Below are 119,982 nucleotides of genomic sequence, written 5' to 3'. Positions count from 1 at the left end.
TATTGGGGGGAGGACGAAAAATTTTTGTTTACTAAAAATAAAAAAAAAAATAGCATAAACATAGAGACAAATGTGCAGCTGCCCTGGACATGTTCTACATATTTTTTGCAGCTCCGTTGAGATAGAACTGACATACGACATTGGATCGGTTTAAGGTGCACTGAGGTGATTTTGATACAGGTACATACTGCAAATGATGACTGCAATGAAGCTAGTTGTCCCATGCATCATGTCATGTAGTTCCTTTTCTTGGTGGTGAGAGCTTTGAAAACCTACTCTCTTAGCAGCTTTCAAATATATAATACAATATTGTCAACCACAGTCACCGTGCCATACGCTCCATACCCAGAACTGATCTTATAACTAGAATTTGGTGCCTTTGACCACATTCACCCATTTCCCACCCCTGACAACCACCGTTCTACTGTTTCTGTGGACTTTCATTTGGGTGGGTTTTTTTTGTTTTTGTTTTTGTTTTGATACGCATGTAAGTGAGGCCAGGCAGTATCTTTCTGTCTCATTTATGTCACTTAGTACAACGTCTTCAGGTTTCATCCACATGGTCGTAAATTATACGACGGTCGTTGTTGTACACACACAACATTTTCTGCACCCACTCATCTGTCGGTGGGCACAGCATGTGTCCATGTTTAGTCAATGCTCTTTCCTCCCTGCCTGCAAGATTTGTGATCCCTGCCCTCCAAGAGGCCGGCATCTGACTTGACTTGGGACGCAGAAACATAAAAATGAAGTAAGCTTTTACTACCTTCCTATAATTTCTATTTAGAGTAACTTTGGGGATGTTTTAGAGTACCGGTGAGCCAACTTTTTCTGTACAGGGCCAGCTACTAAAAATAAATAAATTGATTGGTGGATTGATTGATTGATTTGAGGGCTTTGATAGCCAGGCACATTTCTCACAAATATTCCACTCTTCCATCATAATGCAAAAGCAGCCAGAGGGTACGGAGAGATGGGGCCGGGTTCCGATGTGGTAGTTTCTAGAGCTGCCATAGCAAAATACCCCAGCCTTGGGGTGGTGGGGGGAGGGGGGCTGAAACAACAGAAATCCATTACCTTACAGCTCTGGAGCCTGCGAGTCCAAGATCAAGGTGTTGGCAGGACTGGTTTCCTCTGACGCTCCTCTCCTTGGCTCTGGATGGTCGCCGGCTTTCCCAGGGGTCCCATGGTGTCTCTGTGGATCCAGTTCTCTCTGTTCATAAAGACACTGGTCTGTTTGGATTCGGGCCCACTCTCGAGGTCTAACTGGAAGTCCATCACGTCTTTCAAGGCCATGGTCTCCCAAGCCCATCACAGTCTAAGGCACTGGGGTCAGGACTTCGGCACACGGATTTGGGGAGCGGCACAAGGCAACCTACCACACCCAGTAAAGCTTCATTTGAAAGAAAACAAGAAGAAACAAAAAACAGCCACAGGCAGTGGGCTCGATTTGGGCCCCAGGCCCTAGTTCGCCCACCTCTGGGGTAACATACTCAGTCTGCCACTTCGCTTTAGAGAGGAGAAAAGTCAGATCAGAAGAAGCAAAATGAGGTGCCCCAGCCCACCCTGTGGTGCGAGTAGAAGCCAGTAGGACACCCTTGCCGCCAGCCCAGAAGCTCCCACAGCCCCATTCCAGGCAACGCCAGGCCACCTGCCGTCAGCGGGGAGCGGAAGGGCCCTGTGGGACGTGGGTGTGGGTGCGTGTGCAGGAGCAGAGCCCAGAAGGCCAAGCACCCCTGAGGGCTGGCGCCCGTCACACCTCTCACGCAAGGTGTCATGAGGAAACAGGATCCGCACTGTGACCTGAGGACAGGAAGGGCTTCCTGCTGGTCGTCTCTACCCTCTCAGACCCATCACCACCTGCAGTCATCCTCATCTCCTGTCCCCACACAGCCTCGTGGTGCTCCTCCAGGCCCCAGCTCCCTCCTCCTCCCTCTACCCCCTACTCCCAGAATCCTCTTCGGGAACCTCTCTCCATCAGCAATCAGCTCTCTCTCCCCCACACACTCTCCCCGCCCCCCTCTTTCCTCACCTTCCACAACTTCTTCCTTTGGAACGTTCCAGCTCTGGGGATAAAAACATTCAAGGGTCTCCCCCCTTATAACACACCTTCTTCGACCCTAAGCCTCCCGCCATCTTCCAAGAGCAGTCCCTGAGAACACACTTCTTAACCAGTGGGATTCCGGCTCCCACCCCCAACTTTCCACTCAGATCAGACTCACTGGGGTCAGCCATGATTCTTTTGTTGCTCAAACTAATGGCCGCTCTGGGCTCTTATCTTGCTTCCTCTTTCTGTTTGGCACTTAGCACTACTGACCACTCCCCCTTTTCACCCTTCCTCCTTTCTCTTCTGTGGTTTCACTGGTCCTGGATTTTCCTCTTTCCTCCCGGTCACGCTTTTTCCAGATTCTTCTGCCTCCGGTCCTGGTATCTGAGGCTTCTTGAGCTTGGAAATATTTCCTATTGCGATCACCTCTGGTCAACGAGCATCGAGGGCAGATCCTGGCATGCTTTCATAAGCATTCAGTCATTAATCGCCCGTTCCGCGGTGGGAGCCCTCCAGATTCTGTCTGTGTTCCCCTCTCTAGAACCCTATAAACAATCACATTCCCTCTCTGCCTTTCCTTTTCTTCTCAGATGCTGATCTCCCTCCTCGAGCTCTCTTGATGTCCACATGTCCAGTGTGGTGGGGGAAGGCGGTCCTGTGAAGAGGGAGGCGGTGATGGAAGAGATACTCCCGCGGGCCAAGGAACATGGAGCCCGCCAGGAGCTGGAAGAGGCAAGGAAGGTTCAGGCTTCACAAGGAACAGACCCTGCCAACACCTTGATTTCTGATGTTAGGCTCTACAATGGTGAGGAAACACATTTTTGTTGTTTGAAGCTACCCTTTTTGTGGTCCTTTGTGATGGTCGTCCTAGCAAACTAACACGCTCTCGCTCTGGAAATCAAAGAAAGAAGGAGGGAAGGAAGGTAGGAAGGTAGGAAGGAAAAGAAGGAGAAAGAGAAAAAAGAAAGAAAATAGAAAGAAAAATCTGTTTATCCAAACTTGACTTCTCACCATTCCCCGTCTTGATTCAGTCCCACAAAAATGGCAAAAACCTGTACGTATGCCAATCTTCATTTGTTCTTGCATTTTTACATGTATTTGGCTTGATCAGACAAGACCCAGAGCAAATCCCGCCTCCAAAATGCATTCGTTACTGATTTCAGTGTTTACAGAATGTACCCAGTGGGTGTCCAGTCTCTTTCCTTGAAGCCAGTGACTCCCGTTGCGCAAAGCTCCGACTTCCTTTGCTGGCCTCCCAAGGACTCCAGACTCCTTAAAGGCAGCAGAGGACCGGCTCACACTTCCTTTTGCACCTTCCATGGTGATGTTTAGGCATTTAGTGAACAAAGGAAGCAGAGGGCGGGCACAGGGAGTCTAGATTTGGAAGTAGTATGGGCTGGGTCTGCTTTCCCGCTTCCAATCCACTACTGAGCACTTACTACGTACTAGGCATGCGTGTCCAGTGCATTATCGCTGTGAATCTTCACAAACTTCTTGGTAGGTGGGTCAATTTCTTTTATCCCTGTTTTACAGATGAGCAAAAAATGGTTTTGGAGCAGCTCATCGCTGGTCCTTGTCAGGCGTGGAGATAGCAAAGACAGCCTTGGACCAGCTTATACCCTGCACCGTCATGACTTGCTACTTTCTTTGGTGTTTTCCAGATTGTTAGAGGAGAGAAGCAGAATGAAGGTTGCCCTCTGCCCCTTCCATCACCCCCCTTTATAGGACACACGTTGGTCATTGCGAAGGAGGTGAGGTTACTACTAATGTGATCAGTGGCTTGTGCCGAAAGCTTGTCCCTGAACTATTGTTGAAAAGTGTTCTCCGGAACGTGGACTTGGTTTACTCATCAAGCAGAAATCTCTGTGATTCTGAAAGGCTCCTAGGGATACCAGGGTGGGAAGCAGTTGCAGGAGTCATTCACCGAATGCCTGGCCCAGGTGGACCTCCCTTAGCTAGGAAACTACTGACACCGACTTAAATGTTCCCAAGCATAAGATGCCAAAGTCTGCCTTGGAAGCCAGACGCAGTTGTTATCTTACATCCACCGTGAGGAACTTCTTAATTTGCCCAGAATAACTCGTAAGCAGATGTCACCTCTGGTAGCTGTGGTTTTTGTTTAGACTAGAAGACCAATTACAAAGGACAATATGGAAGGTGTTCTGGGAGCCTCGAAATCAGAAATTCTCTCATTGCAATACAGAGTTCATATATAATAGGAAAAAAAATGCTTGGGATGCCTGGGTGGCTCAGTGGATTAAGTCTCTGCCTTCGGCTCAGGTCATGATCCTAGGGTCCTGGGATCGAGCTCCGCATTGGGCTCTGCTAGGCGGGGAGCCTGCTTCCCTCCGTCTCTCTCTGTCTGCCTCTGACTACTTGTGATCTCTGTCAAATAAATAAATAAAATCTTTAAAAAAAAAAAAGTGCTGAATTCCCACATGGAGTTGGTTTTGTTGTTGTTTTATTTCCTGATACTTGCCCTACGACAGATCTTGGGGTATAGACTTGAGCCCGTTTTGTGTTTCTGTCAGGATCTGACACAGTACTGAGCTCATGGATTTAAAAACCTCTGGTAGAAATCAGTGGTTACCAGGGACCAGGAGGAAGAGAAATGGGGACATGTTCCTCAAAGGTACCAGGTTACAGTTATGGAGGAGGAATACATCTAGAGATCTATCCTGCAGCGTGGTGATTCTGGTTGATGATACCGTGCTCAGTACTGGAAATCGGCGAAGAGTAGATTTCAGGTGCTCTCATCACACAAAAATGTAACTCTATGAGGACAGACCATGTTCACTAGCTTGATGGTAGTAATCATTTTGCTGGGTATATGGATATCACATCCTCAAGTTTCCACCTTAAATACATATAATTCTATGGAGAAATAAAATAAAATAATAAACGCATGTGACGTAGTGATTTCTATATCCTATAACTTCCTCTTTTTTTATAACTTCCTCTTTTAAATAAATAATCGTGGTTAGCATTTTCCGAATAACACAAAGTTTATTATGTGATCCGAGATAGTTGGCTATTTTGTATCCCTGTTGCAAATTCCATAAGAAGAGATGGGCAATTAGGTTTCAAACATAAAGAATTTTCTCCAGTGATGTTGGTTAACACAGAAGAATGGTGTTTGAGCATCTCATTCCAGACATCCCTCACTAATCAAAATCCTTTAGATGCTGACCCTATTAAATTCCCCTAGCTGCCACTTCTCTTCATATCTTATGCTTTAGGCACAACTTTGGTTTTCTCAGAAAACCTGGAAAGCCAGCCTCTGATTCTCCAGTAGAAGAGCTCCTTGTATCTATCCTTCAAGGACCATCTTCAAGGACCACCTCCTCTGTGAAGCCTTCTCTCATTTCCAACCCTCACCCCCCACTAATCAAGGACATCTCCTTCTTTCTCCAAGAACACCTTGCTTAGATCCCTTGAACACATAATTACTGGTCTCTCGTTTATGGTTATGAGCAGTTTTGTTTTCTAAGCTGTGAACCGTTTGTACAGTCTTCTCACCTTGCTATCTGCAGACCAACCACATCCCTGACACAAAATAATACTTGGTATTTGTTAAGTGAATGAATAAACCCATTCCAGGCTCATTTCTAGCACTTAGCTCTGCAGAATAGACTTCTCAGTGAATGGGACCAGATTGAATGTATGATGTTAGTCTACGTAACTGACTAGAGGGAAGGCTTGGTTTGCTCTTCAAGGGTTAAGAAAAGAAGGTCTGATTCACTGAGACCAGGGAGAAAAGTGTTCAGGGCTCCCGTAGGAAGGCAGTGAGTGGCCCAGGAGCAATCTCACCCTTACTGTTTCCAAACCAGACGAGAACCGAGAACCGTCTGGTTTCTGAACCCCATGGCTAACTGGGTGGACCCGGTGGCGTTTGGTTCCCAAAGCTGTGTGCGGGATGAGAGCGTGCATGGAGAGACCCCAGTGCTCAGCCTACGGAAAGTACCAGATCTGGGTGTGAATCATGCCTTCCTACAGCTGGAAGGTGCCTCTCACGGAGTCCTTTAAAGAGTTCTCATGAAAGTCCTATCTCTGAACAAGCACATTAATGCTAGTGGTGTTTTGTGGCCACAAACAAGAAACTGCAAGGAAAAAAAAAAAAATGAAAAATGGAACAGAGCTGGGAAATCGGGCCTTGTAAGAGCTGTGGCTAAAACTTAACCACATGCTAATCTACCTGTTTCTGGGGCAACTTAGAATGGATCTTATAAAACGATGGGTAACTGCACTGTAAGTCATGTTGGCAGCCAGACTGAATTTTTTAAAAATTTGGCTCTTATGTTCATTCTAGCTGATATTTCATTGTAACAGGAAAAACTCATCTATTTCCAGATTGAAATGGATGGGCTTATTGTTTCTGCCTCTAACCGAGTAGGTACCAGAGGATCCTCAATTAGATGAGCCTGGGCGGTAAATAAATATTGAAAGCTAAGCTTAAAAGAACTCCTCAAGCTTCGATTTAAAGAGATGTCATAAATTACCTACTAATAAAATTATAGTGGTAAAGAGTGTATAATATTAAATCAAATAAACCAATGCTTTAAAATTTTTCATAGTTAATTACGTAAAAGTTTACGGTTCCATTACACTTTTAAAAATTTAAGTACTGAAATCAAAAATTCTCCTGGGCCTAAACTTGTTTATTTTTCTTCCAAAATGTTAAAAAAAAAAAAAAAAAAAGCAAAAGGGCAAGGAAAGAAATACTGTTTAGTTTTGCTTATGAAGCTCACAAGCTAACTTTGCTTTGGTCTTGATAAAGATTTTTTAAATAAATGAGTTCCAATGAGCACAATTTTACACTGATTTTTCTTCTACACAACTTCCGGTCCCCGGAGGAAATATATTTGGGGATTTGATTTTTTATTGCCTTAAAACATGCCCATCTTACAAGTTTATCACCAACTTGTTGGAAATTATGAGGGAGTTTTTTTTTTTGGCTGGTGCTGTGTTATCGAGGCGCTTTGCACAATTTCAAGAAGAAAGGCAGAGAAAATAGGATAAAAGGATCCTGAGAATTGTGAGTCTCCAAAAGCAACCTTTTTTTTTTTTTTCTCTCATGGTTTATTAAAACTAAACACTCACAAGCAATGTTACTGATGGCTCCAGAAGTAGAAATAATGGATGCAAACAAATATGCATTTTCCATAAAATGCTTCCATTCCCACTGATGGCCAAGAGGTAGGCAGAGACCACCCCTGCTCAGGTATGGGGCTGCTGGGGAGGGTGTTCTCAGACCAGCCACCCCCTGTTGCTCCTAATGGTCACAAATGACCCACCAATTGCCAGAGCTCATGGGCAGTCTTCAGCCCTTATCTTATATAAGCTCTTGGTAGCCTGTGACCACATCCACCTCCTCGAAACTCTGTTCCTCCTTTGGCTTCTCCCTCGGGTCACCATTCCCGCCATGGCCCCTGTCACTCATTTGGCAAGCACATGGTCGGGCATCCACCAAGGGCAGGAAACAGTGCTAGAATTTGGAATTCAAAGACCAAGGAGTCGTACTCTCCATGCTAAAGGAACCTACCAGAATTGGTGACTAGTGTGTATGGAGACCTCCCTACACTCGGCCCTGGGTATTCTGACTCCAAAGTGTCTTCTCCTTCCGTGCCACAGGCTTGCACGTCTGCGTCAGGATCTCCATTTCTCTTGCCTTCTCTCCTTTTTTCTTCAAGATTCTATTTATTTATTTGAGAGAAAGAGTGAGTGAGAGAGAGAGAGAGAGCACAAGCAGGAGGAGGGCTAGAGGGGGAAGCAGGCCCTCCACTGAGTGGGGAGCCCGATGCGGGACTCGATCCCAGGACCTTGGAATCATGACTTGAGCCAAAGGCAGACGCTTAACCAACTGAGCCACCCAGGCGCCACCTCTCTTTACTCTTTTTTGGCTATCTCCTCAACATCCAGGATTTACCCATGCAGTAAGGTAGAGAGAACTAAAGGCTTAAGTCTACAGAACAATTTAGCACTCATGTTATAGGAGGAACTGAGTATACATATGTTGAATATAAATATTTTTTCAGAAAGGCACAGGATACCAGCAGGCAAGCTGGTGGTGTGTTAAGCAGTGTCTGTCCTGCTTTTCTGTCTGAGAGTAACTGGGAAACTTCTGTATAGTTTCTGCCTGTGTTCTGAAAAGAGGATTTCACATAACTCAGTATCAGGGTTGAAAGCAAAAGCATACACATGATGCGGGACATTTCATCACTGCTGCGGGCACCTTTTGAGTGAGACCAACAAGCAGCCAAACCAAAGAAGCAATTACATAGGCCTCCCCAGCACAAAGAATGAGATACGGATCTGCTTACAAGCACAGAAACTGCAAAGGGACTTAGGATCCTCTGGCTAGAACTAGACCATCCCAGGCAAGACTTCCTGCTTCAGGCAAGACTTGGGAGTACTGAGTACTTCCAGACTCCTTCGTGGACTCAGCCCCTTGCATAATACTGTTGTGCTTGGAGGGAGAAATTCCTCTCTGACTCCTGCAAGGGATCAACTTATGCCCTGAAGCCTGAACTGTGATTACCCCTTAATCATTATCTTAGTTTACGAGCCACACATGGTATCAGTGACTAGTCAGTGATTTTTTTCATGCTCTCAAAATATTATGTACACGCGCGAGCTATAACCAGGTAGTCAAACCCTCACGCCAATAATTGAGGTTTCATTTAGGTACAGAACATTCTCCTGAAGACCTTGTTGACAGTAATGTACTCTGTGACAAGGCAATCTCATTGTGTCATGAGAAATCTCTTTGGTCCACTGTAAAAGAATGATAGAAAAAAATAGATCAATAATTAAAGACCAAAACAAACAAACAAAAAAACCCTATATCCTGAGCTTTGCAAATGGCTTCTGAAAGAAGAAGATTCCAGTGATGCTAAAGTGGGAAGCTGGCCTATTCCCGAACATCTGCTTACACACCAACGCATTGGGTACTGAAGCTCGTGCACACGTGTGTGTGTGTGTGTGTGTGTGTGTGTGTGTGTCTGAGCCACACACACCCCCCAACCTGCTGTGATGGGGAGGGGAGAAAGAGGGAATTGATCATGTAGATCAGTGTTTGTCAACATCTGAAAAAGAGGTCTAGGTTAACCTCATAATAGCCTAAATTAAAATAAACAAATACAACTTTTTTCAGTACTACTTCGGGTCCTTTAAGACATCATAGAACGACCTGGTGTCCATAAATATGTAGAACGTGAAACTCCTTCCTCAGTTCTCTGGGGAATGAGGAAGTCCAGATAGGGAATTTGTCTGAATATTTTAAATAAAGTTGTATTTAAAATAATAAAACTCTTCTAAGATAGTTTAGGAGAGAAACCCTTCCACATGCCTCTTAAACAGTGTACTCCAGATTACTAGAAACTTACTAGAAAACATATTATTCTATGAAGTGACTTTCTTATCTTTCCTATCTGCTACCCACACGATAAATTTTAAAGAACCTCACTTTAGTTGGCAAAGTATGGCCCTCGGGGCACAGCCACCGGCAGCCTGACTTTATAAATAAAGTTTTATTAGAACACGGCCACACCCATTCATTCTGGGACCTACTATTCGCGGCTGCTTTCCTGCTATAGCAGCCGAGATGAGTCGTGCCAAGAGATCATCATCCTACGGACCACAAAGCTGAAGATGTTTATTATCTGAACCTTTACAGAAAAAATTTGCAGACTTCTGTTTTACTTGTTACTTTTTTCCCTGAGTGCCTGCCTCTCAGAATGCTTTGCTCCCCTTGTGTTCATGTGGAAACGAAGATCCACGCTTTTTAAACTTCACACCAGTGGATGTGGAATCAGAACTCGAGTGTTTTCATTTGAAGCGTCTTGCCATGGTTGTTCAGTGTCCCAGACGCCTCCATGGATTCCAGGCGAGACTTTCCTCCCGTTGCTTCAGGAGGGTCAACACCTGACCTTGGATAAGATGATCAAATGTGATATGAGAAGGTGGCCAGAGGCCCCGCAGCCTATGATGGGAGAGGGTAGTTGAAATGCAAAGAGGGTCCGTCTACAGAACAGCCGAGTTGGGAAGGGGCACAGGTTGAGCTGAACTCCTTCTACAAGACTGGTTTTGCCCCACCGAGGCAATAGACCAACAGCAGGAAAACGAGCCCTGTCTCCGCTACCCCTCAAGAACTAGAGTGATGTATTTGTGAAGCACCCCGCCAACATTGCCAAGTCCATACATGCATCTGCCCCCACACACAGAGGGAACCCTCCTCCCCTGACATCCGAGGACGAATACCGCCCCTCTGTCCTCTTAAAGGTTCTTATACAAACACAAGCTCATTTGTGGTTCCCTGAGTGTGAAACAGTCACTCCCACAAACAGACAAACAGAAAGCAAAAATAGACTCGTGTATTTTGCACTTTGTGGTCTCTTCGGCGTCTCAATACAAAGGGAGAGTTAACAAACGGAATGACTGCATTACAGGGGAAGAAGATGGGGAACCCAGATAATCTGCTGCAGTGTGTGTCTCTCCGACAGCCTCTACAACAGATGGCCCTAGAAACAGAATTCTGTCTGTTTTCAGGACGCTGGCATCATTGTCTGAATTAGAACCCTTAGCTTCGGGGCCCTGGAGGAAACTAATGTGTGCCACCCGGGAATGGGGATGGCAGCCGGGGTATCTGCAGCTCCCAGGGGGGTAAATCATGCCACCCGGTTTGCTTTGAACCTTTTCAGAACACCCAAGAGTGGCTCTGATGACACACTGGAGAAGATTGTTGTTATGTTTATGGCTACTTTAAACTTTGTAGTTCGGGATGCCAAAGAGTAAGAAAGAAGCTTATCTATTCAACTATTCTGGATTCTAGAGTAATTCGCTCTCTCATTGCTGTATATCAAGAAAGTAGAGAATTCAAAGGCTGTCATTTATTGCACTAATGGAATTAAAAATGAATGTGGTCCAGAGCCAGTAATCAATGCCTTGCTAGTTGTGATGGATTATGGTTTGGCTAAATAGTATGACCTTTAATTACCTGAAAAAAAATGCAATTTTCCAATGTCTTTGCTGTTTTCGTTGTGATTTCCCACACAAATACAATCTGTCATGTGCTATTTTTATTTAGCTTAAATTAATTTAGTGCTTGAAAGGTGCTGGGTTATTCCTGGAGGGACACTATTCCTTCAGTCCTTTGTGATTAAATAGTTTAGAGTACTTTTTTTTTTTTTTCTCAGCTCCATGCAATAACTCATCGGATTATTTTTAATAATGTCCTTTTGCAGTGGATATGGTGATTCTTATTTTTTAGATTCGAACCCTGAAACCTAAAAGGTGTGGGGTAGGGACATGGGTCACAAAAGGGACACTACCGCCATTGGGGTAGAGTGGTTGATGCGTGTTCCCATGGAATTCAAGAAGAAATATTCAGTGACAGGTTCACAAATGAAATCAATCAGCTTAGAGTCAATAAAAAGGTAAGAGAAGCAAATGTTCAACATTTGATGAAATCCAAAACTACCAATGTGACTCACCCAAAAACCATCTACGTGAGACTGATCCTGGGAAGAAAGAAGCCTGTAATAGTCAAAAAAAAAAAAAAAGGAAAAAAGTCTTATGATTTGGTTGCTTGTTGAAAAAAGATAACCAACGATTTTAAAACACATACATATTAAACGTAAAAAAAAATTAAAAAATTCGACCCCTGCCTCCGAAGGACACTTACTCTAACAACTAAAGAGAAAACAGACTGCTTTCCTCTGGGAGTATCTCTCAGCCCTGGTCTCTCTGGTTCAGCCCTATCGCTTATCACAAAAATGTCTTTTCTTCTTATCTGGGTAATCTGCAGGTTCAGCATCAACAGAGTAAATAATCGGAGTTGACTTTCCAACCCGAGGTAAGTCTTCGAGATTTCATCTAGAAAAATTCTACCGATCACTACAACTGGGCATATTTGTTTAATTACTGACAGCTATGTAGGAAAAAGGAGGAGCGGTGGGGGAGAAAGAGAGGGAGAAGGAGCAGGAAGAAGAGAAGGGAAGAAGGAATAGCAAAAAGAGAGAAGGTGGTGGCGGAGAAAAAGCATTCAACACTAACTTTAATTTGCATTTCTTATGAAGACCTTCGTGCTTCTTAACTCTTTTCATAATTTTTAAACTCCTATCATGTACCCATTTATCTATTGTGATCTCACTGTTGTCTAGATCAATTTGTGGATGGAATGTTACATGTTAGGACTCATTATTCGACTATGGTACAGGCTGTGGCTGTGTCAATGTCTTTACAACTTGCTGTTTATCCTGTAATTTTGGTTCTCCGGAGAGATTTTGATCATTAGAATCTTATTTATTTATTTCAATGCTAAGCAGTCAAATCTATCTTTTCTATAGCAAATTTCCCCACAACTTTTAACTATGGAACATTCTCCTCCATTTAGAAATTCCATAAGGAGTCATGTACGTTTTCTTCTTGGGAGTGTTGACAGGGTACTCCTGGAGAGCTCCTGAGATAAAGCCTAGTTCTATCATTATGTCTAAGACAACCTGTGTACTTTGAACATCTAAGTGTAACACAGAAAGACAGACACTTTAATTTATCATTTATCTTTTTTTTTAAGATTTTGTTTATTTATTTGACAGACAGAGATCACAAGTAGGCAGAGAGGCAGGCACAGGGTTTGGGGGGGCTCCCTGCTGAGCAGAGAGCCCGATGTGGGACTCGATCCCAGGACTCTGAGATCATGACCTGAGCCGAAGGCAGAGGCTTTAACCCACTGAGCCACTAAGGCACCCAATTTATCATTTATCTTTAATGAGTAAAAACTTCTCAGATAGTGCCCAACACTAATATAATTAATCAATTACACATAATTACAAAAAAAAAAAAAAAAGAAAGAAAAACCCACAAATAAATTTCTCTATCACAAACACCCATATTCTTATTTTAAAAAACTCATCAAGGGGCGCCTGGGTGGCTTAGTTGTTTAAGCGACTGCCTTTGGCTCAGGTCATGATCCTGGGGTCCCAGGATCGAGTCCCACATCCAGTCTCCTGCTTGGCAGAAAGTCTGCTTCTCCCTCTGACCCTCCTCCCTTTTGTGCTCTCTCTCTCTTCCAGATAAATAAATAAAATCTTAAATACACACACACACACACACACACACACACAACAACAACAACATAAAAAGTGCATCTAGAAAAGACTAGCAGAACTGATGTGTTAGGTCACATTTCTGGTTAGACAACGGTCATTTCCCACCCCTCCGGAAACTTACTTACTTGTTTGGAAAATACATTCTTTCTGATCCAGAAGTATCTTCCCAAGTGGAACTCTATATTTAAATGGGGGGGGGGGGTGCTCAAATAAAAAGAAACCTCAAGAAATTAATGCCCTGAACTAGAATTTTCAAATGGGGGGGGGGGGTCTCTGCACTAGAGAGACCCCCCCCAACACCCTTTCTGCTTTAGACCTGATTCGGAAACCGCTTGGGTGGCCTTTGACCTATTACCCCTTTATCCCGAGAGAACCCAAGGCTTTCAACCCCACCTCTTATTTGGCGTTCAAAGTCATTTTTCACTCTGACTCATTCCCTGCGTCCGAGGTCTGATGTTTCTGACTTGATGCGTTGGTTAATGTTTCTAAGGAACTACACGAAGGATGGCTCAATGCACATCTACAGAAACATTTCCTTCCTGGTCTGAGACATCACCAGCAAACCACCCCCCCAAAGAAATATAGACTATAGTCCCATTGGAGCTTCTCTGGACGCCCTCTGAGAGGAGCAAAGAACATAGAAAATGATATGAGACTCGCAAAGGCAGGGGTTCTCCTCCCCTTTAAGAAATTTCATACAAGGGGTGTCTGGGTGGCTCAGTGGGCTAAGCCTCTGTCCTCAGCTCAGGTCATGATCCCAGGGTCCTGGGATCGAGTCCCACATCGGACTCTCTGCTCAGCAGGGAGCCTGCTTCCCTCTCTCTCTCTCTCTGCCTGCCTCTCTGCCTACTTGTGATCTCTGTCTGTCAAATAAATAAATAAAATCTTTAAAAAAAAAAAAAAAGGAATTCCATACAAAACAACACATAAATAGGATAGGAGGTTTCCCTGTCTGATATAATTTCTTTCTGATCTTCCAAACGGGGGAGGGGTTTTGTGTTTTGTGCCTAGGCAAATGCGGACACTTGCCTCATCTGAAACTGGGACTGGATATTTCACCAGGAGAAAGAGGCAAGAACACAACATTTGGTATTTGTTGCGAGGGGGACACAATTAATACTTGGACTGTTGAAGGGGAAGAGGCAGGAATTAGGAGGGAGAGGAAGTGAGGAAGGCAGGCAGAGAGGGAGAGAGGGAGGAAGGACAGGAAAGCAGGGGTGCAGGGGAGAGAGAACGTTCTGCAAGGGATTGGTTTCCAGTTGAGTAAAAATAGACCCTAGATTTATAAATCTGATTTTCGTCCCTTAAAGAAATAAGAAGGTGGAAACCGCACATGGTTCATCTCTGGGGTTCTTTATTTCATCGACAAATCCCCCACCAATGACTAAATCCAGACCCAATCTAAGGCTTCACGTGTATACACTATAGAATAAAAAAGCAAGGAAAATCAATATACTCTTTAGCTACTCTCCTTCCAATAATCATAACAAAACTAAATGCCACCCCCCGCCCAAGTCAAGCCAATGGCTTGTGATTCTTTTATGACCATCGACTTTAATTAAATATTAGGGACCTCGGGGGTGGGCCACTCCTATGGGAGACAGTCTCATCCTGGGGCTGGTCTGCTGATGTCATTTCTCAGTAACTACAGCAGGGAGGGCCTTCAAGAAGGCATCACATTGAGTACCTCGCCAAGAAAAGTGTTCTTTTTCATCCATTTGTTTTTAGCTGTGCAGCTGGGAAATCACGTGACTGACTAAGTAGACTATTGGGCTATAAGGCAGAAAAATAAATAAATAAAAGCACCCGAGTGCCTATTTTATTACGATCCCACAGTTTGAGAATGAACATCCCGCAGAAATGTGTCTGGCATCCTGAAGATGTCTCGCCTGTCACACGGGGCCAACGGAGCGTACCTCTGGGCATCCCACCGCTGACACGCCGTGTAGACCACACGCCTGCTCTCGAAGTTCCCACTGACAGAAAAGAGCGGTGGGAGCCCCTCCTTTCTCCACTCCCATGTAGTAGTTCTTAAGATCCAAATAGAATTTAAGACATAAAAATGCTGAAGAAGTTTCAAGTGCTCCAGACTTTCTATGTGGGAGGGAAGGGAGATGACAGAGGAAGGGGGTCAGTGAGTTGTCCGGCTCTGCAGAGCTGAGGGATGTGCCTTCCAGCCTTCACCTTGTTTCTCTGCTGCCTCTTCTCTCCCTCATCTCTGTTCCCCTCCTCACCACCTCACTGGTGGCAAAACAGATAAACTAGTAGTTTCCACCAAATTCATCAAAATGGTTGGAGTATGGTTTCAGGGTGTTCTCCAGATCATAGCAATGCCAGAAGAGCACTGGTGAAGAAAATGTCATCCAGCCCAGCTCTGCTTCTCGTGTCCATGCATCCAATTTGAGGCATTGATGTGTTACTCAGAAAATGGTTGATGTGTGTCTGGGGTCGGGGGTGAGGGAAACGATGTTCATTAGGAATGGACATATGTTCACCAAGAACAAATTCGGTTTCCTCTTTTGTTAGCACAAAAAGCTGAATGGGATTTCAGACCTTCCAGAAAACATCCTTAGAGGCTCTATGGAGAAATTAAGGTCTATCTATATAAACAGGTCACTGTATTTACCCAAGAAGTGCCCATTCATCAATCTGGTGATATATCTTAGAAATCCCTATATGTACACTGTTTTTATTAGTATTTTCTTTTATTATTTAAGTGAAGTTGTCTAAAGACATGTATTAAATTTGAAGAATCTCTGAGAATAAAAAAACGGGCTCAGGTAACTTTCAGGAGTACAGTCAAGAGTCTTCCTCTATCGAACCTGCTAATCTCCTTCAATCACATTTATTTATTTGGAATTGAGTGTCATTCCCTTAGACTTTCAATATCTTGTCATTACCTAAGACTATGCATATTGTAATAGTCTCTGAAGAGTTAAGACCTATTCCAAAGTAAAGTATTATTTAATCATACACTAAATATTTTTTAAAGATTTTATTTGTTTATTTGAGAGCGAGAGAATGAGCATATGAGAGAGAGCACAAGTAGTGGGGAGAGGCAGAGGGAAAAGCACACGCCCCTCTGAGCAGGGAGCTCGATGTGGGATCACACCCGAGCCGAAGCAGGCATTAGCTGAGGGAACGGCCTAGGCACCCCTCACTAAACCTTTTTCAACGCCTACTATGCACTAGGCAAGAAGCTAACCACTGGATATACAAAGTCGAATAGGAAACGCCAACAAGTTGCTTACAATGTAACGTGTCACAATATGGCAAGTACCTAGTATATACCGGAATGTACCAGATTGTTTATTAAGCATGTTACCTCCCTCAGATGTCATTTAATTCTTGCAAATTCGAGAGGTAGGTGTCTTATTTCTACTTTATAGATGAGAAAACTAAACCTCAGAAGGTTAAATAACTTACCTAAGTCATCGAGCTAAGTCATAGCAGAGCTAAGTTTAAAGTCAGGGTTTTGACTCCAAAATGTATCCTTGTGTTTAGTTTGCTATCGTCTCAACGAGCCAGCATCATCTAGAATCATATTTTTCCTAATCAATTCTTTGTTCTAATAAGTTCCTTGCTCTAGTGTTGAAAATAAAAGACTTAAAACTCCAACGTAAACATTAAGCAGATTAAGAAAATGAAATACCATTTAAATAATGTATTATATACGGGAACTACGAGCACATGGACCGTTTCTAGTCTTCTCAGAGTAAGTCTAGTTTTGCCCTATTCACTATTTTCAGGATGTGGAAAAAAGTCCCAATGATGGTTGTGTAGCGCGACTCTTGGGATTGTTTGTTCCTCATATGTAAGCTCTTTTGAATCTCAGCAGATAGGATCCCACTTCTCTGGTTGAACAAAACTCCATTTTATCTCCCCCACTTACTACAGACCTCGTTTTCTGGGAGGGAACCAGGTTAATGGCCTTAACATCATGCTCAGCCGTGATTTGACAATGGAAACCCAACATCAGGCATGATCTCAAGAGCCACCTGAACAAAGCAGCTTTCCACATTCACGAGCTTTCAGTGTCAAGTGAATGTTGCTAAGAATCCACAAGATGAAATGAAAACAGCACTCCCATCCTTTGACTCTAGAAGATGTTTACTTTGATAAATGGATACCATAAAACTCAGAACTTTCTAGAGAGGATAAGGAGAAGGAAAATGGCGGTTTCTACGAACTTGCCTCCTGCTGTCAGTAATTTATGTATTTATTTATCACTCAATATTAACTTTGAAACCTTCCTTTGTCAGGTAGAAGAGTTCTTATTTGCATTAAAGACCCCTCCTTCCTTGCTTTCTGGGCAGTTTAGCTGGAGAGTTGAGTTGGAACTATTTCTATGACTTGAAAGTTTGCAAACATGGAGTGTTTTCATATGAATTAATGGTAGGCTGATCTTTGGAAATGGTATGAGTCTGAACTTTTTTGCTGAAATGTTTAACATCTTATGCTAGGAAAATGTCTCATGATATTTACTGCTTAATGATTTTTTTTTTTAAGCATAAGAGTACTTAAGGAGATGTGCTTTTAAATTATTAAAGAATAACTCAAGAAATGTTGCGTACCACTCTTCATTCCAACAGTCAAGCATCTCACTGCAGACTGTGTCTTTCTGGAATGCTTTCAGATTTCTCAAACAGGTCATGCTTACCAGGAACCAACTTGAAATCTCCTCCACGGACAGTGGGTTCCTAACTTTATGGATGGCGAAAAGATGAGGTCAAACATCCGGTCGTGGGTCAAAGGTGAATCTGTGGCAGAATTTGGACGAACGAGATCATCCAGCAACCTGCACTCACAGCGTTGGGTCAGTTCCAACTGAGGCTTCATGTCTCCCAAACTTTAAAAAGATTCTTTTCTTATATAATAATAGTGATTCTGAAGTCAGAAGCCTGAATTAGAAATCCTCCCTCATATTATTCTAGTGAACTAATTAAGTTGTTAATTGGTCTAAGTTATATTGTGGGGGAATAGTGTAATTTTCTTAAATTCAGCCTGCCTAATTATAAATGGATGGTTCCAAAACACCTTAAGTACCTTCTCACTCATACCAACTCATTACAGTGAAAATGACCTTGACGCTTTGCAGCAGCTGGCCCGGCTTTACCGCTCTCCCCACCGGTTCCTGGGCTTAGTCACCATTTTCTCAAGTGAAGAAGCACCTTGTGGCTCCCAGCGCTCCCACTGCTCCCGCTGGAATGGCAGAAACTGCAGCCAACCCCATGTGGGGGCTCCTCGAATTCTCGGCCTCGCACATCATTAGGCAAATTGTCAGCTAAGGTTTAATTACAGCACTTTTATGACTGCTGGTGATGTAAGAGGCGCAGTGGGCACACCTTGTTTTTTCCAAGCTCGGCTGTGTTTGTAGTGCTGGCAGTTGGGGCCAAAGCATTTTTCATCTTGCACAAACCGAGCTAATTTATGTGGGAACCCAGACCCTTCGGTGTTGTTTGTACGGCCATCAATTTGCAGAGTCTAATGAGCGCTTTTTAAATTATGGAAAAACCCTCCTCGGTTGCATTACTGAATAATACCCTTTTAAAGCCTGCCACAGAAAACAAAGATGCTTAACCAGAAAAGAAACCAGGCTCACCTTCCCCTAATTTACTGCCGATCCCAAGAAAATGATGCTGAGGCATCTTCCTCACTGGACAAACGAGCCCCTTCATGGCCGACGGTCTCCAGTGGGTCCTGTCTTTGGTGGAGCAAATCCCCATTAACTAATCTGGGAGTGAGTGTTCGAGGTCTGAGGGATTCTGTTGTTTATCTTCTGGTTAATAAAGATTTTATGTACCCAGTGGATTATGCAAGCCAACTCTCTGGAAAGACTGTGTGTGGCGCTTCTTGAAATACATAACCAATTAAGATATCGCCAATGACTTTATGAACTTTGAGTGCAAAGAGGCAGAGGGCGGACTCCCTAGTCAGCGTTGCCCTAATGGCATGCAAGGGGGAATCAACCATCTCTAAGGATAGAGAGAGGCCTCCGTATCGTAGCCCAGTGAAAGCTATCGAAATAAAATGCGGTTCGGGCTGCTAGAAATCAAGCAACCGAATGGTGGGAAGACGAGATAGGGTTTTGACATTTAGTAATTTTATGAACTAGACCCTATGTTAAGGGTTAACACCTCTGCTTCTCTAGGATTTTCTTCTAAACTTTTCTACTGAGATCAGTATTATCCCTGGGCTCTATGTTCATTCCAGTCTGTTGGTTTTGATGGTACTCCATTGCCTTCAAGAAACATTTCATTTATACGCCTCTCCAAAAAACAAAAACTTCAAAAATCTGGATCAAAGGAAAAGCAGTGTGAATTTTCCCGGAACTAAAAGTAGGTTGAGAGACAGAATAGCCTTATGTGACTGGCTCTAGTGATAAGGAAAATTTGGTCAAGAAAATTTGGAATTATTTGATCTATCTCATCGGTGGGTTCGTCACTGCGTACCTCTCCTATTTCCCCTTCGCTCTCCGCACAGTATCATCCCAGGAGGCTATTCAAAAGTAAACCTGTGGAATGGGATTAAACTCCTCCATCTTCCTCTGTCTATATGGGAGAAGAGAAATTAATTCCCTCGGAAGCTCAAAAATTTGCCTCCCAAGATTTCAGAGGGAGACAGACGTCTCAGACTCACCAACCCCGGAGTTCAGCATACGCTCAAACGGCCGGGAGATGGTGGCAATATTCCTAGATTAATTTTAAAAATAAATAAATAAAGGTTTTAACGTCTACCCCATGCGCCATGCTGGCATTGCGAAGGGTCACGTCTGCGTGACGAGGCCATGATTTGCGCAGAGAGCATCAGGAGATGCCTGGCTCCTTCCTGTGGCTCCAGCTATGCCACAGATCAGTTCCAGAGTCTCGCTTTCACACAGGAAGTCGAAAATCACCGAACTGCAGCAGCTGACAAAAGGTGCTTCTCTTAAGTCGATGCTAGAAGTCCCCACAAAACTACAGTTCTTCCTCATTTCAAAACCTTCTTAAGAAACCGAAGACAAGAGAAGGACAAAAAGGTAATTTAGAGGAACGTAAAACTGGAAAAACCACCACTGATGCCATGTATCTTCTAAACTAAACACAAAACGCATGGTGTTGAAAGTATTTTAAATTTTTTTTTTTTTAAGTTAATGACCTTGCCCTGGCAGACTAGAAGAAGTGTGAACATTAATGCTTTTTTTCTAGAAAAAAAAAAAAAGACTGGTTTTCAAATGGGATTGATCTGAGTCATCTTCAGCCACCCCTCCCCCCCCCCTGCCCCCAATCTGTTTTCAGGGGAAACCTGCTAGAAAATTCTGCAGCAGTAAACATTTTAAACGAGGATCAAGGAAGGGGAGAGAGGGGAACGGTTCCCAGCACGGTAAAAAGGATGGTCCTCCTCCAGTACAACATAGTTTGTACTGAACTGTTCTCATCGTCCCGGGGAAATCTGAGCCAGTTTGATTTGATGGGGATGACTTTTTTTTTTTTTTTTTAATCTTTCTATGTTCGGTTCTACGTCTTCAGTAGGCCAGGGCTGACACACAAGGGTGCTGATATGGAGACACGGGACCTCAGTATGGCTGACGACAGTTTCACGGGTGAGATGGATTGCGAAGCCTTTTCCAGCCTGGACTTGCCAGACTCTAGGGGTAAACTTCAGATAAGCATCTGAGCTCTCGGGTGTTTAACTGAACCGAACCTCCCAACCTTTTTGAGGTCTGCCGATGGCTGGTAATTATATTGTCATTTAACAAAAGTATCTGCATTAAACCAGAGACGTTACAGTAATGGTTAAGTTCACATCCATTAAAAACATCGTGCGTCTACGGAGCACCCAGGGGTCTCCGTGATGTGTGGACAGGGACGGTAACTAATGTGGCTTGAAGGCCATAAATCAATGTCTAAATACTACCTGTCAGGTTTGGAAGTTATGCTAATACAGGAAGTTTTACTTCTTTCCAGTGTATAGAGGTCAGAGGAGGAGGGACAGATCTGTAACTTAACTGGAAATGTTGAGGAAAACCCCCGAAGAACAAGAGAGTCAGCATACAAACCTTGAAGAAAGTGATTGTATCTCAGTCGGGGGATTTTAATCACCCACCTCTAAGGTAAATGCCAAATTCTTGGGTTTCCAGAGGAGGCAGCAGAGGGATGGGGGATTCATCCCTAGAACCGGGAACCCTTTCTTTGAAGTGCTTTTCCCTTTTGACTAATCCGTACATGGGGGTAAAAAGTAATTTGTCAGTTTTCTGCCTCATAAACGAAGCAAGTGAATATATAAACCTTTAACTACTTCCTAGGAGACTCGGGTAATAAGCACAATTCAGTACACAAGGTCTTTTCACATTTCTTTTACATATATAATTATTCTCCCCCGGGATAATATGATGGTAATTGGCTATATGCTAAAAGTCAAAGTAAGCATTTTTAATGGATGTAGAATAAATTTGAGGGTAACATAAATAATGTATCGGTGAAAAAGTCACAGGAGAAAACGGTCAATGCTTTCTTAAAGGAATAGAGAATGCTAGTGAATGGTTGACGTTTCCTTGGCAGAGATCAGAGCTCCTCCCCCGCAAAAGATAGAATAAATGCATGAAATGGAACCTGGGATAAAGACCCCAGACTTCCGGATGATCCGAAAGCGGGCAGCGGCTTTCAGGATCTGAGACAGCAGAGGCAAGCGGCGAGCAGAGTGACTCGGAAACATCACAGATAACAAACCCAGTCAGACTAGGATTCGAATCAAAACAGAAGTCAAAAATTTTTTAAAGAACCACATGAAGAAAAGTCAGATGGAACTCAGAGGTAACGAGGGAGTCAAGTTCTCCGATCTCGGTTGCCTCAGAAGAAGACCTGCTCCTGGAGGTCAGGACAGCGTCTGTCCTGTAAGGAGGCACCTGAAGCTTACTCTTCCCCAGTTGCTGGTCCGGCATCCACCTGACATCAGGGTCTCATCGGCTCTGCCCGGACATCATCTCTGAAGTCCAGGGCTTGAAGGAGGAATGCTGACTCTCTAATGGTCTTGGAAAGTTTGGGGTTTGTCTTTGCAAGAGTTCATAAGTCTGTGTGCTGAAACCTCTAGGGTCCTTTGTCATCCTCAGGCCAGGTTCTGGTCCTATCACTCTTATTTCACCCCTGATCAAATCTTACTCATCCATGAGCCAACCTGTGTCCCTGGCCCTTGTCTCTGACACGCATGCTGCTTTCTAGCTAAACTCCAAAGTTTGCTCTACTTCCCCGGCCTGCTCTCTGTGACATCTGGGTCCCCCGTCATTGCACAAGCCATTCCCTGTGGCTGGAAGGTCGCGGCCGCCTCCCTTCACACCCCTACCCTTCACACCCCTCACCCCCACCCCTGCACCCCAAGACTTGCTCAGATGACCCCTGTCCGATGCTGTATCTCCCTCCATTCCATATGCCATAGGTTTTAAGAACATAATCTGCCAATCGGCCCCAGCACACTGAAGGAAGTTTAAACCGTGAAGTTGTACGGAGGAAAACACTGGTCTTCAAATAAGATTAACCCGGATCATCTTCCTCGTTTCCTCAGATAATCTCCTGCAATACAGGAAACCCTTTCTGTAGACAGAGCTACCTGTTTCATCTTCCTATGTGTCTGCGTTGTTTGCAAACAAATGGTCACCACCGCCCTTTCAAGTGGCCAGATTTTAGTACCATTCTATTTTTTCACTCAGGGGGTGCCAAAACGGTGAAAAGAGGTGTTCCGTATTACTAAATGCGATGACCTTCAGTTCAGTTGCACAGAGAGTGACGTCTGACAAATGATCTGGTTGATTAGATTTGCACAGTGCTTGCTTTACCCGTATCTACAAGTCTGGGGGCGGGCAGTGAAGGAGCCAGGATAGATTCAAGAACACCCATGTCTTAAGAACCAGATCTCCAGAGTCTCCATTTCTCGCATTAGTAGCCTGATACCCCAACACTCTTGACAATAAGACCTATTGTGATTGCAGTCAGCAGGGGGTGGAGGAAATTTAAAAATCTGTCTAGAAATGCAGGAAGCGATGTAACCAAAGCTTGAAATACTCCAAACAGTTTGTTTAAAAAAAAAAAAAATAGGGACTGTTGGGTTAATTCCAGTAATACTACATAAAACTGATATTTAAAGCAGAAAACAAGGTATAACTCAACTCGGGCAAATCACCTCGTGTACCCAGCTAGGATAAAATAAAAGATTAATAACTGAATTTAACAAGGACATCAAAAAAAAGCCATAGTTATGAGGAGAAGTGGTAAGAAGTTAGATTGCAGATGGCTTTGGACTGTTTTTTTTTTTCTTCCCAACTCTAAGCATATTCGTTCGACAAGATAGTCCTGGTGTTTGGTCTACCAGGGTTTTGTGTTGCCTCTTTTGTTACTATGATAGCATTCCAATCCAAGGATCATATTTACAAAGCAAAATATTAGCACATATGCCCTAATTTGCTAGGAGGATATCTTTATCCTGTTTCTTTAAAGTGGTACCTTTTTAGAGATCTTGACATCACTGACTTTCTCTTCATTGGGTCGATTGGCCCAAATTAAAATATCTATTCTATTCTTTTTTAAAAGGATATATAGAGAGAGTCATTCAAGAGTACACTCAAATGGGAAAAAACTTAAAGGGCACCATTCACCACTGGCCTCATCAATCACACACTTAGTGTAGAAAAAGACAGCTAGCTCAGGAATGGGGTAATCTTCAAATCATTTTTAGTCTTGGAATAAGAAAAGTTAGGACCAAGGAAGACTTGATCTCCTAGCAAGAAGAAAAAAAGTCTTCTTTTTCTTAACTTAGGAGAAATGTGGAAATACTAGAGAATATCCAGAAAAGAATGACAAAAATAGCTCATAAAGTTAGAGCATAATATCTTCAATGGCAGGTCAACTGAGAATATCTTTAGTCCAGAGAAGAGAGAATTAAGGCCTAGATTAGGACCACCATAATATTTTCCATGGAATCAGGGTATACAAAGAATGAGTTGAGAATGAGCTCAGAGGTGATTGTTATGGGGAAAAAAAAAAAAAAAAAAGGAAAGGCAAAGTTAGAACGAGATGAACATGACTCCTCCTTTGGGAGAGAAGAAAATAAAAGGAAATGAGCATAGATTTCAGCAGGAAGAAACCAAGAGAAGTAAAGGCAGGACTTAGGGAAGAATTATGAGGTCCTAAATAGCTTGCCAAAGAAACTCGTGAAATATTATTTTCTGGGAGTCTCCCGAAACAGTATTTGCTAGTTCTGCAGTCGTCAGACACCAGATAAAGTCCGGTTCTTTGGCCTCCACAAACCATGTTTTAGTTAATAAGAAGACTGATGTGAGAAAGAAGGAAATACCAGCATAGAATAATGGAGGAAAAACTCAACAAAGTAAGAATCAGAAATCTGGGCTTTTATCCGGGTTCTGACCGTAACCATTTCTGTGATTTAGGAAGACACTTACTGTCTTCTGCAGTCACATCTGTATCTATAAACGTCTGCCTTTAACAGAGATACCATAAAAGAGCCAGTGCCATCCAAAGGGTATAAGATTGTTATTGCCATTGCTGGTGGAACAATTATTATGAACATTATCGAACATAGCTGTCTAACTGGTGTTCTTAATAGCAAGGGAGGCCAGGCTTTCTGAAAGTCTTCCCCACTACCCTGCCACTCAGTCCTGGGTAGATCATGAGAAATATTCTTGGCGATGGATGGCTGGGCTTGAAGGAAGGTCACAAAACCCTCTAAGCAAATAAACAAAATAACAATAATGAGCTGAAACCAAACGTGGAAATAGAAAGCTAGGTTGCCCTGGGAACGAATTCTCATGCCAGTTCCAGGAATTGGATAATAAGCCTGAGGCCCTTTTCGGGGGCTGGGAGAGCTTGAGCTGAGATGCCATATTTCTGCGAGGAAGCTAATACAGCCGACATAGTCCAATTTCTCCCTGGCTCCTGACAAAAGTGAACATAAATTCTCCATGAAGGAGAAAGCACCCCTAATTGAGGCCATTGGTATTTCCACTGACTAAGAGGAAGCAGACACGAGTTCCCAGTCAACACACAGAAAAACAAACCACCGTAAATGATAGCAGAAACAACAAAATCAGATTTAGGCTTAGATTTCGGTTTAAATGTAGAATCGGGTTTTAGGTTTGCAGATATTGGAGCAAAAAGACAAAATATGAAATACCCATGTATGAAACGCTTAAAGAAGCTGAATATTTTTTTCAGTTAGCAAAAGTGAAAGAGAGAGAGAGAGATTGATTATCAAAATAAAATGACTGGACAAGTGTATAATAGGCCAAACAGAATTTTAGAAGTGAGAGGCGTGGTTAAAATTACAACATTGCTGGTTGAGTTAACGAGCATAGAGGACACCCCTGAAGAGTGAATTTAGTAAACAGGGTGACATATTGAAGACATTAGCCAAAATGCAGAAATCTTAAAAGAGAAGCTCAGAAAAGTGGAGGATGCAATGAGAAGGTCTCCTGCAAACCTGAAGTTCAACACCAGAAGGAAAGGCAAAATGGAAGAGAGGCAAAATCCCAAGGGATAATGGTTGAGGCTATTTCAGAAGATGAAAGACATGAATCCTAAAACTCAATGCAAAACAGCCAAATACAAAAGGAAGAGATGAATCGTCACAAAATTGTGGAACAGCACAGAGAAAGAACAGCCCTTTAAAACAGTGACAACGGGGGCACCTGGGTGGCTCAGTGGGATAAAGCCTCTGCCTTCAGCTCAGGTCATGATCCCAAACATCCTGGGATCGAGCCCCGCATTGGGCTCTCTGCTCAGCGGGGAGCCTGCTTCCTCCTCTCTCTCTGCCTGCCTCTCTGCCTACTTGTGATCTCTGTCTGTCAAATAAATAAATTAAAAAAAAAAAAAAAAAAAACCATGACAACAGACTTCACAAAAACAGAGGACCAGAAACCCAGTGGAGCCTACACCCCAAACTGCTAAGGGAGGCCAGCTAGTCACCTGGAGTTTTACATTCAGCAAAACTATCTCTCAAGGATGAAAGCTAAATAAAGGTATTTTTAAGTAAACAAGAACTGAAATGGTTTATCAGCAAAGACTTTCACTAAAACTGTGCCTTCTAGACGTTCTAGACTGAAAAATGACATACCCACGTGCAAGCAACTGAAACAGAAATCTACAAAACAAGACTTCATCTAATTAGGCAACTATTGTGCATTCTGATTTCTTAATTTCTATTTTATCTCTGCTTTTAAAAAAATGAATAAGGAAAACAAACGGTAAAAAGAAAAAAAACACATAGAGAAAAAGAATAGAAAAGAAGGGACAAGTAGAAAGCATAAAGATGGTAGAAATATAATTTTCCAAAAGTGACTCAAGAAGAAATGAGAAACCAGAATTGTCAGTTAAAGAAGCTGAATCAGTCCTTTGAAAGAGTCCCACAAAGGAACACAAAGCATAACAAAAACCACCAGGTCAGACAGATTTATAGGTGAGTTCTAACAAATTTTCAAGGAGGCGAACATTGAATGCGTACCAAAACTCTTCAGAGAAGAGGAAATAAGTGAGCAGCCTCCTCCCACAATTCTACCAAATGAGTCTATCTTTGAACAATAAAAAGCAAGACAAGGAGAGTGTGACAAGGCAGTTCTAGAATTATCAATACTGAAAAGTCATACTGGTGCACTGCGCCAAGAGGAAGAATGAAAAGGGAAGAATTGGGGCGCCTGGGTGGCTCAGTGGGTTAAGCCGCTGCCTTCGGCTCAGGTCATGATCTCGGGGTCCAGGGATCGAGTCCCGCATCAGGCTCTCTGCTCAGCAGGGAGCCTGCTTCCTCTTCTCTCTCTCTCTGCCTGCCTCTCTGCCTACTTGTGATCTCTCTCTGTCAAATAAATAAATAAAATCTTTAAAAAAAAAAAAAAAAAAAAGGGAAGAATTGTAAAACATAAAACTGATGGGACCAAACCAAAAATATTGACAGATGAAGAATTAATAAAAGAATTAACAAAGAGGTTGCAGGGAAGATCAATTTGTAAAAGTCAATTGTATTTCTGATCAAAGGGAACATTATATATAAAAGCTCACACCTAGGAATAAATCCAACAAAAAAACTGCAAGACTTCAAAAAAAAAAAAAAAAACTTGACTGAAATGCATTTAAAAAGCCATAAAAAAAAAAAGAGAAAGAGAGAGAGAGGTCCATGGAGACAAATATCATCAAGATATTAATTAGTCCTGAATTGATCATTAGAGTCAATGTACTTTTAAAGAAAATTCAAACATTATTTTTCAAGGAATTTGACAAGTTGTTTGTAAAATGTATAAGAAAAAGGAAAAATTTGAGAATATCCAAAACATTATTAAAAACAAAACACAGAAAAGGGAAAAGCACTTTTGATATCAAATATCAAGATTATTATTAAGAAAAATAGCAATTAAGACTGAGTGCTCCTGGTGTGGAGATAACAAACTGGTCAATGAAAGAGAACAGAAACCCCAGAAACAGATAAATGTTTACATAAAAACTCATTATAGGGGTCAAGTGGCATTGCAGTTCATTGAAGAAAAGATGAAAAATAAAAGGATAATTCAATAAATGATACTGACCTAAGTATTTATGCATATATAAAATGTGACACATATTCCATGCTTCTTCTTGCCCATAAAAATAAATTCCTAGTAGATTTCAAACTTAACTAAGAAAGGCAAAATTTCAATCAGAAGAAAATCTAGGAAAAATATTCTTATGATTCAAAATTGGGAAGTTTCCTTAAATATATCCCCCGCTCCAAAAAAAAAAAAAAAGAAAGAAAGAAAAAACCCACTAACCATATAAAAGAAGTATATACTCCATTGTAAAAGTGAAAAGTAGATATGAACTTAGAAAAGAATATTTTGCACACACACACAAAAAGAATCAACAGGTGTTTTGAAATCCAGAATATATAAAGAACTCCAGAACACAGGAAAAAAAGATGAACAGCCCAGTGAGGAAAAATGGTCGAAAGATAGAAATAGGCACAAGAGAAGAAAGACCAACAGACAACCTGTTCCGTAAGCAGGACCACAATGAGATGTTATTTTTACATCTATCATGCTGGCAAAAATTAAGAAAATAATAGGAAATATAGAACATTGATATGAACCCTGATACTGTCCCAAGTACTTATGCACATGAACATAGTTTAATTTTAATAACTCTTAGAATTCTGCCACCATCCCCATTTTTCACAAAGAAGAGAGGTAAACCAAAGAATTTTAAGACCTCATCCAAGATGAACAGTTAGTAAAAGCCAACGGCAATTTGGACTTCCGTTTCCAGAGTCCACACAACCACGCCCACAGCAGAGGTGGTGGGAGTCTGGGAGCAATCCGAGGGCTTCACCCCTGCTGGTGGGAATTACATGGGGGCCACCTCCATGGCAAACAATTCCCATTATTACCTTGTGAAATTGAACATCTGCAGACCTTACAACTTCTAGGCAGGTATCTAAACGGAGCTTTTACCCTCGTGTTTCTGGGGAGATTTGAAAGCCATTCAAAGCACCGTGGTTTGTTCTAGAAAAAAGTAAAAACTGGAAGAAATGTCAGTCGATGAGAAAATGAGTAAACTGTGATATCTTCCTACCAGAGAACACTTTGCAGTGGTGAAAATGAGCAAATTATAGCTCCATGCAAAAGGGGTGATGAATTGTAGATGTACGTACGGAGCAGAAGGGAAAAAACAAAATTCTGTAAAAGACTAAGTGTGGTACAATACAGTATAGTTAGTGTAACTATAACTATACAAATACATATATATGTGTGTGTATATATATATATGTAATATAATACAATACAAAAGCAAGATTATTATTTAGGTTAAGTATATGTGAAGGTTTTTTTAAACTATTAACAGAGAAATGGCGAAATGCTTTTGGGAGAAGGGAGACACCTGTATGTGATCAGGAAGAAGCATAGGTTAGCTCAGATTTTTGGTATTCTGCTTCTAAGATTTGTTCTTAATTTTTGTGCTTCATACTTACATTACTATCCATGCAAGTAACACATAATCAACACTTGTTTAAGCACCTCTGTGTTTATCACATGGTGTTAAATAACCTATTCTTTTTTAAAAACCATCTATTCTTAAAACGCACTAACACGTGCATGATTTTAAAATTGCAATTTTAATCTACATTGAATACTTGCTCTTATAATACAATAACTCAATGAAAAGATAGAAAATAATGACCAGAAGCTTAGAAATAAATTCACAGTCTTGCAACTCAAGGAATCTGTAAGCGATATACTTAGGAGTACAGAATTTTCAGTGCGGGGTGTCGAATATAAGGTTCCTTCCTGCACGCTTAGAACAGACACATTTTAATGAACTATTTCTGCAGTAGAGGTTAGCTTCTCCTCTGCTCTGAGTTAGTGAACAATATTTAGTTGTTTTGAACTAAAAGTCCAGTCGTTTTACGCCTTACCCTTAGAGTCATTCAGAGTCTCCCGGTGTTTGTATTTATGGAACATTCAGTGACTGTTTTCCATTTGGGTAGAGGAGTCAACTTATTCAACTCACATCCACACCAGTCAATCAGGGCTGCTTGGCAGGGCGCAGATAAGTTTCTGAGCAGAATGAAGAATTTCAGGAGATAGAGAAATCATGATTTGGATGAGAAACCACTGACTCAAGATAATTAACTCAAACTATGTGAAAATCGAGATATCACATTCCTAAAACAGGTCGCGTCGAGCTGCTCCCAGATCTACGTACCAGGCTTACAGCGTACCTATATGGAGGATTCTTAGTCTAAAACTCATAAGATAAATTTAACTGGGACCCAGGGCTTCTTGGAACGCAGCTATTCTGCAATGCCATCGCCGCACAAGTGATGCCGGTTGACAGCTTCCCTGCCTCCCTCCATGAGACACAGAGGGAGGAGGGCCCCTCGTGGGAAACCTGCTGGCCAGTCAATGCGGAGGAAACGTTTCTTATCCTCTCATGTTCTCTTTCATTTTTAGTGATTTGAACACTTTTCCCCATCTCTGCCTAGGGTACTGTCTCCACAACCCAGGCCTGCGCTTCCTTTTGCAAGGTCAAAATCTCTGTTCAAAGATTAGATTTCAGTGTAGACATACCCTGCCCCACTCCCTTCAGGGATTGTCACAGAATGATCTTGTGGTGGCCTCTGTGTGTGCCATCAGATAGCCCCTCAAGACTGAAGAATGTACCCCCAGCTGCTAAGAGCACAGTTGCAGGCCTTCTCTTTGGGAATAACACTGCTGAAGAAGACCTCCCCTGCAAGGTCACGATCGTGTCCCAGCTCTGTGGTTCCGAGCTCCCTGTGGGTGTGGCTGAGTCACCACCTCAGTCCCTACCTCCCCACCTCCCCTCCCCCTTGGCCTAATCCTGTGTCCTCCCTCTATCATGAATGTGGGTCCCGAAAGCACGCCATGGTAAATTTCACATTAATATCCATCTCAGAGTTGATGCCTCACATCACTCCACATGCATTTTCAAAGTCCGGAGTAAGTATCCCTCTTACATGTCATTAGTTCCCTGTGTTTACCAGTCACTGTGCTCATATTTTAACTGCAAATTGATCCCTCTGTCTCCTTATCAAAACCATCAGCTTCTTGAGAACAGGAAGCATACCTCATTTATATCTGTATCTCCAAGACCAAGAGCATATTAGGTGCTCAAGAAATACTTTTGAAAGAATGTGTCAATTAATTAAAGGGATAATATTTATGCTTAGGAAAATATATTAGTTAGGGCAAGGCTTCTTGCTATAACAATTAAGCCCCGAATTACAATCACCTAATACAACACACCAGGTACTGGCCAATTTTTTGGATAAAGGACCAGATGGTAAATATTGTAGTCACTGAGGGTGATAGGGTCTCTGTGGCAAACACTTTACTTTCATAGTGCAAAATCAACCATAGACAATAAACAAATGGGCACACTGTGTGTTCCAATAGAACTTTATTTACAAAAACAAGTAGAGGGCCAGATTTCTATCCCACTTCCTCACAAGAGTTGATCAGTTCTTACTCATGTCATCATCAGTACAGTGTAGTGTCATTGCTTAGTGGGCATCTTTCCTCCTTGGGGTAGTTTGGAAAGTCATGTTGCTTCAGTTCTGTGGCTCAACCTTTCCCTGGCATCCAAAGTTCTCCTTTTCCAGCTATTGGCAAGGGAAAAAGAGGCAGCTGCTTCCAAAAATCTTTGCCCTGGAAATCAAACATGAAACTGCCACTGGAATCTCATTTCCAAGAATTCACTGTATGAGCCACAGCTGATGCAAGGGGTCTAGGAAATGTAACCTCTGGCAAAGCAATAGCCCCCCTCAACCATCACACCATATTACCAGGGAAACATGGATTTGTGGTAGGAGCTAGTTGCCTTATGACAGGAGGGCAATTTCTCCATTTTAATAAAACAGTCCTAAGCGGATGTTTCTATTCCCTCTTCTCTTTTTGTTCTAAGAATGTGTACAGTTTTCATGAACTATATTATTCATTCATTTATGTATTCTTTCATGGAGATTCAGTGATGAGCCCAAGACTCATGAACACCCCACTCTTAGGGAATAATATTGTCCAAAGAAATCCAATAATCACACTAACATGAACAACCAAAGCTAAGAGCAGTGGTAACCAACTTTCGTTTTGGTTTTGTGCATTACGCAAGAGGGTATCATGTTGAAACATATATCAGAAAGGCCACTTTAGCTCCACTGTTGAAAATAGCTTGGAGACTGCACAGAGTCCAGTTAGGGGACATTATAAAAGTTTCTGGTGGAGGTGATGAGATAGTAAGGTGGCTGTGGAGACGGAAAAAGTGGATGGATCCAAAGATATTAGGAAGGTGAGATCAAAAGTATGGATCATTCCATATGCAAGAGTGAGGGAAGGAGAAGAATTAAGGGAAACTGGTGCCATATGCTAAGAACAAGTAAGTTCAGGAGAGAAGCAGGTCTGGGGGAGAAGACCAGGGTTCAGTTTTGGACATGTGGTGTTAGATGCACCTTTGGAATATTCAGGTAGAGGAGACAGAAAAGTGACCGTTGGCTTTAGCAACATGAATATCACTGGCAAAGTGTTTTAGGGAAAGCTTACTCAGTGAAATGATGAGTTGTTTGAGGAGATGGAGAGAAGGTGAGGATCCATGGACATTGAGTATAAGGAACACTTTAAAAGAAGTAGGTGGAAGAGAAAGAAGTGATGGTGAATTTTTGTATTACAAAGCTATAATCATCAGGGCAGTATGGTACTGGCACAAAAACAGACACATAGATCAATGGAACAGAACAGAGAGCCCGGAAATAGACCCTCAACTCTATGGTCAACTAATCTTCAACAAAGCAGGAAAGAATATCTAATAGAAAAAAGACAGTCTTTTCAACAAATTGTGCTGGGAAGATTGGACAGCTATGGGTAGAAGAATGAAACTGAACCACTTTCTTGCACCATACACAAAAATAGACTCCAAATGGATGAAAGACCTAAATGTCAGACAGGAATCCTTCAAAATGCTAGAGGAGAACACAGGCAGCAACCTTTTCAACCTCAGCCGCAGCAACTTCTTCCTTGACACAGCTCTAAAGGCCAGTGAAACAAAGGAAAAAGTGAACTATTGAGACTTCATGAAGATAAAAAGTTTTTGCCCAGCAAAGGAAACAATTGGCAAAACCAAAAGACAACTGACAGAATGGGAGAAGATATTTGTGAATGTCTTATCAGATAAAGGGATAGTATCAAAGATCTATAAAGAACTTATCAAACTCAACACCCAAAAACCAAAAAATCCAGTCAAGAAATGGGCAGAAGACAGGAACAGACATTTCTCCAAAGAAGACATCCAAATGGTCAACAGACACAGGAAAAACTGCTTAGCACCCCTCAGCATTAGGGAAACACAAATCAAAACCACAATGAGATACCACCTCACACCAGTCAGAATGGCTGAAATGAACAAATAAGGAAACAACAAATGTTGACAAGAATGCAGAGAAAGGAGAACATGCTTACACTGTTGGTGGGAATGCAAGCTGGTGCAGCCACTCTGGAATACAGTATGAAGGTTCCTCAAAAAGTTGAAAATAGAGCTACCCTAGGACTCAGCAATTGCACTACTGGGTATTTACCCAAAGGATACATATGTAGTGATCCGAAGGGGCACCTACATCACAAAGTTTATAGCAGCAATATCCACAATTGCCAAACTATGAAAAGAGCCAAGAGGTCCAACAACAGGTGAATCGATAACAAAGATGTGGTACATATATACATAATGGGATATTACTCAGCCACCAAAAAAAGATGAAATCTTACCATTTGCAATGACGTGGATGGAATGAGAAGATATTATGCTAAGCAAAATAAATCAGTTAAAGAAAGACAATGATCATGATTTTACTCATATGTGGAAATTAAGAAACAAAATGGAGGATCATAGGGGAATGGGAGGGAAAAAATAAAACAAGAGGAAATCAGAAATGGAGACAAACCATAAGAGACCCTTAACTCTAGGAAACAAATTGAGGGTTGCTTGAGAGGAGGTGGGTGAAGTGATGGGCATTAAGGAGGGCATGTGATGTCATGGGCACTAGATGTTCTATGCAACTAATGAATCACTGAACTTCTGAAACTAATAATACATTATATGTTAATTAATTGAATTTAAATAAAATAATTTTTTTAAGTGATGGTGAATTTTTGGAGAACTGAGTATAATTCAACGTCAGATCCTGTTAGAGGGGAAGATGTTGAACATATAGGAGAAAGCAGGGATCATCAATAGTAGAAGTTTCCCAAGAAGATGCAAGGGCATGGGATACAAAGCAAAGTTGGGGAGGTTCGTTTTAGCTGGAAAATGGGCTAAAATCTGTTGAACTGGAGGGAAGGAAGACAAATAAATGCAAGTAGAGGAACTTTTCACCTTTGGGTACCAGGACAATGGAGAAATTGCCATTGATAGCTTCCGCCGTATCTATGAAGCAGGGATCAAGGTTACCAGTTGAGGAGAAGGAGCAGCTAGAGATGGGGCGGGGAGAGCAAGGCTGACAGAGCAAGAGGGCACGTGATGTAATGAGCACTGGGTGTCCCCTCTAAGAGGGAAGAAGACTTGAAATAATTATTACGAGACGTGGGACAACAACCTGACCCAGGAAACATAACCAGGTGGCAGAACGGTGACAGTCCATCTGAGGTTAGGGACCGTCACTTACCATGCCATCAGTCTGGCCCATTCTTTCCTTTCTGCTGCAACACTGGAGAACAAGGTCCCAAACAAAGTGACCAGCAGAGACAAAATGAGAATATCAAATCGCCAGATGTCCAGTCCCTAGATATTTTGCCCAAGCTCCTTTCCCACTTAAAGGCAGAGTGGAGGAGAATGACATATTTTGAGCAGGGACATCTGCTAACAACCCAATTCTCACAGCCACCATGTGCAGTTAAGTCCTACATCCATTTTACAAGAGAAGATAGAAGATGAGTCTTGGAGAGAACCGTGTAAATTCAGAGCCAAAGCCCACGCTTTTTCCACACTGCCATGCTGTTTCAAAACAAAGTGAAACCGTGTGTGGATTTAATCACACCTCCAATCCCAAAGAAATGTCAAACCAGCTGCATCCGGAAGTTATCTAAGTTTCCACCTTAATGGCATGCTAGCAGGTAGGCTTTTCTTTAGACTAAGGAATTAATCAAACTTCACTGTATCCCTGACACTATCTTCTTTCCCCCAGAAGGGTCTCTGAACTGAATTTTGTCCAATCGTTTCCCAAATACTAACCGATCTCTCTCCAAGATGCAAAACTTTCCATTCACTTTCACAGAGTACTACAGAATTCATTGCTATGATAACTTCATAAGCTAAAGCTTCATAAAAACAGTGAATTGCCTCTCTCCTCCCCCTCCCATCACGATCCCCCACGCTCCTCCCCAAACAAAGGGGAACCATAGCCCTTCTGGGAGGTTTTTAGGAAAACAGCTGTGACTACATTGATACAGGTCAAAAATCATTTTCACTTGTGCTCCCCATTCTGGCCATCCAAGGGTACAGTGACCTCTGGGGGACTGAGAAATGACACAAGAGAGTCCCTGGATGGATCGTGGTGATGTACCATGTTTGTGAGCACCTTTTTAATTAAGGAGAGGATTCTCAAATGCTAGCGCTGCCTAAGGGATTGTCCCTTCAGCGTGTTTTGACTTGTGTTTTGACTTAGACGCATCTAGAATGGAACATGATTGCTACTGTTACAAACTTAGAGAAAATCGAAGGTGGGAACTACTTGCTTTAAGTGATGGTGTGAAGAGACTGTCTCAAGCTTGAAGAGTTAAGATTGAATTCTTCTCTCCAGAAATCCATGAGTCATGTCCCTCTCTAAGTTTTTCTCCAGCAAACTTACCCAGGAGTTCCAGCTGTTGAAGCAAAGATCTCATGATGCCGTGTCCTTGGTACCATGGTGCAGATGGTCAAGCAGCTCTAGTGAAGGCCTGGCCCCACCAACATCCTAACAACTTTGAGACTTCAAAGGAACTTAGACATTGTCCTTCTAGCCTAACACCCATCAGAAATGAAAAAAACAGAGACCCAGAAGGAGACAACGATGCGTCCACGGCCACATGGCTGGTTAGCAGCTGAAAGGGACAAGAACCCAGACCAGAAACTGTTACGTGCTATTGAAGGAGACATAGGTTCTGAACAGAGAGTAGCAGATGAGCAGGAAAGGGTCGAAGAGTAATTTATGACTCTGAAAATGACTCTAAGGAAATTAAAGAGAAAACTTACAAATGGAAAGCACCAGCAAAAGCTAAGTCTCTCTTCCTGACACGATACCCATAAGAAACAAAAATGTAAAGGTGATGAGTGTTAATATGATTGTGGCAAGCCAGGTGTTTAGGCTAAGGTAAATATTCCATTTTTATCTGTGGAAAATGGTCCGAAAGGGGAAAATAAAATGCCTTTTTCTTTACTCCCACAAATGGGACTCATACTTTTTTTTTTTTCTCTTCAAAGGAAGAGGAGGAGGGAGAGTCTTTCTGTTTAAATAAATGTTTAAAAAATTCTCTAGGGTGATGAACCTGAGGGCCATTCCCTCCTCAAAACAGACCTGTTGTGCGTGATGTTTAATACATACGGATGGGCTACCCGGAGACATCACTTACAAATCCATCAAAAACCTACTGAAATCATTGTTGAATGACGCTGAAAATAGTATAAGGTTTTAACGTTTGATTTCTGGTTCGTTTTTCCTCCGTGAGGAGCCAGACCACAGACATTCCCTCATTATTTCCCAGTCTCTCGTGTGTTGTGTTGTAACGTGTTCATGATGAAACAGTACTTTCCTTTCCCATTAAAAGAAACCTCTCATAAAAGGATTTAAAGGGAGTTTTACATCTTAGAGTCCAAGCCATGAAACTATTTACTTCCCTATGAATGGACCCATCAGCTTGGCCCAATAGGTCACTCCAAAGACACTGAAAGTGAACACAATTTTTTATCAGAGGGTTAAAAAATAAAGATGTTGAATCACTTGTGCCCAAGAAGTGAGGATTGTTGGACCAGATGGTAGTTCAGTATCTAATTTCTTGAGAAATCTCCATACTGTTTGCCATGAGGTATCTAACGTAATCAGATCCATAAAAGCAAAAATGGTGGCTGCCAGGGTCTGGGGGCAAGAGGAAATGGGTGCTTGCCATTCAGTGGGTATAAAGTTTCAGTTACGAAAGATGAAAAAGTTTCGGATAACTGCTGTACGGAATCATGCTTATGGTGAATAATACTGTATTGTACATTTAAAAATTCGTTAGGAAGGTAAATCTCATGTTGTGTGTTTTTTTATCACACACAAAAACCCGAAATTACTTGAACCAGGGATAAGTGCAGTAAATAAAACGAGGAAACCTATTTGAAGGTACTTGGGGGCATTCGTGTTTTGAGAACTTGGCTCAGTTAGTTTGAAGCATTCAGAAAGAAATCTGAAGTCAAATTCACACAAGGAAAAGCTTGTTTAGTCTGTTTACTTAATGTCAAAGGCCATAGCTCTTGTTGCTCTGAAGTATTCTAGATGGTTCTCTAAGAGGTATGGTTTTCTGCCGTGAGGTCACAGGTGGAGCTATTTCTACACTTGCACTATAACTAAAAGTCAACACTGGGGACGCCCAGCAGAAATCGGAGAATGCAGACCTAGTCGGTCAGAGACCGAACCTAGATTATCTCCCCATCATGCGTCCAATGTACCATTACCGGAAGACCATCACGCCCGAATCTGGTCTGTAGGCGACGCGTCCCCTGTGGGCCATTAATACATGAGATGAATAAGCTGTGTGCTCCCCGCTTCCCTTTTAGAACAAGAGGTTTCTGACTTTATTTCTCCATCTCTGGCCCACGCCTGACAGGAATAGTTCCAGTGGCTAAAAGGACATTTACATTTTTCACTGATGTTCCCTTTTTCAATAAAATAGTCCTAAGAACTCATTTTCACCCCCATGAGATTTAATAAAGCTCTTTTTACGTTGGATGGGGAAAAACAAAGGAAAGACCATCAAACGTTTTCATTTTTTTTCTGCCGTGGTCCTAAGATGTGTGAGAGAGGATAATGGGCAGGAAGGCAGAGAGAGAGGAAGGCAGGCAGGGCCGTTCACAACTCATCCGTGCAGAAGTTAACAGATACATTTCCAGGAAGCTGATGGTTGCTTGTAGTTTGGCATCGGAGTTTTTTGAACGAGGGAACCAATCTCATCATTTTCCTACCACATGTCGTCGGTAAGTCTGTTTAAATGTAGGAAAGCACCATCAGGCTCACGCTGGCCCTTCTCGCCAAAACTCTCCAGTTCTGTGTAGGCAAGAAGTCATCCGTCGGACATGGCCTGAGAAGAGTCCTTCCTTTTGGTCACCTTCCACAACAAGGAATCTTCATAAATCTCCAACGGGGTACATTTTAAAAATTATTTTAGCGGGGGTTAAAGAAAAGCACTGGGAACTGACTGTGAGATAACAATGCACCGTCCTCACCCGTTAAATACCTCACAGCCTCCATCCTGGCCAGTCCCCTTCTTCCCTCATCCGTGAAGGACCAGTTTGTTTCTCTCTGAACTGACCAACCTGTGTTCCCACCAGGAGATGAGCCTCCCGACTTGGGGGGTAGAAGGTGCTGGCAGGGCTCCCAGCTTTGCTGAGTGACAGAAGAGGCAGGGCCGGCCGTCTCCCAGGGCTGTGCTGGGGCTCCGAGGAGGCAGGTGACGGGAACACTCCCTTGAAGGCCACCATACACCTGTGCAGTGACGATGGGGCCTTGAGGATACATTTCCAATAAGAAGCAACTAGCGGAAGACGTCTACCCTTTTCCATACCGATTTTCATCTTCAGGGCACGTGAGGTGGTATCCCACTATGTGAAGAGTTTGGACCCAGTTTTAAGAGGCCTGTATTGGAATGTCGCTGTAAGAATGAACACACACACTGACACACCCCACAGAGACCCAGAAACGCCAGGTTGAGGCATGGCCAAGAGCAGGAGCTCCTGAGTCAGACGGTCAGAATGTGAATCCAAGCTTTGCCACGTCCTTCCTGTGCCTCCGCCTCCTCCTTGCGAAGTGTGGATCATGACCTCACACACCTTACAGGCTGGCAGGGGAGCTGCGGGACTGGGCAAAGCCGGGAAAACAGAGTCTGGCCCTCGGTAAACCGGAGGAGGACAGCACCCCCACCCCCCACCCCCTGCCCGTTTTCCCACGGCTCCGTGGCCATGGCCGTGAGAATGGCCGGTCCGGGAAGTGCTGGAGAAGCAGGAGCAGAAAGGATGAAGATTCCCTGCAGCCGCGGGGAGCCCAGCCCCGGCCCCTGGCGAGTGCACCTGTCGGGGACCCCGCCGGTACTCTATAACCCGAACGAGTCTGGACCAGGGGGTCGCTAAGGCCCTCTCCAGCTGTTAAGAAGCAGGCGATTTTACTGTAGGTAGAGATCTCGGCGCAGAAATTCAAACTCACACACTGGAACTCGGCTGACTGCCTTCTATCCTTTTTTTTTTTTTTTTTTTTTTTTTTTTTTCAGAAAAAAAGGAGACCACCTCCGGACTTGAGGCTTCCCTCCCCATTCCCGCACCCACAGTGCGGAGGTGCAAAGAGACGTCCCCCTGCGGCCCGGCGCGAGGCCGAGAGCTGCAGAAGCGAGTCCTTCTGCGGGGGCACCTTCGGGCCGCGTCCGCGGGGGCGGCGGCCGTGCAGCGGGGCTGCGGCGCGCGGGAGCGGGGCGCGGCGCGTGGGGGCGGCACCCCGCGGGGCCCGGCGCTCGGTGCGCCCCAGGCCGGGGCAGGACGGAGCTGGGAGCGCGGGCCCCGGGGCTGCAGCGGAGCCCAGCCTGCGGCTTCCAGCACGCTCCAAGCGGGCTGCAGCAGGCCGCGGCTCAGGAGTGCAGAGCTCAGCAGGTTTCTGCAACTGTTTTGACGATGCTTTTGAGTGTTCCCATCACTACCGAGATGCTGCCGCTCTCCTCATGACCACAATCTATTAGCTCCAGTAGCTTTTCAGCGACTCGGCCTCGCCGCAGCTTCCTGCTTACCCTGCGCTCCTGGGGCGCTGCCAGCCCCCCCCCCGCTCCCCCCCCCCCGCCCCGCGGGGACCACGCGGTTAGGGGGCGATGCCACCCCACCCCACCCCACCCCACCTCCACCGCCCAGCGGCCTGACTCCCGGGAGCTGTTTCTTTTTAAAATGATCATCAGAAGCCCCTTGTCACCAGTTTCTAACAGGGCCTGGGGCGCGCAGCCCTCTTTAAGAAAGCAGAGCATTTGACCTTGTGCCCATGCCAAGGGCATTTAGGCCGGGCTGCCCGGATCCAGGAAGGCCAAAGGCATGTGAGCTTCAGGAAGGGGCTGGCTTCATCGGGCCAATAGTGAGGTCTGGTGTGTAAGGTGTGGTGCTGACCTCTCCACTAGATTTGTCTGTGGCTCTTCGGTGAAGAATTACACTTTGGTGTGTGAGTGTGTGTGCGTGTGTTGCATGTGTGTGTCTCACACAAGCTGGAGGGGGAAAAAAGATCTTCTGGAAGATGCATTGTAGTTAGTGTTTTGGCCCTAACTGGGAGGAATTTCAAAGAGAAGACTCGGAAATGGAAAAAGTAAATTCACTGAAAGAGGGAGTACAATTTGCCCTAAAACACAAAACTCCAGCGTTTCACGGGGCTGGCCATGGAACAGACGCCTTCTCTCCGGACCTGGCAGGGGGAGACGGGGCGTTGGAGGGGCCGCCTGACTTCCTCAGCTGTTCAAGGGGGTTGGGAAGAAGACAACCTAAGTCATCACTTTTGTGTGTGTGGCAGTTGAAACTACAAAGGCGACCAAAAGGAGGTCTTATCCGTTTCGCGTTCGCTTCAGTTGGGAACAGCAGGTAGAAAGCTGCAGTTTGGTTTTACTTTTCACCACGGGGAGCTATAAATAGACGGGCGTGTGTGCCGCTTTCTGGCTAAGTTACCTACACTGGCCTCCAACCTCACAATCCAGGCGGCTCCAACTCCCACATGACTATCTCGACTCACAGCCCCCGCCCGGACATTTTCCACAACACGTGTGTGACAAGAAGAAATGGCGAGTGTGCGTTTTGTTGTTATTTTTGTTTGAGCTTTGAGTTCTAGATGTCTTCCACCCACACGGCCAACTCGGGGAGCCAGGCCTCCTCCTCCTCCTGGGTGCCTCGAAGAGATAGTGTTTGTTCAAGGAAGAAAACCTCATGGTCTGGTGTGTTCCTTCTCCCCGTGTCCAAAAATACACCAACTTTCATGTTGTGCAACGATTCACTTGGTGTTCTTCAAACCGACGTGATAGGACTGGACGGCATGGACCTGCCCTAATGCATCTTCTCCAAACTGCCTTTATTCCCCTCATTTGGTGGAGAAAATTATTTTCTTGTTGTGGATGGCAGTCTGGGTATCACATGCCCTCATCAACACAGACACACACATGCTCGCACGTGCGCACGCGCACACACATACACACACACACACTTTTTTTTCTTACCTTTTTTTCTGATTCCACCAAATCTACCAATGAAATACCAATTGCTCTGGCTGCCCTATAATTTTGTCCACCGCCTCTCCTCCCCTTCCCCCCATACATCTCCAGTTTGAAGAAGAGTCAAATGCTCAAAACTGAAATATATAGGCCAATCCATGGCTCTCTTCTCATGAGGTTCTAGAACCACTTGGCCTCTGATAGTTTGGCCATTCAAGTTGAACTTCATGCTTGATTCTTTGTTTCAAGTCCATTATCAGTTAGCACAGCTGCTCGGGGCCTGACACTGATGTGGTCAGGATGGTTCACAGGTCTGAGCACTACAACCCAGTGCCTGCCTCTCAAGGCCATGACCACACACGTCACTACCCGTGGCTACGGTCTTGGAGAGGTATATGTTGACAGCCACAGAAATACAGGGAGAGAGGAATTAGGGGCCAGAAGCCATCATTTGGACAAAAAAGACCATGTATGGAAAGTTCCTAGAGTATATTAAGTGCTTGGAAAGTGGTAGCTTTTACTATCCTAAGCCTTCAACTCCTCCAGCCTTCACCAGCCTGGCCAGGGCCATCAGATTCTCAAGGAAAGTGCTTCATCTTTTCCTCTGCGGGGTTATCACTGGAAAATATCCTTAAAGATATGGTCCAATGAAGCTCACATTTCTAGGTAAAAGCCACTCCAAAATTTGTTCTACTTTACCTGGGTTCAAAGACAATTATTAATCAAACAGACTCCCACATAGAATCCTCTAGAAGGAAATGAAGCTAGAAATAACTCTCCTGATGTCTAAATGTGTTTTACGGGGATCACATCTGGGAACTTTGCCTGACAACTGCCCCAGAAACTGGAAGATGCTGAAAAATTAGCAATTATTCCACAATTGCTCGCTTTTCCTCCCTCTTGCCTGGCTTGACCCATTATTTGACATTCCCTTAACACATCCTATATGCCAACGTCTTGACAATTAATTAACTAACCTTCACAAAACTCCTCTGAGGTGGACGGATGAAAGCACCACGGCTTTATCTCCACTTCGCAGGAAACTAAAAACAGAAAGGTTATGACTTACCAAAAGTCACACAGCAAGCTCACAAAAGGGCCGGGATGGGTACCGGGTGACTTCCTCCTCCAGCAGAACCCCCGTAACTCTCGTCCAGAGGAAATCTTCCTGACTCGCCACAAAATTCAATCCGGTTGCCTAGACCAGGTTCAGCTCTCTGCGACTTCCTAGAGGGAGAAGCCTGGGAGCAGGCTGGCCAGGAAAAATAGAATTCAATTCAACTTAATAGGCAGAGAATAAGGACACGGAAGATGGTCAGTAAAGGATCTTTCATTCCTCCAGCCAAGCTGCCAGGCTGTCAACTTAATCTGGCATTGCGGGGACAATGAATGCAGAACGATCCTCGACTAGGAAAATGTTAGGTTCCTGGTACTGCTGTCAGAGGAAAACAAAGACTTCTATAAACAAAGGCCAAGGTGTCTGGGGGCTGTTCAAGACAAGTTTACAGTCAGTTTCGAAGTTCGGGCTCCTGAAGTATTTTTGGCAGCAGCTCACGGCATTGTAGAAGGCCCTGTTCAGGCCACCGACTGTGTCACAGTCGCAACGTGACTCTGGTTGTGATGTATGGCTTCCTGTCCTTCTGTAGCTTGGATTCCATTCTCTGTCTCTTTCCACGTTATTCCTAAATTGTGCTAATGCTTGCACTCCTTACGTGAACGCCACGGTCCAGACTGTTCAAAACACCTTTCAGGACGATCGAGTTGCCACAGGAAGTCATTGCTCTGAGGGAACGATGACAGGACAGATTATTGCTTCACAGCATCTAGAAAGATTCCTGTTTGGTAAGAGGCCGTATTGTTCGATTATGTGTGATCTGTGAATGTGCTTAGCCACAAGAAGGCAACGTCCCTCGGAGACATTATACTTAAATCCTCTGACATTGAAATGTCCTCCCAAATGCAGAGCCAAATATAAGAATGCGATCTGACATCTCAACACAAACACAGTGCAAAATGGCCCCGGGATGATAGTGCATTATTTTCCTGCCTTGTAGGGAGCTGTGCTTTGGGTAGCCTTTATGAATTCGTAGGTGAGTTCTTCATTTTTTTCCCTTACCTGTCCACAAAGTCACATTGGAATAGTCATCTCTTCGGTGCTGGAAGATAAAACATTATTATTATTTTTTTTAATGTAAGGACTGCTAGGATGAACAGCAAGAAACAGAGAAGCCCAAGGCAAATGAGGGCTGGGGGGAGCTTTCAATCTCCTACACACGAAAAAGCAGAATCTGTCCAGCTCCTAGCACCAGCCAAAAATCTAACCTCACTATGTGTAGTTCACTCGACGGAAAAGGAAAGCATTCTAAAAATTAAAATTTTAACTGCTGTCCAATGGGGTTACCCCAAAAGGTCTCATCCAAGACAAAATTTGAAGCTGATTTTTTTTTTCCCTAAGTTACCATTTTTGTTAAACTTTTGAGTTTTTCAAAAGGCTTGGCTAGGATTTCAAAGCTGTCTTAATGTCTCAGATCAAATACGCTAAGTTCTGTGTTCTTGGTTCTGTTTTTCTCAATCTAAGAACCTCCTGGAGAATGATGCGGAGTCATGATGAGAAAATGAGGCCAGAGTAGCCAACAGCCCCTACGAAGGGCCGGACTGGGATCTGAGAACCTCAGTCTCTGAGGGTCACGGGCATCTGCCTTCACGGTCATTTGGGATGGAAGCAATAAGGATGGAGAGGCTATAAGTCATTGCCTTTGGAAAGACCGGAAGTTAGTGGGGATGGACCGGGAAAGACCGGAAGTTAGTGGGGATGGACCGGGGACTCTTGGCTTGGAGACAAGTTTGTGGTGGATACACAGAAAATCATAGACAGAGCTATAGTCATGACTTTATAGTAAGTCATTATAACCATACACTTTATAACTTTCATAGGATGACTGTGTTTTTTCTATGACACAGCATCCAAGGGACATCCTTTGGAGCTATTGCCCTTAATCACTTCCTGTTTCGTTTATTTATTATGCAAACTTCTGATGAAGTGAGTGATTACATTTCCTATTATTTTTTCTGGCCTGCATCATATTTTTATTTAACACGATCACCACCTCTAATTGTAGTTCAGTGCTACTCGCTTCAAACTGTGGGCCTTTTACATTCCTTGGATCAATGACTTGAAAGGTGGGAAAACTCCATTGTAAACTCATTTGTTTGATTGTGGGTTTTTTTGTTGTTTCGGGTTTTTTTTTGTTTTTGTTTTTTGTTTTTGTTTTTTTAAATTTCACCTAAGCACAAAGCTGCTTTCATACACCCGGTACTATCTGTTGTTTTTTCCCTTAATCACAATACCACCCCTTCCAGCTCCACACCACAGGCTCTCTCCTGAATATGGAAAAATGGGGGACACCTGAGCGGTGTCTGTTTCTTCTGGCTTCTCGCCCCTCCCCCCTCCCTCATCTCTCTCCCTAAGGCATTGGGTTCTCATCTAGCAGCTTCTGATTCTCGTTTTTCAAGATTGGCACCAATAGAAAAAGAGCTTATGAACACTAGGCTAGATTTTTATCCGACATGGGTTTTCTCTAATGGGGAGTGGGGTGGAGGGAGGCGACCGTGAACCACAGAGGAGGCAGGAGGATTCAGGAGGGGACGCACCGTGAATCATGGGCCATTGTTCAGTCCTAAGGCGTATTGAGAACCAGGTGATAACAGCCATTAGATCAGACTTATAAGAAAGTAGGCCACAGACACCTTGTCACCAGTGCTCCTCTATGGTGGTCCCTTTTATAACTATCCACACCTAGGAAGGATCTTGGCACCTCTGGAAACCACACTCCCAGCTTTTAAGCAGTTAGGACCCCTTCTAGCCATACACTGTTCTATGTACCTGAAATGACCGTGGAAACTTGCCCTGTAGGCAACCGTGTTGCCCGTTCCCCCATTCCTTCCTTGATGGGGCATTAGGATTTACCTGGTTTTCTGCTTTTTCCCCATCATCCACCAAAAACCCCTGGGATCCCTCGCCTCCAAAAAGCAGATTCAGGGGGGTTAAGCCTCCTTTTCCTACTCTAGGAACAGTGCAGGGTCAGGTGGAAAGTGAATGAAGGTCAAGAAGTGAAAGAATCTAATTCACCAGGAAAACCTGAAAAATTTGAGGAATAACTTTTAAAGCATATGGAAACGATGCCCTTCTAACTCTGGTTTCCAGCTAGAAAGAGCCCACTATTTTCGTGAGGTTACGAAAAGGTCAGTGTTTTTAGCAGACATTTCTAATGCTTCCTTTCCTGATTACATCAAAAAGGTGTTATGATTTCGTGGAAGAGCTGTATCTAACAATATTTATAAGGCCACAGAGGCCACTTTGGCAAGATATATACAAGTAGAGGTTTTTCCAACCCAAGTCTGAAAGTGTGTGAAATGTCGCCAAGTACACTTCCGGGGTTTTCTCAGATCATTTACGAATTTCTTTGACCCATTTTATTTAATCGGAATCCAGCTGATGCTTTCTCCCAAAGCAGTAAAATATGGTCAAAGAGGCAATCCACCTCAACTATGCAAAAGTTCGAAAGCTGATTTAGAGCATGAAACATCCAAGGTTTGCAAGGATACCCCTCTGCTGGGAGATGGGAAACTTTATAGTTTCAACCATTTTAGGGTAGCTTACCACTTTCCTAAATGTTCATAAACTGAAGAAATCCAATTCGAGCTCGAAACGCGCAGAGGGGAGGCGTGGAAGGGAAGGTATTTTGGGAGGTGTATATAAAAGAAGTAATTTAAATGAAGGATTCAAGACTTACTCATTTTGAGAATAATACAATGTCTTTCCTCAGAAGAGCTCCATTTGACTTCTGCCTAAGAGTGATGGCGCCATGACTCACTCATTTTTCCTGTTCAAAGTATCACCCTCAAGGCAGTGAAGGAAAGCAGGATACTTTCATGAGGACAGAAATGATGGAAGAAAATGAGCAAATGAAAAAGATTTCTTTTAGTAGGTGAAATGGTGGAGCCAACTGATTTTTCTGGAGTCTACCATCAAATGGATGGTGTTTCTATTTTTTTTTAAAGACTGTCTCTGCTTTTTGTTTCACTTTTTAGGTTTCCCTTTCTAATTTTTAAAAACTTAGTTTATTTTTTTTAAGATTTTTTATTTATTTATTAGAGAGAGAGAGGGAGAGAGAGCGAGCACAGGCAGACAGAATGGCAGGCAGAGGCAGAGGGAGAAGCAGGCTCCCTGCCGAGCAAGGAGCCCAATGTGGGACTCGATCCCAGGACGCTGGGATCATGACCTGAGCTGAAGGCAGCTGCTTAACCAACTGAGCCACCCAGGTGTCCCCTTAGTTTATTTTTTAAGTAAACTCTACACCTGACGTGGAGCTTGAACTCACGACCCTGAGATGAGGAGTCGCACAGAGTGAAGCATCCAGGTGTCCCTGGTGTTTCTTTTAGTGTCCATAAACCAATATCTGACGTGTGTACACATACCTACACAAAACGTACATAGTTACAAAAGATTGCTTGCCTGTCACCTGTATCTCAGGACCTCACGTACATGCATATTTCAAAACCCTGATATAAACAGTCCACAGAAGGCCTTGAATATTTTTTTAAAAATCAGTTGCTTAAGATTTAATTAGGACACAATGTGTATAAATGACATTTAGGATTTTAAAAACAGCTCGTTACCAAAGAGTATGAAAAATATTCTTATTTGTGACTTTGTGGTGAACAATTTCCTGTACTTTCCCTACCTCTTGGGAGGTTAGCATTTTAAAATTGAACGAGGATTCAAGGAAAGCTCTGGGCGTGTTTTACATACATACACGTATCATCCGTTTTAATGTGCGTAGTCTCACCTAGCACGTTATTCAGCAGACCTTTTCATTTAAAAACTTTGTGCTTCAATGAGGGGGAGAAAAGTCACCTTAGCAAACAATGCTGATTTCCAGATGATTAATTTAACTTTGGGTCCGAGGAGCTTAACCACCCCCATTCCTGTGTCCCCTATCAGCTCGCCCTACCCTCCCCGCCCAGAAAAAACCTGGGGAGCGACACTAGACCTGCATCCATCCCTCTGTCTGTCGCATGGAATCACTGTGCGGGGAGGCGAGTGGGAGAATCCAGAGTAAAAACTAAAAATCCGAATTGGGGTTATGGTTTGAACAGCAATGGAACCCTAGAAAAATCCCATACGACGACTCCTAGAAGATCTTCAAGTGGGGCCTCGTTTGGGTCTGTCATCAAATCCAGGCAGTGGACGGCTCCTAAGGCAGTGTTTTGCCCTCTTGCTGTCGGTTGGCCTCTGCACGTCTGCGTGCTTTTGGGTTCCACGACTTGCTCTCGATCCTTTACCCCGCAGCTCTGGTTTTAGTGCTCTTATTACCCCAATGCCAAAATGGAAATTTATTCGTCTTAGAATTTGTGCCAAGAGTACAAACATAACTTTTACAAGCTCAAAAACATTTTTCTATGAAACTCATCAAGCGGGAAAGCGATCGCTTGTCCCCCTCCGTCCATCCGTGGGTCTCTTTCACATGCGGTGTTTTAGCCAATGTTCCCATATAGATTTCTCTGGCGGAAGCTGTAAATCCTACCCTCGTATCCCTCGCGGTGGGCAGACTCGTTGACTACACGGATGGTTTATGGCTTTCGACTTGGAGCAGGATCTACAAAACAGCCCCCAACAAACTTGATCACCGGGAACTGCCGGCCACGGGGGCGAGGGCACCACCGAAATGGGAATCTGTCTGCTTTGCCTTCTCTGGGGCATTTCAAGTTATTAGGCAACACAGCCTATTTCCTTCCTTCCACCCAAGAGGTATTGTGAGCGAACAATGACAGTCCAGCTCTCTATTCATGTTTGAATCTGGCCATTGTGTGTCCTCCTGGGTATTTGTCTGCCTGGCACCACCAAAGTGCGAGATCTAATGTGTTTCTGGACACGGTTCAGCTCTGGTTACCTGATGGTAAAAAAACACAGGGCGGCGGGGGCAGGGGGGGACGGGGGCAGGGTGGCGGGGGACAGAGCTGGTGTCCATTTGTAAGTCTAACGAAGGACATTTCGCTTTGCCTCTTTTCGTGAGCCTTCTTTATGTGGTGAAACAAGCCTGTCTCTCTCTCTCTCTCCCCCCTGTTATACTTAATTGTTCGCTCAGGAAAGATTCTGGCTCTCTTTTCACACTCAGGTTGAGTATCCGGCTAGGTACCCTTCGCCTTCTCCTAGAGCAGCCTGCCAACCAACTAGGGCGTCCTTCACTGCGGGAAATCCATCAGGGAGAAAATATATGTATTTATTGTAACTTTTAGACATACAGAAAGGAGTTCAATAAATGGATTTAATGCTTACTCAAAATTTAAGAATCCATTAGGAAGTTCAGCCTTACGATGTCAGTGCGATACATTTCAGACCGTAATCGTACTCTTTCCAAACCCCACTTAAAGTAAACCATTTATTTTTTCTACTTTTCCCACAAGTGCCTTAATGTAGAATTTGGATACCTTTCAGAAGAGACCTGTGAGGTAATGCATTTGAGAGACATAACAATATTTATAAAGTTTGGAAAATCTTTTGCTTTCAACGAATGGGGGAAACGATCTTTGGCTTTGGCAGAATGGGTAATAATATTGATACTAAATTTGGTTGTTTCCTATGACTTTCATAACAGATGTGGGGAGTGCGTCCTCATTATCATTCTTCAGTGGTTTGTAAGGCAAGGCTGGAATTTTAAAGTTTCATGGCACATTATTATAGTGCTAAAAAAAAAAAATCATATTGTTCTCATTTGGCTAATATCGCCTTCTTTCTTTTGGTAATACAGCCTAAATGTTCATGAAATAGACAAACGAAAAATGCCTAACATTGGTCCTTGTTTTGCGTGTGACTTTTACACCTGCCCCAGGGCGGGGGCAGGTAAGAAAAAGAACCCGATTAGACATTCACATTTACAGTCTCTGCCTGTCTGTTGAAAAGTTTACAGCAGGAGTCAGAAGTTTCCTTGTGTCCCAAGGAGGCATCTAGTCTCAAGTGAGCGAAGATAGGTCAGGTCTCTGTGACTCATTCAGTCCCTGGGCTGCTGTCACTGAAGGAGGGGACTGCAGCGTGAACACCTGTCCAGGAGGAACCAGACTTGAGATAACCAGCTCATTTCACACAGACCATTGTCCAGCCATCAGATGGTAATTACTTTTAGTCCCCATCAGCCCGGCCTGGATGCCAGCCAGTGGGCTGTGGGTGGAAGGGTCTGTATCACATTTCCATTCATCTGAGCCATCCAGTCTCTTTCTTGCTTGTTTTCAATTACATTGACATGGTGGCTTTGGCACATAGTAAGTAAATAGCAACGTATTCAAAAAGGAAGGTCTGAAAGCCAATATCTGGAAGATACTCTTGAGGTTTCAATGAGGACAATGAACCTGGCACAGAAATTCTGGCATTCTGACCCAAAGTCATAAAATACAATTAATTAAGTTAATTGTGGTGAATGTGTAGAATATTTCATGAAAGCCAAATGCAGCACAAGAAAGTCCAGAGAGCGGTAGAAATGTTACTGGATTTCCTACGAAATAAATAATTAGTAAATTCACTAAAACATTGATTAGATCAGAAAAAAGGGAAAGAGAAGGGCTGTGAGATGTAGTTTCATTCTTAGTGGGTTTTTTTTTTTTAAGATTTTATTTATTTATTTGAGAGAGAGAGAGGGAGCCTGAACAGGGGGCGGGCCAGAGGGAGAGGGAGAAGCAGACTCCCCACTGAGCAGGGAACCTGACGATGGCTCGATCCCAGGACCCCGGGATCATGATCTGAGCCGAATGGAGACGCTTAAATGACGGAGCCATCCACGTGCCTCTCATTCTTAGGATTAAAAACCTACCTGCACAGAAGAAAATCCCCCTGGACAGTGCTAATATTCTAAAACTTCCCAGCATTCATTGGAAGATGAATTCCCTTTAGCACGCTTCTCTTCCTCTTTCCCTGGTGGGCATGTATCCCCCTCTCCTTCTGCTCACATCCTGAAGTTTCCCACACCAGGACTAATACCCACAGCTTTGCATCCTCTCTTTATATAGTAGAAGTGACCAACATTAAAATAAAGGAACTACTGTTTTACTACACGACCCTTGTGTTCGATTCAACGTCACTCCCCAGGCAGACCTCGTCATTTACCGTCTCTTCCTCCGCCTTGAATTCAGCCCCTGCGAGCTTTTCGTCGCCTCCTGGTTAACCTTCACCCAGCTCCCATTTCTCTTCCCCTTCTCCTCTTTCAATGCACAGCAACCTGAAAGTACTAAATTTCAAAATACCAAATACACAAGAACGCTATTTGCTTTTGCTTTGTCTTATCTCGCCCCAAGCATGTGCTCTGGGATGCGAAGAAGTGTTTCCTGCCCTTGTAAAATCTTTTGAGAGAGTTAATTAAATATTTCAGCAAAATTTTATCAAAAGGGAAGGTGCAGGTATCTTGCTGGGCACCAACCCCGGGAAGACATTTACGGCATCATTTGTGTTCTCAAGGAGGTTAAAGTCCAAAAGACAGAGAGAGATACTTATGGTAAATAAATAAAATATTCCGTGTCCTGGGTGCTTTCATGATATTCTAAAGAGAATGGAGAAGAGACATAGAGCTGGAGCAAATACTTTTCATAACGGTATTAGAAAATGATTTCCAAATGGTCGAAGGGATCTTGAGGGTTGAGTCGGGATCACCAAGCAGAGTGGAAGATGGGGTGAAGAACCCAGAGATACGAAGCTGCAAGGTGGGTCCTGGTGGTGGTTTGGATAGGAAAGAGGCCTTACGAAGGGTCTGCCTGGTACGTTCCGCTAGGAAATCTAGACTTCTTCCAGTAGTCCACAGAGAGTCGTGAAAGGGTTTTAAGTTGGGGAACAAGAGTAATCAGATAGTTGTTAGTAAACGACCCTGCACCAGCACTGGGTAGAGAGAGGATGGTGCTGGTTGACCCCATTGAGGTGCAGAAAACACACGATACGATTCTGAAATACAGCTATGGCAGCGGGACTGGAGAGGAGAGGCTGGAACGAACTACATTGTGATCTGCTCACTGACCGGATGCCACCACACGAAAGTAATGTGTACACAGATAAATGATGTGATATTTTTTACTGTTTTGTTTCTAAAACTGAGGCAGAAATGCCACTGACGGTGAGAGTCTGTGCTGCCCTGTGAGAGAAACGAGAACACAGAAGTCAGAGAGCTTGAGTGTGAGTCCTGGCTCTTCCACCTTTTAGCTTTGCTACTTCTGATGACACATTTAGGCAGGTTGAGCCTCAGTGTTCTTGTCTGTAGAATGGGGAAGTAACGAAATATATTTTACAAAATGACCTGACACCCCATAGGCATTTGCATAATATTACTCAAACTAATTATCTTTTGAAAGAGGGCCCAAGAACACTGCCTCATAACTACAAGGTCTATGGCTGAGCCACAGGATACTAGGAAAGAGTCGAAACAACCAGTCCACCAAGTTAAGAAGCAGCCATGAAGACGAGTGGCTATTTAGAGCTCATGCAACGTGCAGTCCATAAGATAAACACCACACACTCTATGCTCTTTGGTTATAACCACAAACCAGAGGAAAAATCCTCACACGGGTATAGGGTGAAAACAGCAGCTGGGAACTACACAGAGCTTTTTGGTCCCACCTGCATGAAAGCTTTACACCCCATATTACTTCATATACACGGGCATCTTCACACACGAACGCTGTGCTTGGTAAAGACACTGTGTAGAGATCATTACAAGTTCAAATTGAATCAACTTTATCTGATTTTGACTTTAAAAATAAAGGTCTTATTTTAATTCAGAATGATCATGGTGTAGTCACTGCCTATAGACACAGACACAAGACTGATTTAAAGACCATATTACACGTGCATTTTCCCTTGAATATTTATACATAAACAGCTTTCATGATCCATATCAATTAATGCAAATTGATCAATCCATTAAGCTAAAACTATAAAAGCATTAGTGCTTATCATGTACTTATTAGGGATCAATTAAATGGTTGATCTTCATAAGACTACAGTTTACTCCCCAGTCCTCACAAATAATCAATCAGCAAATATGTATTGAATTCACTGTAAGCAAAATGCTATGTTAACTGAGGATACAATGATGTGTGAGATGTAATTACAGCCCACAGGAGTCTTTGATATAAAATGTAAGACAGCTGCCCAAGAAGTGATCATTATTTGAGCCAAAGGTAATGAATGCTAAGCACCAAATGACAAGGTTGGCCAGAAGTGCTGTAGAAATTCAAGAAAGAAAGAGGAATCCAGGGGTCAGGATGATCAGAAAGCTTTGTCAAGTGCTTAATGTGGACCATGAACAATGATGAGCAGCTTTTGCATGTTTGAAGAGAAGAAAGAAAAAATAATACACTTGTGACATCTACTATAATCCTATAATCCCACTCCATTCTAGACAACTATTTATATAAACAAACAAGCAAAAAACAAAAAACAGAAATATTAGGACAACCTCATGGGAAGCTGGAGTTCTTGCTTCATCACAAATAATGGTTAATATTTTTGAGTGCTAACCATGCGCTAGGCCCTCTGCTAACTGCTTTATCTGAATTGTTTTACTTAATCTTTATGATAACTTAGGGGGAGTTGTCATTAATAATCGCTTTCAGAGATGAGTGAGACACGGTCTAGAGTTACACAGCTACGGTGGTGAGACCAGACAAAACTTCTGATCACTTGGCTCTACTTCTTGCACTAACAGTATGAGTTTATGGAGCTTGTTTATGGCCCATTGTGAATGACAAAGTAGTCATTCATTCAGGAATTTATTAACTGCCTTTAATATGCCAGACACATGCCAGATACAGGAGATATAAAGATATCTAGACAAGTCACTGTGCTTATAGTCCAATGGTGAAGACAGAAAAATAAACAAATTCTTAGAATACAGAGTGAGAAGCCCCCAACACAGGAGGCCATGGAAGCCTTATTCCTCTAGAATAGGGAAAAGTGTGAGGGAAGCCTATCTAGAAGAGATCCAAGTGACTGATTTTAAAGGGCTCACCAGGCATACATAGAAAGACATCTTAGGAACAGGGAACAACAAGTACAAGGAAAGGGAGTTCAGAGAGAGTTGGTGTGTTTGGGGGAAATACAGCATCATTCAAATGGCGGAGTTTATCTAAGCAATCCCAACTCAACCCCACAAGGCCAAGTTATTCGAGCCATTGCTTCGTAGTCTCTCAGTTCATAGCAAAGCTCTGTAATCAATATAAAAAATATTAATTTTACATTATTTTCGTGTCAGATCTTCAACATCTGGTGTGATTTTATATTTCCAGCCCACCTCAATTTGGACTAACCAGTTTCAAGTGCTCAATATTAACAGATAGCTGATGGCTTTCATATTGACAGCTGAGGTCAAGGTCACTCATATGTTACATATGTAGGTGTGATTTCATGTCTTAGCTCCACAGTTACATTGAAAGCTGCTTGAGAATTAGAATGATAAGTCAAAGTTAGAATAAGAAAAGCAAGTAAAATTCAAAGAACATAAAATAAAACAATAAAGATCACAGAAGAGAATAGTGAAATGGAAACAATTGTATAATAGAAAAGACCAGCAAAGCCAAAACTTAGTCCTTTGAAAAGACTAATAAATTCTGGCAAAAGTGATCAGAAGAGATTGAGAGAGGAGTGACAAAAATATGTCATAAATATAAAAGAGAGCCCATAACAGATTCTGCAGACATTGCAAGGATAATAAGACATTATGAACAGCTTTATGACAATAAAACTTAAAATCTAGGTAAAATAAATTCCTAGAGAAACACAACTTTCCAAAACTGACCAAAAAGGAAGAGAAAATGTGAATGATTCCATTACAAAAAAGAATCTATAATTTAAGGAAATCCCAGACCCAGAGAGTGCCACTTGAAAGGAAGAGATCTTTAAATGCTACATGACAGTAGAAGAGGCAATATCCCCAAACTCACCCTTGAACCTAACATGACATCGATATCAAAGCACATCAAGGACATTTGCAAGAAGGAAATTTGAGAGCCAATCTAGTCATGGTCAAGATATAAAAATCTCAAACAGAAGATTAGTGAAGAAACTCCAGAGCTATTTTGAGAAAATAATACAACACAACCAAGTGAGATTATTTTAAGAATGGAAAATTGGTTTAACATTAAAAGTCAACCATGGTTAATTCTTCACATTTACAGAAAAAAAAAAAAAAGAAAGTGTTTCATAAAAGCCAATATCCATTTGTAGTTTTAAACTCTTAGTAAATTCTGGAAAACAGTATGGAAGTTCCTCACAAAGTTGAAAACAAAGCTACGCTGTGACCCAGCAATTTCATTACTGGGTATTCACCCAAAGGATACAAACATAGAGATCCGAAGGGGCACGTGCACCCCAATGTTTTTAACAGCAATGTCTACAGTAGCCAAACTATGGGAAAAGGCCAGATGTCCATCAACAGACAAATGGATAAAGATATGGTCCATATATACACATGCATATATACATATATATACATGCATATATATATATATTATATATATACATGCATATATATATATTATATATATATATATAATGGAATACTATGCAGCCATCAAAAAATGGAACCTTACCATTTGCCATGATGTAGCTGGAACAAAAGGGTATTACGCCAAGTGAAATAAGTCAATCAGAGAAAGACAATGATCATATGATTTCACTCATATGGGAAATTTAAGAAACAAAACAGAGGATCATAGGGGAAGTGAGGGAAAAAAATCAAACGAGATAAAATCAGAGATGGAGATAAACCATAGAGATTCTAAATGATAGGAAAAAGACTGAGGGTTGCTGGAGGGGATTGGAGTTGGGGGTTGGGTAACTGGGTGATAGGCATTAAGGACAGCACAGGATGTAATGAGCATAGGGTATTATGTAAGAATGATGAATTACTGAACTCTATTTCCGGAACTAATAATACACTGTATGCTAATTAATTGAATTTAAATAAAGAAAAACTCTCAGTAAAAAGGGAAGAAAGGGAAACTTTCTCAAACTGAAAAAACAATTCTACAAAAAAAAAAAAAAAAATCGAAGACAAAATCTTTCTCCTTGTAATCACACACAACCTAGAGAAGTGTCCAGTATTACTACTTCCGTTACATCTTGCACTGAATATTTTAACCAATGCAATAGGGCAAGGAAAATTAATAAAAATCGGATTATCAGAAAGATAAAAACTAAGTTGCGATTGTTTACAATCGGATTCGATTTGTAGAAAATAGGAACAATTGGCTGATCAATTATTAGAATTATTAATAGAGCAAGATTATTCTGTAAAAGATCAATACACAAAATCAATTGTATTTCCTTATGCCAAAAACAACTAGGAAATTGAAAAATTTTCAGCAGGAAAACATAAAATATCTAGAAATAAATCAAATACACATATGCATATATGTATGCAGAAATGTGTTTACATGTGCATATATATGCAAGATATCATTAAAAAGAATTTTGGAGGCTTAAAATAATGGATGAATATACTACACTCAAAAATTGGAAGTCTCAGTACTGTAGCAATGCTATTTCTCTTCAAATTAATGAATCCATGGATTCTAAATAAAAGCAATTTGAAAAGCCCTACAAGATGTTTTGCAACCTTGATAATGTGATTTATGAATTCTATGAAAATGCTGCAGGGGCGCCTGGGTGGTTCAGTGGGCTAAGCCTCTGCCTTCAACTCAGGTCACGATCCCAGGGTCCTGGGATCAATCCCCACATCGGGCTCTCTGCTGGGCGGGGAACGTGCTTCCTCCTCTCTCTCTGCCTACCTCTCTGCCTACTTGTGATCTCTGTCCATCAAATAAATAAATAAATCTTTTTTAAAAATGCTGCAAAGATGAACATTGTGAAGCATCCTTGAGTTTTGCATTCCTCCTTTCCATTCCATTCAGTCTTTTCCATTCACTTTGGACATTGGCCTAATATATTCCACAAAAAATAAGAGAGGCTCTAACCGATGTGAAAGATCATCCCAACGTGTATCCTAAGCTCACATTTGGAGGCCCCAAAAGAAAAATAAGCTCCAAGAAATTGACCCTCTGACCTATACTTTCCAAATGAGTGGCTCTCCAGTGGAGGGCTCCCACACACACTTTCCGTGGCATTTGTGGTGTGATTTTGAGTCTGAGAAAGTCACTGCCCTCTAAAAAGCCGTCTCCCCTTTCTTCCTCTGCCTGAATCTTCCTGTGCTGGAGATGTCAAGGCTCAGCCAACTTGATTCAAATGCCTTAATAGGTATGATGGCGGTAAGACTAGCTCCCCAAAGACAAAAGGACACAAAAAGGGAAAGCAGGGGAAGTCTACAAAACAGAGTGAGACGCAACCCACTGTAGACCTTAGCCACAGTCTGTTCCTGCCACCCACACCAGAAGAGAAAGAGCTGGGCTGCCTACTTCATGCTTTACCAGTAGTTTCTTATTACTGTAGAATGAGCTGTCTCTGAACAGATCCAAACCTTATAGGGCAGATGACTTTTCCTCTGGTTATTCATATCATAACCATTTGTTATGCCTAGACATGGCCCTTCTAATTATTTTCTTTCTGGCTTTGTTTCTAATATGAAGCTTTCAGCCAATTAAGAATATTGTCACCCTCACTCCACAGGACAACGGGGCCAAAGAGTTGACCTCAAACCCTGTCTAGTGTCACCTTCTCCCACACTGGCATGTGTAAGCCAACCCTTATAAGGGAGCTGCTAAGAATCTGGGGGAAGACTCTCTTCAAGAAAGTAGAGGTGAGGAGAGGAATCTGGGTTGAGATTTCATGGCAATTTATGGTCCGGGATGAGGACTTCTCTTCTGCCCCACTCCCGCCCCCATCGGATACCTTTTGCTTCTGCTGTACGGTGTCCCAAGCAATAGGAGGGGCCGTGGATTTCTGTTTATGGGAAAGGGTAGACCTAACAGTTCCCAGCAGGACTGATGGGTAGTTGGGGGAATTCTAACTTCCTTCAGTGTTATTTTGAATCCATCCATCGTTCACCAGGCTGAGCAATGTCTAAGACATCGCAAAACCCAATGTTATGTTCCAACTCTATGAAACCAGTACCTTCGTGATATATGATGTGTGGTAGGCACTGTTCATCCAGCTCTTTGAAGAAGTCCCATGGCCCAGTTTGAAAGACTCCATAATGGTCAGTCAAACACTTCCCTAGTGACAGGAAAAGAGTTTCAAAGTTAAATAAACTGCCTACTCCATCATTATGTCTAAGAAAGACAGTCTCTTTCTGCCATTTATAGCTATACAGTGGAATTCAGCATTTCTGACTACTGATCGTGTTCCTATTACAGTTTTTCCCAAAATGAAAGCATTTTCTCTAAAAGAATGTTATGCAGCATTGCAGCATTGCCTACAGTGGCCCAAACTGGAAGATACTTAGCAGCATTCTCTCGATTTTTACACAGATTCCAAACACTTTCCCGTTGCCTCCTACTTGTGAATGGCTTTATTATTCTTGTTGATTAATTTATGTGGCTAATTACCAAACTCCACTTCAGTTTGGGAAACGTAGACTCATTTTTTTAATGTTGATAAGGGGAGAATGAAATATATACACTTGGAAAAAAAAAAAAGTGTTTGAGGCTTGAGTGGTTAGCAACCACAGTTCACGACTTTTCTCAATCTACACTGGCTTACAATTAATATTCTCTGACAAAACCAGGCAAGGAGTACTCTATTTTCATACAGTGATCTGGTCCTTTATGAGACAGGTTTACCGTCAATCTTCTTCAACCAATCACCTCTTTCCCGACCAAAATGCCAGAGACCTTTCGGGTTGGTAGGTAGCAAACACGCTTTCAAGATATAACAAAACTGCCTGCTTTTCTTCTTAAAGAAATAAGGCTAAATTGCCATGCTGTGTAACTAGGAAGTGGAGGGGAGAAGTGCGTCCTGCTGCGCAACTTTTTAATCCTCATAAAAGTCAAGATCAAATCCTAGCCTGGAAAGACCAAAATGCAGCCCAAACCGACCATAGCTTGACATCCAAAGCCAAAGCAGAGAGCACCTTCGTTTTAAAGCAGTGTTCTGGAAGTCTCCTAAATTGCCTGAAACCCCATTTTTTCCTGCCTCAGAAGATTAAGCATTGTGTCAGTTCCTATCGCAAAGTAGAATCTCTACTTCCAAGAAGTCAGGTTATTTCAAGCCTGCTGCCATTGCCTTGCTGTGTGTCCAACCCTGAAAGCAAACTTTTCTCTAAGAATTATCTTTTGAGAACTCTTGTACTTATTCTTTTCAGACTATTTCATTATTTTACTTAAGTCCTTACTCCATTGACTACCCTAGTGCAACCCCACCAGCACCATGAGGAAACTGTTAAAGTCATTTCACACCACTCTAGATAAAGCAGTGTAATTTCTCCTTTTGGATTGAGTTATGGGCTAAAAATTTCAAATCCATTCTTTGCTTATTTTAATAAAATATCACTAATCTCTGTATACAGTATACAATAAAATCTGTGAATTATTCAAAAGCTATTTGTCAATTTCTAGATTAAGCTGACCCTTTGGGGCTTTTTGTTTTTGGTTTTGTTGGTGGTGGTAGTGGTATTTACCTTTTTGGGTTATTTTAAGAATCCTTTAAAAACGGGCAAAAACTCTAACTTGAAAGCATTTGATGCTAAGCCAGAACAGCAAATTTAGGAATCTCCTACAAAAAGGCAATGCTGTGAGTCAGGCATTAATCATCATTACACTAAAATGGCCAAATTCCACTGTGCTTCTCAGAGAAATGCCACCATGCTGACTGGTTGACATAACCAAACTTCCTCAAAAAAAAAAAAAAAAAGAACCATGTTGATCGCATTCACCACCACCCTGTGGCCTGGACACCTGACACCAAAGTTCTCTTCTGAAATTCTTTGGTGGTACTGTAAAGACAGCCCATCTTAGGACAAGCCTGTGGCTATGTGAATGCGTATCTCGGAAGAAATGGGATTGGAATAACTAACCACACACCATCTCGCTGGGACCAACGGCACTTTTCCTTTACGTTTTGAGGGTATGGAGGTACGTGTGTGTGCACTTTCTCCCTCCAAAGGGCTGGCACTCTCTTGTGGCCATGTTACTGATAGATCCGGGCACTTTCTCACTTGAGATAATAACAAAAAACGATGTGATGCTATTTAATAAACAAACCCTAATAAACCATGTAAATCCCAAGAACAGGGCCCAACACCATGGTATTCCTCCAACACTTAACTGGGATTTGCTCCATGGCTAAACACAAAGCACCTAAGCCAGCTAAGTGGCTTGCCGGAGTTGTTCTGCCCACATGACATCATCATTTGGCTTTCCCCAGCGCACCTCTTTCGCTCCGGCTCTCCTGGCTTCTTTCCATGTAAACATGGCTTGATTAATGCTGCAGGAGGACTGTGAATCACGTATTCCACTCTTGTATGGGAAGTCAAGAATGTCAATTTTTCCTCGTTCTGAGCACAGAGCATTGGGATATTTAATGTGGCCTCCATAGCAACAGCATGGAGACCGCCTGGATGCCTCGCTGCCAGCTTCACGACACATTTTATGTAAGAGCAGCTAAGGGAAGTCCTGCACCTCCACATGAGGCCGCATTCACGGGTCTGACCGTTATGGCCAGATCACAAGCACATGACAAGCCCTCCCTTTGATGCTGAGTCAAGAGGAGTAAAAAAAACAAAAACAAAAACAAACAAACAAAAAAAAAACACAAAAAAACAAAAAACAGTCCTCACTGTGCCTCCAAGAGAATAAACAAGATTGTGACCACGTAGTCACAGACGTTCAGGACTGATCGGATGGGACCTTGTCCTCCTCGGGTACCTTTTACCACCCCCAGCCTCCAGCCGGCAACCCCACTGAACATATCTGATTGCTAAATCATGTAAATCCAGGCGAGCCGCATGCAAATTCTCTCCCAGCAGAAAGAAGAATGCCATAGATGTCCATCTTCATAAGCCTTTAACAAAAAGAGTTCAACTGTTGCAAACAGTCCAGAAATGACTTGGAAGAATTCGTGCGGGTAGCCCGGAAGAACATCCCGGGGCCAGGCTGGGTCTCGCTGCAGCAGGTGAAACGCTTTAGTCCGTCAGCTTTAAACGGTTGACTGGCAGGTGTGGGTTGGTTATGTAGACTTGGTTGTTGGGTAACAACTACTCCTAATACATGAATTGATTCTCTGTGATGACTAACCATACAGCTTCCGAAAGTGGAACATGACAAGTGTTAAAATAGCAAACTGATCTGTGTTTACTACGGTTTCCTCCCTGCTTTGCAAAATTAGGAAACTATAAAGCATTAAGAGGAGACTTGCTTCTTCATTCCTCCGAAAAATATTTGAACATGGCAGGCATGCACCACACATTTCTTGAAAATTTTCCAAAGAACTGTGTCATTTTCCATTTTGATAAAGCCAGGAAGGGAGGTGGGGTTTTTACCTTGATTCTTGAGGTCATTTAAACAAAAACTACTCAGATCTGTCCAAGGGAGGAAGTGAATTTTCATGTCAAATCCTGGGTTAGTATCTTTCTAATGAGAGTTACCCCCAAGCTTGCATAAATAACATGGAAAGGTAATGAGCAAATGTTCCGAAGTTCGCAAATCACTTTAGTTCTTTTAAAGGGCCTGGAAAGGGGCCCCTGGGTGGCTCAGTGGGTTAAAGAGTCTGCCTTACGCTCAGGTCATGGTCCCAGGGTCCTGGGATCAAGCCCCACATCAGGTTCCCGCTCAGCGGGAAGCCTGCTTCCTTCTCTCTTTCTCTCTCTGCCTTCCCCTTCACCTACTTGAGATCTCTGACTATCAAATAAATAAATAAAATCTTAAAAAAGGGGGGGAGCTGAAAATTTTATAGTTCCCATCCAACAACACACACACACACACACACACTCCACTAAGAATCTAGGAAAAGGTCATTCAGAGGAAGGATTTTAGTGATCTGGACAAATCAATTTAGAGTCCACAGGCTTCTGAAGAATTTATAAAACAGGCCTGGAAACTTGAGTGGCCAATCTAGCAAGACAGAATTTGCTTGGAAGTTCTGATATCAAATGAGTGGAGATGACAGCAATGCTTCAACCACCCCACCCATTCTAGAAGCAAAGAGGCAGCCTGGAATCCATGGGACTTTCGGGAATCCATAATCACACCCGTAGAATTGCTTTGCACTTCCTCACTTTTTTTCAGGGACGTTCATTGTCCCATGTCCTGTCTTACAGATAAAGCGGCTGCAAGGGTCCATCATCTTGGGCAAGACCTCAGAAATAGACACACCCCCACTGCGTAACATCTATTTCCATGGTCCTGCTGCAGCACCGTTACGGTGGTTTCATGAATGCAACCAAAGTGTTTTCCTGCATCAAATTCCAAAATTAGAGTTTAAAAAAAAACAAAACTGTAGGTGTTTTTTTAAGATTTTATTTATTTACTTGATAGAGATCACAAGTAGGCTGAGAGAGGCAGGCAGAGAGAGAGAGAGGAAGCAGGCTCCGCCATGCGGGGCTTGATCCCAGGACCCTGGGATCATGACCCGAGCCAAAGGCAGAGGCTTTAACCTCCTGAGCCACCCAGGTGCCCCAACACAGTTTAGTTTTTAAACATGCTTCCTCTCCATGATTTCTTATGGCACAAAATTTATAAGAAACTTAAACTAAAAGCTTGTCCATAACTCAGAAATCTAGAAATCCGGAGATAATGTATTTTAAAATTTGGCTTGTAGATAGGTTTCAAATCTTCCAGATAAATAAATGCTTATGTGTATATACATGTATAAATACATATACGTGTTTAAAATGTAAAATAAAAATTTCAAATTTTACGCACTGAAGCCATTATATAATGTGACTGAGAGTTTTTAGAAATTTGAAAAGTCTAGATACTCACCTTCTCTGATGAGTTCAGGTTCTCACTTTCCCCATTTGTATATTGGTTTATTAATGAATTCTCTGGACTTTCTAATTCAAAGTCAGTGATTTCTAAAGTCATAGAGCTCAATGTATTACTTAGGTTTAGTTAGGCTGCATATAACAAGTTAATTCATAAATAATACTGATTTTTAATGAGACACAATTTATTTTTCTCTCACCTAGAACTAGGTCCAAAAGTAAGCAGAACAGAAGCTGGTACTCTACAACCGTCAGTGTCCCAAGCTCCTTCTATTTTGCTTCTCTACCAATTTTAGCATTTTGCCAAATGGCCTAAAGTGGCTGTCAAGCACCAGCCCTTACATCTGCATCCCAGCCAGAAGACACAAGGAACTAGGAGAATGGACCCTGGATTCCTTCTCAGGACTCATTATCTAGAATTTGGACAGATAGCCACACAAAGTTGCAAGGGTAGCTGGGAAACATCATCTTTATAGTGGATGACCACATATAAGGCTAAAACAGGGCATTCTGACTTGCAGATATAAAAATAAAACCATTTTTTAAAAAGACAACAGCAACCTCTGCCACCAGTATTGAATATGTGAAGAGCTAATATCTAAAACTTTTTTCTTAAAATATTAAACGTATGTTTATTTCAAAGTTAATGCCAGGAGAATTTTGTGATAAATAATGTATATATATAAATGATTAATAATGTATACATATAGAAAGTAATATATAAACCATGGGTGTATATCATTGCATCACTGTGGCATATTCTCATTTTCCGATTATTGCAGCTAAGAATTGAAGTACAAACAAAAGTCTTCCTTTGATAGTGAGAGTTTAGAATAATCGGAAGAAAATACAAATGTAAAGAAAATGGGAAAGAGGCAGACTTAGTCATTAGTGGCGTTGGTTCAACAGTGAAACAATTATGGACTTGAGTCTGACCTGAGTCCTGGCCTTGGCCTTCCCACAGACTTGCTCTGTGACTTTGGGCAAGTCATTCAACCTCTCTGATTGTGGTTCATTGTCTATGAAATGGATATATGTGATGGGCTTGAGAGGTTAGTGCCTCCAAGAAAGTAATGAGCCCAGGCTAGGCAACAAGGCGGGCCAGAAGGCCCAGCAAATGACAGCAGCAACAAAGCTCAAAGGACCCAAGCAAGGCAGAATAGAAACCATAACGACCTGGAAGAAATTATTTCTCATATATGTTAAAGCTTCTTTTAAAGCAGAAAAAGATTTGAACCAATCCCTTCGTCTTTATATCAAAGCTCAGAAATTTTCATATGTGTGTGGTCGAAGAAAGGGGGCATTCCCTACAGCCTAATGAATCTTCCTGTGACTGGCTTTACCATAATTTCTAAAGAAAAATAATTACAAGAACAGAGACTCCTCTGTTAGTACTAACTTGGGTTAGGAGTGCCCGGGTGGCTCAGTAGGTTGAGCATCTGATGATTGGTTTTGGCTCAGGTTGTGATCTCAGAGTCGTGAGTTCGAGCCCCACGTCAGGCTCTGCACTGGGTACAGAGCCTGCTTGGGATTCTCTCTCTCTCCCTCTCCCTCTGCTCCTCCCCTGCTGCTCGCTCTCCCTTCCTTCCTCCTTCTCTCTCTAAAATAGAAAAATTTTTTTAAAAAGGCAAGAAGAGAGCTAAACCGGGTTAGAACTAAATACGTGGTTTTGCGCTTCTTTCTAAACGTTAAGGCTACTTTTAAGTACACACATCAATGCTTCAGAGACAAATATTCGAAACTTTGGGAATGGATAAAGGCAGGATGTGATGATCGCATGTAAGTGTATGTGGAACCTGTCGACCCGTGAACAGTCTCCATCTCTGCTCATGGATTGTCCGTGCAGACCAGGGGAGACCTAGCCCGCAGAGCAATCGTGATGAAACGGGGTTTGCTTGCTTGTTTTTCCCATAGTTTCAAAATTTCCTCTGCTATCACTTGTCCGTGAGTCAGAGAGCTCAAGTGATTGCATCATGATGATGTCCCTTAAAGATACAAACAGACTTCCAGCCTTCAAGGCCCTCATCCCTGGACTAGGAGAGGCCCCTCCGTGAGTGACTTGGAAACATGGGGAGCAGTATTATGATGGACAGGACAGTTCTGAATCGATGGTGAACTGTGAGACACCTAAGTCTTACCTTCTGCACTTATTTCCAAGAGGCACAGTCTTCCTGAGCCTTGTTTTCTCATCTGTAAAATGGGATGTTAATAATACATATAGGTTTGCTTCACTGTCTGAAGCAGGACAAGAACTCACTATTTGTTGGCATGTATATTATTATTGTTGTCATGGATGATATTATTATTAGCGTGATTACCCTAGAAAGATCCAGAAGGAGAGACTTGACATTACAGCATACCCTTGAGCTATGTGCTATTGCTAAGGAGAGGAGTCATCACTTTAATGTGACTGTCTGACCACAGAGGACTGACCCAAAAAAACCTTGGAGGTCTGGAGGTTACAGACCTGTTAGCTCCTGCATCAGTACGGGCTTGGCATAAAAGCCAAAGAATAAAAGATTTGAGAGTCCTCCTTAAATAAAGGTCTCACCATTCGTTGGATGTTCGGCAAAAGAGGAGGTGGAGTTTTGACAGGTTCCTTCTTGTTCTACACCCAAACCTCTCACCTACATGAGCCTCTGGATTTCTAAATATAACTTTGAGAAAACTAATCACACATTTTCGGTACGGATGAATTACTTAGTTTCCGTATTAATCACACTGAGCAAGTTAACATTTAATCATGCACCTTGACCATGACCAGCCCTAAAAGCAAAGCAGCAGAAAACAGTTTTCCTCTGAAAAGAAGATGTTTCAGCCCAATGGCAAGGGAAAGGAAAAGTCTGTATTTATAGCCAAGCCTCTTCAATAACTCAATTTTTCAGAGACTGGTGTTCCTTCTTATAAGGAAGTCAGTTGCTGTTCTCAGGCCTGCTCAGATGGAATGGTTTTTTGTCATGTTAAAAGTATGAGTCAGTATTTCACCCACAATAGCCACATTTCAAAACCAGTGGGCAGCTTTTAAGGAGCAGCTAGGAACTCAAAAGCCGGGTACCCAAACTTTCAAGACTGATCACCTTTGTAAGTTTACAGCTAATTAACTCAAAAGCTTGAAACACACATTTAAATACCAGAACATTTCAGAGGTTTTAAAAGTATTTGCTCCTGGGTCTCTCGGGCACCTCTCCTCTCCCTCCCCACACACCTTAAACCCCCACCAACCCCCTACCCTGGCAAATTTCTACAAATCAGTCGTCACAGAGAACTAATTTTGACAGGGATGCTTGACGTGGTGGGCTGCTGAGTCATCACCGGGAGCTTCGGAATGTACATGGGGGTGTGTGCGTGTGTGTGTGTTGTACGTGTAAGCACAGACTCAGAGATGCTTGTAGTGGAAAGTGACTCAGAGAGGCAAAGAGGGAAAACGGCCACTTACCAGCTTCTTCTAAAAATATCTAAGTATTCTGCACATATCATCAGCCCACAAACCACCACAAGCATCCTTATCATCATTATCAGTGACTGAAGACAGCCCCCAGCTTTGATCCCATTTCTAAGGATGCACACTGGCCTTTTCTTCACTCATCTCTTTATCATCAAGCAACTACCTGAGGTCGGGTGCTGGGTGGGCTAGGGATGGGGGATGCTCTTTCAAACGTGGTTCCTCCCTTCCAGGTGCATTTGTCCCATTGGACCAGACGGTTACTAACCAAATTATCAGGCATGTAGGTATCGCGCTGCAATTGTAACAGAGCCAAGCAGAGGTGTTGGTGTTGCTATGGTAACTTAAAAAGAAGGCTTTGGCTAAGGAAGGTTGATGATGACTCCCTTGAGGATTTGATTCTTGCCTGAAAGACGAGTAGGGGTAAAATGAGGGAGATGGGAACATGAGCGCAGCAAAGGCTCCAGGACAGGAACAAGAGTGGGAAGGAGGGAAAGAGAAGAGGAGAAAGTGATAGGAGATGAAGTTGAAGGGGTGAGTGCAGACCACGTAGGGCCTGATGGTCTCATCTGTTTGTCCTTTATGTAAAGGTTTTTCAGTGGAAAACCACTGAAAGTTTCACACACAGTTGTACCCCGATTGGAGTTAGGTTTGGAGAACATTGTTCTGGCCCCAATGTAGAAAAGGATAGAAAGAGAAAGCAGAAGGAAGCTTAGGTGTAATAAATGGTCTTAAGAGGTTATGGTGGTTTCTTTGCTGCTTCGTGTGCCCTTGATTCTCCTATTCATTCTCTGTATTTTTATTGAGCACTTACTATGTGCCAGACATTGCACTAGGCCTGTGCACCAAAGCAGAAGTTCAACCTGATGCAGTTTAACTTTAAAGAATATTCCATTTACCCCAGTAGTGCATGTACAGAATTATTAGATCAGAAAAAGGAAGAGTTGGGTAGGGCTCTCTGGTCCAAAACCCTTGCATGGAGTCCAAGCTCGCAGGCACGGGGAGGATTTTACATGATTTAAAGAGGGAAAGGAGAAGTAAGATTCCAGGCACATATCCACTGGTACTTGCCACTGATGCGCCACGTTACCTTGACAATGAAATTGAGAATGGTCCTCAAACTTCTGGATTTCCCTCTGCATTACAACATAACCTAGGGCCACCTCCCGTGAATTCACAGTTGCCAAAACTAAATTATCATTTCTTTAAGGTATTACACTTCTGTGCAGTAGGTTTTAAAAATTTATAAGGTCTTACCAAAGTGGTATATACCCATTGTTTCAAAAGTTAAATGTAACTACAAACCCTAGAAAAAGAAACATTACCCTTTGCCCCAATCCTTTCAAGGCTGAGTTCCATTTCCTGGAGGCAACCACTTAAAATTGTGCAATTCTCCTGCTCTTGGTTCTAGCATTCACCTTCATTTCATAAAACATTGTCATCTCTAGATTTTCCGTTTTTAGTCATCACCTGTTTTGACATCCTATTCTGAAAAGATTTTTCCTTCCAAATTCACCCTCTTCCCCCTCCCTCCTCCTTCCAAGGAAGTCACATTCTAATTTTGGTTCCATCAGAATTTAGTGTTTACCTCATTCTAATGCAAAAATGTTCAAAGCTGAACCACAGGAATGCACTACAATTGCATTTTTTTTTTTTTCTTATTCAAGTTTTTCTTTTTCCTAGAGTTAATTGTTGCCTTGTATTTCAGGTGCTTAGTTTTCTGTGAACCTGCTCTAACTCTGATCTGTCCCAGAGAATACCGAAATTTCTCTCATAATCTTCAAACTCATAAGAACTTCATTTTGGGGGTGGGGAGACATCCCTCTTGGGGTACACAGTCTTCCTGATCTTATCTGAAGACTCTTCTGACTTCCCCACAGCTGACTGACTCATGAGTCCCCTGGGGGTTTCCTCCCCCTGTTGGGTTGGTCCCCCTTTCCTGGTTCCCAGGCCTTTGTCTCTTGAGGTATCCTCACTTTGTTTGCTGAACACCTGCTCCAGGAACACTATGGGGGGTGGGGAGTAACACTTTGGAGAACCTGCCTCTCTGAAAATATCTCTGTAATATTTGCACATTCCAATTTACCACTGAGAAAGACCCTTCCAGACGATCACTTCATTTCGTCCTCACCGTAGCTCCACACAATCTTCCCATTTCATTTTGCCCCCTGAGAGAGGTAAAACGACTCCCCAGACCTGATCGCTCATCTGTGAGGGGAGTTGTCTCTGCCAACACCTCCGGGAACAGCCAAAGGAAGCTCAAATTTGGGGAACACATGGCGGATGCTAACAGAGTGCATGAATTTAATCAATTCGTTAAGAAGGCACCTGCTAACCAGTACATTATACATTTCTTTATAAGACTTTACAAAAAAAAAAAAAAAAAAAGACTTTACCAGCAATGTGATGGTGTATAGAATTAAATTTGGTCTCATATGCTTAAAAATGTTCATGGTCCAACAGCATTGAGGCAAAAGTGTTTAGGAAAAGGCAGTTTTGTGAGCAAATTATGGGATGATCAGCGATGACGATACAGTCTACGCCAATCTTCCTGTCCCGCCGCCCCCCACCCCGTCGTCAGAGCCCCCCACTTCTGTCCTGCTTTCTTTGATTTCTCATGCCTGAATCAATGCTCTGGTTTAGAATGACTTGAAAGCAGATGTCCTGAGCAAAGGTACCAAGGGGAAGAAATGTCACAGAGCAGCCGTACAAAAGCGCATCTCTGAAAGGATGAACAGATGGCACCGAGTGTCCCTTAACTCCATGGTGAGGACGCTTGGCAACGACAAGTACGCTGACAAAATTGGAGCTGGTTTTGCTGCTCCTTCCTTTGACGACGACAACAAAACCAAGATCTCCATTGTGTATCTGTTTATGCCTTGGCTCCAGGAATCTCAACAACTGCTTCCTTTGAAAAGTGGAAAGTATTTTCCCCAATTTAGACTAACTGCCCAACTAATTTTCTTGGGGGTGAGGGGGGGGGTGGAAATTTAAAATCCAGTTGTAGCTGACAGGATGAATGTTCTTTCTTCCACTTTAAATGGCCGTCACAGAGTCTTAATCTGCCACAGCCTGAAAAACCTCACCCATCACCAGGAACATCCCCACCTTTGACACATAAGGAAGCTGGGGACCAGAGGAGCAAGGTCACCCAGGGCCACACACCTTGGGGGGGTGGGGAAGGGGAGTTGCGCAGTGTCAGGACCCGAACTCACGTCAGAGTTCTCTCTTTGAGTCCTTAGTTGTTGTAATGGCTTCTTCCCAGACAAACAAGTTTTAAATAGCAATAAAATAACACTGTGGTGCCAGGAAGAAAAAAAAAATGACTGCGATTCAAAACCTGTCAGAAGAGAATCAAGGCTATCACTGAAACAAAATGGACTATTGGCTCTTTTCTTTTCCTCTTTCAAGAGCTCTTTGAATTCCCACCCCACAATCATCACTCTCTGCCCTTCTTCCTTTGCCTCACCTCTGCGGACCGGCCCTGTCTGTCGGCTGGTCCGCTGTCACACCGTCCTGTCTGATGCGGCACCCACACCACCGTCCCCACAAAAGCAATTTTGGTTTACAGTAGGAAAAGGCCAGATACGGTGAACAGAATGTCCAGAACGTGCCGCGAGCACCTGCTAACGCAAGCTTCAGAAATAATTTAATTCCAGGTGAAGAAGAGCCTTGCAGCCGAGCCAGTCAAGGGACAAGAAGAGGCATGTGGCCCATCGCTGTTTCACAATGTCCCAGCGCTGATACCGAATCTCGTGGCATTCTGCTACTCTCGACACCCGGCCCGGGACCCCTTAAGGGACGTTGCCATGGCTACAATTTTTGCAAATACCAAATAAATATTGATTGAAGTGTATGTCAACCTCTGTCACCAAAACAAAAGTGTTTGTGTGTGTTTGGCCGTGTGCGACCTTGTTACTACACTTTTTGGTCTATCTAAATCTTGAGTCCATGGTTTGCAACAAGTTCACTTGAATATGATTTGCTTGACTTCTGCAACAAAAAGGATCTATAACTCAAGAGAAGACCAAAATGATGCCTGCCAGGGTGACTCTCCTGAAACAGGTTTATTTCTTTTTAAAATCACAAAAGCACAAAGGACCCAGAGTCTCCGATAATGAACGTAATATATGATTGCCATAAAAAGTTCACTCTCCTTTCAATTTCAATTTACCCCACTATAAATCAGCAATCCACTTAATCAAATATTCTTCCACTTTAATTGTTTTATCTTGCTTTTATGTTAAATCTCACTGAGTTACTGCTGGCTCCAGTCCTCACATTATAGAAAAAATGTCAGTTGTTGGCCCTTAATTAGTCTAAAACTCAAACACGGGTTCTGAACATTAACCAGATTGGAAGAAGCCCTCACAATCTCACCGGACCAGCGAGACAAATCCAAGTCAGAAAGTAAACCAGGATTAGTTGAGCTAGCCATCCATCTGCTGTCAAAATACGGAGTGTGGGCCCCTGGCTTTCAAACTAACTGGAATTTTTTTTTTTTCATAAATGTCTTTCATTATTATCTAACAGGGCATTAAAACTCTATTCGGTTGTCTCTTAAATTCTCCAGCCTGAAACTGTCCGTTTAAGAATTGCAGATGCTTGCCCGGACTGGCCCAACGGTTCCCATGAGAAAATACACCCGTACAATGTACTGAGCAAGGCCACAGTCAGCCTGCAGTGTTTGCGATGAAGGGTACTTCCTGGGTATTGTACAAGACGAGAACTGTCCCTCGTGGGGAATCCGGTTCTGTAAACAAGGAGGGAAAAAAATGAAATCCATGTTATTGATTGATAAGCCCCTTTCCTACAAGGTGCAGAGGGACGGCCCCACAAAGGTACGATTGAATGCGACATGGACTGTGAGAGGGCCCCGGTCAAATGCTGTTTGGACGTGTGTCCCTCGTCCTTCCCACAGATCTCTGATATAATTTTTTTTTTAAAGTTAAATTGCTAAAACTCTTTTTAAAATAAAACTGAGTTTGAAGATCTACCCAAACCAGCCCATCTGCTTTTCCCAGGATGTGTAAATATTTCCAGAGCGAAGAAGCTTCCTCTGGGGTTTTGTGTACTTGTTTTGAATTTCAGAGATGAATATTAGAAAATAGAAGTCATTTGGGGGCTAATGGAGCCACATGCTGTTTACAAGGCTTCCTTAAAAATAATCTATATTTTAATAATTATTTATGCCTCCTGACTTGTTTGATATGGGACTTGGGCACACGTAAAAATGAACGCTGTTTTCACTATAACCCTCTAGCTCAAAAATAAATAAATAAATATGTATATATAGATATTTAAATATATTTTTATATATAGATATATATTTTTTTCTTATTAAAGGAAAGCCAAACAAGTTTTCTTAAAATCTGAGAATGAAAAAGAGCCTAAACTCAGCCAGGAAATGTTAACTCTGCTTCAGGAGTAGCTATAAGCATTCATCAGCACGAAAAAGCATTTTTTTAAAAGATTTCTTACAAAGGTAAAAAACAAGTCAGTTGTTCAAATGATAGCTGAGTGAGCACTGAGATATCAAAATGTTTAGAAAGAACTTAATCAATCATGAGAAACCTATTTACCGATAGACTTCACTTACGCAACTGTTTGTAAAGCATTGTGATGGATTATTACAGTAACTAATTCTATTTTCAAACGTATCCCATCAGACAGGTATGGTGAAACAATATATCTTAAATACATAGATGTAATAATCACAACAGGGGTCTCTGGGTGGCTCAGTTGGTTAAGCATCTGCTTTCAGCTCAGGTCATGATCCCAGGGTCCTGGGATCGAGTCCAGCATCCAGGCTCCCTGCTCAGCAGGGAGCCTGCTTCCCCCTCCACCTGCCGCTCCCCTTGCTCATGTGCTAACTCTCTCTCTCTGACAAATAAATAAAATCTTTAAAAAAAAAATTATCACAACAGAGTGACCTAGGGGAGGAAAAAGACAGGAAAAACATCCCATTAAAGAAAAAAGCCTTTATATGGGACATTATTCACTTTTCTGCAAATGGAATATTCTGATTAACTGCCATATATTATATTATTTGAATAACTTTAGGAAAGATTAATTCCCAAGCTCTGTCCTCTGCAATATTTTTTCCAAGCTGAAATTGAGCTTTAAAACAAAACGTCAGCTATGCGAGCCGACTGTTCAAGTTACGGGTCCAGAAACTTCGAGTGCAGGCAGTTAAAAGTGATTTAAGAAATGCAAAATCATTCTTTCACCAATGTGGATGCTAAACTTGTAAATTGATATATCAAAACCACAACCGGAATATAGCAATTTGTCTCTCTTTGCCTGCTGTGGTGTATCCCACAGCTGCTCGCTAGATAATATACTGATTGTAACTTTCCTAATTTACGGAGCCTGTAAGTCTAATCTCCCGGGCCAGCCTAAAGGGCTTCTTCATCCATTGAACTGCCAGAATAATTGAAATTGTCTTCGGCAGACAGTCAGGCAATAATGAATATTTTCGCTGCTGATTGCATGCCAAGGTTACACACAGTACCGCAAAACAGAAGGGATCCCAAGCCAAGCCTCCCGAGGGAGGCGCAGCCTCTAACCTGTGGCACGAGGCACAATACCTACGGCTTCCCTTCTCACACGCTCCTGCGGTCAACGACACCCACCACGCTTCTGGACACTGAACGAAGGCACAGTTGCCAAGCAAACAACGCTCCCCTGGCTTCTCTGATTCTCCAGGGGCAGATTAAAGGGTGGGAAAGGTTGTGGGTATGGATTTTCCGATGGGGACCACAGGACAGATGAGCAGAGGGAGCCGTTGTTGGGATGGGGAGGAAACACAGAAGTAGTTAATCAAAAAAAAAAAAAAAAAACAAACCACCCTGCATTGATGGCGCATGAGAAAACTCTTGCCTGTCAGCCCTGAACAGTCTCTCTCATACCTCAGAATGGTTTTTGTGAATGCTGGGAATTGATTCCTGCTTTAAAGTCAGTCCTGCTGCAACCGAGTCTTAACGATGCTCTGATTGAAATTAAAGCGCACAACAACCAAAATGAATCAGTAATATCTCTGAAAAATCTAAAAACTAGTTTAACCTGTAGCTATAGGAAGATTAACGATTTACATGCCAAGAAGTTTGAAATAGAACTTTCATTTAAGCAACTAGTCTTGGATCCCTGGTCCTCCTATGATTTGCTCTATAGGATGAAATTTGGGGATGAGAAAGGAACTGCCCTAGGACACTGTACCTTTAAACCACCCAGTAAAAGGCAGATTTTTTTTTTTTTTAAGGCATCACAAGTCACATGGGGAAGGGTATAAAACATGGTGTAACGTGACACCTGAGTTTTAATATCTGAATTACTAAGTAGCAATGTGCCAAGCATCCTGAATACATATTTGTTATCTATCGCAGTTTGCCAAAAAATTACCCCCAAATCATAGTGACTTAAGGCAGCCCTGGGCATTTGATATCTCCCACAGCGTCTGTGGGTCAGGAATTCAGGAGCCGCTACACTGGGTAGTTCCAGCTCAGGATTCTCATAAGGGTGCGGTCAGGCCGCCGGCCAGAACGGTGTCATCTGAAGGCTGGACTGAGGCTGGACGACTCACTGCCCGGTGCCTTCCCCTCTCATCGGTGGCCAGTTAGTTTTGGTGGTCAGCAGCAGGTCTGTTTCTCACCGCGTGGATCTCCTTAGAGGGAGACAGTGGTTTATGACAGGGCAGCTGGCTGTGTCTCAGAGCAGGTGACCCGAGGGGATCAAAGTGCATGGAAGCCACAATGTCTCTTGTGCCTAGCTCCAGAAGTCACACACTGACATTTCCACAGGATCTCCCAGCTACACAGTCAGCCCTAATTAAGGAAGGGAAAGTGGAAGGGAAGCACATACGGACACAAACTCCAGGAATCGCCCGCTTGGAGGCTGACTGCCCCCCGTATATATTATACAATCACACAGATCTACCAGCCTCCCCGGTAAGAGCCCAACTACAGCTCTCATTCTCCACCACATTTTCACACATATTCTTTGATCCAGAGGAGGAACAGGGGATCTATCTCATTAAATATGTTTTGCTCCTGAGGTGCCTGGGTGGCTCAGTGGGTTAAAGTCTCTGCCTTCAGCTCAGCTCATGATCTCAGGGTCCTCGGATCGAACCCCACATCGGACTCTCTGCCCCCACGCCTGCCTCTCTGTCTACTTGTAATCTCTGTCTGCCAAATAAATAAATAAAATCTTTTTTTAAAAAAGCCTAAAGTGGTCTTCTAATTCCACACCCCCTATCACAAAATCCTGATTCCCTGGCTTCCTCACTCCCCCAAAACAACAGTCTTCCACTGTGCAGCCCTGTCCTCTGGGAAGCCCTTCCAAAGAGCCCTGCTGGACTAAAAACCTCATGTATTTTTTTTCAGATTCAAGCAAAACAGGAAGGAAGGAAGGAAGGAAGGAAAACTCTCACACATCTTTAAAATGTGCTGAAGACAATATAGAGAATTGGTTACACAAGTGATATTAGAAATTAAAAGCCAGAGGCCTGGGAGGCACCCACTCCCATCCTCAGATTGGAAACACAAGACCGGAAACAATGTTACCAAACGGAGTGGCCATTTCTGGCAGAAGCAGAACCATAGTGGGTGTGTGCGAGGGTGGGAGCAGGAGTCCCTGAGATGCTACTGGTAGAGCTAGAGACAAAGGGGAGGAGAAATCTCCTTCCTCCTGCTCCCCAGGTTCCTGCCATGCCTGCACTGACAGAATGCAGCCGGAAGGTCGCCAATGGGGGAACCAGCAGCAGTCAGCACCCCATGTGACTCAGAGCAGAGTGGGGAGGCCAGGGCAGCAAGACCAAGGACCAACACATGCATCAGGCTAACGCGTGATGCCGAATTCTATTTCTTCACTTAACATTTGTATGAAAATCTGCATCCTACATCGTTTCTATCATCCTTTTAAGTTTCTCTGCATCGTTCTACAATTATCTCAACGCTGCTGGATGGCATCATTTCCATACAGTGGTATCTTTGGGTCGTTTCCAATTCTTTATTATTATTATTTTTGAAGGGAGAATTCAAATTAAGACCTACATTGTTTAGGGTTTTTTTTTTTTCTTTCCAGAAATATTCTTAGAGTAAATTCCCCAAGATTATGATGGTCAGATTAAAAAATATTTCAACATTCTTATGTCGACAGATACCTGTATTCGGGCATCTGCTTTTGACCTTACTGCTTTCCGCAGCGCTTCCTACTAACAAAACAAAATGACTGCAAAAAGGTACAGGCACGGGGCACCTGGGTGGCTCAGTGGGTTAAAGCCTCTGCCTTCGGCTCAGGTCATGATCCCAGGGTCCTGGGATCAAGCCCCACATCGGGCTCTTTGCTCAGCAGGGAGCCTGCTTTCTCCTCTCTCTCTGCCTGCCTCTCTGCCTACTTGTGATCTCTGTCTGTCAAATAAATAAATAAATAATCTTTAAAAAAAAAAAAAAAAAAGGTACAGGCACATAAGGACTCGTCTTTCTGAAGACAAAGGAGACATTCCAGCACTTGTATAAAATCTATCGGATTTTATAAAAATCGCAACGGCTGTGGCGAAACATCGACTGAGACTTGTCAGATGCTGAAGAGGGCTCTGATTAACTTTGCAAAGGATGGCTGACTTCCCTTGGATATGACTAGAATATTATTTAGTCTAGTGTTTTTCTTGAACGAAAATGAAAGCTCATCCTTGCTTCTTGGAAACAGCCAAGAGCCTGAAGCAAATATCAGATGAAGAACTCCTTCCTAAAAAGACATTGAGAGGTCATGTGTCTAGTCCTTCTCAGCATGGGACCCATTTATGGGCTTGTATCCAGTTGGCAGCCAGGAAAGTAGGAAAATTAAAAGCAAGCAATTGGACATTGCAACCAAACTTGTATTGTATTTACCAAACTATTTGTCTACAGTGGATTGGCGGGGGTGGTAATCTTTCACCAAGGATAGTTGGGCTATCAAAACGCATCCGGAAGAAGGATCTTAAATTTGCCCATGCCATTGGCCAGAGTGATGTAATATACGTCAAGAATTCAAAACAAAACAAACAAACAAGCAAACAAAAAATAAGCAGCTAAGACTGAACCATGCACCCCAGACTCCTAGTTTATAGTACTCAGTATTCTATGGGCAGCGAAGTCCCTTGTTATCAGATTATTCCACATTCCAAGAATTGCTTAGAGCCGAGAGCTGCAAAGTTTAGCGCAGAGTGGTCGGGTGCCTCGGGAGCCCACAGTCAGGGCGCCCTATTCATCAGGGGTTCATCTGGGTCAAGGTGAGGTTACACACTGAGTTAGCAGTAAAGAATAGACAGATACAAAGCGCTCCAGACAGTGCTCTGACGTTTGTCCTACCTGGCTTTTGTCCTGTACCAGCACTGCTGAGGGCAGTGGCAACGCAGCCACAGCTGGGGGATGGGAACATTTATTCCAGAACCCGTGTGGCTGCTAGTTCTGGTGGGGTCTTCCACACCGAGAGCACCGGCCCCTCTGCTCTGGCTCCGAGCAAATGCCCAGGAACACACACTCGGTTTTGAGGTCTCACCCACTTGGGTTAAAATTCCAACTACTCTGTTCATTGATTGGGCGGCCTTGGGGGATGTATTTAAATTAAATTAAATAAATTAAATAAAACAGCTCACTGCCCAGCTCACGGACATCCCAGTGTTTTAATATTTACACCTCTCCTTAGAGCCAACCTGGTTACGCTTCCCATCAATTGAGGCTCGATTGTTTCCTGCCAGGACTTTCTCTGAGAATAAGAGTACTTGGGGAATTCTAGGAAATCAGGAGACCTAATTATTTATAACATTGTCAGGAGGCGTAATCATCGTATAAATAAGTGAAACACACTCCACTCTGTAGTAGGATGTAAAGTAACTCTGGAGTTAGAAACATGAGAAACACGTTTAAAAACCTACTGATGAAAAGTGGTAACCCCACGGAGTGGGTAAGTAGATGTCAAAGGTAGGAACAGTGAAGGTCACGGAAGAGGTCGTGGGATGGGATGCGAAGGATGATTCTCTGTAGAGTTTCCATTAACAGTGCTGTCGCGCGAGAGCTCGGTTAACACGTCAGGAAAGCGTGTGGGCTTTGATGCCAGACTGAGTTCGAATCCCACCATTTCCCTGACGAGCCGTAGGATCTTGGGCGTGCTTCCGGTACTCCCAGTGCTGAGGTATCCTTATCGGTCGCAAGGGGATAATAATAATATAAGATAACCTCATTCGGCTGTTAGAGGGATTACGTGAATTAATATTTGTAAAACATTTACATAACGTCCAACAAATATTAGCTATTGTTATATATGTATACAATTATAAAATGTAATACGTAAGGCACTGAGAACCTCATATGTCAGTATGTGAGGGCAGCTAGAGGAAGAGGAGCTATTTTTAAAGCAAATGACCCCCTGTGGAATCATGTTTGTTCGTGTTTGGGGAATATCGTCTATCTAACAGTGCTTCCTAGACTCTAGAAAGTCCTTCAGAGATACTCTTATTCACACATTTAATACCAAATGGTAATACAGACATGTAAAAATCTCACCCACTCAAAAATCAAGGACTGACCAAGGTTATAGTGACATTAGGATAATAATTGAGCTTCTTGGGCGCCTGGGTGGCTCAGTGGGTTAAGCCTCTGATTTCAGCTCAGGTCAGGATCTCAGGGTCCTGGGATCGAGTCCCGCATGGGGCTCTCTGCTCAGCAGGGAGCCTGCTTCCCACACACCCCCCCTCCACCTGCCTCTCTACCTACTTGTAATCTCTGTCAAATAAACAAATAAAGTCTTAAAAAAAAATAATTGAGCTTCTTATAGTCCCTTGAAGTTGCTCCCATTCTATCCGCTTGTAAGACTGTTTGCAACACAAACTCATGCTACCTCCAGAACACTAAGAATGTGTCTCCCTGAGTGCGGGAACCTAGCCAAGCTCTCAGTGCATGGGGGAACACCTCCACGCCCCCTTCAGACACTCAGAACAGTCTCTGTCTCTCCATCCTCTTCACCCGCACTCATCTCATGAAGTTGTATAGATTCCTCCTTCTCAATTCAGGTCTTTCTTTTGTCCCCACTGTTTACACCCTGGTTCTGGCCTCCAGCCTCTCTCACAGGGAGGATCAGAACAAGCCTGGAATCCGTGTAGGTCCAACCTGGCCCTCTCCAAACCAGTTTCTACCTTGCTATCAGAATGATCTTTCTAAAAACATGTACATTTACCTAATCAGCACGCCCCCTTGTTTGATGGTTCCCTTTGCCCTTAGGATAATGGGTTGGCCTGCCAGCAGAAATCCTCCTGGGTCTGGCTCCCGCTTGCCCCTCACATGCCTCACACAGGTCACACCTCGCTCTCCACTGTCGGCCCCCCAGAGCCTGAACCTCCCTCACCTTTTGCCTTCATTTGTGTTGGCTTCTAGGCCAGCCATGTCCGCCTCCCCTTCAGGCTTCAGAATCTTCTCCAACCCCCAAAGTCAAGGCACTCCTACATGCTCCTAGCAAGTAGGGTCTCCTTCCCTCTCTCCCCAAAGAAACAGTACACCTTATTCCTATGCGTCTCCCCAGACCGAGGACTATGACACGTGGCTGGCCCTGAACATTTACTTATGGGACGAATGGATGAGAAAGATCATTGCAGCTCTCTTCAGGGGCTTGATTTGACATGAATCCCCGCAAAAGAAAAGATTGTAGGCACCCAGGCAGATGACAGAGAAGATTACAAGTCACCAAACATTTTTCCCCCCAATCAGTCCAGGAATGGGCTACATATTTGATTCAGGGTTTAGGGCAATGATTGAACGTTAAACGCTACTAACATTTTCCTAAAGTTCCAAATTGAAGTTATTTTTTGCAATGAATTCTAAATCTCGGACAAGAAGACAGCAAAGGAAAATACTTATCACACAGATCGCAAACACTTTAGCATAGCCTCTGCTTTGCATTTTCGCCCCATTGTTTGGGGCTGCTCTCTTATTCAGAAAGTTTCCAGATTAACAGCTAATTTGCTTTAGACCAGCCATGAGGAGCCTATCCCCTCCTTGGGCTTTGTTGTTAGCCAAGGTAAAGTGTCCTTTTCTGACTCTTCCTAACTCCTTGGTTTGAGACAATAATCCACTCAGTCGCCTCTTAATTAAAGCAAATAGTCCCGGGTCACAATGGTAGTTCAGAAGGCCAGCCTGGTCTTCCAGCTCCCTCCGTGCAAGGAGCTAATTGATTTCCAAATGATAATGGTGTTTACATTAGAAAGCCAACCCCCTCGTATTGAGTCTTAAACCCTCCCAGCCTCCTGAATATCAAATGGCCAGAACACTTCCCATTGTGGTTGGTGCCTCTCAAGGGGTCAGGCTTCAGTCCCAAAATATTTAATGAGCTAATTGAGTGATTTCTGATTTACATGTTGGGCTCCTACACTCTTGGGGAGGGGTGTTGCTTGGAATTTGCAAGGAATTAACTCTGTTCCTTTATAGTCTCATTGTCTTGCAATAAAGGCCCTTCGCCCCCCCCCAACACACACACACACACACACACACACACACACACACACACACCAGGCAACATCAGGGGCAGTGGGTGGGCCGGAATTTTCAGGATGACTTTAGAAGCCTATCCATAGGACCCTTTATGGGAGGAATCTATAGGAAAGAAACAATTCAGAAGCCCAGAGACACAGGAGCAACCGTTCATGGCATTGAAGACAATATGGTTGACATGACCCCATGACTGACATGATTTTCCACTATGGTCCATGCATCTATGCCTAAGGACAGATGTCTCCGTCCTTCTTTGGAAGTCATGGGAGCATCGCTTCATAATTCACGTTCTGTATTTCCATGATTTCTAACAAGTTTTTTTTAGCACGTCGGATTTCAATGAAGTCCGTAGATGTCTCAAATGTCCCTGCTGAAAAACTCAAACAATAGCAGAAGCAAATCCTGGTTAGTATTGATTATGCCCTCGGCCTTCCCCGGAACTTCACGAGAATATCGAAATCCCTTTTTCATCACAACGGTTCAGGCGAGGTCCAGGCGAGCCTTCCACGGACTGAAATAGGAACCGGCCACGCAAGGCGGGAGCAGGAATTTCGTGTTACTGAACCTGAGTTCTGTGTTTAAACACCCCCTTCTCTAGGAATCCGTTCTTGATCACAGTAAGCTGCTCAAGCAACCCAAAAGGGGAGGGGGGTCGCGCGAAGCTTCAGTATAATCACTCACTGAGTAATTAAAGCAGTAACTAATTTCTCTCATAATTAAAAAAGTTTGTTCATTGGCACACACATCTATCTTAATGCCATATTTAGCAAATACTTTCATTTTTTAAAAAATATCGCCTCTCATGCACCATACCCTCTCCTACCAAGAAAGGCATTGCTGGGTGGGGGGGAGGCCTGGGGGGTGCCTGGGGGTGCCGTTGGTTAAGTGTCGGACTTTGGCTTAGATCATGATCTCAGTGTCCTGGGATCGAGTCCCCCTTCAGGCTTCCCGCTGAGTGGGATGTCTGCTTGTCCCTCTCCCCCATCTCCCCCCCAAATAAATAAAAATCTTAAAAATTTAAAAAAAAAAAAAAGAAAAAGGCATTGCTGCAGTTTATAGAACACTCACTTCCCTTTGGTTCTTCCCTCAACCTTCTGTCCTGTCTTTGAGTCACTGCTTTTCGGTCCCTCTTAAAACATTGCCCCTTTCACTCATTCTTCTTTCGTAGCTAGGGTGGGTTATTGCACAGGTCCCTCAGACATGTCACTGAGATGATTTTTTTTTAAAGATTTTATTTATTTATTTGACAGAGATCACAAGTAGGCAGAGAGAGAGAGAAGGAAGCAGGCTCCCCGCTGAGCAGAGAGCCCGATGCGGGGTTCGATCCCAGGACCCTGAGATCATGACCTGAGCCGAAGCCAGAGGCTTAACCCACTGAGCCACCCAGGCGCCCTGCGATACATATATATTTTATATATCTACACATACAGCTCGGGACTCTGGTGCAAGAAGTTGTACAATAGCCACGCTCACCAGCGCTTCAGGGATGAGAGTTCACAGACTCAGGAAAAGGAAATTGTATCAAAAATTAATCGATTTACCCAAGATCTCTCAACTTGCTGAAAGCAGAGCAAGAACCCAAACTAGCACATTTTCTGCCACAGACGCTGTTCTTTCAAAGACTTCTAAACCCATTTAGTATCATGGTGAGCCTTAACAGCAAACACATGTTTGCAATGTTAGTGTTCCTCATCCCCACTTTCTATCTTTAGGGACAGAAGCATGACTCAACAGGTCAGGTCCTATACTAAGAACGCCGACGGTTTCCAAATTCCTTGGGGAGGGAATTCTGCATTGCCAAATACTGTTTTAATAAGTGAGTCACTGGCTGGAGCTGGATATTGTTTGGGTTTTTTTTTTTTTTTTTTAATTAGAAAGAATGTTCCCTTTAATTATATTCTTTCACAGCATTTGTCATGTGGGTGCTAAAATAATAGCAGGTGTCCCGGTGTGCCCAGGGCAGAAAACAATATGTGAGAGATGTGGTCTTTGCCCTCAAAGGGCTTACAGGAAAGAGCAGGAGTCTTGAGCATGGAAATCAACAAGCCTATCTCCATCCCCGGTGTCCTCTGGGTGAAATCGACAGTCACCTTACCCGACAAAAGTCTGCCCCTGACCATGAGGGATTGGCATTCGGTCCCTCCCTGATGGCCAGGGGAGATTGTTAGGAGCCTTGAGTGACACACCTAATGTTCCCTAAATGCGTCCGAAAGGAAGGGGGAGGAAGAACAGACGGAAGAGGAAAGGGAAGAGGCACCGCCGCAACCCAGAGCAGGTCCCGCTCGCAAGGAGATCCTTTCTCGAGAAGTGAGCCGTCAGTGTCGCTGCTCTGAGAGTCTGGAACACCGAAAAGCAATTTTCATCACCTCGCAAATATAGCTCTAAAGAATCAAACGCTTAAACCGTCTCTTACAAAGGAAACTCTCCTTTGAATGGATTCCAGAAAAGCATGAAATGCTGTTGATAAGGCTGTGCCAATTTGTAAAGCGTACCACAATCTCCAGCTCACGTTCCCCCCCTCTTTTTGTTCTTTTTCTTTAAAAAAAAATATTTTTTTCCCCCTAAGCTTTGTGAGCCCGAGAGCCTACAATGACAACACCACTACCAAGTATTTACAAAGCTCTAGCCTCTCCCACACACACAACAAGGGGGCCGGCCGGTTGAAGCATTTGATTTATTCCTCAGAAATCATGTCAAAATAGCTTTTGCAAAGGCAGAGTAAAGATTTTTGACGGAGAGCTCCGGTAGGGAGGTGTAAGCTAACTCACAAAGTTTCTCGCCCTTCCCCACCATTGTGTTCCGGATTAATTATAGGTTTGCTGGAATCTCACACTGCACGAGAATGTTTACCCACCAGGACGGGGCTGGCTGATTGGCTTTTTTTCGACTAAAGTAAACTTTTAACCAGTGAAGCCTGAACAATCTTACTGTCTTGCTTACCGGTTGTTGTAGGTATTTTTCCTCCTCCGTGTTGACCAATTATTTTCAATTAGACTTATAATTGCATTGTATAGTTAAAAGCCCCAATTAATATCTTTAGAGCAACAAAGCTAAGTGGTATTTAGTGGAAATTTTATATTTAGCTGTCAAAAATAATCATGGCTTACATGTGCGGAGCACCTTTCATCCTGAAGGGTACCAAAGTGCTATTACAAATTTCCTACGCTCCTTTACTAATTATAGGTCAGAACCACTCACCCCAGCAACTATGACATCCAGTTGTGAAGGTGAGGGTGGTGACGGACTCAGGTGGCAGTGTTTAAGAAACATTTTGAAAGTCTCTCACTTAACTGGAACGGGGAGAGAAATGCAGCCAGCAGAACGGAGCGTTCTGGGGATTACCGCAATCTGGTTCTCCTACCTCTGCTCCCTCCAGGAGAGAGGTACAGCGAGTTGCATAAAGGATTTACATGTGAACCCTCAACCCCCTTTTCAGGGACGAGAAGGGTGATCCCAGGATACCGTGGCAAGACTGTGATTTCTTGCCTTCCAACCACGAAAGCAAATTCATCACCGCCCGTCGGCGTCGCCAGCCTCTGACGGGCCATCCATCATGGGGGAGGCACTCCCTCGTCCTCACTCAGGAGCGTGTGGCCGGCTGGCTTCCGCAGAACCTGAGATGCCAACCGTGCGCACTAGCCAGGGAAATCTTGAGTGTTCCCTTCACAGACCTTAAGACACGCTTGAACAGGGGAGGCAGGAGTGGGAATGGGGGGGTACAGGCAACACACCCAAGTGTGTTGAGAGTAGATAAAAGGGCTGAAGTGTGAATGTGGTCTTACATAGGCTAATATTCCCACTGATGAAAATGAACGTGACCCCTGCGGGCCAGTCGCTGAGGTCTGGCACCTGGTTTCAGAGACAAGTTATACATGTATTATTTGACAAACACATGAGTCCCTTCTAGACGCTCAATACTGATTCCATCCCCGGGAAAAGAGGAGGAAACACAACACCCAGAAACCACTGCCTTCAGACATGCCCGGATGGCAAATGATGGAGACCCCCAGGAAAGCCAGTGCCTCCCTCCATAGAGGTTTTGGTCCAGTGTGGCGCGCACACTGGTCCCAGATTCCCACGGGTTCATGGTTCCTTCAAAAGAACTGAATGCGGTGAAGGGGAAGTGCCTGATGTGAAGCGATCCCAAAACAGGAGCAGACAACCGATGAGGCGATAGCGGTTGTGGAATTGCAGGAGTAGCCGAGAGGAATGCCAGCTGACCAGAAGGAGTCGGTTAGAAAAGAAAGAACAAACGGCACCTTAGGGAGAATTTTTCCAGAACCTGCAGAGGAAAGATTTGATAAAGAGGAGTTGGGCAAGAATCCCGGGGAAGAGGCAGCCTCTCATTCTTGGCTCAGGTGACTGTTTCCATCTGCAACCAACTGGTGAGGAGGGTAGGGAGAGGCAAGCGAGGAATGATCTGGAATGCCAGGACCACGGCAAAGGGGCGGGGGTGTGGGGGACCCAACATGGGAACGAATCAACCCCTTAGCGTTGGCACACAGACATTGTTTCCCTGAACTCAAGTACCTAAAATGGGCTGACTAAGCCTGTTGTGATGGAGGGACACCAGAGAGAAAAAAGAGAGTGGTCATAAAAGAGGCTTCTTTAAAAACAAATAAACAAACAAAAACAGGTTTGAGGGGAAGAGAGGAAAAGAAAATTGTATTCTTTCCAAAAGGCACCCCAGGAGCCTTCTGCTGGTGAGGAAGGAGTCCATTTCCTCTCTGTGCTAGAAAACAGAAACTATGGGGTAGGGAACAGGAAGCCCAAGCCGAAAACCAGGCACGGCTCCGGGAATTCCCATAGTGCCTGTCTCCATCCGTGAGGTAGCGCCCGCAATCGCATGGCGTCCAGAGACCCAGCTCGTTCTCCATCATGGCGGCGGTGGCTTTGCCGTACTGACCACAGGAAAGGTCAGGAATCAGGATATTTGAAGTAGTTGAAGTAGGAGTCTCATCTTTGCTGATATCTGAGTTATTCCTATTAATGACAGCATTGCTCTTCCCTAGTTACCTTTAACTTTTCTTACTCTCCATGAATAGAAACTTCTAGCAATGGTCATTTTTGGCTGAAAACGATCTTTCCTCCTACCATTCCTTGTAGCTCAAAACTTCATGTCCTAATGTACCTGGTCAGGCAGACAAACAAAGGTAAACAAAGTCTGCTATCTAGAGTGACTCATGGCAAAGGAAGCCCTGGCCTGAGGCTCATTCCTTTGTGGACAATCCCTGCAGGCCTATTACTTCAAAGGGTTCCATCTTGCCCCCTTTCAATGATGTTGCTAGTGGGAAGGATAGTCTACTTCACATAAAAATGGTTCAGATCCTAAAATAGTAAGGACATTTGACTCCACAATGAGTTGCATGATAACTTCTAAAGATTCAGAGTCCTAACAAATGTATTAGCAGGTATCTTCACCGCATCTCTACAAAGTGGAGAAGAAATGGGTGTTTTCTTTCTAATGTAGAGATAGAAAAATTAGACTCAAAACTTGGCCGTTGGTCACCCTCTCACTCTTTGAGCCCAAAGCTCTGACCTAACGTAATGATAATGACAAGAGTAATAACACAGCAGGCACTGGGGCTAAGTTCTTGTATAAAGTAGCTCCTTGGATCATCACAAGGACCACAGGAAGGCAACACCATCATGAGGTTCCTTGGCTGACGCTCAGGGGGTTGAAGCCAGAAAATGTGGGCATCACCATTGTTGCTAAGCTGCCTTGTTCCGGCACCCAGTACTTTCACTCGTGTATTACACAAGCATTTACTTAAAAATATAATAAGCCGACACAATTTGGTTCAAGTGATGGGTTAAAAAAACAAAACAAAACAGAACAGCTTTTCACTCATACTCTCATTCTCTAGAGAAAAATGACCCCAACAAAATGGCAGCCTCTAGACGAAAAATACACAGGAAAGCTGTGGTAGGGCAGGGTGGGGTGGGGAGCAAATTTGATTTTCATCCAAAGGCAGAGACAGAAGAGAAGGGTATGAAGTGAGGAGGAAGAGGAAGGGGAGCTGAAAAGAGCTCCGAAGCAAAAATAGAGACAGGAATTGTGAGGGGGGTTGGCGTGGAGGTGGTACCACGGGGAACCCGAGCTCCCAGCGCCTCACGGGATGACGGCACAAAGATGCCCACACAGAGGCTGGGAGACAAGAGCATTTTCTTCCTCAGCTTGAGACGTCCTGAAGTTTGCTTGCTCCTCTTAATGCTTCTGCCAACTGGACCCTCCATGCAAGCCGGTCAAACCCCTGGACATGGTGCCCCCGGTCAGATGTTAACTGTTTCTGACAAAACATGGCCCCAATTTCAGTTTGTTTCTGGATTTAGGGTTGGCTTATGATTAGTGTGACGTACCTGGACAGCACTCGTTTTGAATTTGGAATGCTCTTAACCCCTGACAATATTCTCCACACCCCCTTCAGGCAACCATTCCCCCCAGACCCTACTTTCCCTCTTCCCTTCTTCCCGCTTTCTTTCCCTTGAAATGTCTCTCCCCTGTCTCCAAGTCCCTATTTCCTTCCTGGTAAGTCACAGCTGAAAATTGTCCTGTAATTCCAATTTCTAAACAACTCAGCGGCTCAGCAATGCTCCTTGTGTAATTCTGAATATTGGGCTCTAGGCAAAATAACCGAGTGTAAGACAAGGCGAGGGGGGAGAGCGGTGCCCTGAAGGAATTTAGGTAGGGAGATAAAACATAAAAAGTAACTCTGGAATTTTAGGAGAAAAATGCCTCTGAGCTTATTGTCCCTCAACAGCCACATTCATAGTATCATTGCCTCTTACTTACTCCTTTCAATTAAACCCCATTTAACCTAACATTAAACACCCAAGAAAAATCCTGAACATTCCCCCACTGGCCCAACTGCAGTCTCCAACCCCTACCCAACCCTGTCCCAATGATCACCAAACATTTTGCTTGATTCTTCGCTTCTTTCTGCACCTACGTATCCGAAACCTAAAACGAGGCTCATTTCAGCGTGCATCCAGCTTGGAAAGCTTCTTCCTCACAGAGACATTTGCAGACTAATTAGGTAATGTTGTTAAAGCAATTCAAAAATCCTTAAATTATATAATCCCTGGTTACTTTTCCTTTAATCTCCTTAAATTACTCTAATTTTACGTTTTTCCTCAGTGGATTGTATTACCCAGAACTTCTAATGGTAGGTCTTCGAAATCATCCCGGTAGCAATGGTGTTTTTCATTTAAAGGTCACAGTGGGCTCTCATTTATGTGAACGCTTGGAGGATTTTTCTTCCCTCTCCCTTAAAAAAAAAGTTCCTAGAGAATATATTGCTTTCCTGCTTTCATGGGGTCTCAGTGACAGTCAGTGTTAGTGACCAGCTACCAGGTCGGCTTTCCAAACAAGTTTGTTTTTGTTGTTTTCCAATCCTGAACTGAAACCTACAAGGGTTATCACCAAATCTGTGCACGCAGATGGCAGAAAACATTACATTGTCCTGGAGATTACATCAGACAACCTCTCCTCCTTTTCTGTCTGTGGCTTATCATAGCTCAGGTGAGCGACGGGGCACTGAGACAAAGGAGAAAGGGCATCAACTGTTTGGGAAGATCACCAACAAGAAGATTTTTAGGTAAGCTTCACCTGAGAACCACCGCGTAGACATTATGGAACCCTAAGAGTGGACGTATCGGCATCAGTATTCAAAGACTGTTCCAAGAAACCTAGCAAATCTCCACTGGAGAGTCAAGGAGAGCCTGACTCTGCCATCAAGAGCTGAGCCACCATGGGCTTGTCACTCGATTTCCATTGGCTTTACTTAATCTTCCTGATAACAGTCCTAAAGACGATAATCGTTGAAATCTTTTCTGGCTCGAAAAGAGACTGTTATGAATAAAGCTTCCAGAGAACAAGATATTCATAAATGGGACATGAGTAATTCATTTCAGAGAGATTTTAGTTCCCTCTAGGCAATTAGGAAAAGTTTCAGCTGCAATATCAAACAATTTTTAAATGGGTTTTTTAAACTCCAAGTCCCCAGATCATACACTGGGACAAGGTTCTTTTTCATAAAATCCAAACTAGGCTGAGGAACTGAGTTTGGTGAATTTTATGTGGACCAGAACATTTGTAATATCATGTCAGTAAATATAACTTTGGAGTGAAAGTTTGAAGGGCTCCAAATACAGAACCCAACCAGGCCTTCGGGTTAACAACCCCAAGAGAGCAAAGTGCTAATGTTCAAGGTAAATATTCTCCCCTGCCTTCCTTCCTTCCTCCCTCTCTCTTTCCTTTTTTCCTCCTCCCCTCACCCCATTTTTTTGCCTTAACATTGGTGTATTTAAGTCCATGAACTCATACAGGCAAAAGATCAGAGATAAAATCACCCAGAACCAACATGAGACTCTCACTGTCTGTGATGCTATTCAGTATGGTAGCCCCTGGCCACACATGGGCATTTATATTTATATTTAAACTAATGAAAATTAGCTTAGAATGTTAAATCGAGTTCCTCGGTGTACTAGCCACACCTTGAGTACCTATATTAAAAAGACACAACTGGCCACTTGCTACCATGTTGGACAATGGAGATGGAGAATGATTTCGTCATGACAGAGTTCTGTTGAACACTGACACATGGCTGCCAGTTTGAAGGTTTAAGAAGTTTCCCTCAGAAAGTTCTTTTTGCTTTTGTTTTGGGGGAGAGACAAGCTCTAAAGTCAGGCTGCCTGAATTCAAGCACAAATACCACCACCAGCTTAGCTATCTTGGTATTTATCACCTAAGTGCTCTAAGTGTGTTCACCCCTTAGCGAACTAGAAATGGTCATCATACATGGCTTCTACTGACCTTCTGGGGTTAAATGAGATAATACTCCCCATGAGATAATACTCAATGCCCAGGAGCTAGTAAGCACCCAGGAAGTGTCAGGTATTGTTTTAATATTGACCTTTAGAGTAAAAAAATGACCCTTGTTCCTTTCAGAATGAAAAGGCCCAGTGTTTTCTGTCAAAACACTACTCTGTCTTCATGCAGAGACTATCTGAGAATTTTTCCTATAGAGGAAAGTCTTTCTCATTCCTTGTCCTTCTTCAACACCTCCTACTTTCCATCGACTCCCTATGCAGAATCTTAAAAATCCTGGTTTGGGCCTTTAAGTTATTTATAATTTGCAGATATAGGACTGAGGGCAGAGAGCTCACACATAATCATATCTAATTATCTACCCGATGACTGAAAACCTATGATCAGCTTTTTGCTCAGGCAAGTTCTAGAACTTACCTCAAAAACATTATATGATACATGGGAGAAATAAATCTTAAAATAGAAGGTCAATCCATTTTTGGCATTCTTCTCAGGCATACCCTCTCTCCAGTGAAATGCATTCAAGGGGTATGATATTACATGATATTACAAATGTTCTGGTCCACTAATATTTCCAAGAGTTTTGAGGTATGGACTCTTGCTAGATACACTGAAACCATGGACTTACATGGTGTCTATTCTAAATGTCCACTCACTTCGTAACCATATTCTCTGCCTACCAAGCAGTTCAGCTAACCTCTCAGTGAGAATCTGGCCAAGCAGGAGCCCTGCTCCCGGCTTCCTGAGTTCCTAGAAGAAGGTGTCCCTCCATAGTCCCAACTGCACAATGTGGACAGCCCCAGAGCCCACACCCACAGTGACACTGGAGTGTCCACACTCTGCATAAGTGAGTGAACTGTGGGCAGAGGGCAGACTGGGAAGACCTGCATCTCGAACTCAGGCTCAGCCACAAACATTCTGACCTAGAGTACCTTGTTCTTTTCTCTGAAAAGTAAAGGAATGAAACTAGATAATCTCTCGAGCCCCTCAGGCAAGCTATTGTTTCCATGGCAAGATTCAAGTTACACAGGATCTCAAATTGCTGCTCTTTTTGGTGGAGAATTTTGGGTGAATGGAAAGACAAATCCATTAAAGCACAAAATCCAAACACCACATGACATCAACACCTAGGAAGGAGGCTCCCACTCTCCACTCTTGTTCTAAGCCCTCTCATGGCTCCATCATGGGCAGAACACCCCCACTTCTTTGGTGGGCCAGTGGCCCCTATATACACATCCCAGAACCCTCACTTAAATCTTGTATTATGCATTAAGTAGTAAACAGCTGAGAAATAAAAGACATCGCTTTTATAAAGTAAGAACCAAACCAAATTCTTTAGCTAAAAAGATTATGAATACCATCCCAAGTAGTTAGGAAAAAGAGCTCAAGAAGATGAGTGCCTTTCTCCAAAATCTTATTCCCTGAACTTATTCTACTTTATCTAATACGTTTTTCCCTTTCCTTCACCTCCTTAAATTGTAGACAGAGGAAATCACTGGGTTATTTTTTTTTTTAACAGTGCTCTTTTTCATAAAAAATATTCTTCTTTTCATTGTTCTCCCCATTAAGAGACAGTTTCTTCACACATTCCCATGAATGCAGAGTATAATTGTTTTTGAGAAGTTGCACGTTGGCAGAAGGGTAGAGAAGAACTTTAGGTTCACTAACTAATTGTCACCTATGCCAGTGTAAACAGTTTCTTTGACGACAGTCTTAATTTTCAGGTTCCTTCATCATCCACCCACTCAATATAGTACAAAAACAAGATAAGTAATGACTAAAAGAAAAATTTTTAAAAATCTGCCAAATGGTTCATTGGTTGACCATCACATACTAGAACAGATTGTCATCTGCCTTGGTCTTTGCCAGACACTAGAGGACTCTTGTTGGCTTGTGAAAGAGGCAGAAGCCACTGCCAGAAACTACAAGTCCCAGCATGCACTGGTCCACACAGATCAAAGGGACATAATTGGAGATGATGATATCTTCATTTTAATTAAAAGAATTTTCTTATCTTCAAAGAGCTTTTCAAATACTCCCAGCACTTCTTAAGACCCATACCATTATAAATCCAATTTAAAGATGGATAAGAAGGGGGAGGGGTCGATGTGATTGGACTTGACACTAAATGTTGCCCATCGTGGGAAGCTGCTGGACCCCACAATTGTTCACAAGGTTCACATTCTCCTGGGGTTTTAGTTGCCAAATGAAACCCAAGAGCTTTGGTAAACATTGCTTTGCCATGTAATCAATTACTTTCTGGGAAAAACAATCCAGATGGTAGGAAACCCTGTTCTTCAAATCTGATTCTTCAGATCCCAGGGTCTCAGTGTTACCCTACTAGGGGTGACAGTTTATGACTGGAAACAAGAAAAAAGCTTTTAAGTTAGAGCTACATTGAAAGAGCCCAACAGTAGGAAAACGGGAATGATCGAGAATGCTACAAGCTAGAGAGAGAAATTGCTAATCCCCAGCAACCACAATAGGGGCTGCCTGAAGTTAGCCACCAAAACTTACTCCTCACCAGCCATTACTAGAACCAAAGCATTTCCCGACATAGACTATTTGCTTTGCCCAGTGAGGTGAGATGGCGTCACATTTACCCTTCCATAGGTCATCCGTTCTTCAGTTCTTCATAATGATACAAGGTTAAAGGCACCCAGAAAAGATCCACCAGGAACCGCCCAGAAGAGACCCACCAGGAACAGTGCCCTGGCATCAACACCCTGCTTATTACCTAACAAATCCACTCACCGTGGGCATGAAGTCCTTAATTCCCCACACCCTTCCTCGCGTTTTCTCTGTATTTTTTTTTTCCCTGATTCGGTTATCACTAAAATACACATTTTAATTGAATAATGCGAGATTCAAACTTCCACAGCTTTGAACATTTCAGTAAACACTTCTCCCCACTTACCTACAGCAATGCCACAAATCCTTGCAGAAAATTGAGGGCAGTGCTGACAGCTTCTCAGTGAGAACTTTTTAAAACTTATAAATGAATTTTCACTATAAGCTACTCAGCCCAAGTTCAGTTTTTCTCTTTTTTCTACTCTTCTGTGTCAACTCCCTACACTACTTTCTATCCCTTCATCTTTTCCTTTGTGATTCTAGGCCACCCATAGGCTCAGGGGCAAGCTGGAGCATCATGGCTTTGCTGTGGGGCCTCTTCCTTTAAAAGGTCAAGCATCAAAATCAAATCAAATCAAATCAAATAAATAAAAATAAAAGGTCAAGCATCAAGGTTAACTCTGTCTACTTCCCTCCTGCCATCAAGTACATTAACTTACCTTGCCTTTCTCTCTAGTTTCCTGTAAGATGTTCACATGTAACTTCTCTTAACCACAGAGCTTTGGCTTCTCCTCAGACTTGGTCCAGACCTTCACAGTGTCTCAAAGACATTGATCATCATTTCCTCCAGGGAAAGGCCTTTCCTTCCTAGGCTTTCACGTTCTCGTGGTTGTTTGCTTTCATGCAATTATCATTTCCAATGCATTAACATTTTATTTGAGGGTCCCTTCCAAACTCATTCACCTTCTAAGGTTTTCTTATAGAGATTGCGAGGTGAGAACAAGAAACAATAGTTTAAAGTTGAATACAGAATTGCATTGTTAGGGAGCAAAATTAATCCATACCCAAAAGAGTTTCTGACTAAGCCAGTTGTCTCCACGGGGTGATAGCAGAGTCAAGAAGACTGATCAGAATGCGGGAAACTTTTTAGAGGGAAAGGTCTTTTGTTTGGCACCCACAAACTGAATCCACGATCCCAGCAAACATTGCAAAACTGTGTGTCCTTTGGTTATAAGCAGAGGGTGAATGAGAAGATCATCGGAAGCCTTGCACCCATCACAGCTAGAGGAGGGAAAAACACATTTCAGAACACATCCCTCTGTGTGCTCTTTCACTTGTAGAAGTTTATACGTGTAAGTTACTTTGGAGAATAAACTGCATCAGAACATTGTATCTCTAATTACTGTGAGTCGATCCAAAGCTCTTGTTGATTCAAAAGCTGGAAAGAAAACGACCAGAAGACTTTTCAAGTGCCTACCGACTTGAAAGTTGATGTCTGCTCAGGTCTTGTGGACTATGATATGATCATGATTAACATTTAGGGGCTACAGATTTAGTGCTAGTCAGCATACTATGCACCTGCACAATTGCATTTAATCTTCGCAGTACAATGACTATTCTGCAAAGCTGATGAGTTAACAGAACCAAAGTCCTTCATTCACATCCTACGATACAGGAAATGCCCGTCCACCCCTATCCTAAATAGCTCGGGGCCCGTATGCCAGTGTGCTTGAGTTCCTAAGAGGTACAGAGAGATTAAACTCTGACAAAGTATGGTTAAAAGAAAATGAGGATGTTTGGCCCGACTCCAGGAAGATCTGACCGTGTCTTAAAATGTCTTTTCAACTGCCATGTGCCAAAGGGATCCTCTTTGTGTTGTATGGCCCCAAGAAGAGAGCTCAAGTCACTAGAGGTATCCACACTGATGCTGAATTGTATTAAATAATAATTACTCAACAAAGATAAATTAAGTGCTTAAGGACTTTGCCAAGCGCTGGTAATAGGATGAACTAGATACAAATGAGCGTACAGTGAGAATTGAAGAATTTGTTGTGGTATGTTGAGATAATAGGGACTTAGACGAGGCATTCAGAGAACACAAAGAATGGTCAAGACTGCAGCTCAAAGTTAAAGGATGAGGGGAACAGCGGGGAAATGAGACAGAAGGCTTCCTGGGGAGATGGGGCCTGACCTGAATCCCAGAGAATGAGTTAGTGAGAGGCTGAAGTGGGAGGGACACACCAGGCTGGTCACAGGATAACCAAGCCTCCAGAGATAGAGCGATTACAGAAGTGATTCACACATAGGATGAGTGGTTCGACATGTTGACATCTCTCGCCTGATTTTGATTCTACAACTTCTAAAACTGACTAAGAAATCCATCACCAGTGGCCGAACTGATTCACACAGCCGGCTTTCCCTTATCTCTGAAGAAGGAAGGGAGTCGCTTCAGGAAGCTGGGTATGGCCCAGAACAAACATCCAATTCCCTCAGGAGAGAACGGAGTGAAGTCAGTAGAGACCCCAACTCCAAAACCGGGCCAGCCAGTGGACCTGAGAGGGAACCATTTACACAAGAGAAGAGGGGACACCTGAGAAGCAGGTATGAGAAAAGAAATCACACAGATGCAAGAGAAAAAAGTAATCAGCTTGTCTAACCCAAATATTATGAAAACAGGGTCCAGAGAAATACGACGCCTCGCCCAAGACCTCGTGGCTATCTGAAAAGAGGGTGCGCAGTGTTCAACCCAGGGGGATTTCCATTGTATCTTGTGGTTTCGTTCGCTTTTTCACCCTCATACAAAAATTTCTATTTATGCTTCTTTGAATTTTCTTCTCCAGGGACCAGGATGGTGATTATTTGTTTGGATTTAAAAGATGTTACCTTTTACACACCATAAAAGACTCTCACAAAACAAACTGAGGATTGCGGGGGAGGGGCGGGGAAGAGGGAGAGGGTGGTGGGGTTATGGACATTGGGGAGGGTATGTGCTATGGTGAGTGCTGTGAAGTGTGTAAACCTGGTGATTCACAGACCTGTACCCCTGGGGCTAATAATACATTGTATGTTAATAAAAATTTTTTTTTCATTAAAAAAAAATGTCTATACTACCCCCAAAAAACAAAAAACAGACAAACAAACAAACAAATAAAAAGCCCACAATTGTTTGTCAAGTAAAGGTACACAACTATTAAAAAGAAAAAAATAAAAAGATTTTACCTTTTATAGCTCTTCCTGGCATTGGAGGCTACCTATGGGGGAAAGAGTATGGAGATAGTGGTGAGCAAGTGATGATGCCAACCAGGGTTTTAAAATAGATTTTCACACAGCAAATCTTTGGTGAGAACAACACCACGTTGACCACATGACCACAATTAGTTGCACTCAGTTGCCTGAAGAGGGTTAGTGCACAGATCATATAATTAGCTTTATGGTTTTCTCAATGTATGACTTTATTTAAAAGTAATAAATACTTTTTTTTTAAACCACTCAGCAAAAAAGATGACAACTACCCTGCCATGACATTTTTCTAGTTTTTATTTTCTGTTCGTATTTGGTTCAAAGAACAGATTTGTTTTACATAAACTCACCAGCAGGTAGAAACTGGTAAGTGACATTGAAGAAGAGATTCAATGAAACTTTCACGGGTTTGAAAGTCAATGGGCATGCCTCAATAAATAAGGAAGTCAGTGGTTTTCTGGCATAAAACTACCTTGTGCAATTCAACAGGGATAAAGTCTAGCTGATGGACAGACAAAATTGGTGATATGTAAGCTTCCAAATCACCACCTGCATCCCAGGGACAAGTATCAATGGGGAACCCAAGGGAAGGTGCCTCACCAGATCTTAAATCACAGTAAGAATTACTATATAAACTTCTTAGTCTTACTCATTGAATTTACTATGTATCCAAGTGCCCTAAAGGAAAAGATTCAGTAAGAGTGTGGCACCTAAAATTCTTTTTGACAAATATGATCCACACTAATGATTTAGTAAACTATTGAACATAAAGGTTATTCCAGATTAATAAAAATGTCAAATGACACTGTCAAACTAACCTAAAAGTGCAGACTTTGGGATGCCTGGGTGGCTCTGTCCGCTGAGTAGCCGACTCTTGGTTTGGCCTCAGGTCATGATTTCAGGGTTGTAAGATTGAGCCCCTCAAGGGGCTCTGCACTTAACTGGGAGTCTGTTTGGGCTTCTCTCCCTCTCCTTTGCCCCCTCCCAAAACTCACATATTTCTCTCTCTTTCTGTCTCAAACAAATAAATAAATCTTTTTTATTTATCGTTTTTAGTACAGACTTCATATTTGGTGAAACTGTGTCAAAAGTTTCCTTTTATATAGAAGGAGGCCTTTTCAATTTTCTAAAATACCTGGCTTCTTTAAAAATAGCTTTACTTTAAGGCTAATTACTAAAGGCTAATCATTTCTCCCAAGCATTAAAAATCAAAACACAGATTCTCATATTTTCTCAAGAGCAATATTTTCCCTTTGTTTCTGCTTTTATTGAGATATACTTGACATAGGCCATTGTGTACATATAAGGTTCCAACATGATGATTTGATACATATATTTATTCTGAAAAGATCATGACAATAGGGTAAACTAACACTACGATTACCTCACATAATTACCATTTGTGTGTGTGTAGTAGGAACATTAAAGATCTCTCTCTTAACAACTTTCCAGTATATGTTACATTGTTAACTGTAGTCACCATGCTGAACATTGGGTCTCCAGAGTTTATTCATCTTCCAACTACAAATTTGTACCCTTTGAAAAAGATATACTTATTTCCCCCACTTCTCCCATCCCTGGCAACCAACAGTCTACTCTTTGTGTCCATGAATCTAGTCTTTTTTAGATCAAATGGTTTGAGGACAGGAAATAGAAGAGCCAGCAGAACATTAAGAAGCAGGTTGTAGGGGCACCTGGGTGCCTCAGTGGGTTAAAGCCTCTGCCTTTGGCTCCCATCATGATCCCAGGGTCCTGGGATTGAGTCCCACATCTGGCTCTCTGCTCAGCAGGGAGCCTGTTCCTCCTCTCTCTCTGCCTGCCTCTCTGCCTGCTTGTCATCTCTCTCTGTCAAATAAATAAATAAAATCTTAAAGAGAAGGAAGAGGAGGAGGAGGGAGAGGAGGAAGGGGAGGGGGAGGGGGAGGAGGAGGAGGAGTTTGTTGTACAAAGTGCCGGTCCTGCTCTAAAGTCATGGTCAACAAGCCAAAATATTCATTTCATTATTGGTCTACACCCATGCATTCTAACATTATTAAGTTGTCTATTTTTATTTTTATCTTAAAAGGAAAGATTCAGCCATGTGGAGATAATCCTATCAGTTTGAACTTTTTATGCTTATCCTCTCAAGGTAAGTTTACATGTGTCTTCATTGACCTTAAGTACCCATTGTGTTTCTCACTTGCCCATAGTTCAAGAAAAAATTAACCATTCTCAACATTCACACAGTTTCATAAATGAATTTGTTTATTTACCCTCAAGAGATGGTTTATCACCCATTTGTTCAAAAAAATATTTACTAAGTACTTAGTAGGTGTCAGGGACCATTCTAGGCAAATGGGATAGAGCACCCAACTACAGATACAAAAATATGTGTCTTCAAAGAATGTATATTCTAGTGACAAATGATAAAACTGGTAAATAAATAAGAATATGGGGGTGCCTGGGTGGCTCAGTGGGTTAAAGCCTCTGCCTTCGGCTCAGGTCATGATCCCAGGGTCCTGGGATGGAGCCCCGCATCGGGCTCCTTGCTCAGCAGGGAGCCTGCTTCCTCCTCTCTCTCTCTGCCTGCCTCTCTGCCTACTTGTGATCTCTGTTAAATAAATAAATAAAATATTTAGAAAAAAAAAGAATATGGTGTTTTAGAAGATGACGAGTGCTCTGGAGTTCAAGGGATTGAGACAGTCAGAGGATGTGTGTGTTGGGGAAAGAGAGTTGGAAGTTTAAACAGGGGATTCAGGACGGACCTCATTGAGAAGATGACATAATATGGAGGTGTTAAAGTTGACCATGTAGATACCTAAGGGAGAATGTTTTAAATGTCCTAAGCAAACAGAACAGCTAGTGCAAAGGCCCAGAGATAGAAACATGCCTGGCATGTTTGAGGAATCCCAGGAACACTTGATTGGCTATAGCAGAGTGTGAGACACTGAGGAGGAGATGAAGCCAAGCTGGTAAGGAGGGTTGGGGTGGATCTTGTGGAGTCTTAAAGAACACCACTGGGATTTCTACATTCCACTCTGAGTGAAATGGGGAGCTGTGGAACAGAAAATGACATGACCTAGATGATAACGTTGCAAAGGTCGTTTAATTACTGTGTTGAGAGTAGACTCTAGGGAGCAAAACTTGAAGCAGGAAGACCACTTAGAAGACTATTACAGTAAACCAAGCAAGAAGTAGAAAGGACTTGCACCAGGATGTTACACTGGGGGAGTGAGAAGTACCTGGATTCCGAATAAGTTTTCATGGCAGGATGATCTCACATACCAACCGTTGAGTCTGAAGAGAGAGGAGAGCCAAGAATGAATACGCATTTTTGACTTGAGCAATGGAAAGGATCAGCAGCTTTTTGTGTTGAGAAGATTCAGTTTGAGTGGGGGTTAGGGAAATGACTAGAAGTTTAATTAAAGAAATGCTACACTTGATATATCTCTACACACATCCACAGGCAGAAGTCAAATTCGTAGTTGAACTTGAATCTAAAGTTCAGAAGAGAGGTCTGTGTGGAACATATAGATATGGGTGTCATCAGCATTTACATCATATTTAAAACCATGGGACTGTATGGGATTCATATGAAGGGAGTGTCGAGACAGAAGAAAGGGGACTAAGGAATGATCTCTGGGACACACCACAGTTGAAATTTTGGGGTGAAGAAGGGAAGCCATCCAAGGAGAGCAGGAAGGAGCAATAATGAAACAGAAGGGAAACCAATGTGGTGTCCTGAAAGCTAAGTGACAGAGTGAAGTCTTCTGGGGAGTGGGAAGGCCTGAGGGGCAGGCATGGAGGTCATGGGGCATCTTGATAAGAGCAGCCATTACAGAAAGGCAAAAGCAAAGAAAGGGACACAGTGGGTCTGGTTAGACAAAAGCAAAGGTAATTAGTTCCTCTATAGCAACAATTCTCAAACTTTCTAGTCTCGGGACCCCTTTACACTCCTAACCATTCTTGAGGATCCCAGTGTGCTTTTCATGGTATGGGCTGCACTTATCGACACTCCTCTATTAGAAATCTGAAGTGAGGAATGATTAGAACACAAAAGTGCACAAGCTCATGTTGCTTTAGCCACTGGAGTGATGACGCCATCACACATTGTGTAGCTTCCGGGAGCCTCCACTCTGCACTGGTGAGAGAAAGAGCATGAGAGGTGAAAATGTTTTAAGACTATTATGAAAATGATTCTCACCTCGTGGACCTCCTGAGGTCCCATGGGATCCAGGCCTCCTGTTGAAACCACTAGCAAGCATGAAAGGAAAGCACAGGATTGAGGATCCAGGGGGGTGATGAGGAGGTGACCGTCTGTGAACATCCCCTGTTCCCAGGAGTGAACACAGCCATCATGAGAGCGAGGGTGGGGGCTGGGAAGAGAACTGGGGGCTGGAGGAAAGGAGAAATGGGAAAGTAATCTAGAACAGGAGTAAGTACTGGGATGACTACAAGAGGTAGGAGGGAATGTTGTGTTGCTGGGTTTAGTTGTTTCAGTTTTTGGTGGTGGCGTATCGTGATGTGTTTGTGCATATGTAATTAAGAGAGACAGAGAAAGACACGTCCACCCAAACTTGTGTTCAATACATATATGTTGGTGACAAGAATGTGCCTCAACCTGACCTGGGGGCCTGGGAGGCTCAGTTGGTTAAGCCCCTGCCTTTGGCTCATATCGGGATCCCAATGTCCTGGGATCAAGTCCTGCATCAGGCTTCCAACTCAGTGGGGAGTCCGCTTCTCCCTCTCCCTCTGTGCTCTCTCTCTCTCAAGTAAATAAATAAAATCTTAAAAAAAAAAATACATCTCAACCAGATTATTACACTTTGCTTCTATGGGTCACAAAGCAAAATTGTAAGGCTATTGTTATGTATTCATTTATTTGTGAAGTCATTATAGAACACCCACCATATACCAAGGCACCAGGCTTTGGGAATTTAAGACTGAATAGGCATGGAGTCATTTGACCAGTGGGGCTCGTATTCTTATGTGAGCTGCACATGCTAAGATCTACTTTGTTCCAGAATTTCCCTGATATACGAAGTAAGAATGTGATTTCTGCCCTTCTATCCAGGTCCTAGGTAAGTTGAGATTATTTGCTTCAGTTCTGACTTCCATGCTTGCAATAACATACCAAAGCCTTCTGAAGACAAAATAATTAGCACACCATCACTTAAACATGCACTTCCTTCTTTCCCAGTCTTTAACGTTCTCTCTGCTTGGCCATTTTGTTTGTGCAGTGAATATAGAAATATTTTAACCCATCATAAGTGGAGGCAAAGCTGTGCAATTTTAAAAAATACAATAACTGGGGGGAGGGGGCACCAGGGTGGCTCAGTCCGTTAAGCTTCTGACTCTTGATTTCAGCTCAGGGCATGATCTCCGGGTTGTGGGATCCATCTCCACATCTAGTTCCAGGCTCAGCGTGGACTCGGCTTGTCTCTCTCCATCTGATCCTCCTCCTGCTCACTTTCTCTCTAGAATCAATCAATCAATCAAACAATGGCAGCAGAGAAGAAGAGTATAGATTTGCTGGTATTGTCACCTAAATATACCTTCATGTTCGCCGGTATTGGGTCAAAAATATATTTGGGAAGAGGCATTACTTTGATAACTGGGAAGCCCTTGTCTAGTCCCCCCAAAATCTAGATGCCAAGAAAATGAGCGTTTCCCCTTAGGGTGAACATTTTTTTGTCTTCTGGATAAATTGTAACCCAGTATTCTGGGTTCCGGAGACAGAACAGGATGACTACAACAGATCCCATTTTATAATTCCTGAAGCAGTGAAACTTCAGCTTTCCCCTACTGGACATTTGGAGAGAAGAAGGAGAAAAATCAAGAAATGACAACTCAGGGGTGCCTGGGTGGCTCAGTGGGTTAAGCCGCTGCCTTCAGCTCAGGTCATGATCTCAGGGTCCTGGGATCGAGCCCCGCATCGGGCTCTCTGCTCAGCAGGGAGCCTGCTTCCCTCTCTCTCTCCTTCTCTCTCTCTGCCTGCCTCTCTGCCTACTTGTGATCTCTGTCTGTCAAATAAATAAATAAAATCTTTAAAAAAAAAAAAAAGAAATGACAATTCAAAGGGAAACTTTCATATTAATTAATTTGTTGTATAATGTTCTTTATTTGGTGTGATTCAAAGTGGATTTTACAATCAATTACATTGCATGAGACACTTAACAGGCACACTCTAGACTCCATACCACACTGCCTAGCCTTTATTACCTGGACGGTAAACCTAAACAAATGGATGTATAATGATTTGTAGACAATTCCCATGCAATAACTCTATTATTAAATCTAAGGCGTCATTAAGGGTTAATTATATTTTAAATTATTGAGATTTTACAATGATGTAATATACGGAGAAGATATTTATCTCCTCCAGTTTGTCCTATAATTACTAACCTCCATGAACTTCTCTCTTTAATTCTGCCTTTCTCCTTGCTAAATAATCTCTCTGATGGAATCCTACGCCTACAGCCCAAGACGACTCTTTCTGCTTGAGACCTTTTGTATCGTCCTTATCCATCTTTCTTCTTCTCCATCTTTACCCGAGATCTTGTCACTATCTTCAAAGGGAAAACTGGCTTTTTAAGGCAATAGTTCTCACCCCTCCCTTACTTTCCTCCTCACCCAAATCCTTCTCCTCACTGCTCCTTATCTCCCTCAAAGTTCTAGACATCTAAAGCACTAACTGCGTCATTTCGTCCCCATCAAGGCTGCTCAGTAATTTCACCTCTTTTTTCTCCCATGCTCATCGGTATTTTGCTGTTGTTCTGTTCCTATTCCCAGATGCCCAACATACATGTTTCCTAAACTGTCAGCATTTCCTAAATTGAATTAGAGTGAAAGCTCCAAGGTACATTTGTTTCCAACACTTCATCTCTTTCTTTTAGCTTCCCCTACAAACTCCTACAAATATATTGGACCTTCATTACTTTTATTTTTCTCCATTAAAATGGGACCTAGTCTCTCCCTTTTGAGGCTGTTTTTAGCAACTGCTAACTAGGTCTTTTACATCTTCCTTTCTTTTCCTGCCATGCAGTTTTTGTATTCTGATGCAAATGTTCACCTCTACCTTCAGAGATCTCTTTAGACATCTCTCCCACGTCTTCTCAAGACTTCTCCTTTTGCAAATGCAATAGTTTTTATTAAGTACCCGCTGTGTGTCAGACACTGTTCTAGACCCAAAGGCTAGAGAGAATAGCAACGTAGTCAAGATCCCCATCCTCATGGAGCTTGCAAGTAGGGAGAGGCTGACAATAAAAACTATATAAGGGAAAATAGTAATCATAAAAAATAAAGAATATTACACATTCAGAGAAGAAAATCAAAGTGGGTAATGCCATAAAGAGTGACCAGAGAAGAGAACAGCCACTTTAGATGCCATGTGCAGGGGAGACTTATCTGAAGAAGTGACATATAAGTCAACATTGAGTAATGGGAAGAAGTCAACCATGTGACCACAAAGCCATAAAGGACCTGGAGGAAGAATATTCCAGAAAGTAGGCATGGAAAACTCCAAATCCTGGTGGTTGGAACAAGCTTGAGTTATTCAAGAACAAAAGGAAAAGGGGAAGTGTGGGAGCTTCGTGAGCCCCTGGGGGAGCAGGAGAAGACTGCCCAGGTAGACATTGCCAGCTGCATACCACGTACAGGCTTGGACTGTATCACCACTGTGGCCTATGTCCATCGACTTCAGCCCTCCCGGCACTAAACATGGCAACTTCCAGGTTCCATAACCGAGTACCCAAATTTCTACAAACACATTCCACATTTTATCCAATCCCAGAGACCAAAGAACAAGGCCAGACATCAGTGTCTTCCCACTTTCACATCGACATCAAAAGAATCTAAGGAAATACACCCAAATGTTACAATACTTAACTCTCACTACCGGACACTTTTCTTCAGCCTTTCTGACATTTTCCAACTCTTCTGTCATGCGTGCTACTTACGTAATCACAAAGCCAACGCACGATTTGAAAATAAACAGAAGCTATGAAACATCTTTGCCTCTTTGCCTCTTGGCATTTGTTATTTCTCATCAGCAGGTTCATCCGTTTTTTCATCCTGAAAGTAATCGCGTGCTCTTTCTCTGAAGTCTCCTTCGTCCTTTACAATTATCTTGGAACACCGGGGTGAGTTGTTTCCCCAGGAACTGAGCGGTTGCATGGGTGCACAGGTAGGACTGCACCTGTGGGGCAGACACGGGGCCTGCGGTCACATGCTGCCAACTGAGCTGAAGCTGCTCCTGCTTGGTGCTCAGGATACCATCCTCATTTAAATGGTTAAGAGGAAACAGGACGCTACATGTAAAATGAAACTTCTCAAGCCTTTACCTGACGAGATAAGGCTGAAGTCATAAACATCAGACAGAGTTCAGAAATGAAATCTGGGATCAGCTCTGGAGGCCTGGGTCTGGATCCCCTGCAACCCTAGAAGTTTCCAATGGGCCATTGGCAAGCCAAGGGGACTGCCATAGACTGGAAATTATTTTCCAGCCATTTCTTCCAGGGGTCCCACAAATTTAAAAATTCTGTATTTATTTGGTAAGTCAGAGTGAGTGAGAAAAAGAGAGAGAGAAGAATGGGGGGGAGAAAGAGAGAGAGAGAGAGAGATGAATTCCTGCCAAGTCTAAGGTCTCTATTAAAAAAAAAAAAAAAAATGCCCGAAGTACGCCTGTTCAGCCACAGCACATCTGGGAATTGTTTGAAGGATAATGACAGTAATAATTATGATTACTTACACTTAATTCTCCCTCACAGGGGCGCTGTGAAGATTAATGAGTTAATGCTCGTAATGTGTTTTTGGTTCCTCGATGAAAGCTCCCATAAAAGCCCAGATTATTATTATGGTTATTGTTGTTTATATTAGACCACTCCTGTGGAAGGCTTTCCTTCCCTGCCGTCCATACGTTCCCATCATAAAGCACAACCGCTTCTCTAATAACAGCCCCCCTGGCTCCAGGAGCAGTCACATCAGGCAAGAAGGCCCCATTTCAAGAAAGAAATGGCAAGCAAGATCATTGTCGGCCGCTGCCTGGGTCCCTCTTGCCTGCTAGACTTCATTCCATACTCTTAGCTAAACCATAAGGAAAGTAGTGAGTAGTTTCATGGCCCAGATGAGAAATATACTGACAGTGTAAATATCTTCTAAAATCGAGAGTCTGAAGACAAATCCTGTGGATTACTCACCAAATCCGCAGAGAATTCCTTAAAATGTTTAAACAAGGCTCATAGAATAGCTTGCTCAAAACCAAAAGCACATAAAGGTAATCAATCAATAGATTGTCATATAACACTTGTTTATTCATTTTCTTAAAGAAAAGCATTGCAAACCTGTTTGTTCCCTACACATAGGCCTATCCTGAACACTGTTGAACAAGACAGGGTCTCTATCCTTAAGAAGATGGTTGTTGAAAGGTATCATATGAGTCACCTGAACGTGATCTGGTCGGGAGAGTAGAGCACTGTTTCAAAAGCAGCTATACCTCTGGAAAGGAAAGGTGACACATTCCCTAGGGTAAATCTCCAATCCCCATCTTTAGTTGCAATCAAAAATGGCAATTTACTTGCTCAACAAAGAAAACATTTTTCTGCAGGGCTAAAAGAGGAATGAGACTCCATAAAATTCCTTTTTGCATGGCACATGTGTAAGGACAAATGTATGTAATGTGTCTGACTCCTTAAAGATGCCCGATAATATATAAATGAATGCAATTGTCCCTGAAAAAAAGAAAAAGATGTCGAAGAAGAACTTCCTTTTCTCTTCTACTGTAGTGTCTCATTTCTCAACTTAAAAAAGTCATTCCTGGGGTGCCTCGGTGGCTCAGTCAGTGAAGCATCTGCCTTCGACTCAAGTCATGATCTCAGGGACCCTGAGATTGGGTCCCTCACTGGGCTCTGAGCTTGACAAGGAGTCTGCTTCTCCCTCTCCCTGCCCCTCTGTCCCTCCCTCCAATTGTGCACGCCCTCTCTTTCTCTCTCACTCTCTCAAATAAATAAATAAATAAATAATAAAAAGTCTTTTTAAAAAAAACTGTCATTCCTTAGTTCTGTAGGGTCCTGTAATCATGAGAGGAGGAAGAAACTTAGGATAAAATCAAGACCCTCCCTCCCTCTGCTTCTATATCTTAGAAGCTGCTAGTTATCTACTCAGTAGCTATTCCCCCTTCTTCCATAGAAACAGAATCTTAATTTTAGTGGGGCACTTTGCCACTAGGAAAACAAGACCACGTTTCCAGCCTACCTTGAAGGTAGGTGTGGCCATATGACTAAGTTCTGGCTAAGAAGAAGCTGGCAGTGAAGTTCTGCAGGAGCTAGGTCAGTTGGCAAGCATCTCTTCTATCCTTCCCACTGCTTCCTCTTTCCTTTTGCCTGGAAATTTAACCCAACAGTAGAAATTATAGTAGTAATTTAGGACCATGAGCAGAACTCGAGGATGAAAGGCAAAATAATGCCTTCAACAAAGCTGTCTATGTCTAAATCCTTGGAACTATAAATAAGTGATGTGTCATGGCAAAGGGGAATCAGGGTTGCAGATAAATGGGATAAACATTACTGATCAAGTGACCTCCAAGTAGAGAGATTATCATGAATTACCCAGGCCAGTCCCAAGTAATCACAAGAATCCTTAATAGGAGATGTGGGAAACAGAAGAAAAGCTGAGAGATGGCTGAGTAAGGATGATGCTGCTGGCTTTGATGGATAGAGCAGGGGACCATGAGCCAAGGAATGCAAGCAGCCTTTCCTTGCAAAAGGCAAGGAAACAGAATTCCCTTTAGTGCATCCCAAAGGAACGCCGACCACCTGCTCATAGTCCAGGAAGATTTTGAAATCTTGACCTCCAGAACTGCAAAGTCAATAAATCTGTGCTGTTTTAAGCTCCTGGGTTTGCAGTCATTTGTTATAGCAGCTACCAGAAACTCATACACTAGTACTGAGGACAGGAGAGCAAAAGAGAGATGGCCCTGTGTCCACATGACTCTGGAGAGCTGTCATCCCAGCCCTGGGTGACCTAACTCCAGGCTCCTTTTATGTGAAAAAGTAATGCCTTTTGTGTTTAACCCACAGTTATTTGGGGCTTTCTTTTATATGTAGCCAAAAACAACTCCTGGCTGATGCACTACATTTTAGAGATTAGAGATTCAGATCCCTGGGGCATCTGGGTGGCTCAGTCATTTAAGTGTCTAACTCTTGATTTCAGCTCAGGTCATGATCTCAGGGTTGTGAGACTGAGCCCCGTGCCTGCTTAAGATGCTCTCTCCTCCTTTCTCTCTGCCCTTCCCTTCTATCTCTCTGCCTCTCTAAAAAGAGAGAGAGAAAAAGAGAGAGAAATCCCTGAAGATTGAGAGATGTTTTATTTAATGCCATTAAACCAATATTCAGAATGAGAAGAGCCCAAGCTCTCCCAACCCCCGTGTTTATGATTTGCCCAGCCTGCACAACAGTGATTCTCAAACTTTAGCTTGCATTGGAACCATCAGGAAGGCTTGTTAAAACACAAATGGCTGGGCCCCACCCTAGAGTTTCTGACTCAGCAGCCTGGGGTAGGGCCAAGGGACCAAACTTTGAGAATACGCTACCGCTGGACCAAACTCGGCTAACTCCTCTTCCTCTTCCATGGCCAGACCCAGAGCCAAAATCCAGCCCTGGTGACCATGTACCTGGAATGTCATATAGTTGGCCACCTTGTCCCTGGGGTCCCAGCTTATGGACCCCCCCCCCAACCTAACTAATTTCGCTTCCCCACATCTTCTTACTGTTTCAAAACCCTGATAGCTTCCTACTCTTTATTCGATTAACTCCAAATCCCTCTGCGGGACTTTTCAGACTCACAATCCCCTGCCCTCTCTCCTTACCTACCCCCAACCAGCCATCTCTCTGAAGGGAGAGGAAGCAACATTTCTCTTATTTTATAACCCAGGGGACTGGGAGCACGTCCAGAGAAAAGCTGGCCAGGTCCAAGTCTTTGACAGATCCCAGCTGGAAACCAATGACCATTCCCCTTCTCCACAAGCTTCCTGAGAATGCCCATCGCCCACCCGAGGGAACAAGGCCCCCAGTCCCTTGCAAGAAGCCCATGGCAGGTTCTGCTCCAGGGAAGCAGCAGCAACACCATGGAAACTCGGGCTGAGGTGAGAACATAATGTGCATTTCAACTAATTACTCCAGAAAGGGAACGCAGCCAGGAGGACCTGAGATTGTTTGTGTGCTGTTATTCTGAATTTTGAAAGAGAGGGCAAACTTTGAGGAAATTGGCAGCAACTTCCCCCGGCTCCAGCCAAAATGGCATTCTGTCCTCCCTAAAGCAGCTGTGTGGCTGCGGGCGGCAGCTCTTGCCTTTCTTTGTGTGCACAGAAGGATGCAAGGCATGGGGCACCCGGGAGGCTGGGAGCAGCTCCCAACTCCCAGGAGGAGGGATGGGGCGGCGTGGGGCAGAGGAGCGCCACACGATCCACCAGCTCAAAACGTGGTGTATTTTAGGGTCTCTGTTGTCTGCTCTCCTCAACATCAGTCTTCAAATAAATATTAGCTGTGCCCTTGCCAGGAAAGCTGGTACCTGGATCACTGAGGGCTTTTCTCTGAGAAGGAGAGCTTTTCATCTGTGGATGGCACGTTTTTTTGCTCCGGCTCCATTAAAAAAGAATTAGTTCTTTTGTGTCTTTGTGCTCAGTCTGGTCTGCTTTCTTCCATTTCTCCTTCGTGCTATTTATTCATGGAAACCTTCCCTCACTCTAAAAGGGAATTTCTGCTTGGATTTTTTCATTGCCCCACCGTGGGGCTCCATCTGCACTCCCCTGCCACGGTCCCAGAACGACCTAGAGTCTGACGCTCCCCTGCCTTCAGAACCATACCACTCCCTTGTGAGTGTGCCCAAAACTGTGGCTTTGAATGGTGACTCTTCCAACAAATGCTCATCGAGGTTCCTGTCTTTTGTGGGCAACCCTCCCTGTCTTGGGCATCCTGGAGGCAGCCTCACTTGCTTGCTTTCTGGTTAAGGGTCCAAAAAAACAAAAACAAAAACAAAAAAATCCTTTCTCCCATCAGGAGCTGCATGGGGGGGCCAGCAGGCCAAGGTACGGGGCTCCTTCCCAAGACCCTTCCTCAGTGACCCTGCCAGGATGGTTTGGAGGGAAGAGACACAGCTGCAGAGTGTGATAGAAACTCGAAGATACAAAAGGTATTTACTTTTATTGAAAGTCTCTTCCCCCATGTTCTTTGACTCAACCCTCCGGTTCTTCCTTTTCTTCACCCAGAGACCTACTGTTTTTGCTTCCTCGGAGTGACTAATCTCTGCACAATTTCAGTGGGAGGAAAGTGAAACCTTTGCCTTGAGTAATTTTAGTAAACTTTATATTCTCCTACCTGGATTTCATCATGGGAAGGTAACTGGAAGATCACCACTCAAAAAGAGGATGGGAGGGAGCGGGGGGGGGGGGGGGGGCGGAGAAAGGAAGGAGGGAGAAACAGCAATCTGAACAAGGAAGGACCTGAACACAGAGGACAGAGTCAGGTTCCCCCATTACAAACATCCCCAGAGAAACTCTGGGCTCTGTAAGCTGCAGGGTAACACACCCTGAAATGGATGGTAATTCCTCTGTAGTTTTTGAGGCTTCCTTTGTGTAGGATGTTGAGGGAAGGAGGGAAGAAGGTAGCTGACTTTTTATGGGGGATGGAAATTTCAGGTGAACTGAAAGCCCCTGGCAAGCAGGCATCTTTTCTCGGTGTTTCCTTGTTTTTGCCCCAGACCGGGAAGCCATGGCCTTCCTGGCTGTTTCATGGAATTTCTGTGTGGTCTTGGTCTTACTCAATTAACCTCTCCTCTTCTGCATTTCATCATGCGTGTATGGGTATAAGATCAACTTCAAAGAGGTCCAGGGCCTAATTAATGTCTCTAGGGTGCCCAGAGACTCTTGGATGGAAAAAAATAAAACCACCACCTGTATGCAGAACTGAGACTGCATGACAGCAGGTGGAAATGATTACTATTAAATGTGACTCCATGTCAGAATACTTGGCAAACTCCTCCTCTAGGGCATGAGAAATGTCAAGTTGATGAGAATAGGCTTCCTCTGTGACTGATGCTTTCTCTCTCTCTCTCTCTCTCCTTTTCCTCTCTCTTTCTCTGTCTTTTTAACTTGTGAGCAAATGACCATGCTACAAGAGGAAGCAGTATAACCAACAGAAAACGAAAAGTGAGAGTAAAACACCAAAAAGCGTGATGTAATGAACAGCTTTAGGAGAGGACAAATCCGCTTCGCAAACACACCTTCACTCTACCATGTCGGCTTCTTCATCCATCTCTCCTCTCCGTGCCCCATCAGTGGGTCTCCCCAGGGTCAGAGCCGTGCTGAAAATCAGTGCAACATGAAAGGGATGAGGCTTCCGAGGTCAGGAAGATAATCCTTTACACTAACTTCTCAAAAGAATCATTCAGGGGCGCCTGGGTGGCTCAGTGGGTTAAAGCCGCTGCCTTCGGCTCAGGTCATGATCTCAGGGTCCTGGGATGGAGCCCCACGTCGGGCTCTCTGCTCGGCAGGGAGCCTGCTTCCCTCTCTCTCTCTCTCTCTGCCTCTCTGCCTACTTGTGATCTCTGTCTGTCAAATAAATAAATAAAATCTTTAAAAAAAAAAAAAAAAGAATCATTCAAAACCTTTACCAATCCTGACCATCTTCCCATGAGTTACTTCATGAAGAGTCAATTAATGGCAATTAATTAATTTTAAGAGTCAATTAATTAATGTTAAGCCCTCCAACTGGCCTTCATCTCATGTCAATGGACAACAGTACCATCTTTGCTGTGAGCATAACAAGACTGCAGGATTTTCTTTCAGGGAAGATGGCTGGGTAAAGTCAAACCTACATTTGTTCATTCATCTATTTAACACATATTTATGGGGTTCCCTTGGAGTGATGAGCACCCTGTTTCAGAGCACATGGGGACGCGAAGACAAAGCAGACAGATCGTTGGTGTATTGGACTAGCTGAAAATGGGTTCCTAAACCACTTACACAGCAGGATAGATAGGAATGTAGTTATTAAGTCTTATATGATGGAGATGGTCTCGGCCAGGGATTTTTTAAACTCAACAAAGAAACAAAAGGGAGAAAATGGCTGAATGTCATTAGGTTTGGTTGGTGCTGTCTGTTTTTTGTAAGGTATCCTTCCTTTCTGGATACATTAGGATCCCTTTTTACACTACACTAACCTCCAGGTCACCTTATAGACAAAATCTCCTCATTCTCCTCCCTGTTATTTCCTATATTCTTATTGGCTTTCTATTTTTCATGTAATGTGTATTGGAACTCACCAATAACAATCTTTTGAGTGTTGAAAACAGACAAGCTAAAGTAATGTATCAGTCAGGGTTCTCCAGGGAACCACAGCCAATCAGAAACATATATACATATGTTTCATATACATACATATACATATGTATATATGTTTCTGATTGGCTGTATATATGGCATATATATGTTTATATATATAAACATATATACATATGTATATATGTATATATATATGAAATCAGGAATTGACTCACATTATTATGGAGGCTAGCAAGTCCAAATTTTCAGGGTGGGCTGGTAAGCTGGAGACCCAGCAAAGCCAGTCTGCCAGTTTGAGTCCAAAGGCTGTCTGCTATAGAACCAGGAAGAGCCAGTATTATAGGTAAAGTTGGCGGTCTGCTGGAGAATTCGCTCTTATTTTGTGAAGGTCAGCCTTTTTGTTCTTCAGCTGATTAGATAAGGCCGACTCACATTATGGAGCAAAATCTGCTTTACTCAAAGTTCTCCATTTTTTTTCTTTATTTTTTTTTTAAGATTTTATTTATTTATTTGACAGACAGAAATCACAAGTAAGCAGACAGGCAGGCAGAGAGAGAGGGAGAAGCAGGCTCCCCGCTGAGCAGAAAGCCCGATGCGGGGCTCGATCCCAGGACCCTGGGACCATGACTAGAGCCAAAGCAGAGGCTTTAACCCACTGAACCACCCAGGTGCCCCAAAGTTCACCAATTTAAATGTTCATCTCTTTAAAAACACTCTCACTGAAACACCCAGACTAATGCTTAATCAAATATCTAGGCACCTTGTACCCTAGGCAAACTGACACATAAAATTAACATCATAGGTAAAAAGCCCTATACCAACACAATTTTTTGACTTCTGTTTTTTCTTTATATCTTATGTGAAGTGTTTATTCATATCTTTTGCTTATTTTTTAATGAGTTGTTTGTTTTCTAATTAGGTTCTGAGAGTATATACATATATACATAGATAGTTTTAAAATTTTTAATTAAAAATTAAGTATGTGATTTGCAAATATTTCCCCCATCTGTGGTTTGTCTTTTCATTCCCTTAAAAGTACAAAACTTCTTGATTTTGATGAAGTCCAATTTATTAATTTTTTTCTATGATCAACTTTTTTTTTTAATTTATTTTCAGTGTAACAGTATTCATTGTTTTTGCACCACACCCAGTGCTCTATGCAATCCGTGCCCTCTCCGATACCCACCACTGGTTCCCCCAACCTCCCACCCGCCCCCCGCCCCTTCAAAACCCTCAGATTATTTTTTTACTTCTTGTAGTATCTTTCCCTATCAGAGTGTTTATAACTATCCCTCTGCATTTCATAATGTTATGAAGAAGATAGCAAACACATGACTAGTGAACAAATTAAATATTCTAGGTTCAGTCTTATTCTATCTGCTACCATTCTTGATGAATTGTCATACCATTTAAGTATATTTCTTAAATGCAAAAGATGCTAGCTCCAAACATATGTTTCCAAAATCTATTATAATACCTTAGTGCTACAATTTTTAAAAAATAGATGGATTTCTTAAATACCTGAAAAATAACAGATTGCCCTCCCCCCTCAAGTTCCACCCAATCTTCTCTTTTGAAATCAACAAAATGCCAATGCCTCAAAGAGCTACTGACCTACTTCATTACTTGATGTCCCACATAGACTGGGGAAGGGAGCAGAGCATAAATCACGGGCACTCCCTGCTTTCAAAAAAGGAAGCTGGCTTTGGAAGAAAGGAGCACCTCACTGCAAGGAAGTTGCATCACATACATTTAATCTGCAAGAGCATTTGACCTCTTTTGAAGTAGGCAGCAAATAATCATGATTTTCATTTGCTTTGCAGGTACAGATGATGTTGTGACAATGACTTCAGATAAAATTACACACCATAATCATTAACTACAAGTTACAGATTGGCAGCAGGGCCATAAATACATTAGGTATACAACAAATGCTTGCTAAAGTTACATTTTGTTTTTCAACAGATAGTTTGAAATGAGTCATTGCAATACTGATGTTTGTTAATTCATTTAACCAATATACATGGTTGAGTACTTTTTGTAGACTAAGCTCCTTTGAGAACATAAAAATGAGTAAGCCCTTATTCCTAGCCAGAGAAGTCCAGAGCCTGGTACACAAGATAGACCAGTCAACAGAGAACTAAAAGAACAAGGTGAAAGATGACACACAGGGGTATATACTAAAGACTATCAAAGCAAAGAGGAATGACTTTCCCTAAACTGCCTTCTTTGAGTCATCACTGTGTAGATCATACCTAAAGTATTCTCACAAAGGATAGCTAGGGGTTGTATTCCAAAGTAAAAGCCATGATATATCAGTGAAGAGACATGAGAGAACTAGTAAAGATACGTAGTACTGATACTGCAGTAATCACTGATTACTCTTATGCCTGGTATCTACAGTCAGATAACAATAAATTATTTTTTCATCTCAACAACTTTGAACTAAGAATAATTTATATCAGAATTGGCGATCACACACGCTTTCCCTAGTACACTGCAACCTACTTAAGAGCTACGTTACATCTCTCTCTGACTAATCACTTTGTAGTCTGTGGTCAATAAATCCTTCCCCTGCCACATATGGTGCCAACTTTCACACAGTTCAAATTTCCAGTTGAAGGGCGGTAAGGCCCAGCAGAAAATGGTCCTCGTGTGAGACAATAGGTGACGTATCAAATGACTAGAGACCATTCTTGGTAACGGGTTGAGTTTTGCAGCAGGAGGTATTACATATACCCTATTTGTCTACTATCCTAGCACTCCTTGATCCAATCCTGTGGATTTGCTTTTCAGATATCAGACCTGGAAACAAAATCTTGAGCTATAAATGTTCCTTCAAGCAGCCTCATTATGCAAGTAAAGAATCACAGGCCAAAGTAACTTACCCAAAATGGCACAGTTAGAAAATGATGAAGCCAGAACTATAGTCTAGAGTTTCTTATTCTTTATTCTTATTCTGTCAAACTCTGAAGGGACTATTCGATAAAAATGCCATCCTGAAGGCAACATTAGTAACTGCCACTTGAATGATCTGGAATTCAGGATCAGTTAATAACTGGGTTGTTCTTTTATCAACAAATACATTGCACGTGGAAAACCAAAGTTCCCTGAAAGAAATTGGGGACACTGGAACAATCTGTAGAGATCAGGCAATGGTCATACTGTGGGAAATACGCAAGAACCCAAAGAAAAACATGGTCTTCTACAAAGCTTGGACTCCGTGAAGACAAGTGTTGTGTGGATTCATTTTTCTCCACAGTGCATAGCAACACCTGGCAATGGACGATCAACAAAGCCTTGTATGCCCAATGAGTGGCTCTGCACGGATCTTCACAATGACACAAATAAGGGGAATGCTCATGTGAATGGGTTATGGATATGGAGCACAGCACCTCCCTGAAGGTTGCACTATTTACAGAAACGAAGGGGAGTTGTTGGCATTCCCTCTGTTGAGTGATAACAACAGACCACACCTCATTGATTTGAAAGTTGATGGCCTTATTAAGAAAGAAATAGAATGTCTCAAACCGGAAATAGAATGTCTCTCTTTCCTTCAGATCTGCTTTAAAATGCACCTTTGCTGACCACTAACACTACTATTATCTCTTGTCATGAGTTTCATGAATGCATATGATTTTCACTTTCTGGCTTGAAACAAGTCCTCCCTTAAATGACCACTGGAGAGAGAGAGAGAGAGAGAGAGTGCCTGTGTCAATCAACAAACTCCAAATAAAACAGTGAACTTGATTTCCATTTCTAAGAGTAACATCCTAAGGCTCAAAGAACCATAGGAGTTTGGCCAAACTTAATAAAACAAGGAGAAGTCGACCAGCTCCTGGACTACCAGTTGTACAGGGCACACAACTGTCCAAGTTTTCAAGAGACACCTGGAAGCAAATAAAGAGAAAAATACTGCCAGTATTAATTGCATTAAGATTCAAGATTACACCTGCCATCACATCATAAACGCTCATTAGGTATTTGGCAACAAGAGCTGATATAAATGAAAAAAAAAGTGACATTCTGATTAAAAACCAAGATTTAAAAGACAGTTAATATCATGAAAAACTCTTCGAAATAAATTGGGACATGGAAAAGAGCTATATGATCCCAGCTGTACAAAAACTCTAAAATGTGTTTGCAATGCGTTATCTAACACTGCGTAACAAACTTCTCTAAAACTTAGTAGCTTAACCCAACAGGGCATTTAGTTTGTCCATGAATCTGTAATGGGGTCTGAGGTCGGTGGAGACAGCTCCTTTCTCCTCCACTCAGTGTTGATTGGAACAACCTGAAGCCTGGACCCAGAGTCATCCAAAGTTTTGTCCAGTCACATAAGTCGTGGTTGATGGTGGCTGTTGACTACAGCCTTGTGGATCTCTCCTTTCAGTCTTCCTATAAAGGATAGTTTGGACTCCCTCACAGAATGGTGGCTGGATTCAAGAGCGAGCATCCCACCAGCAAGAGCGAGTCAGCCAGGAAGTAGCTGAATTGCATTCTCTACCCTCACCTTTGAAACCACACAGCATCACTCCCAAGATTTCCCAATAGAAGAGTATCAATGTTACCTTGCAAAAAGAGCATGTAGGATGGGGTATGCTTTGAGGTGACCATTTCTAGAATACACTCCACCACACAGAGGAAAAAACACTGAGAGTAGATATACCAAAATGTTCTGATTTTTCTTCAGTGTCCTGATAATGACTTATCTACTTTTTTCTATCTGTTTTTCCAAATCTTAACAATTGGCATGCTTTCCTCTCATAATCATTGCTCTATCATATATTTGGTGGGAGTGAGGGGCAGCAATGGGAATGTAATCACTTTTTCCCTAAGAAGCCTTTATTACTAGCAAAGTTTAGATTCTGAGATCCCCTTATCCAAGAGTTTAACTCATTCATTATGTATGCGCTAAGCTAACCTTCCCAGAGAAGGTTCTGATGTAAGGAATGCTTGGTGCTCAGAAAAACAAAACAAACAAACAGAAAAAAATGTTCCATATGATTGAAAACCTTTCCCTCCTAGATCGTACCCCTGAGGGAGATAACATGCATGGGAACATTTTAAAGGCTCTGGACTAGTCTGCTACAAAGACATTATTAACCCCGCTTACCCAGCATTTGAACCCAATGTTTGTGCAGTTGAAGACACTTGGAGGGTCTCCTTCCCTAAACCAGGATTTCTCAACCTCAGCCTCATTGACATTATGGGCTGGATAGTTTTTTGTGGTAGAGAATTGCTCTGCTAGAATTCCTCCCACTAGATGCCAGTTCCAACAGGTTTATCCCAAACGCGTAAAAAAAAAATCTCCAGACATTTCCAAATGACCCCAGAGCACAAAATCACCCCTGGTTGAGAACTAGTTCTTCAAATTAATGAGCAAAATTGGTTATTTGCTTGCCAATTATGAAGAAAGAAAGGAAGGAGAGGGAGGGAGAGAAAGGAAAGATGAAAGGAAGAAAGAATGAGGCTTGCCCAGATAATTCAAGAAATCAGCGGAAGGTTGCTGTGGATGAGGTGACTAAATACACATGTGGAGTCACCTCCAAAATCAAGCACACTCACTGACCAGAGATCCCTTCCACTAAGCAAGTAGCAAGAGCAAAACCAAAAATATTTGCTTCTATAGTTCTCATTTTTTTTAAAGATTGTATTTATTTGTTTTAGAAAGAGAGCATGAGTGGGGTGTCCGAAGCCTCTGCCTTCGGCTCAGGTCATGATCCCAGCGTCCTGGGATCAAGACCTGCATAGGACTCTCTGCTCTGCAGGGAGCCTGCTTCCCTTCCGCTCTCTCTCTGCCTGCCTCTCTGCCTGCTTGTGATCTCTGTCTGTCAAATAAATAAATAAAATCTTTTAAAAAAAAGAAAGAAAGAAAGAAAGCGAGCATGAGTGGGGTGATAGGGGGAGCAGAGGGAGAGAGAGAATCCCAAGCAGACTCCTCACTGAGCACAGAGTCCAATGCTGGGCTTGATCTCATGACCCATGAGATCACAACCTGAGGCTAAACCAAGAGTCAGACACAACTGACTGAGCTGCCCAGGTGCTCCATAGTTCTCATTTTTAAAAACCTACAGTCATGGTGTGCCTCGGTGGCTCAGTCAGTTAAGCATCTGCCTTCAGCTCAGGTCATGATCCCAGTGTCCCAGGATCGAGCCCCACATCAGGCTCCCTATTCACTGGGGAGGGTCCTTCTTCCTCTGCCCCTCACCTGACTCATGCTCTCTCTCTCTCTCTCTCTCTCTCTCTCAAATAAATAAAATCTTTTTTAAAATAAATAAATAATAAAAGCCTCTCATCAGATCATGCCTATCCAGTCTAAATAACAAAAAGTTCTACCATGTTTACAAGAAGACTGATTTCCAGAATTTTTAAAGAAATAAACTTTTTTTTTCTTTAAAAAACATCCTGGGTTTGCTGCAAAGTTGAGCAGGTTTGCCAACTAGAAATCAAGGAACCGACTTTAATAAGTTATATATATGTTATTAGCAAATACATTATTTACATGTAAATAATGCCTTCTCTTAAAAATAGTTGATCTAGCTAATGATCTTACTTACAGAGCAATGTAAATATTAAAGTTTCTTCAAATTCATATCCACACTGGTGAGAGCCACAAATCCATTAAACGCCAACTCTTCAGAACTACCCAAAATATCCGCCCTTTTCCACGGGCTCTTCAGATACTGCAAATACCATTAAGTTCTCTAAACTTAAACAGAATCGTCCAAAAAAGAACAATAATGACAAAAAAAGATAGCAAAAGGCTGGAAAGAACCTGAAAAGGGATACCTTTTGAAATTTTAAGACCAGTGTAACATCAGAGATCACATGCCCAGCTTTCTTTGGAAAGCAACCTCCAGGGTGAACCCTGTGTTCCCTAAAGGTGTTCATATCGGACACCTAAAGGTGTTCCCTGGGCAATCCCTTCCCCTTGAGTGGGAGATCCGGACATTTGGTAGCTGCTTCTACCCAGTAGTATAGGGCAAAAATGATGGAATGCCACTACCAAAATTAGGTTCTGTGTCCTCTCTTGCTTTTCCTGTGGGAAGCAGCCGCCATGTTCTGAACTGCTCTGTGAAGAGGCCCAGGATGTTGGGAAATGAGGGAGGCTTCCACAACCAACAGGGAACCGGGATTCTCAGTCCAGTCTTGCACAAGGAACAGAACTCTTCCAAGAACCAAGTGAAGAAACTTGGCTCCTTCCCTGATGGAGCCTTTCAGTGAGGTCATTCCCCGATGTTGGCTTCACTGTAATAAACTATTGAGAGGAAAGCCCTCTGCCTTGTTGCTCCTGGATTGATGCCCCACAGAGACAGTGAGGTTCCACAGGTTTATTGTTTGGGGATAATTTGTTTTATAGAAATAGATAATGTTACGGAGGGAACCATGTCCCTCAAAACTCGTATCCTCATGCCCTCAACCCCCAGGACCCCAGAGTGTGACTGTATTTGGGGACAGGACCTTGAAAGAGGTCACTGAGTTAGAATGAGGCCATAAGGATGAGTTCTATTGTGGTTTGGTGTCCTTGCAAGAAGAGAAAGAGAGGCCAGAGAGGCACACACACAGAGAAAGACTGCATATGAGGACACAGGGAGAAGGCAGCCATCTTCCAGCCACCGAGATAGGACTCAGGGAAAACCACACCCGCTGACACTATCATCGTGGTCTTTCCCCCTCTGGAACTATGAGGAATAAATCCCTGTGGTTTAAGCTCTTGGTCTTTGGTAATTTTCTGTCAGCCCTACCAAACCAATATAGATAATTAGCACACTTTCTTTTTCTTAACAGGTGGCACGTAGACTAGCCCACGGGTGGCAAAAGGCATGGGCCAAACCTGGCCTTGCTGCCTGTCTGTGTAACAAAGATTCATTCGAACACGGCCATGCTCATATGTTTACTTACGTCTTCCCCTATATCCCCACCGCAAGGCTGGAGTTGAGTGGCTGTGACAGAAGCCATATGGCCCACAGAGCTTCTAATATTTACTCTCTGGCTCTATATGAGAAAAAGGTTGCTTGCTGACCCCTGGACTCAACAGTCTCCAAGGAATCAAGTATTCAGATTGTACAATGTAGGCTTCTAGAACCCGGAACCCCTGACACCAGGATGACGATCTATACAGTCGGCATCTCAAAGGATGGTCCCAGGCCCAGCATCAGCAGCATCAGCACCACCCAGAAACTGGCTAGAATGCACATTACCAGGCCTCACCCCAGACCCCCTGAATCAGAAGTTATTGGGGTGGACAGTCTGTGTTTTAACAAGCTGTCCACATCACGGATGGGAACCATAGCACAACATCATTCTCCCAGCTCACATCCTTGCATTGAAAACGTAAAAATAGTTTTACTCTTTAAAAAAAAAAAAGAAGAAGGCAGATCAAAATGATGCCTACAAAAAGGGGGGTATTTTCCAAGGATGTGATCCAATGTTCCTTAATTAGAATGAGAAATGAAGGTGATAATAGGTACTCATAATATGATTTCTTTTTTTTTTTTCATAATATGATTTCTTGATCGCTATCATTTATCTCCCTTTGTGGAATTAGAAAAAAAACAAACAAACCCACAGCTGTCAAAATGTGTGTTGACTTTAGCTGTCAGTTAGAAATGTCCTCTACATTGTACGCCCTGACAGTGCTAACCTCCTCCAAGGAGAGACTGTTTTGCGTCCTATACTTGCCATATGCTAAAACAAAAGCAGGTTCAAAAATGCTCCTTCCCAGACCCAGTCCATAAAGTCTAATTTTGACTTAGATATTCAAACTGACCAAAGTAACAACACAAATTCAGGGCATTAAATCTATTTTCTAAAGGTAAGGGCTTAAAGAAAAAAAAAGAGAGAGAGAGAGAGACAGGAAATGATGACGCCCACACACTCAGAAGAGGAATCCCAGGACCAAAAACCCATTTCCTGCCCTGCGAGGTAACAGAAACGTCTCCTCTTTATCTATCATCTGGTCCCTGTGCCACTCAGAATCAAGATCTAAGCCAAAATGTTGGTTCAGGGTTGGCAGAAGAATTCTGTTTCTTCTTTTCCTTGAAAAACACAGAACTAGAGTGAAGTCCCCTATCTTGTCTCTATGCATGAAAGAGGAGAAAGAATCATTTTCCATTCACCCCCCGTGAAGCCCTGGGCCCCACTCCTGCTCCACTCACCCATCCAAGCTGACCCTTCTGTGTGTTTGGCAGGTATGTCTGCTGCGAGGGCAGACCAGGGAGCGGTGAACCAGGGTTTTGCGTTCAGACTCGGTCCTGGTGCCCTCAAGGAACCTTCAACGATGCTGGGTTTTCTTCAAACCTAGCTCGAAACCAACAAGATCCAACCGCCCTATCAGTTCACTTTGAGGCCAGATGGATATGATTAGGAAGACAAATCAAGGTTTTGGAATCATCTGTTTCCTTGCGAATGTGAACGGCTCCAAAGGGTACCACTTGAGGAAACCTGCTTCTCTTTTACCTGCTATTTGACTTTTTCCTTCTGGTGTCAGGGCTCTAATGCTCTGTATGGAACCGGGGAGTGGGGGAGGGGGCTGTTGATTAGCCAATATGTGGACCAGGGCACACATAATCCAGTTTGATCAATTTCCAAGTCTCGAACAAGGAAACGTGTGTCAAATTATTAGACTCTTTTTCAAATCTGCCTCTAATCTAAGCTGAACTGTTGGTTCAGGGTAGAAGAATTCTGTCTTCTTCTTTTTTTTTTTTTTTTTAAGATTTTATTTATTTATTTATTTGACAGAGAGACAGATTACAAGTATGCAGAGAGGCAGGCAGAGAGAGAGAGAGGAGGAAGCAGGCTCCCCGCTGAGCAGAGAGCCGGATGTGGGGCTCGATCCCAGGACCCTGGGATCATGATCTGAGCTGAAGGCAGAGGCTTTAAACCACTGAGCCACCCAGGCACCCCAGAAGAATTCTGTCTTCTTTGGGCTCTCAGCATCATTGTGCTAAGGGAAAGAATGCTGTGTGATTCCATTTACATCAAACTGCAGAAATTTCAAGCTAATTGACAGCGACAGGAAGTCGATCGTGGTTGCCTAAGGATGGGGGCGGGAGGAGGGAAGACTTCAAAGGAACATTAGGAAACTCGAGGGGGTACATTCACTAGTTGGAGTGTGGAGACCGTTTCATGGCTTCACACACATGTCAAAACGCACCGGGCTGTACACTTGACACAGGAACAGCCCACTGCGTGTCAAGTGTAGCTGCATCACTCTGATTTTGTTTTTTTTTGTTTTGTTTTTTCCTGGTTGGATTCCTACCTTCTTTTCACTGCAGAGCCCAGATACGATGCAAACTGGGTATGTACGGTCCCTTCGCTAAGTGCTTGGAGAAGTCAGATCAGGGATCACTTTTAGCAACAGCATCAGGCTTTCTGCTGAGAAATGTAGTTCTCCTCACTCTGGATTCCCCCCATCCCCACCCCAAACCCAGCTGTGCCCCAGAAGAACACACCGTCTGTGATTCCACGGTCATAGACTTCTCTGATGTCTTCTCTCCAGGACAGGAAAGAGCTGACAAGGGCCACTCTTCCTTTCCTTTCCGTGAAATCAAAGAAGGGGACAAACCCAAGGTGAGAGGTCAAGTCGCCGGATGCCCGGGACCCCATGCACGCCACAGAAACCAGCCACCGGCAGCAATTTACCTTGACCTGGGGATAGGGGCCTTTTGAGTGGGCTGAGTCTAGATCTGATCTCGGAAAACACAGAAAAGTGAGAGAGGGGAAAATCACCTGGGTAGAAACATTTCCCGCAGGGCCCTGACCTCAGGGGAGACCCTTTGTCCTTCCTGACCTCAGAGGAAAGCCCCCTGCTTCTCCAAGCAGCCTCGCACCCGCAAACAGATGCTGACCAGGAAGATGCCACGCCGTGCAAAGCTGCAGGTTGCAGTGAGCTGCCTTCCCTCAGTTTACACACTCAACTAAAGTCGTTCACCAGCAACAACAAGCACCAAGCCTCCTCACAGGGTCCCCATCCGAGAGCTAGATGACTCCCCTAGCCGCCCATCAGGTGTTGCGGCGATAACCTCTTACTCTGCCCCTGTTGCTCTTAATG

General features: G+C 43.1%; 1 long non-coding RNA gene across 2 annotated transcripts; it reads right to left on the bottom strand.

The window, feature by feature from the left end:
* Nucleotides 1–31,103: 31,103 nt before the first annotated feature.
* Nucleotides 31,104–116,927, bottom strand: LOC131838091 (uncharacterized). 2 transcript variants are annotated; one of them, XR_009356468.1, is made up of 5 exons: nucleotides 116,832–116,927; nucleotides 96,835–96,889; nucleotides 93,593–93,624; nucleotides 42,174–43,260; nucleotides 31,104–31,324 (listed from the first exon to the last, which is right to left on the bottom strand). It is a non-coding gene; the product is annotated as an uncharacterized LOC131838091 (long non-coding RNA). The 2 variants fall into 2 exon arrangements; XR_009356469.1 differs by lacking the exons at nucleotides 31,104–31,324; nucleotides 42,174–43,260 and adding an exon at nucleotides 91,118–91,654.
* Nucleotides 116,928–119,982: the final 3,055 nt, after the last annotated feature.

The sequence above is a fragment of the Mustela lutreola genome, chromosome 8 (genome assembly GCF_030435805.1).
Source record: "Mustela lutreola isolate mMusLut2 chromosome 8, mMusLut2.pri, whole genome shotgun sequence".
Taxonomy (NCBI): domain Eukaryota; kingdom Metazoa; phylum Chordata; class Mammalia; order Carnivora; family Mustelidae; genus Mustela; species Mustela lutreola.
Note: the sequence above shows the minus strand (reverse complement) of the source record. Positions and strands in the feature narration are given on the sequence as shown.